Below are 144,179 nucleotides of genomic sequence, written 5' to 3' on the forward strand. Positions count from 1 at the left end.
AGCAAGAAATTGTATTGAGAGGTGTTTCGGTATACTCAAGAAAAGATGAGGTATTTTGCGAGAAACATCCTTCTACTCGGTGAGAACCCAATGTCGCATTATTTCGGCATGCTGCCTATTACATAACTTTATTAGAAATGAACTGTCAACAAACCCAATCGAGAGTGAGGTCGGTGAAGTGTGCAATGTCGAGGACGAGGAGGAGGACATTGGTGAAGTTATAAGGCATGTGGAGATGAGTGCCACGTGGACTGCGTGGAGAGACAATTTAACTCAAGAAATGTTCAACAGTTGGATGTCTTCGCAAAATTCGTAGTGTCATGTTATTCGAGTCTGTTTGTTGAATGTGTATGTCTGTGTTGATATCTTCTATTGCAAACAATTTGATCGGTTTACTTTGTTTCTGTTGTGACTGTACTGTAAACACTTGTAGCACCTGGTTTTTCTCTTCTGTTATGTTTTTGCTGTTGATGCTTTGTTGCATGTTAAATTGGAGTTGTTTAGTTATTATCTTTCATTTTGTGGCGTGCATATATTTTGTCAGCGCAATAGCTTTTACAATTTCTCTATTATTTTGTTCTGTTTCTCGATTTAAAATTTAGGGCTACTTTGCTGTGTTTTTGTCTAATGTGCTGCTGAAGTTTCTTTACAGAATGACAACTCAGATCCAAAAAACGAAAGTGGCGAAAAGAGTTTGAGTTTGGACGTACCAAACACCAACAGAAAAGGAAAAGGTGAAGCCAACAATATCATGACCAAAAGACAGTGGATGAAGGATGAAGATGCTCAGCTAGTTGATTGTCTTGTAATACTGAAGCAAAGCAATCAGTGGGGTGCAGATAATAGGACATTTAAAGTTGGGTTTCTGTCCCAACTGGAAAAAATGCTGCAAGAGAGGCTTCCTGGACATGGCCTTAAGGCAATTCCGCACATTGATTCGAGGTATAAGTTACTGAAGCGCCAGTACCATGCATTCAATGAGATGATAAAAAATGGCAGTGGATTCAGATGGAATGATGCGGAGAAGTGCGTTACCGCAACCAAAGATGTATTTGATGAATGGGTTAAAGTAAGTGCTTATTATTGGTGAAATTGTTTACATGTTTAATTTTTAAAAAACTTTCATTTCTCTATCTTTTTATTTATTTATGTATTTTAATTTTTTGTGTAGAGTCATCCTACTACGAGGTAAGATGATTTTGGTTAGTTAATGTTTGTATTTATGTGTTCATTCCCATTGTATTATGGTTAGTTAATGTTTGCTGATTTTTATAAATGCAAGATAATTTTCAATTCTATTGATGGGGGTGCTAATATTGTGCATTTCTGCATATGCAGGGGTCACTGGAGTTTGCTGATCTTATGCAACTTTGGGGAAGGAGCGCGATCAGAACCCAACATAAGCTGCATGTTATTGTTGGACTCACTTCGGTCGGCTAACCTAAGGAGTTTTCAGCCTCTGATAAGAAAGTAAGGTCTTCAAACAATTTTCAAGATCCTACTCCACATTTTTCACTTGTGCTGGAGTCTGTGGCCAATAATGCGACTAATTTTATTTCCACAACTTGTTCCACAAGTTTGCCCTCGATATCACTGCTGCTAAAACAACGATAGAAAAGACTAACCAAGTGGCTGATTTACCTCTCATGGTGCCTGATGTGTGTGGGGTTACACCCATAGGGTCACATTTTGGATTTTTGTTGTCATTTGTGTGTATGCTCACTAAGTGACTGAATGTTATGTGTGTCTAGGTGCCCCAACAAAGGAACCCAACTGATTGCGGCTATTTTGTGCTTTATTATATATATAAGTTTCTCGAACGTGCACCAGCGAAATTTTCCCTAACCGAAAGGTACCCGTACTTTGTAAGTGTTTCCATTGTCAATCATAATTTTTTACATCATTTTCCATCAAGATACAACTGGTTATTTATTATGTCGTTGTGTAACTCGTGAACCACCACAAATGAAAGAGGATTGGTTTGGGGAGGATGATGTCAAATCTTTTCGTGAGAAACTGTTGTTGGACGTCGCATAAAGTGAGGCAGTGGTAAACTTTTGCTGTTGTAATTGCCGATTGAATATAATATGGACTATGTCACCATTGATCATGACCTACCATATCATGGTCATGAATTGTGTTTCCATCACTAACAAGTATGATTTTTTGACTTGTACAGGACTGTGAAAATAACACAAAAGGTTAAAGCTACGAGTAACGTGCATTCGGCTGAATTGTTTTATTGTAAATTATGTGTTTCCGTAACTGTTGTACAAAAAGCAATTCATGTGTTACAAAATATAGTTTGAAAACAATTCAACATTGTGATCAAGGCACAATTGAAAAATAAATGTTACAAAATTTCTATTGAAATATCTATTACATACGAATGTTTGTTTCAAACTGCTAAATTACAATAGTTTCATCAGATGTATGGATGGTGGGATGTGTTTCGATATGGGCTGAAGGGGGTGTGGATTATGGATTTTGCTTCTGTGTTTGGAGAATTTTGGTGGGACTGAGTGCATTTCAATGTCTGGTATGTTGTTGTGAGAGGAATGGGTTTTCTGTTGTTTCTGGGTTGTTGTTTTGTGTTCTCTTTGGTTGTAGTTTTTAGTTGTGCAACAGGTTTTTTACTGCAGGATATGGTTTGCATGTTTGATGCATTGGGTGACGGTGTTATGGAGGAATGAGACATGATCGTATGGCGACTGGGCAGGGGTCTTTAGAGCCTACACTACATGTTTGAGCTGTAAGTTGTGTATGTTGGTTTAGCAGTTGGTGGGTCTTGCTATTGGGCTTGAGGTGGATGTCTGTTTCGGTTTGTAATGGTGTGTTTAGGGTGACAAATGCCAGTATTGCAGTGTACATTGTTGCTGCTGTGTTTGTTATGTGTATGTTTCAAATTTCTTTGTGCGGCTTAGGAAAAAAGGGTCATTGGTCATTTCCCACAAGACGATATTACTTTGTAAAAGAAGTAGTTAACCAAAATAAAAAATGAAAATTGTTTGCAATGGTTATATTTTGTTACATAATTTAGGCAAAAACTTAGAAAAGATTCGCCCAACTCTTAAACTTTGAAGGGACAAGTATAGAAACTAATTGCAAATGGGCAAAATTATACCTCTTCAACCAAACAAAGCTATAATTGATTCCGTTACATCAGAACTAGTAAGGGTATTTTTGTAAAATAATCTTACGTAATATTAAATTACTGTCAACCAAACACTATTATCAATTATAAATCCCCTACAAACCGAACACAAAAATATTTTATACCTCGTAATCTTCGAGGTAATCTACCTTTCCATTAATATAATATTCTAGAGTAATATAATATTCCTTGAACCAAACGCTATCTCAAGGTAATCTAACTTTCCAGTAATCTAATATTTTCAATAATCCAACATTCCCTAAACCATATGCACCCTAGAGTAAACGACTTTTCCCCACCCAAATAATATCTTCATAACACTTTATCACCCATAGACTTTTAAAATATCATTTTACTATCGAAATTTATATTCCGTTTCTAATTCTGGCATTGTTGCGATCCCACACTACCACCATTTTCTTCCTCGATCATTACTCACTAAAACCCCTCAAACCCTTCTCTTGCCAATCTTGCCAATCGTCAGTAATCGAGCGATTAGGGTTTGTGTAGCCGCCCCTCTCAAATCAAATTTCGATCAATCCCAACCATTAAATCCCAACCTTCCACTATCAAAAGACTAATCGGTCTTCCCTCTTCAAAAGCCTCAGCTTGGACTGAATTTACTCTTTGTTCGCAGTCAGAATATAAATTTAAGGGGGCGTTTGGTTGGGGGTTATGTGAGATTACTGGGATTAAATCATCTTATATTACTTGATTACCATATTTGGTTGTCAAGTAATATAAGATACCGGTAATCTTCAAATACCAATAGTTGTTACTATTGGTAATATTTTCTTATGTATTCTAAGATTACTAATGTTATCTTTTTTTTTATTACAATTCTATCCCTTATTAATAAAATTTTAGGACAATAATACCCTTACTTTTAAATTTATTTACATAAATATGGTTTTTACTATTCCATCTCAATTAATTAACTTTTGGATAAAATTACCCTTGAATTCAAAATAAATTGCAGCCCATCCAAGCCACCATCCCCACTCACTTGCCGCCGCCTGTCGTTGGTAACCACCGCCGCTGGAATGGCACACGGAAGGCTGAAAATGGCCACCGTGCGTCGATATGGCCATTTTTGGCCAGATATCTAGCCGTTAAAGGCCAAATCCATCGATCTGGCTGTCAATGGTCATCGATCTGGTCGTTGACGGCCAAATCTGTCATGTCTGGCCAGATCTTTGGTCAGAAATGGACATACAACGCAGGGAGGCCATTTCCTGCGTTCCATGAGCCGTTAGGTTGCCATCGGTCTACAGTGGTTGCCGGCGACCGGCAATGACTGGGTTGGTGGGGGTGCTTTGTTGATTTTCCAAGTTTTTATTATAGGGTTGTTTTTGCTAAGTTTTTAAATGCAGGGGGTTATAATAATCAATATTAAAAAATAATTTAATAATGATATTTAATTAGAGGACAATTCAATAATTTAAATAACATATCCACCAATTTATTCCTTCAACCAAACATATTAATATAAAATACTCACCAATTGACCAAATACATTTTCTTAAAGATTCCCAGTTATTTTTAAGGTAATCTAACTTTCCAGTAATCCAATATTCCTTAAACCAAACGCCCCTTAAGTAGTAGAGTAGTATTTTAAAATTTTATAGATATAAAAGTACGTTAAACCATTATTTGGGTTGGAAAAAAGTAGTTAACTATAAAAAATGTTTATTTTATTTTATTTTTTTCACAAACTACCGGTAAATATTTTCTAGACCCCTAAAATAGAAAGATTTATCACAAATATAGATTTGTCCTTTTTACATCTAGAGATTATCATTTGTTGAGGCCCTATGATTAAATAATTCTTTGGAAAAAGAGTTGTCAATTCATTATAACAAACTATAGGGGTGTTTAAATAATTTTAAAAAAGAGGGGTAAATAAAATTACGATAACACTTCTCGAAGGAAGGGGGAAATTGATAGTTTTGCAAAAGTCCCTCGAAAAGGCTCGTTTAGAAAGTAGAACCGGACCATTTTTATCTCCTCTACTTGCACATCTAAGGCAAAAACCTTCTCTATGTAGGTGAGCAACCAATTGGTGTCAACGACGACAACGTTTTTCGTGTCGGATCTCCGACCAGGTAACCATTTCAATACTCTAATTTGAGTTCCAGGGTTTGCCTTTTCTTTTCTTAACCCTTGTTCCCTAGAGAAAGGTTTTCCTGGAAAAATCAGTGTTCCGGAAGATCATCTACATGTTAAGACAAATTCGCGTCGTGATTTTGTGTTTTGTTTGTGGAAAACACAGTTTCAAAGCTCAATGTGGTTATTTCGGACTTTAATGGTCTAGTTGTTGGAACCCTAACCTGTACGCATGTATGCAGAGGCGTGTATTACAGTGGTGGTTTTGTATGAGATATGTGGCAAATTTAGCTATTTATACTGTTTTTAGGGCTTGTAGGTTAAATTAAGAAATGAATTATAAATGTTATTTAAGTTTGTGGTGAAGTAGATATTGACAAATTCGTTGATTTCCTGATCACTTCAATTGATGATTTTCTATTTTCAACTTTTAATAAATGCGTTAGAATCTTCTTGTGAGAAGTTGAATAATGGTAATTTAGATTGGAAAATCATATTCCTGGCGCCTTATAAGAAGTTTTGGATATGTACATAGAGTGATTCTGGAGAATTATCATAATTATATTTTTTGCTGTTGAATGCTTATTCTGTCCTGCAGCATCTGTTAGGTATGTATGGTGATGATTAGATATATCAGATAGTCGTGATGGGTGTGCATTTACAATACTAAGTTATAATTAATTCAGGTGGATTGAATTCTAATGCACAATGGATTAATTTTTTTGTTTTCTTTTGCTCTGCTGAACTGTAGTTGAAATGAGATGGCGTCTTCACACAATGTCGAGTTGGAAGCAGCAAAGTTTTTGCACAAGCTCATTCAAGATTCTAAAGATGAGCCTGCAAAATTGGCTACAAAACTTTACGTGGTTAGTTTTTTTTTTTTTTTTTTTAGTTTATGTTTTATCTCATTAGATATTCTTGATTGTGCTAGTCGCTTATAATTTGTACGTCACCATGTATTTATAATAAAATTTGATTGCTTCAGATATTGCAACATATGAAATCAAGTGGGAAGGAGCATTCAATGCCATATCAAGTTATATCAAGGTGCGACATTTCAATATAACTGTTAGTCTATCTATTTTAATTTGTTTTCTTGTTTTATGTTCAAAATGCCTTTTTAGGTTGATTAGGAAATTTGTTAATTGACCAATAAATTATAGACAGAGTGGAAAATTTGGAGATGCTGTTGTTCTTGCATTTTAACTGCTTTTGGATTTAATAAGTCCTGCAGATATTCAATTTAAGTAGATAAATTTGGTTGAGTACATTTGGTTGAGTACATTGGGAGACTAGAGGGTTGCATTCTGTTTTCCTTTGAAATTAAAGTATGAGACTTTATTGGCCAGATTTAGGTGGTGATGCCTTAGTTTGAGGCATTTCGACAAGCTCTTGTTGTATTATGGAAAATAAAATATTATTTGGGATCAAATATGGCTTGAGTGAATTAGGGGGTCCATGAACATGAATGATGATGATATTCTCTTTTAAAGGTTGGAAATCTTTTTTTTTTTCCTTCCCCCAGTGGACTAGAACTTGGTTTCCGTATTACCTATGCAAACATATTTTTCAGATGAATAATGAAACTTCCAGACATATGCTTGGAGGTTTGAGACTGTTCTATGTATCAATGGATTTTTCTTCTTTAATAGTTCGGTAGTTTAGCTCAAAATTGGAAGGATTGCATAGCAGCTGTGTGTCTGCAGATTTAATTTATATGATTTGCACACCACTTGCCTTGCAGTCTTGTTTAACTTCTTGTTTGTCTTCATGCACACTTTTATCAGCGTCTTGTCCCCCATTCTTTCACTTCTTTTAGTGTTGGCTTATTCATGCTTGAAGAGATCGCAACTTTTTAGCCAAAGAACCTATTGTCTATTTTTGGCAAATTATTAACATGGATCATCCTTGCTGGTTCTTCCTCTGATGCTATTTCCTTTTCTAGGGCGATGGAGACAGTTATCAATCAGAATGGTCTTGATATTGAAGCTTTGAAGTCATCACGTCTTCCTTTGACCAGTGGGACTCAAATGGGGGATTCTTCAACAGCTCAATGTGCAGGTAAAAGCTTTTAGTTAGATTGCTGTTAGATGACTAGCAGTTCAATTTTTAGAATCTCTCCTGGAAGTTTCTTGTAATATTGGATCATTGAAATGGGAAAACTATTTTTCAGGATCTTCTTCACAGGTGGTTGGAGTTGCGAAAGATCCCAAAATGGGCTTGACTGAAAATGAAATGTCTAAAATTGACCCATTTACTTCTAGTAGGCCGCCTGTGGGCCCTAATACTGCAGGACACGATTATTATCAAGCATCTGGAACTCATAGAAGTAGTCAGTCTTTTGATCACGAAAGTCCATCTAGTTTGGACACTAGGTCTGCCAACTCACAATCACAAGAAAGGCAAAAAGATGGTAAAAAGGCTGCAACTAAGAGGAAGAGGGGTGATTCATCAATTCCAGTGGAATCACAAAATGAGAACCCCCAGCAACATGATTCCCGGAACCCTGTGGTTAATGCAAGGAGGGGCAAGATGAATAAGGTTGAATCACCTGGGGGTTTTTCAGTTAAAGGTGGTGAGCTTTCTAACTTTAACATGATTCCAAGTGGTGGTCAAATGGAACATTTTTCATCTTTGTCTGGCAACATGAGTTCAGTACTTAGAGTCAAACAAGAGGGTCAAAATGTTACTGAAAAGCCAATGGATTCAGCTAACATTAGTAATTCACTTTCGAGGGCTTCGGCTTCAAAATTCCCTGAAGAGGTGGAAGTTTCCTCTTCTCATAACACTTCAGGACAGCAGCAAGGGAGTTCCCTTCCTTCTACAAATGACATTCTTGCTTCTAGGGGTGTATGGAATAGAGCAGGATTTCCGTTTGAAAGATCTCATGTTCCCAAGTTTTCTTCAAATGTTGTTCCCAGTAACATGATGTCAGAATCTGCAATGCAACATCCAACAGTATCATCTCTTGGAGGAAGTAAGGATTTGACAAATATTGTAAAATTAGAGTATTGGATTTTCTTTGTTTTTCACTCTTAATTTTTTTCTTTTTCTTTGATTCTTTTTTTTTTCTTTTTTTTTTTTTAAAAAAGACTATGGTATTTAGTTTGTTGGTATTGGCTGAAAACTGTGCAGTTTTTTTTACTTTTTTATTTCAACTAGGGGTTGAGTCTTTACTGAAAAGATTAGGCACCGTGCATGTTTAAGATTCTTTTCCTGATGTATTTTTTATATTTATTTTTGATTTTGTCTTTGATGATTATTTTCTTTCCAATTTAGAAGCTGTTATGATTGAGGTTTGAACATCTGAATATCTCCTTGGCTGTGAATAATAATCTTCTACATGGTGTTGCTGAAAATTCAGGTGCTTTTGGCAAGGTTCATGGAGGGTTACCTGTTGGTCCAAGTTCATTCCCAGCAGGAGAATTGGGCTCCTCAATGCTTAACCCAGCAGAAGCCCAATTGTCTAATAATCAAGGGGATGAAACATCTATGGCGCATCCTAGTGGAAAGGTTATGGAGCATGATGGAAGTCCAAATACATTAACAGATTCAAATAGGGTTGTTCAGGTATTTGCTTTTACCTTTATATGATTAGTCTGATTTAGGTGGGTTTTTTTATTTATTTTTTAATTTTTAATTTTTTATCTGAAAACTGAATAGAACTTAATTGGTTTAAAATTTGATATATAATCCGAATGTATGTTTGTTCTTTTATTTTTTATGGTGTGATTAAAAGTATAAGTTGTTTGTTTTTGCAAACAAAAAGATCTAAACATTTTGACATTTGGACATATATGCCCATTTGATATTGAATAATTATTATTTAAATAAATTTATTTAATATTATTTAAATAGTGTCTTAAGTTTTTAAACTTAAAATCAAAGATAAATATCTAGTTGAATTAAAATGCTTGATCAAAAAGTTAATCTGATAAAAAATGCGGAGACTTGAAAGTAAAAAAATATTGACATATTAAAAGAAAGTGTTAAAAAGGTTTATTTAAATGGGCATATGTGTAATTATTGATATTAAATGAGGATAATATTGTCAAAACTATTAAAGTAAACTATTAAGAAATTTAAGTGAAAATTCAAAAATTTGAGTGAAAAGTCAAAACTTTGAGTTTTTCAACTGACATAATTTTAGCTAAAAAGTCATGATTAAATTGAAAAACAAACACCTTAATAATTTCAATTAGTAAAGTCATATATAAGTTAGAAAAACAAGCAGCCGCTTATTGTGTGGTTTTTTTCAGCACCAGTGGGATCCATGAAATGGGAGGTTTCTTAATGTTGTTGTCTTTAACTTTTGCATGATAAGAGATTCTTCTTTCTTCTGTTGCCAATTGTTTGTTTTTTTTAATTTTTTTTCTTTCTTGCTTCTTTATCCCCTCATTTTTCTTTCAACTTTCTTTAGGGAGCTCATAATTGTTTAGGGTTTGTTTGTTTAGTTATTTGGGGTAGTATTTGAAATATTATTGTTAGGTAGAGTTGGGTGGTTATACCGAGGTAGAATTTGAAAATTAAAAATAGTTGAATAATTTAGGATAGGGGTTTGAGAATTGGAAAACAAATATGCATTTTGATTCGGAATAGGAATATGATAGGGAACAAACGTGTTTGTTTAGTTATTTGGAGTAGTATTTTTGAATTATTATTGTTAGGTAGAGTTGGGTGGTTATTACGAGGTATGATTTGAAAATTAAAAATAGTTGAATAATTTAGGATAGGATTTTGAGAATAGGGAAACAAATATGCATTTTGATTTGGAATACGAATAGGATAGGGAAACAAACGCACCCTTAGTCATTGTGTATATATTTTCATTTGATTGCATGTGATGTTTAAATTGGTCAAACACGTATACAGTAAGACAACTAGAATAACTTATTCTGAAGGATATATGTGTTTGAAAGGGGTGTTTTTGTCTCCCTAAAACTGTATGTTTTAGATAAAACTTTGAAAGCTAGTTGCTAGGGGTCTAGTTGCATCCTTTTGTCCATAGGTATGGGGCGAAGTCGTGAAGGGTGTGTGGGAATTATTTTCAAAGTTAAGTAGGCTAGGAAATCCAGTTTTACAGCAGTTCACTGGAGAAATAGTGCTGGGTTTGTGGGTACGTACATTTTTTTTTATGGGAAAGTGGTGACTTGACTATTTATGAATTTGTAGCACTTCTTTTTTCACCTTTTATTTGTATGCAACCAAGGAATTAGGTGGCTGTTTGTCGCATTACATATTTACTTGCTGTCTTCCTGTATCTATTTTTTGGTGTATTTAGGAACCTAATTTTGATCGTCACTGTCTATTCTCCTGATTGAAATTTGGAGGTTATTGAGTTTAGCTATTTGTGATTAGAATAGATGAGATGACCTGGAATGTGGAACTCGCATTTATCCTCATCAAAGTTGTGCTTGTCAATAACTATGGTAATAGGGTGTCATTTTAGCTCCTTGGAAGTTACTTTAATGTTTTAGAGTTCTTTGTTGCATTCCTTTTGTTGTTGCAAGAGCAAAAAAGAACTAGAGTGGTGGATTCTTCCAAGAGCAACCATTTCTTGCTAGCTTAAATTTATCAAGTTTTGCATGCGACAATATTTGTAATTTGCTCCTTTAGAACTTCCATCTAAAATTTTTCATATCTGTCGCTATATATAATGCTTTCATTTCAACAGGTTGGCCGCCAAAATAGCATTTCAGGTACAACTATGCTTAGAACCACACCTTCTAGAGATACAGGTAAATCTTCTATTTCCCAGGCCCCTGCATTCTCTAACATACCTTTTAAGGAACAACAGCTGAAGCAACTCCGAGCCCAGTGCCTTGTCTTTTTAGCTTTCAGGTAGATGGCATTCCACTAGCATTTTCTTAGAGCTTTTAATAATGCGAATTATGCAGTCCAATGTTGTTCAAGTTGGTTTTAACAAGTTCTTATATGCAGAAATGGTTTGATGCCAAAGAAACTGCATCTTGAAATTGCACTTGGAAACGTCTTTCCAAAAGAAGGTAACTAATCTTGACGCACATACGAACTCAAATCTTAGTCTTCATTGATTTAATTGGTGAAAATCAGGTGGCAATGTAGATGTTTCACGCAAGGAGCTCATGGACCACCATGCAGCAAAACCACAATCGTTGAATGATCAAAGTAGCATTCCTGGAGTTGTGGCACCATTTGGAAGGCTTAGTAATGCCAGGGAAACTGATCGAATCCCTTCAGGTGCTTCATCTTCTGGAAGAATCCTGGAGGTTGACTCCTTGTCCAGGGAGGCTGAGAACTCAAAATTGATGGAGGACAAAAGTGGCTTACCTCCTGATCACTTTGTACTTGCTGAAGGGAAACAACTACTAGCTACAAGAAAAACAGAGGCTGAAATGCAGAATCAAGACAACCTGGAATCTCAGACATTTTTAGCAACTACATCACAGCAGCCTGAATATGTGAGTACAAGGGGCAGTTTAGCAATTAGTAACTCTGTGGATGACATGGAAAATGGCCATCTGTTGGTTGGTCGGGCTAACGTTGCCTCTTCTGTAATGGTAAATAAACAGATGAACTCTGAGATGAATAGCTGGACTGGTATTGGCAGTCAGAATGAGGTTTCAAGAAGACCCCTACCAGCCTCTGGTGTTCAGTATGAATTGGGGCCAGAAAGAAAAGACAATGCTCCTACTCAGTTTCAAAGTGTTGTTAACAGTGGTCTTTCAGGATATCAACACGCTGATGGTCACTTGTCTTCTTTGTCAATGAGGGAGCAGTGGAAACCAGTTTCAGGAACTAACAATGATCATCGTGCAATCATTTCAATGAAGGATGCTAGTTTGATGCCAAAACATGTGTCTCAGGGTGAGAACCATACCTTAAATCAAACTGTAATATATTAACAGCTTTTGTGATGCTCATGGTGCTTATCATAGTTGTTTGCAGATGATTCAAAGTTTTCAGATGGGAACAAAGCACTTCCAGTTGATAACTCATTTAGAAATGGCATTGCTTTCACGGCAGAGAATAGTGAGGAAGATAAGTCACTGCATTCTAATATGCCACCTGCTCCGAAGTATACCATGTCAGAGAAATGGATTATGGATATGCAGAGAAGGAAACTATTGGCTGAGCAAAGTTGGATAGTAAAGCAGCAAAAAACAAAGCAAAAAATTTCTGCTTGTTATGATAAGTTAAAGGTTTGTCAATATTTTAACTTTGTCCTTTCATCTTAGTTTTATCCTTGGTGGAATTAGGATCCTTATGTAATGGACTGCACCAGCCTCATGATTGATTTAATTGAGTTTTATTCCTTTGTTTTTCAAGAGTGGGATGTGGGACTAAAAGCTGCTGCTGTCTTATCTTAATTTTTTTTAGTTTTATCCTTTTTGTCATTAAGTAACCCTGTGTAATGAATTGCACCAGCCTTAAATTGATTTAATTGGGTTTAATTCCTTTGTTTTCTGAGAGAGGGATTTGGCTTAAAAATTGCTATGTTGGTGACAGATATTAGATTAAGGTTAATATCTAAAATATTTGATCATGGGACATAGAAATAAGAAGTTTTTAGAACTGTTTATATTGTCCAGTGTCCGTGAGAGCCAGAGAGGTTTTACATTTGTGATCCGAGGAAATGTCTCTGCAGATCTTGATATACAATGATATATGAGGTTGTACTGATCTTATTGTATGAGAAGCTCACTCAGCTAGGAAATCATCATAAGTCAGATGAAATTTCCCAATCCTTTATTTTTATAGTTTATGGGGGGAAAGATAGATTTTTTTTTTTTTAATTTTTAATTTTTAATTTTTTGTGTGTGTGTGTGTAGTTTTTGGTATGTTTTCTTAGGGGGAGGTTTATTTGCACTGGTGCATTTCTGATCTAATCTTTTATCTCTCTTTTTTACTTCCATTAATGCAATTTTCTTTAGTTTCGTATCAAGAATTGTGCATAAAAATATGTGCATATAATTGGAGCAATCAGCAGTTTTTTGTGGTTCTGTCCAATGGTTCATGTAGCTAAGATTATCTTTCTTTATTTTTTCCCTATGATTCATGTTGGAACTCACGCTTTCCTCAAACTTAGTGGTATTTCCAGTATTTAATGTTCCTCTTAGTGCCTTGCAAGATACAATGAAGAAGATGCAAAGTTGCTTTTGCAGAATGTTCCATTTTAATGCTTTTACCATGCAGGAAAACGTGAGCTCATCTGAAGATATATCTGCCAAAACCAAAAGTGTCATAGAACTGAAGAAGCTGCAATTGTTGGGACTTCAACGTCGTCTCAGGAGGTAATTGGTCATCCTCTTGTTGTTTTGCAGCAGATACTTTGATTACTTTTGTTAAGATATATTAGGAAAATAGAGATATATTAGATTGACTTTCATGGTCAAAACTGTGGTTAATTTGGTTTCTTTTCTCATTATGTGGTTGTTACTTCTTTGGTTTGACATTTTATTTGTTTCATTTCGACAGCGATTTTCTAAACGATTTTTTTAAACCAGTTTCAACTGACATGGATCGGTTGAAATCATATAAGAAGCATAGACATGGTAGAAGGATAAAACAGCTCGAAAAACATGAGCAGAAAATGAAGGAAGAGAGACAAAAGAGAATTCGTGAGAGGCAGAAGGAGTTCTTCAGTGAGATAGAAGTCCACAAGTATGTATTTTCATGTCTGCCTACGTACTATAACTTTTCTCTTTTACCTTCTGACTAATTTTTGTAGATATCTGCATTCATTTCTTTGGAAATGGTGTGCATTTTAACTTAAGTGTTTACTCTTTTTGATATTCTTGATGGTTTGAATTATAGGGAGAGGCTTGATGATGTATTTAAAATTAAGAGAGAACGCTGGAGGGGTCTTAATAAATATGTTAAGGAGTTCCATAAAAGAAAGGAACGTATTCATCGTGAGAAGATTGACAGAATCCAGCGTGAGAAGATTAATTTATTGAAGATAAATGATGTGGAGGGATATCTGCGAATGGTGCAGGCATGATTTTGCTTACTATATCTTACTGATTTAAGGATTGGATTCTACTTTTTGTCTCTTTTATATCATGTTTTTTAATTATAATGATTAGGATGCCAAATCCGATCGGGTAAAGCAACTTCTCAAAGAGACTGAGAAATATCTTCAAAAGCTTGGATCCAAGCTGCAAGAGGCTAAGACTGTGGCAAGTCGTTTCGAACATGATATGGATGAAACAAGAGCTCCAATAATTGAAAAGTATGAGCCAGCTGTGGAAAATGAAGATGAAAGTGACCAAGCAAAGGCAAGTTGATTTTATCTGCGGCTTTTTCTTGTTTATTTTGATTCCTTTTGTCATTTTGTTATCTTTTATTTGCTTGCAGCATTACTTGGAAAGCAATGAGAAGTACTATTTGATGGCCCATAGGTATGAACAGTTTTTTTCTTAATCTTATTACTGAAAATAATGTCAGAGGGACTTCTTACTTCCCAAACGGCTGTGATAGTGCTTTTAATGTTACTTACTTATATATATATATATATTCTTTGGTGTTCATTTGGTGCTGTGGCTGAAGTTAGCCTTCTTTTATATTTTTCCTTTCTGAAAATTTCTATTTTTACCTTTGGAGTTTAGATGTAGTCTTTCTAAAATTGAAGCTTAAAATGGTTTAGGGTCATTGGAGATTCTTTCTTGATTAATTCTAAGCTATATTCTCTGCAAAATATCTTATTGTCAACATTATTTTATGCAGTGTTAAGGAGAGTATTTCAGAGCAGCCAAATTGTCTTCACGGTGGAAAACTGAGGGAGTGAGTAGAATTTATGTTTCTTTAATTCTATATTGTTTTCTACTTATTTTTCTCCTCTTTTATACTTTTCTTTACCTTACACATATACACTCACACACTAAATGGGTGTTGTGCAATGGTGTACTTCATTCTCTTATTTGGTTCTGAAATTCTGTTATTTTGGCTTGTTATTGTTATATAATTTTCATGCTTGTGTTATTTGAACTTCAGGTACCAGATGAATGGACTAAGGTGGTTGGTATCACTTTACAACAATCATTTGAATGGAATCTTAGCTGATGAAATGGGCCTTGGAAAAACTGTCCAGGTATGTCGATTCTGAGTTTGTTATAATCTGATTCCATTTTAATTTATAATTTTTGTTGCGCTGCAACACCTTTTGGTATTTGTTATGTTAACAATCTAATTAGGTGTGCTTTTGTAGGTTATTGCTCTAATTTGTTACCTTATGGAAACCAAAAATGATAGAGGACCCTTTTTAGTGGTTGTACCATCGTCAGTTCTACCTGGGTGGGACTCAGAAATCAACTTTTGGGCTCCTGGAATACTTAAGATTGTATATTCTGGGCCTCCAGAGGAGAGGCGTAAATTATTCAAGTAAGATTATGAGCATAAGGCTGACAGCCTTTTCTTATATGTTTTGCTGTATGTGTAACATAAGCTGTTATCTTATATTCCAGGGAAAAAATTGTGCATCAGAAATTCAATGTGCTTCTGACAACGTATGAGTATCTGATGAACAAGCACGATAGACCAAAACTTAGCAAGATACATTGGCATTATATTATAATTGATGAAGGCCACCGTATAAAAAATGCATCTTGCAAGTTGAATGCGGACTTGAAGCACTATCACAGTTCTCACAGATTGTTGTTAACTGGAACACCACTACAGGTGCAGATTGTCTCTTATCATGCTCTTATCCTGTCTCTTTGCTCCACAATTTTAGTCCATTTGAAAGATGAAAAATTTTAAGTGAGCCTACATTTAGGCATCTTCATATTTTTGTTTTCATTTCTGTCCCTTGTTATTGAATGATCTTCATCTCTGAATTCAAATTGTATTAAGGGAAATGATAGGATAGTTAAGAGAGAATATAGGTATACATGGACTCTTGAACTAGAAAAAATCTTTGGAATGGCCAAAACAGGAAACCTGGATGATAATTGTGGAAAACAAGTGTCATTATAACATATGAGAATTTTTATCTGTTTGTTCATGGGGTTGGTCTGTTCTCTGCTCTCTAATTGTCTTGGTCTCTAGTTGTTGGTTTGATGCAATTTACTAATTTGTTTTTTCCTCTTTGTAGAATAATCTTGAAGAACTTTGGGCATTACTCAACTTTTTGTTGCCGAATATATTCAATTCATCAGAAGATTTTTCCCAATGGTTCAACAAACCATTTCAAAGTAATGGAGACAGTTCACCTGATGAAGTAAGCTCTCAGGCTTATTTAGTTTTTGTGATATTATGTTGTCATTTCTTTTCCCAAACTTGAGTTCCATAAATAACAAACTCTGTTGAATTATTGTGGCTGTTTGTGACTAGGCTTTGTTATCTGAGGAGGAGAATCTGTTAATCATAAACCGTTTGCACCAAGTTCTACGACCCTTTGTACTTCGGAGGCTGAAACACAAGGTCCTTACATGATATTATCTCATCAATTTTGGTTATGTTTTGGTGTTAAAGGTTATCTTGTTTGATAAGATTTTGACCGTTTGGTGGGTTGTGGGGCTGCGGCAGTGCTTTCTGTGGCCTTATATTTTGCCACTTACCCTCCGTTTTCTTACCCAAATAGGGATAAAGATTTATAACTATTTTGTCTGGCCACTTAAGTCTATTCTGCCTGCACAGCAGATGCAGCCATAACAAATTTGGATTATGCATTTGGTTTGTGCCATATTACACTGAGGGTATTTGATGTAAAGTTTTGTTTGCTTATGGTTTAGTGAATATTTTGCAGAGATGAACTCTTTCATCTCACTGTTCTGTCAAAAATCGATTCTTTTTAATCAAAGTTCTTATATATTAATGTTCTTGCGTTCTCAAATTCTTCTTGGTAGGTTGAAAATGAACTGCCTGAAAAGATTGAGAGACTTATAAGATGTGAGGCTTCCGCCTATCAGAAGCTGTTAATGAAGAGAGTTGAAGAAAATCTTGGTTCAATTGGAAATTCAAAGGTTCCTTTTAATACGTATTATGCTCAATTCAAGTTCTTGTTTCTTATTTCTTGTTAAGGACATCCCAAATGATCATTTATGTCAGATAATAACTACTATCTGCTCTAACTTATATGACAAACTTCTTTATTTAAAGGACATACAAAGATATTTTGTATCAGATAATTATTGTTATTTGCTTTAACCTAAAATGACAATTTTCCTTCAGGCTCGGTCGGTTCATAACTCTGTTATGGAGCTTCGAAATATATGCAATCATCCGTATCTCAGCCAGCTTCATGCAGAGGAGGCATGCTCTTTTCATAATTATTGAAACTTCGTTTGTTACTTGGAAAACTTTGGAATGATAGCGAAACAAATTTTTTTTCCAACATTTTTTCATTCCTTGTTTTTCGTTGTTTAAGACCCCAACCAAGGGTGAGACTATATTTTTCCATCTATATTGTTTGCGCTGCCTTCTTCTAATGCAAACCAATATCTAATCACCTTTTGTAGGTTGACAATTTAATACCTAAGCATTATCTGCGACCAATTATTCGACTTTGTGGGAAGCTTGAGATGCTAGATAGATTACTCCCAAAACTGAAAGCAACTGATCATCGGGTATGCTGATTAATTTATACAATTTTTGTTCATATTGAGATACAATTTCTGCAAGCAGTTGATATTCAATTTATTCTAGTTATGCTTGAAGGAGTTATTCATTAATTTCTGACATTTTGCAGTGATTATTGGAAGTTAGTACTAGATGAAGAATCATTCATGATTAGGCTTTTTGCCCTTGCTTGTTGGCATTTATAATTATGCTATTTCAAAAGATTTAGTTGTGATCATCTTTTTGGGGTGCTTAATTTTATTAGTGATGGCTTTTTTTTTTTTTTTTAATGGTTGTATCGCTTGTCATTATTGCTGTAGATCAGGTACTTCAAACATGCAATACTCTGAACTATGAACTTTGTTTTGTACTGTTAGATTTCTGTAGACCAGTTGAAATGACTGTGCATTTACAGAAGTAGTTTTTTCTTAATCTGCGCAATTTAGATCCTATATCATTTTACACCAGTGGTTCAGAGTGTTTAATTCATGGATTGAATTTTTTCAGGTTCTTTTCTTTTCCACCATGACTAGGCTGCTTGATGTCATGGAGGAGTATCTCACCTTTAAACGATACCCATACCTTAGGTTGGATGGGCATACATCTGGGGGTGACCGAGGTGCCCTCATTGACAAATTCAACCAACAAGATTCACCCTATTTTATATTTCTTCTCAGGTAATTCTTTATTCAATATACAAATGTTATTCTACCTATATTTTGCTATTTCTTTACCTATGGAGGTAGCAGGCAGGGAGGGTGGCGGGAGAATAAGTCATTAGGGCAGTGGAGATGAAGGATGGGTGGAGATTTAGTGACTCGAGACATTTTTTTGTTAAAAACTGATGAAGTTGCAAACAGTAGACTGAGGTGTTTCCTTGAGGGATTTTCTGTCCAGGATTCACCATTTCTTTCTCCTCATTTTATAATGGGAAGGTAGTGCAATTGTGAATGTGGACATTGGAGAGGGGAGGAATGAAGTAGTGCTGCAATCTCCATTTGGCACATATTAGAGTGTGTGGTAGACACACACGCTGGCATAAGTCCTGTTTCACTGTTGTTAAGGGATACTATGTGAATTCTGGTTATATCATTATCTGGGTGCTATACATTCTAGCCTGTAACATCAGACTATTGATCGTCAGTGTTATTTCACTTGTACATAATTCTGCTGTTGGTGTTAGTACTAATAAGAAGTAAGAACGACACTTGTATTTGCAGTGCATGTGTTAGTATGTTTATGTCTGCACCCTTTTGTTAAATTAGATTGTATGTTTTTGATATATTGTGTATGGTCTTAGCATTCGTGCTGGTGGTGTTGGAGTTAATCTTCAAGCTGCTGATACTGTGATCATATTCGACACCGACTGGAATCCACAGGTGATATAAGGATTAATGTTTTTTTATTTCTGTCTGTTCAGTGACAATTCTAGAGCTAATTTAGTTCACTATTGTTATGTCGTAAGGTTGATCTGCAAGCACAGGCAAGGGCTCATAGAATTGGCCAGAAGAGGGAAGTGCTTGTTCTTAGATTTGAAACAGTGAGTACTGTCATGGTGGTTTCCTTTTGAAAAAGTTTATTAGCTTTTAAAGAAGAGACAAAATTACATCATTTTTGTTAAGAACTTGTGTTTTTCTGCAATAGTTTGAGTTCTGCACTTTCTGCTGCGAGTTGGATTCTAGGCCCATGAAAATTATAGACTATTATTAGAATGTCTTTCCTTTCCCCACCATTTTAGCCGAATGGCTGCTGAGGATTAAAGTGATGATGCTCTGGGCAAATGTCCTAGTGGCAGTTTGTATTGACACTATTTAGACCTGTAGACCGCAGTGCATGGATTAAAGCAACCCTTTTGCCTTTTTTTAATAGAAGCAGACCATGTCCAGAAAGAAGCTAAACCATGCAGAGGGGTAGTACAGATATACAAAACTAAACCCTGACAACTATCTGTGTATTGTATACCAAAACAGCCTGTACCTGGGCCTGCATAATCCTGAGAAACTGAAGCTCAAAGAGATGCAACCAGAAGAATTCTATCCCAAAGTCTTCAGACTTGTTCTACTATTTGTTCTTCAAACAACTGTATTCCTCTACCCCCTCCTCCTTCTTTTAAAAGCAAAGATATTTCTCCATGACTAGAGATCCTCATGATTTTGTGACAGCCCACAAAATAGATGCTACTTAGTAGTTGAGGAATAAGCGGTCTTCTATCTTTTCACTCTTCCCACGCATAAATCTCCAAGATGGGGAAAACATATGCTTGGGTGTTCCTTTGAACATTATCGGTCATATTTTTCAGTGCCCAAGCAAAAAATTGAACTTTAGAGGGAACTTAAGCTTTCCTTATCATCCCCTATGGCTGGAACTTGTGATTCTCTGAATCCAATTTTCACATATAGAATTTGCAAGAATTGAACTGACGCCTCAAGCGTCCAGCTCCTCCTATCTTCCTTTGACTCATTATAATTCAACTGTGACACAGTCTACAATCTAATGAGAAGCAAGTTAGATCTCTGGGTCTACAAGTTTGTTTAGGGTGTGAGATATTGTTCTTGAATCTTTCTTAGATGAGTTATCTCAGACTACTTTTCTTGTAATAAGGTTCAAACTGTTGAGGAACAAGTTAGAGCTTCAGCTGAGCACAAACTGGGAGTTGCTAATCAGAGTATTACAGCTGGTTTCTTTGATAATAATACAAGGTGAATCAAATTGATTTAGCTAAACTTTTCTACATGAATGTAGAAGTGTCTTTCAATACATTTCTGATTAATGTTCTGAAGAAAGTTTTTTGATTTTGTGCCAGTGCTGAAGATCGTAGGGAATACTTGGAGTCTTTGCTGCGGGAGAGTAAGAAAGAGGAAGCTGCACCTGTATTAGATGATGATGCTTTAAATGATGTCTTAGCCCGCAGGTAAATCTTATTTGATGTTTGTTACTAATAAGTTCACTGCATATAATAAGCTGTGACTTGTCAGCATTGGGAGACTGGTTCTCAGGAACTTTTGTTCTGGTTTTAGTTTAATTCAATGTAATGATAAAATTGTTCAGTAGGTGTGGCCTGAAATTCTGCAACAATGAATGAAGCTTTCTGAATGTGTTTTTTAACCTATTTAGAATACTGTTATTACCATTCTGCGTTCTGTGAGGCCATCTTGAAGACAAGTGCCTAGCCAACATGTAGTGGCTTATTTATTCCTCTCCTAAATATATGTGACACATTTTCTGCATTGAGAATTTCTTCCTTGGAAGGCCCTCTTTTGATGTATTTGAATTTTAATGGAGACCCGTAATACCTTTTGCCAGTATAATGTCATGGGCCTTCACTGATTTTACCTCAATGTAATAAGAAAAGTCGAAGTTTATTTTTGTTTTGCTAGTATTGATTTGTTTTCCTTGTGGTACTTATTCTTCAAGTTCAATTATTCTGATTCTCTTATGTTGGCAGTGAATCTGAGATTGATGTATTTGAATCAGTTGACAAACAAAGGCGAGAAGAAGAGATGGTATGTAAGATTAGTTTTTGTATCCAGGATATTCTGGTTTTGGGCTGCATCAAGTGCTTATATCATGTGTGCTTACTGTTTCTCTGATGAAATGCCTTGCTAAAACTTTTAAAATCTGCAGGCAATGTGGAAAAATTTGGTTGGCGGACACGGGATGGATGGTTCTGAGCCTTTACCTCCCTTGCCTTCTCGCCTTGTTACTGATGACGATTTGCAAGTATTCTATAAAGCAATGAAGATATTTGATGTACCAAAGACTGTGGTAACACCTCAAGTTGGTGTAAAGCGGAAGAATGAGTATCTTGGGGCCCTTGATACTAAACAATATGGAAGAGGCAAGAGAGCAAGAGAGGTTTGTCGATAAAATCTGATTTTCCTATTGTAAACATGTCACTGCATTTTGCCGCTTTGCCTTTTTCTTTTTTCTTTTTAAATATTATATTTCAGCAATGTAGGAGCCTATATAGCTTAGTTCAGGTTCTTTTTTCTTTTTTCTTTATATCTTTTTACTTTGTTAGGTGAGGTCGTATGAAGAGCAATGGACAGAAGAGGAATTTGAAAAGTTGTGTCAAGCTGACTCTCCTGAATCCCCTAAGTTGAAGGAGGGAGGAACAGAAAAGAACTTGCCAACAGTCACCAGCAGCTCTACAGTATCTCTTGATATCACAGAACCTCCTGCTGTACTCACTCCACCCCCTTCACCTCCTGCACCCCTTCCACCACCTCCACCTCCTCCACCACCCTCTGTGGATCCTCCACAGTTACAGCAAAACAAAGAGGTAACACCACCATCTAAGCGGGGTCGTGGAAGGCCAAGAAGGGCAGATAAATCTCCAATTGCAATGGTTATCCCAGCATCTTCTGGAACTGGAAAAGTGGAGACAGGGTTACAGAGAGATACAGTGACCAGCCATTCAGCAACCTTGGATCCTGGTTCATTGCCTGGATCTATTGTTGTCAGTGGATCTTCGCAACATGTTGGTGCAGGGATTGCTCTCAGCTCTCAGGCAACCTCCGAGTTCCATCCTGCTACTCCTGGCTCACAATCTGCACCTGGATGCCCTTCCATACCTGTACAATCAAGGGGACGAGGCCGGAAGATTCAGAGTGGTGAACAAGCAACCCGGCGTAGGGGAAAGAAACATGGTTCAGTGTTACCTGCTGTTCAAGATGGTTTATCAAGTACTGGTCCTGATCCAAAAATAAATGAGCAATCCCAGAGTAAATCTGCGAATCCTGCTGGGAGCCAGCCTATTGCCATAGTTGCAACTGGTTCTAGCATTCCTGTGGCTCCTGTTCCTGCTTCTTTACCTAGTTCTACTGTTAAAGATCTTAGTGGAACTAGTGATCCTTCTGTTGTAGGGGATGCTTTGAATTCTGTACCAGTCACTCATGTAACATCTGTTCCTACTGCACCTCAACCCTCCCTCCCCTGTCCTCCAGCACCCATGCAAAATAAAGGGCAGAGCAGGAAGACTCAAAGCGGAGTGGTGACCCCCCGGCGTAGAGGAAAGAGACAGGCGGTGATATCGCCTCCTGTTCCTGCTGGTCTGGATACGAAATCAGATCTTCAATCAGAGGATAACCGTGGGGATCTGTCAGGAAGTAAAGCTGTTTCAATGAGAAGTAAACAAGATATCGTGTCTCAGGAATTGTCAAATGCAATTCAGAAGCAACCATGTGGTGTTGGTGAACCTGCTGATACTTCTGGTCAGGAAAAAAAATCTATTGAGCAATCAGATAATGCTGTCCAGCACCCACATCCAACAAGCTCATTGGCATTGCATGATACCAGTGGCAGATCTTCTGGTAAGAACTTCCCTCTTTTAATATTGATGAAATTGATGCACTTGTGAAAGTGAATGTTTGTGGTATTGCCTTCTGAAATTGATTTGAATGTCACTTTTACAGCTCCTGCTTCTGTACAAGTTCCAAGTGCTGCTTTATCTGATGTTGCTTCAGGGTCAAGGGAGGATTTATCTGAAAATGGCTCTTCAAAAGGTGGGGCTGTTCCAACTACAGCTGTATCAAGTAAAACTGTTGTTGAGGTGATCAAGAACCAAAATTCCAAGGACAAAGCTTGTACCGATATATCAAATCTGAAGACTGCATCTCAAGCTGCTGACTCTGTAGCTGACTCTTTTCCTGGTTCTACTGCTGTAGAAGACATCAATGAAATGATGCAGCCAGTTGCTGGAGCAACTGCTCCTGGGTCTCTGTCAATTTCTACTGACCCTTCCGTTGCTGCAGCTTATCAATCTACCCCTTCTCAGGCTCCAGAATCTGTTCCAGTGAAAAGGCAAGGTCGTAAAACTCCTAGCAGAGGAGAAGCACCTAGGCGAAGGGGAAAGAGACAGGCTTTGGGATTATCTGCAACTCCTGATGGGTCTGTTGGCCTAGATCCAAAATTAAATCAGCAATCACATAGCAAACCCAGGGATATGATAGGAAGCAAAACCATTGCCCCAAGAAATAAACAAGAGATTGATGCTAAGGAATTGACTGAGGTTATCCAGACACCTGTATGCGAAGTCCCATCTCCTGGTGGTTTAGCTGGTCAGGATCCAAAACGAAAAGAAACATGTACAAACCCAGTTCTTGGACGAATTCAGACTGCTGATGTAACTGATGTTGCTCGTGTCATGAAGGAGATTTTCTCTGAAACTTGCTCAGCAAAAGCTAAAGCTGGTGAATGTTCCGGGATTGAAGCTAGGGATAATACTACGCCTGTATCCAGTAACATCCTTCCCGAGGTGGCCCAAAACCAAAGTTCAAAGGATAAAGCATGTCCAGAGATGCCAACTTTGGAAACAGTCCCTCCAGGTTTGGACATTCCCATCAATAAGAATAAAGAGCAGCCTGGAATAGAAAGTGATGCAACTTTTAAAGGTGACACTGAGATTTTCTCTGAAACTTTCTCATCAGGTTGTCCAAAACCACGGTTCAGAGGATAAAACATGTCCAGAGATGCCAACTTTGGAAACAGCACGCCCAGGTTTTGACTCTGCCATCAACCACATGAGGACCAATTTGAAACTGGAAATGACGCAAAGTAAACATGATAGGAGATTACATCCGAAACATGCTATGTAAGGCTGGTGTACCTTTTGAGAGTGAAGGTAATGCTGATCATACTATGGCTGTTATCAGTGAACCTGTTCAAAAGGTGCCCCAAAATCAAGTTCAGATGTAAAGCTGCCCCCATGTCGCAACTTGGAACTGACCCTCCTGGTTCTGACGTTCTGATCAACAAGCATAAGGAGTTGGAACTGAAAGTGACCAAAAGTTACAGGTGACAAGGAGATTTTCTCTGAAACTTGCTCATCAAAAGCCAAAGCTGGTGATTCCTCTGGGAGTGAAGGTATGAATGCTCCTATTAAATAATTTTTATTTATGCATGCAATAAGTTGCTTTTTTATATATGTGTTGTCTATGAGATCATGTCTTATTAAGATGTAACAATTTGATCATGATTTTGATTATGCAGTTAACCATATTGTGAAAATACTTTTTACTTTGTTAGGTGAGGTCGTATGAAGAGCAATGGACAGAAGAGGAATTTGAAAAGTTGTGTCAAGCTGACTCTCCTGAATCCCCTAAGGTGAAGGAGGGAGGAACAGAAAAGAACTTGCCAACAGTCACCAGCAGCTCTACAGTATCTCTTGATATCACAGAACCTCCTGCTGTACTCACTCCACCCCCTTCACCCCCTGCACCCCTTCCACCACCTCCACCTCCTCCACCACCCTCTGTGGATCCTCCACAGTTACAGCAAAACAAAGAGGTAACACCACCATCTAAGCGGGGTCGTGGAAGGCCAAGAAGGGCAGATAAATCTCCAATTGCAATGGTTATCCCAGCATCTTCTGGAACTGGAAAAGTGGAGACAGGGTTACAGAGAGATACAGTGACCAGCCATTCAGCAACCTTGGATCCTGGTTCATTGCCTGGATCTATTGTTGTCAGTGGATCTTCGCAGCATGTTGGTGTAGGGATTGCCCTCAGCTCTCAGGCAACCTCCGAGTTCCATCCTGCTACTCCTGGCTCACAATCTGCACCTGGATGCCCTTCCATACCTGTACAATCAAGGGGACGAGGCCGGAAGATTCAGAGTGGTGAACAAGCAACCCGGCGTAGGGGAAAGAAACATGGTTCAGTGTTACCTGCTGCTCAAGATGGTTTATCAAGTACTGGTCCTGATCCAAAAATAAATGAGCAATCCCAGAGTAAATCTGCAAATCCTGCTGGGAGCCAGCCTATTGCCATAGTTGCAACTGGTTCTAGCATTCCTGTGGCTCCTGTTCCTGCTTCTTTACCTAGTTCTACTGTTAAAGATCTTAGTGGAACTAGTGATCCTTCTGTTGTAGGGGATGCTTTGAATTCTGTACCAGTCACTCATGTAACATCTGTTCCTACTGCACCTCAACCCTCCCTCCCCTGTCCTCCAGCACCCATGCAAACTAAAGGGCAGAGCAGGAAGACTCAAAGCGGAGTGGTGACCCCCCGGCGTAGAGGAAAGAGACAGGCGGTGATATCGCCTCCTGTTCCTGCTGGTCTGGATACGAAATCAGATCTTCAATCAGAAGATAACCCTGGGGATCTGTCAGGAAGTAAAGCTGTTTCAATGAGAAGTAAACAAGATATCGTGTCTCAGGAATTGTCAAATGCAATTCAGAAGCAACCATGTGGTGTTGGTGAACCTGCTGATACTTCTGGTCAGGAAAAAAAATCTATTGAGCAATCAGATAATGCTGTCCAGCACCCACATCCAACAAGCTCATTGGCATTGCATGATACCAGTGGCAGATCTTCTGGTAAGAACTTCCCTCTTTTAATATTGATGAAATTGATGCACTTGTGAAACTGAATGTTTGTGGTATTGCCTTCTGAAATTGATTTGAATGTCACTTTTACAGTTCCTGCTTCTGTACAAGTTCCAAGTGCTGCTTTATCTGATGTTGCTTCAGGGTCAAGGGAGGATTTATCTGAAAATGGCTCTTCAAAGGGTGGGGCTGTTCCAACTACAGCTGTATCAAGTAAAACTGTTGTTGAGGTGATCAAGAACCAAAATTCCGAGGACAAAGCTTGTACCGATATATCAAATCTAAAGACTGCATCTCAAGCTGCTGACTCTGTAGCTGACTCTTTTCCTGGTTCTACTGCTGTAGAAGACATCAATGAAATGATGCAGCCAGTTGCTGGAGCAACTGCTCCTGGGTCTCTGTCAATTTCTACTGACCCTTCCGTTGCTGCAGCTTATCAATCTACCCCTTCTCAGGCTCCAGAATCTGTTCCAGTGAAAAGGCAAGGTCGTAAAACTCCTAGCAGAGGAGAAGCACCTAGGCGAAGGGGAAAGAGACAGGCTTTGGGATTATCTGCAACTCCTGATGGGTCTGTTGGCCTAGATCCAAAATTAAATCAGCAATCACATAGCAAACCCAGGGATATGATAGGAAGCAAAACCATTGCCCCAAGAAATAACCAAGAGATTGATGCTAAGGAATTGACTGAGGTTATCCAGACACCTGTATGCGAAGTCCCATCTCTTGGTGGTTTAGCTGGTCAGGATCCAAAACGAAAAGAAACATGTACAAACCCAGTTCTTGGACGAATTCAGACTGCTGATGTAACTGATGTTGCTCGTGTCATGAAGGAGATTTTCTCTGAAACTTGCTCAGCAAAAGCTAAAGCTGGTGAATGTTCAGGGATTGAAGCTAGGGATAATACTACGCCTGTATCCAGTAACACCCTTCCCGAGGTGGCCCAAAACCAAAGTCCAAAGGATAAAGTATGTCCAGAGATGCCAACTTTGGAAACAGTCCCTCCAGGTTTGGACATTCCCATCAATAAGAATAAAGAGCAGCCTGGAATAGAAAGTGATGCAACTTTTAAAGGTGACACTGAGATTTTCTCTGAAACTTTCTCATCCAAAGATAAATCTGATGACCCTTCTGGGAGTGAAGATAAAAATGCTTCTATCATAGCTGTATCCAGTAACAATGTTGCAGAGGTTGTCCAAAACCACGGTTCAGAGGATAAAACATGTCCAGAGATGCCAACTTTGGAAACAGCACGGCCAGGTTTTGACTCTGCCATCAACACACATGAGGACCAATTTGAAACTGGAAATGACGCAAAAAGTAAACATGATAAGGAGATTACATCCGAAACATGCTCATGTAAAGCTGGTGTACCTTTTGAGAGTGAAGGTAATGATGATCCTACTATGGCTGTATCCAGTGAACCTGTTCAAAAGGTGCCCCAAAATCAAAGTTCAGATGATAAAGCCTGCCCACATGTGCCAACTTTGGAAACTGACCCTCCTGGTTCTGACGTTCTAATCAACAAGCATAAGGAGTCTGGAACTGAAAGTGACCCAAAAGTTACAGGTGACAAGGAGATTTTCTCTGAAACTTGCTCATCAAAAGCCAAAGCTGGTGATTCCTCTGGGAGTGAAGGTATGAATGCTCCTATTAAATAATTTTTATCTTATGCATGCAATAAGTTGCTTTTTTATATATGTGTTGTCTATGAGATCATGTCTTATTAAGAGGTAACAATTTGATCATGACTTTTGATTATGCAGTTAACCATATTGTGAAAATACAAAGTTCAGATGATAAAGCCTGTCCTGAAATGCCAACTTTGGAAACTGTCCCTCCTGGTTTTGACATTCTAATCAACAAGCATAAGGAGTCTAGGACTGAAAGTTATGCAAAAGTTACGGGTGACAAGGAGATTTCCTCTGAAACTTGCTCATCAAAAGCTAAAGCTGGTTACTTTTCTGGGAGTTACAGTATGAATGCTCCTAATATAGCTGTATCCACTAGCACCATCATGGAGGTGGTCCAAAACCAGAGTTCAGAAGATAAAACTTGTCCAGAGATGCCGATGTTGGGAACAGTCTCTCCTGATTCTGACATCACAATTAATGAGCATAAAGAACAATCTGGGACTGAAAGTGATGCAATTATTAGAGGCAACAATGAGATTGTCTCGGAGACCTGCTCATCAAAAGCTACAGTTGGAGATTCTCCTGGTAGTGAAGGTATGGGTGCTCATGGTATAGCTGTATCCGGAAATACTGTTTCAGAGGTGGTCCAAGACCAAAGATCAGAGGATAGAACCGGTCCAGAGATTCCAACTCTGGAAACAGCCCCTCCAGATTCTGATATTCCAATCAACAAGCATGAAGAACAGCCTGGGACCAAAAGTGATGTAGAAATTAAAGGTGACAATTCTCTGTTCTCTTGTGAGCCTCAGGTCTTACAAACTGAAGCTTCCAAACCTGAAAGTAAGACTGATGATGGTTCTGCTGAGAACTTGGGTGATTTAAGAGAACCAAGACAGCTTCCTGATGAGAAATCAATAGTGGAAAGTACCTCAGAGATCAGTGGTACAGTTCAGCTCAATGCTATGCAAAAGAAAGATGTTCTTGCTCAGGAATTACTTGCACCTGACAGTGATCGTGCAGGTTCTAATATAGGGTTATCCAACAGTCAGGTTCCCAGCGTGGTGCCGCTTTCTGACGCGACTGAGAAGGATTTTGGGGACACAACAATGACTTCATCAAATGATTCTCCCAAATCATCTTCTGTTGGTGTTAGCCATGCTGACTGTCATACAATTTCCATGAATGATGATGATACTGTTGATCATGACAGAACAAGCACCCTTGTTTCCACTGCAGCAGAGCCTCCTAGCTTAATTAGGCCTTCCTCAAATGTCTCTCAAGAAACTTCTCTTCTTGCTGTCAGCAGCATTGAGGCTTCCTCAATTCTGACATGTGATCAAATGGATGTTTCTAAGGATAGTGAGGTAATGCCAGAGAACTTATCTGAGGACTTAGGTCCACCCTCATCCGCAGTAGCATTTGAGGAAGATAAGGTTGAGGGCTGCCCAGAGAAAGATTCTGTTTGCAACTTAGTGGAACTAGATAATTCAAAGGGGTCTGAAGCAGTTAATCAAAAGGATGTTTCTCAGAGTGGTGAGGCTGTGGCAGAGAGCTTATCTGAGGATTTGGGTCTGCCATCACCCAGTGAGATTGAGGAAGAGAAGATTAATGATTCAACTCAGAAGGATATAGATAGCAGCTTAGTCGTGGTACTAGATGATTTAAAAGGGTCTGTAGGTGAAGCAGATGACCAAATTAATGTTTCTCAGGGTGACAGGGGTTCGGGTCTGCTTTCATCCTTGGTGATTGAGGAAGTAAAGATAGATGGTTCCTCTGAGATGAATATAGTTGGCAACTTAGTGTCAGCAGAGGATTCAAAAGCTTCTGCAGGTGAAGCAGCTGAACAAATTGATGTTTCTCAGGGTGGTGATGTCATGCCAGAGATCTTATCAAATGACTTAGATCTGCCTTCATCCTCCATGGTGATTGAGGAGGAAATAATTGAGGGATCCTCTGAAAAAGATCCAGTTACCAGCATAGTGTCAGTGGAGGATTCAAAAGGTTCTTTAGGTGAAGGAGGTGAAAAAATTGACGTTTCTCAGAGTGGTGACATCATGCCAGAGAACTTATCAAAGGACTTAGATCTGCCTGCATCCTCCATGGTGATTGAGGAAGAAAAAATTGAGGGATCCTCTGAAAAAGATCCAGTTAGCAGCTTAGTGTCAGTGGAGGATTCAAAAGGTTCCATAGGTGAAGCAGGTAATCAAATGAATGTTTCTTCGGGTGCTGGGGTTGTGCAGGAGAACTTATCTGAGAATTCTGGTCTGCCTCTATCCTCCATGGTGATTGAGGAAGAAAAGATAGATGGTTCCTCTGAGAAGGATAGAGTTAGCGACTTAGTGCCAGCAGAGCATTCAAAAGCTTCTGTAGGTGAAGCAGGTGAACAAATTGTTGTTTCTCAGGGTGTTGATGTCATGCCAGAGAATTTATCGAAGGACTTAGATCTGCCTTCAGCCTCCATGGTGATTGAGGAAGAAAAAATTGAGGGATCCTCTGAAAAAGATCCAGTTAGCAGCTTAGTGTCACTGGAGGATTCAAAAGCTTCTGTAGGTGAAGCAGGTGAACAAGTTGATGTTTCTCAGGGTGGTGATGTCATGCCACAGAATTTATCAAAGGACTTGGATCTGCCTTCATCCTCCATGGTGATAGAGGATGAAAAAATTGAGGGATCCTCTGAAAAAGATCCAGTTAGCAGCTTAGTGTCAGCGGAGGATTCAAAAGGTTTTGTAGGTGAAGCAGGTGATCAAATGAATGTTTCTTCGGATGCTGGGGTTGTGCAAGAGACCTTATCTGAGGATTCGTGTCTGCCTTCATCCGTCTTGGTGGCTGAGGAAGAAAAGATAGATGGTTCCTCTGAGAAGGATATAGTTAGCAACTTAGTGTCAGCGGAGGATTCAAAAGCTTCTGTAGGTGAAGCAGGTGAAAAAATTGATGTTTCTCAGGGTGGTGATGTCATGCCAGAGAACTTATCAAACGACTTAGATCTGCCTTCATCCTCTATGGTAATTGAGGAGGAAAAAATTGAGGGATCCTCTGAAAAAGATCCAGTTAGCAGCTTAGTGTCAGTGGAGGATTCAAAAGCTTCAGTAGATGAACCAGGTGAGCAAGTTGATGTTTCTCAGGGTGGTGACGTCATGCCAGAGAACTTATCAAAGGACTTAGATCTCCCTTCATCCTCCATGGTAATTGTGGAGGAAAAAATTGAGGGATCCTCTGAAAAAGATCCAGTTAGCGGCTTAGTGTCAGTGGAGGATTCAAAGGCTTCTGTAGGTGAAGCCGGTGAACAGATTGATGTTTCTCAGGGTTGTGATGTTATGCCAGAGAACTTATCAAAGGACTTAGATTTGCCTTCATCTTTCATGGTGATTGAGGAAGAAAAAATTGAGGGATCCTCTGAAAAAGATCGAGTCAGCAGCTTAGTGTCAGTGGAGGATTCAAAAGTTTCTGTAGGTGAAGCAGGTGAACAGATTGATGTTTCTGAGGGTGGTGACATCATGCCAGAGGGCTTATCAAAGGACTTAGATCTGCCTTCATCCTCCATGGTGATTGAGGAAGAAAAAATTGAGGGATCCTCTGAAAAAGATCCAGTTAGCAGCTTAGTGTTGGTGGAGGATTCAAAAGGTTCTGTAGGTGAAGCAGGTAATCAAATGAATGTTTCTTTGGATGCTGCGGTTGTGCAAGAGAACTTATCTGAGGATCCGGGTCGGCCTTTATCCTCGATGGTTGAGGTAGAAAAGATAGATGATTCCTCTGAGAAGGATATAGTTTTAGTGTCACTGGAGGATCCAAAAGGGTCTGTAGCTGAAGCAGGGAATCAGATAGATGTTGCTTCGGGTGCTGGGGTTGAGCAAGAACCTGTTTCAGAAGACTTGGGTCTGCCCGCACCTTCCATGGCAGTGGAGCTGGTCAAGCAAGAACCTGTTTCAGGAGACTCGGGTTTGCCCACGTTTTCCATGGCAGTGGAGCAAGAAAAGACTGAGGTTTTGTCTGAGAAGGATCCAAATGGCAGCTCAGCCTCACAGGAGTTATAGATGGTGGAAGAAGAGACTAAAAACCAACCTGAAATGGACCCAGTTAGCAGTTCAGTAGCACCTGAGGAATCAAGAGGTTCTGAAGCTGAGTAAATGTACCAAGTTAGGGTTATTGTATAGTTTTGTTTGAATTTCTTCCCATATGTAACTTATTTTAAAAGGGCTGACTTGATGCATTCAGATAACTAATTACACTATTGGTACTGTAAATAATTCCAATTTTATCAAGATGCAGCACCATTAATGTAATATATTAATTTGTGTAGTTAGTTTGTTTTTTTTAATCTCAAGATACACGTTGAACTTTCACCAAAGAAGAAAAAAAATGGCAACAAATATTGACTTGTTAAGCAAGCTGGAAGGGTGTAGGAACTTGTTTTTATTCATACAATCTCAGGTTCTTTTACTGTGGTGAAATGTGAATATCGTTTTCTGAAAGGTAATCTTTTTTTGGAATGAATGAAGCTCGATGTTTTAGAGGAACAGAAGGATTTAGATTTAAGTTTTAATCCGCCAAAGAGTATTAGATGTTGGAAGGATGGTTTTCTGATTGCTTTGATTTCTATTTAACATGGGAACATAATTTATTGACAAATATTCGGGTGCGTTTGTTTTGTTATTTTAGATAGGATTTTAGAAATAATATTGGGTAGTTAAATAGGGTGAGTATTACAAGGTAAAAATTAAAATTTAACAAAAAAAATCCCATAGGTTTGTTAATTTAACTAAACACCTCAATATATAAAAATTTAGTAAAATGACAAAAATACCCCCACCCACCCACAGTGCCAGATTCCAGTCACCACCGTCGAAATCTGGGCAGAAAATAGCATTACGATGCAAATCGGTAGGATCTGGCTGGTCGTGCGTCGATATGGCCTTTTCCGGTCATATCCACCTTGAATCTGGCTGGAAAATGTCAGATCTACGGCCAGATGTAGTCGTCGACGACCGAAAAAGATCAGATTAGGCTGTCAACAATGACCACAGATATGACCGTCGTTGTCGGTCAATGATGGCCATTTCTTTGGCCGTTAGCAATCTGGCCTTTTTCGGCGAATTTTCGACTAATTCTGGTTGTTTCTATACTGTTGTGACAGATTTCGACAATCTCTGATAGTGGTTGCTAGAATCTGGCAACTATGAGTGGGTGGGGATGTTTTTATTAATTTTAAAATTTTTTTTTTAAGAGTATTTAATTAAATTAATAAACTTAAAGAGTCTAAAAGTAATTAAAAAAATAGAATAATATTTCTCAAATAATTAAACGAACATGTATTTTGAAAATAGAATTGGGAATAATAAAACAACCGCACCCTTGTTTTTCACATGGTTATACATTCCCTAGTTGTTAATGTATACTTGAAACAAACAGGGAATCGGAGTTCCAATTCTCTTGCCAATCAATTTTTATTTCGTTCTCCTCAAACCCAAAATTTGTTTAATTGTTCTGTCTTGGAATCATAAATGGATTCAGATAAAGATATCAAGAAATGTGATTAGGTTATTAGAGCATCTAATGGTAATCTTTATTTTGAAGAATATATTTCATATAAGTAAAGAGTATTTTCGTTAATTTTTAAATATAAAAAACATAATTTTTATTCAAATTCAATAAAATCTTTAAATTTAATGAAGATATTCTTTATTTTTAAGAAAGAAACTTAATGGGAGAGAGAATTAATAAATAAAATGTATAGAAACTTGTAGTTTATTAATTAAAATTAGGATATAGAGTAAAATTTGACTCTCTAAGAGCATCTCTAACGGTGTTCTTTATTTTGAAGAACATGTTTTATATAAATAAAGAGCATTTTTGTTAATTTTTAAATATAAATAAAGTAATTTTTATTCAAATATAATATGCTCTTTAAATTTAAGAAAGAAACTTAACGAAAGAAAGAATTAATAAATAAAATACATAGAAACTTGTAGTTTATTAATTAAAATTAAGATATGAGTAAAATTTAACTCTTTAAATATAGAGAATCAAACTCACTGATTTATATTTTAGAAATAAAAAATCTATTAAGCTCTTATTATTATAAATATACTTTGTATAATAAAGAGGTTGACCGATATAAAGAGTTCTTGAATTACTTTTATTTAATGAATATTAAATTGGTTTGGGATTTGATTTGATCCAACACTGACCCAACCCAACGATATAATAACAAGACGGGGAGTGTTTGATGAGTTGTGGGGATAGATGATGTGGGAGTTTATGAGGTAATAATTGAAGCTCCGGCTTTGGACTGTTTAAGATTGCGACAACTCACCCCTTCCCACTCAACCTTAACCATATTTATTGATAAAATACAACTTAGAATCCATTTCAGTTCACCCACCAACCCACCATTGGACTTCCATTGACCAATACCAACTCCCTCCTCTTCTTCATCACGTTCACCACACCTACTTATTCTTCTTCTCCATTGTCAATCAAACCCATTCAAACCCTGCATGGAGACTACTACCAGTGCGTTGGTGAGTCAATTACTACTGCTGCGCTTTCTTTCTTGACTTTTACAATTCTAATGCTAATATATTACATATTACTTACTTGATTGCTAATTCATAACTAGTAATCCTTCTTCCTATATTATTTTTTGCTCTTTATTGGTTGCCAAAGGTATTGTCAATTCTGTAAAGCTGCTTCTTTTTGTGTTTTTTCTTTTTTCTTTTTTTTTTTTTTAAAGCTGATTCTTCGTTTTTATCTTTTGCTTTGTTGATTAAGATAAAAGGGGAAGGTAAGCCCATTTATTTGCATGAGATTTTCTGTCTGTGGTTTAGGAGTTACTAACCAAATAAGTACTAACTTTAATTTCCTAATATGGGATTTTTGGCGATTAGGAGATTTTTCAATTTTATATTCTGTTTAATGATGAAGCCGTTTATCGGTGTGATTTGTTTCTTTAATTTTTTTGTAAAGCTTGCTTCTGGCTCACAAATGGCAAGTGGAGAAATGAGAAAAAATCCAACCCTAATTTGTGTTCCAATTATGAGCGATTCGGTAGAGGAGATCTTGGTTGATACAGGTAAGGCAAAGGCTAGTGGTGCTGACCTTGTGGAAATCAGATTGGATTGTTTGAAGAATTTCAGCCCTCATGAGGATCTCAAAACCATAATCAGAGATTGTCCTTTGCCCACTTTGTTCACCTACAGGTTTGTGACTCTGATTTTTCACACTTATTCAATTGATTTTACTTTATTGATATGGAGATGATCAAGAGCTCTGAATCCCAGTTTTAATTTTGTAATTTCTAGTATAGAGTACTTTTTTACTTAATTATGATCTTAAAACTTAAAGAACTTGGAATGATTTAATGATTGTCTGCTTCTCTTTAGTTTTGATTCTTTCGTATACCTGAATATCCTCTGTTTGTGATTGTTCTAACTTTTCATAATCATGCTGCGAGTATATTCCAGTAAAACTGTGAACATTAAAGATTTAGGTTTTGATGTTTTCTCTCTTCTAAGATTGGGATTTTCAAGTTTGATTTGATTCCAACAAAACTTTTGTTTGCTCTTTCTGCACCATTTTTAAAGAGATTGTGTTTTCAAATAACTTTTAAGATTTTTCAAGCTTGGACCCTCTCTGATTTTTTGTGCTGTTCTATATAGACCAAAATGGGAAGGTGGTCAATATGATGGTGACGAAAAAGAGCGATTGGATGTGTTACAATTAGCCATGGAGTTGGGAGCTGATTACATTGATATTGAGCTTCAGGTTGCTTCTGTTAATATGTTAACTTGAAAAAGTTTATTTTTGTCACGTTCTTGTTCAGAAAAAAAGGCTGTAATATTATCCTGATTGGAATATGTCATGGTATTTGCATATAAAAGGTTTGTGTGCAAGTAGCATTTAATATGGTTCATCATTTGAATTGTTCACATAAATTGATCTGCAAAATTCTTACCTTGCGCTGGCAGTTGCTTGTCAGCTTCATAACAATACTTGAGCTGCACTATCATTTTATATATATCCCCTATCATTTGTCTGTGAAGGTTGCTCGGGAGTTCAACAATTCTATATCTGGGAAGAAGCCTGAAAAGTGCAGAGTCATTGTTTCTTCTCATAACTATCAGTATACTCCATCTACTGAAGATCTTGGTAATCTCGTGGCAACGATACAAGCAACTGGAGCTGATATTGTGAAAATTGCTACCACTGCTTTGGACATAACTGATGTGGCTCGCATTTTCCAGATAACTGTGCATTCTCAAGTAAGCCACGTAAGTGGTGCTGATTATTAGTGAAATTTAAGCTTTTTCTATAATCTCTTTCTGGTTGAGTTTAAATCTAAATCACTATTTTGCTGCTACAACTGTATGATGCTAACAAGAGGATTTCAATCTAAATGGATGACACATGGATAGATATAAGATGTGTTTACATATAGATGTTGCTATTAGATGGTATATTGACCTACTGTAAAGAACAACGGCTATTTTCCTTTTATTTCTTGTGGCTGATATAAATAATAGCAGCAATTTAACTAATCGATGCTGATTATATGAGGTTTTATCGTAGATATTTATTCCTAGTAATTGAAGCTTTGGTGTAAGAAGTGATCCTCAGTAATTAGTTGCTCAGATGAAAGGTCCTTGCGAAAATGATTTTTTCATCTTGTAAGGTGTAAGAAATGCTTTATTTTGAAGTGTTGGTTTTTTAGAGTTGACATTGTTTAACTTACTAAAAACATGGAACATATAAACATCTGCTGTGGAGTTATACAATAAACATCTCTTATGGAGATGCTGTACAACTCTGGCCAAAATTATTCACAATAGTGATAGCAGAAGGTGTCTCATTGATCATCTGTCTTTTGTCAAGCTTTAAAGGATTTGTTGGCATGAATCTTTGTTATTTTTCTTTAAATTCTATTACTATGTAATATTCATTATTGGTTGAAACTACTGGCTGTTTTACTTTATCATTTTACGATTTTAAGATGTTTTATATAATCAGATTGTTTTTTATTTCTTCCTTCCTGGATTTTCAGGTTCCGGTTATTGGACTTGTTATGGGTGAAAGAGGTTTGATTTCACGGATTCTTTGTGCAAAATTTGGTGGTTATCTTACTTTTGGTACCCTTGAGTCTGGAATTGTTTCAGCTCCTGGTCAACCAACAATCAGAGATCTTTTGGATCTGTACAATTTTAGACAGTTAGGACCTGATACAAAAGTATTTGGGATTATTGGGAAGCCTGTTGGCCACAGCAAATCACCTATTTTGTATAATGAAGCATTCAAGTCTGTTGGTTTCAATGGGATTTATGTTCATTTGTTGGTGGATGATGTTGCAAAATTTTTCCAGACTTACTCATCCAGTGACTTTGCTGGATTCAGGTTAGTTTCTTATATAGCATTACTGTAAAGAAAGCATAGCATTTTTTATACTTGAAAGTATAATGCGTTAGTGCTGTGGTTTTATGATTGCCATCTTTCCTTGAGTTTAGCTAAGGTTTTCATCCCGTGAGTGATTAGCAAAGTTACTTATTGTGTCTTGTTATGTGGTGTAAATTATTGTTATATTTTATGTCAATTGTTACGTATTTATATTTCAAACTTACAATTTAAACCAAAACCCTCTCAACCATTGTTTGAGAAGAATTTATTCAGGAGACTTCTTATTTACTTACAAGAGATCTTACATGGCTAAGCTAGCTGGTATCCGCAAGTTTTATGTATTATATGTGTTGGCAGAATTCTTTTGTAGTTTAGATCTCACTATGTAACAGATTTGAAAATGAGATAATGTACCTTCATTACTGATGCAGTTGTACAATTCCTCACAAGGAGGCTGCAGTAAAGATCTGTGATGAAGTTGATCCAGTTGCAAAGGTAACTAAGATCTATTCATGTTTTAATGATGGCTGACAATATAATCATTATGAATGTGGTTGGTATACCTTTAATACTGTGTCTTTTCTTTTTGTCACACCCATGCATGATGGTTTTTCTTTTTCTTTTTAACATGATCAAATCTCAGTCAATAGGAGCTATTAATTGTATTGTAAGAAGGAGTGACGGAAAGTTATTTGGTTGCAATACGGACTACGTTGGTGCTATATCGGCAATCGAGGATGGACTAAGAGGTCTCTGTTGTGCTCCATTAAAAAACTAATTATTTTTGCCCATGATATTTTTTTTTTTTAAAGCTGTTGAGAACCCTGTTATTTTCTTTCACAGGTAAAGATAATGGTAGTGGCATAGTCGGTTCACCTTTAGCAGGTAAGTTATTTGTGGTCATTGGTGCTGGTGGTGCTGGCAAGGCACTTGCTTATGGTGCAAAAGAAAAGGGAGCAAGGGTTGCGATTGCCAATCGCACATTTGGTAAAATTTTAGCTTTGGTTTGCTTCGCGCTATTTTTTATACACTTTGCTTTATCATGAACATTTGGATTCCTCATTTAACACATCTGGACTGTTTTCTGGTGCAAGCATATCATATTCATCTATGCTCATGAGCATTACTTGTAATGGCTGATGACTCTGGTTATTAAAACAAGCAATTCTTTGTACTATAATATAAATAATATAAAGATGGCATTTTTTTCCTTCTTTGTAAAAAGGTCAAAGTTTTTTAATGGGAATCTAGTGGAAGGAATGTTTGCTATTTTATAAAAGACATTTTTATCAAGTAGAAGGAAGATATCTTCCTTTTTTTTTTATAATTTGTTTAATAGATATGGCTCTATGTTTCTTATCAAAAAAATAAAAGCACCTCTTCCTATTTTTCATTTGAGGTGATAGACTTCAGAAGTTTTCTTTGAGATTCATGAATTAAAGATGTCTGCAATCTTTACATCATATGCTGTTCATTTGTGTTTTATATTATTTTTTTTTCATGGTCATATTATGCACTTTAAAAATAGGGTTAAATACACTTACTTGGAAGTGTGAAACTTCATTAATGCCCTTCAAACAGGGGGAAAAAATTGAATTTGTAAGACAGCTGTTGTTTCACATCTTTAATTATTGAATTTACAAAAATAAGGGATGCTTGATGATATTATAAAACCTTAGGGGAGGTCAGTTATTTTACCCTGAAACATATGCTAGATTTAGTGCATGAACATTGACATATCCTTCTCTGTCCTGCTGCTTGACATAGAACATTAGTAACGCAGCATTACCCTCTATCTTCTTTTTTCTTTTCCCTTTCATTATTAATGTTGAGGTTGGCTAGGATTTCTAGTTATTTGATATGATTTATTTCCTTCATATGTTTTTGCTAGAACGAGCCAAAGAACTTGCCGACATTGTTGGAGCAGATGCTTTGTCTCTTGCTGATCTGAATAACTTCCATCCGGAGGATGGCATGATTCTCGCAAACACAACTTCTATTGGGATGCAACCAAAAGTAGATGAAACACCTGTTTCTAAGGTTTGCCTTCTCTCATGTTTTTTAACTATGATGCACTCTTTTCTGAAAGAAGTTTTGAAGCTGATGTTGTCATTTATCCGTACAATCAATAGCCATTGAAATATTTGGGATATTTTTAGACCAAGCATATTGTTAATAAAAAATTGTCCCTTGTACTTCTTACCTTTGGAATTCCATTATAATGGGATAAATAGCCCAACTATCCAGTGAAATGTTAAAGTCATTTTTTTTTCCTTCCAACTAAAAAGTAGAAAGATTGCGAATTGGTGACTACAATAGAGAAAATTGAAAAAGAAACATGGTGATCAAGATCCAACAAAAACCAAAGACAAGAAGCAAGGGAATGTATATTGGAGGAATCCTAGGGATGGAAAGAGGTTTAAAAGTGAATTGGGATGTTCAGGAGAAGCACTAGGTTTAAAAATAATGAGAAAAAGGGCTTTGAACCTTTGCAAATGAAAGGCTAAAAGGGCAATTATTTCTGTTTAAGAATGAATTAAACTTACATATGAAGGCATCATAATTAAGTGACATTCTTCTTTGGTAGGATGTTTTGAAATATTACTCGCTCGTTTTCGATGCTGTTTATACCCCCAAAGTAACCAGACTCTTGAGAGAAGCCGAAGAATCTGGAGCCACTACCGTTTCTGGGTTGGAGATGTTCATCGGACAAGCATACGAACAATATGAGAGGTTCACTGGATTGCCTGGTATGATAAATGCATCTAGCTTAAATAAATACAGCATGCTTTTCTGATGTGGTCTCTTCTTTAAAAGGTTTTATTAGCTTATATATTTATTGTGTTATCTATGTTCTCTGCTTGCAGCACCCAAGGAACTATTCCGGAAAATTATGGCAAAGTACTAATAAGGTATTTTTGGCCAATCCATTGCATGTTGCAGATTTGGATTTCCTTGTAATTCAACTCAAGGCATTTCTGTGCTTTTGGGATTTTCCTTCTAGGTTATTGTTAGCATATTTTTTCATATGTAAGAACAATTTGTAATTTCCTTGATTTATATCACTAAACGAATATTCGGGATATTTAAAACTTTCTTAGTGCTTTTCGATAATTTCGATAAGTATTGGTGACAATAACATTCTGCATGGTGTTGTAGCCAAAGGCACCTGTGATTCTCTTGGTGGATGGAATAATGGCGATTTGTGTTTATGTTTCTGTTGAGTAGTTGTACTCTTATTTTCATTTTTATAATAAATTTTGTTGTATTATTGATTTTTCGGATCATTTCTAGTGTAACTGCTATAAATAGGAAAATATTTCTACACAAGTTAGACTTTAAATTCAGTGGAAAATCTCCTCTTTTCTCTTCTCCCTCTTAAGTTTAGGTGGGAGCTCAAAGCTAAGAATTCATATTTGAAAATTGTTATAGCCATTCTAAAATTCTGAAGGAGCAAAGTTTATGACATCATACCGTTGAGCCAATTCTCTTAAACAAATTACATCAGGAAGTGTTCAGATAGCATATCATTAGAGCTTTGATTTTGTTTGTTTCTCATACTTCTGAAGGCATCTTTGGTGACTTGAAAACCTATAGATAGTGCAAATAGCAGCACAGAAACAGCTTTATCCAATTTAGGACGGAGGCAAACAACATCAATTAGTTCCAAGTAAATAATTTTTTCACCAATCCCCAAACCTAGAGCTTCAATGACTTGATATGCACTCAAATTTGTGTCGTACTACGTCAAAAATCGTTTCTCTTGCCAAACTTGGTCGCATTTCATGTGCGCGCAAAGTGTTCGATAATATGCCGGACAGAGACGTTGTCTCCTGGAATGCAATGTTGTCAAGCTATACTCAGATGGGTCTTTACCCAGAAGCGCTTTCTCTTTTCCAGCACATGAGAGTCTCCAATACGAATCCTGACCAATTCTCGTTCACTGCGACTTTAAATGCTTGTGCAGGCATAAATGACGTTCAAAATGGAGCAAAATTGCATGCTTTAATCCTTGTTCTCGGGTACCAATCTTCGTTGCCAGTTAACAATTCGCTTATTGACATGTATGGTAAGTGTTTAGAGCCTTCTAGTGCAAGTAAAGTGTTCAAGGAAATGAATGAAACGAATGAAGTTACGTGGTGTTCTCTGTTATATGCATATACAAATACTGGTCAGTTCAATATGGCAAATGAAGTTTTTCGTGTGATGCCAAATAGGGTGACAATTGCATGGAATATAATGATTGCGGGGCATGCTAAACATGGGGAAATTGAAGTATGTTTGAGTTTATTTAAAGAAATGCGAGAGAATATGAGTTTGCCCGATCAGTGGACTTTGAGTGCTCTCATGAGTGCTTGTGCTGAATCATCAGAATTGATATATGGATGCATGATGCATGCCTTTGTAATCAAAATTGGTTGGAGATCCGCTGTGGAGGCAAAGAATTCGATCCTCAGCTTTTATGCAAAAGTAGGCTGCCAGAGTCATGCTATCAAGGAGTTTGAATCCACTGGAATGTTGAGTCAAGTTTCTTGGAATGCCATCATAGATGCTTACATGAAATCAGGGGACACAGAGGAAGCGTTTAATGTATTTCAGCGGGCACCTGAGAAAAATGTTGTTTCGTGGACGTCTATGATTACAGGGTATGCAAGAAATTCAAAAGGAGAACAAGCTCTTAGCTTCTTTGTTGAAATGAAAAAGAATTGTTTATGTCCAGATGATTTCACATTTGGAGCTGTCCTTCATGCATGTTCAAGTTTGGCGGTAGTAGGGCTTGGTAGCATGGTTCATGGTTGTGTGATTCACTATGGTTTCCATGCTTATGTTTATGTTTGCAATGGCTTGGTTAACATGTATGCTAAGTGTGGGGATATTGAAGGGTCAATCCGTGCATTCAGTGAAATCCTGTATAAGGATTTGGTTTCCTGGAACGCGTTGTTATTTGGATTCGGGATGCATGGATTGGCTAGTGAAGCTTTACAGCTCTATGATCATATGATAGCATCTGGGACAAAACCAGACAAAGTTACTTTCATCGGACTGTTGATAACTTGTAGCCACGCGGGGCTTATAGAGAAAGGTAGTATGTTTTTTGAATCAATGGAGTCAGTTTATGGTCTTTCCTATGAAATGGATCATGTGGCATGCATGGTGGATATGCTCGGCCGAGGTGGATACTTGAAGGAAGCAGAAGAATTGGCAAAAAAGCTTTCGAATGCAGTTCGTAGTAAGACCAGTTCTAGTGAGGCTATGCTTGGAGCCTGTTATGTGCATGGGGATGTTGAACTTGGAACATATCTGGGAGAGGATTTGAAGACTTCAGAGCCTAAGAAGGAGACGAGCTTTGTTTTGCTGTCAAATTTGTATTGTGCAAGTGGTAAGTGGAAGGAAGCAGAGATGGTAAGGAAGGCTATGATGGATCAAGGGGTAAAGAAATTGCCTGGTTGTAGTTGGATTAGAGTGAAAAATGAAGTGGCGGCCTTTGTAGCTGGGAATAATTCTCATCCATCCATGGGAAAGATAAGTGAAATATTACACTACCTTGAATTTGAAATGAGAAATCCATGCTTTAATAGTTTTAAGAATTAAAAGAAATCAAATATTTTTACTGTCACAATGTCTTCATAGGAAACCATTTACAGGTTAGATTTGAAATCTTTGCTTGCTTAATACCAGTATGCCCAAATAACTTTATTTATCGCAGGTTTCTGGGGTTCACATTTCATTTCTGACCAAAAGGGCTCCCAGAGCCAAACAAACCTTACTAATGCAACAGCAGTAAATTGCTGACTGTCAAAGTAAGAAATTGACTTCAAAGAAGGCAAGCAGAGATAAGGAAAATGATGTTCTTCCCAACACATTTCCTTGAACCTCAAGCAAAAATGATATAATTAGGCTGAAGATTTGCATGGTAAATATTAATTATAGTTTCTATCTTAAATGTTATTACCATATATTGCTGAAAATGAGACATTTTCTATCATTAGTGTTCTGAAATGTGAGCTTCTTTTTGACAAAACAAAATTATAGAATATTGCACCCAGTTTTCTCCTTGATTTTTCCCGGGAGGGCCAAAACACCAAAGTGATAAAGATGATGGAAACCTCAAGGGGTTGGCCTAGCGATAAAAGAGGTTTGCTCATTTCTTTGAGTTCCTAAGTTTAAATCTTAGAGCCATCTACCACAATAACATTGTGACTTATCTGATCCTTTGAGATTGTAAAATGTTCAATGGACACCAAAAATTAGTTGAGGTGAACGCAAGCTAGTCTAGATACCCCGATTACCAAAAAAATAAAGATGCTGGTCCAAATCAAGCTTGCTTTGCATAATTTGATTTTCACTGTTGGGAAATCTTCTTGAATGCCGGAACAAGAATGGGATTTTATAGAAACTTAAACCATCTTTTTGATGAAGGCAAACACAGTATGATGTTGTCACTTCAGTTGTGCGTCTATTACCCTACAACATTGCATTGCATGCCAGCGCATGGTAGCCGCAAAGTTGAAATTTTGGCATAGCTTTAAAAGGATGACCTTGAAATAATTGATATCAGTAGCACCCTGCCCCAATCTATTCACTGACACTACCAAACAGAGGCAATCCATGCTGAAGATTGTTATGAGTGTCAATGTTTGCACTCCCCCAATAAGAAAAAATGTTGCCCTAAATGACAGCAAACTTTTTTGATTAGCAATGGAAAACAACAACTTATATTAGGTCATCTCCAACCCATGTTATTTTGGTGTAAAAAACACCAAAATAGCGTGAAAGAAGTGCTCCAATGTAGCGTCATGTCAAATTTGATGTAGCACTATTTATCCACACCAAATTGACATGGCACTGTTTATACAGTGAAATTTTTTTTTTGTTCCTTGTATTTAAATTAATTTGATTATTATTTATAATAATCAATTCATAATAATAATATAATTTAAAAAATGATGAAAAATTAAAAACAAAACTTTATTCAATGCAAATATTAAACTATAATAACTTAAAATAAAAATTAACACTAATTTAAAAACATTAAAATTAAAAGAAAATACAACATAAACTAAAATAACAATTTAGTATTCTTGTAGATTAGTTCCGGATATTCTAAGATCATCAAAATATTGGAAAGAATTAGAGTTATTTTGAGATCTTTGACCTTGTTATTGACATAAACTAAAATAATATTTTTAAATATTAAATGTAATGTTTATTTGATTAAATAAATGCTTAATTTTATTAAATTAGTATAATTTTCAAAGTAATTATTATTTAATAAAAATATCATTCCCAATTTTTAATTAATATATACAAAAATAATGAGTTAAATAGATATAATTTGTTGGTTATTACAATAAAAGAAAAGGAAAGAGAATATTATAAAAAATATTATTTTGGTGTAATATTTGGTGCAATGGGTTAGAGATGCAATAGTATTTCACACAAAAAATCACACCAATTTGGTGTGAAACTTGCACCAATTTGGTGCAATGGGTTGGAGATGGTCTTACTATCGAGAGAGTTAGTTTAAGCACTATTTTAAAACCCGAACCGGACCGGCTGGTCGGATTGGGACCCGTTAGCTTCTTCGGTCTGATTCAGGTTTTACCGTTTTAGGGGGTTTTTTTATAATATTTCAAATTTTATAGGGACTACTTTGTGATTTTTTAGGGGTGTTTTGGAGCTATGTCAAAAGTTTAGGGTTAATTGATAATTTTTTAGGGGTATTTTTGAAATAAATAAAAATTTTAAGGACTACTTTGAAAATTTTAGGGGAATTTTTGTTATATACTAAAATTTAAGAGATTAATAATAATTTAAAAAAAATAAAATTACTACTGATGTCACCAGTCCAACCGATTGAACTGGTCGATCCGTGATCCGATCACCTTACCGGATCTTACAACGGGTTGGGTTTTAAAATAATGACTTTGAGTGGAAAACAACTACCCAGAGGGCTGTTATGATTTTAGGTTTCATATATAATAATTACACTACAATGGGCAAATCAACTGAACTTTAGTTGTTTGTTTATTAATTATAAAACACTTTTGTTTGAGAGGTAAACGAAACAAGTGAATCCTAACAACCACTGAGTGACTTGATGATAAAAGAGTAGAAAGAGGTTTAATAAAACTCTTGAGTTCAAGTTCCCATAAACACTAATAAGAGTGGTCACTAAGACTCTTATCTGGTCACTAGTTTCAGAACCCCGATGGATTAATTGAGATGTACAAAAGCCGGACCGGTCCTGACACTCTCGATGATATAAAGAAAAAAAAAACATCAACAACAAAGGAATCCTCCCAAATTTTATTTCCATTCATATCAAATAATAAAGGAGATGGGGCCATAATAAAAATAAATAAATTAAAAAAAATCAGATGGTGATGGATTTTACAGCTTTTGAGATGTATTGATATAAATAATTTGTTCCTACTGTATACNTGATTAAATAAATGCTTAATTTTATTAAATTAGTATAATTTTCAAAGTAATTATTATTTAATAAAAATATCATTCCCAATCTTTAATTAATATATACAAAAACAATGAGTGAAATAAATTAATCGTTGGTTATTACAATAAAAGAAAAAGAAAGAGAATATTCTAAAGAATATTCTTTTTGGTGTAATATTTGGTGCAATAGGTTGGAGATGCAATAGTATTTCATACAAAAAATCACACCAATTTGGTGCAATGGGTTAGAGATGGTCTTACTATCGAGAGAGTTAGTTTGAGCACTATTTTAAAACTCGGACTGGACCGACCGGTTGGATCAGGACCCGTCAGCTTCTTCAGTCCGGTTCAGGTTCTAGGGGGTTTTTTATAATATTTCAAATTTTATAGGGACTACTTGGTAATTTTCTAGGGGTGTTTTGGAGCTATGTCAAAAGTTTAGGGTTAACTGGTAATTTTTTGGGGGTATTTTTGAAATAAATAAAAATTTTAAGGACTAATGAAATTTTAGGGGTGCTTTGTTATATACTAAAATTTCAGGGATTAATTTATAATTTTTTAAAAATAAAATTACTGCTGATGTCACCGGTCCAACCGATTGAACTGGTCAACCCTTGACCGATACCCGGAGGCCTGTTATGATTTTAGGTTTCATATATAATAATTTCACTACAATGGGTAAATCTAATGACCCACAATTTGACAATAGCAAATCAACTGAATTTTAGTTGTTTGTTTATTAATTATAAAACACTTTTGTTTGAGAGGTAAATGAAACAAAGGAATCCTAACAACCACTGAGTGATATGATGGTAAAATAGTAGAAAGAGGTTTAATAAAACTGCTCAGTTTAAGTCCTCACAGACACTAATAAGAGTGATCACTAGGACTCTTATCCGACCGTTAGTTTTAGAGCTCCAAGGGATTAATTGAGATGCACATAAATTGGAAAGGTCCGAACTGAACGAAATAGAGGCAACAACAGGAACAAAATATAACAGTAAAACAAATCAAACAGTAAATAAATAAAATAACACGCGCAATTTAGCCTGATTCACCTAATGTGGACTACGTCCAGTTGAGTTAATATTATTACAATATGCCTCACCTCTCTCGTTTACAATGAATGAATTGCCCTATGATTTGCTATCACCACCATAACAAAAGAAAAATATGTTTATATACTAGGTTTAAGAGACTAAACCTAGTTTTACAACGATTCATATTCCTAAGCCCAACCCAATAAGGAATTAGTAACTTAAAAGAAATCTTACAGCGGTTATACATAGAAAAGCCTAAAACCGCTTACGGGCTCGGGAGCGCTACCCTCGCAACCCCCGTCCACTCACCAGGCAACGACACCCCCGAATGCATCTACGTTATCCATTAATGCTGAAATAGACAACAACTCCAACGAGAACACTCCTTCGGTGATATAAAGATAAAAAAAAAACATCAACAACAAAGGAATCCTTCCAAATTTTATTTCCATTCATATCAAATAATAAAGGAGATGGGGCCATAATTTGAAAAAAAAAAAATCAGATGGTGATGGATTTTTACAGCTTTTGAGATGTATTGATATAAATAATTTGTTCCTACTGTACACCATCAGACTTTCAGTACCAAATTAATTACGACACAGTTTGTGCATCAACTGGTATGGGGCATAGCGACTGCTTTGACCTCTCTTTAACTTTTGTGTCCTTCTTCTCCCTTTTCAGTTTCTTTGTGATTCTCCTTCTTCTTCTCTTTCTCCTCACTCTCTTTAGGGATTGTTATTCGCCATAGTGCAAGAATAAAGCTGGAGTTTGACGTTGAAAAGCTGAAATAATCGAGTGAGTTGCCGTGGAAAGCTCATGAACTGACCCAAAATCAGTTCCAGTCACTCCAAGTTCTTTCTTTATCACGATGTGGTGAGTATTTTCAGCTACTCAGAAGAAATTCTTGGTGGGATTGTTCAAAGAAAAAGTTTTCATTTTCTAATGCAACAACTTGTGATTTTTATGGATTTTTTTCTTCTTCTCTCGTTTTCTTGTTTCAACTCCATTTGTTTTTGAGTTTTAAGTTAAAAGGTTATGCTTTACAGCTTATTTAGTTTTGGTAAATGTTTAAATTTAGTTAGAATTATATAATAAGAAATTTAAATTATAATTTTATATATCTAAGATATATGGATATATATTGTTTTAATACTATTAATCTCGTATGAGAGTCTTTTGTTAATAGGATAATATTGGAACTTTTTTCCATTCACAATTTTAAGAACTTGGAGATTTGTTAAAATACCCGTAAATTAATCCGATATTTCCGGAAAAAAAAAAGAAAAACCTCTACTGTTTCCCTATTTAAAATTCTTAAATTTTATTTTATAATTTTTTATTCCATATTAGTATGCATGAGTTTAGTTTATATAATGATATTTTTGTGCTAAAGTTGAAACCCTACTATTATTTTTTGAACCCACTAATTCCTAGTATTTATACAAGACCCTTACGTCTGAAATATTTAGAAGTACAGGGCTTAATAGAAATGTACATATAATTTTATTTCTGTAGCCCTTTCAATTTTAGATTAATAGTCAAAACTCGGATACCTCCTCTTCCCCAATTTAAACTCCAAAACCTCACCGTTTTCTCCACTTTCTCATTCCCTCCCTCAATTTTGGCTTATTGATTCTTCTGTTCATTACAAAACAAGTAAGTGCTTTTTTTCCCCTCGGTGCTTCATTTATCTTCCTTTCTATGTTTTAATTTCTTAATTACGATTTTAATTGTTATTTTCATTTTCGGGCTGAAACCATTAAGCGTTAGTTTTTATATTTTTGTTGGTTTTCACTTGTTGCATTGTTGTTTCATGGAAAATAAGAAGCTTGTTTCGTTTTGTGTTAAAATTTAAAATTTTATTCTTTTTTTTAAGTTTGGAAGTGAATATCGTTGTGGGTTTGTTATATATGTCAATATGTATATACTTAATGGGTGCTTGAACTTAGGTTGTCTTTGAGGCTTAGAAGTGCATTTTTGAAGTGGGTTTTGCTTTATATGGAGTATAGTAAGGTTTTTGCTTTCATTTTTGTTTCTGATTCTAGGGTTTGCATATGTTCTTTTACTGTGTTATTTCGTGTTTCAGAACAAGCTGCTTTGGTGAATTTAATGTAGAAATGTTGTTGCTGTTTTTTTTTTTTTTTTTTTTTTTTTTTTGTTTTTTTTTTTTGGTTGCTGTATCTATCTCCTTTAGTGCTTAAGCGTTTGTATGTTGAGTTGGTCATGTCGTTTAGTTTGAATGTTGATAAATGCAAATTGATGCACAATCTGCAGGTTCCTACTGACGTGATTGTTCAATGCCTTGAGTGATGGGTGGTGATCTCCAGCTTGTACATTTATTGAAACAATTTGAGTTGGATTTTGGACTTTGCTCTGGTCATGAGTGCAATAAGAAAAGGCTGTCAGGGCCAAGGACATTGCAGAGAACAAGATGAAGAATATGATTTTGTAGGGGCTCGTAATTTGCACTCAGGCCCACAACTTTATGGTGACTTGGAGAATATTTCTCAGATGATAATGGTTTGTGATGTACATTGTTCTGCTGAGAAAAACTGTTTGGGAATGAGATGGACTGGTATGGTATCCTTCATTGAGCAGACCGTTGATGAAGCAACAATCAAGAAGCAGTACAGGAAGTTTGCTCTCCAACTTCATCCTGATAAAATAAGTTCCCTGTGCAGAAACTGCCTTTAAAATGATTGGAGAAGCACAAAGATTGCTTTTGGATCCAGGTAAACGGTCAATGCATGACATGAGACGCAGACCGACCATCAGTAGACGGCACCACCACCACAACCATATCAGCCCCCGCGGAAGCCAGCTTGGTACCCGACTGTAGGGGGGTCACAGCAACATATAGTAACTTACCCAACACCAGAAACCACAACAACCAGTTCAACCAGCAATTACAGTGGCACCCAGACATTCTGGACTATGTGTCCATTTTTGTACAGTTCGGTACCAGTATTATAGAAGTGTTATCAATAGATCCATCTTTGTCAAACTTGCACTAACCTTTTGTGTCATATGAAAGTGGTGAACAGGTGTGCCCATGACAACTAACTTGCATCAGCCAGCATTCCGACCACAGAAAGAGGTCCCAAGTCAGGGTGCTTTTAAGGTAGAACAAGTATTTAAGGGGAATTTTACTGCTATAGTTCTAAAACAGCATTTTCTCAGAAACTGCTGCCCTTCTGGAAGGTTGGCAAGGAAAAGGTGAATGGTAAGAGAAGGAAGCAGGTATGGAATCCAGTTCAAGTTGTGACTCTGAAAGCAGCAGTGACTCTGAAGTAGATATGACTATGGATGGCAATGGTGATTTCCAGGTGGAAAGAATCTTGGGAGTTATAGAGATCGTACTCCCAGCGTCTAGTCGATAAGCAGCAGGTTTCTTTAATGAGAATTTGAGTGATGATGATAACTTTGTGATCCATCCAAAAGGGCTAAGGGGTGGATCATCCTATGGTACAGAAGAGGGAGTGGAGATGGATTGAAAGAGGCACCTAAAATGAATAAGCCATCTGTTTCAGCTTCTGCTGTGAAAGAGACAGAGAGGCAGAAAATAAGTGCATGTTTTGACCAGAGCTTACCGAATGGAACAAGGAAACTGGGAAGGTGAGTGTAAAAGAAAGGTGGTAGATGTGGCTGTCAAAAACTTCTGGAGCTCATGCTGATGGCTTTAAGAAAGTGTTGAAAGTATTGATGACTCTACATCAAATTCCAGCTCTGATAGTGTACTAGACCAGAACTTTATGTTTATCCGATCCAGATTTCCATGACTTTGATACGGACAGGAAAGAAGAGCATTTCAAGGTAGACCAGATATGGCGTTTTATACACTCTTGATGCCATGCCTAGATTCTATGCTCGGATCAGAAAAGTTTTTCCTTCTGGGTTCAAGTTGCGAATACCTGGCTAGAACCAGATCCAATGATAAAATGAAATCGAATGGGTCAATAATGGCTTGCCATTTTGTTGTGGTAAATATAAGCTTGGGTCTTCTAAAATACTGAAGATCGTCTTATGTTCTCTCATCTTGTGTCCTGGGAAAAAGAAGACAGAGAATACTTACAAGGTATTTCCTAAAAAGGGAGAACTTGGCCCTGTTCAGGGACTGGGATTTTAACTGGAAATCGGAACCAGATACTAAGAAGCAGTTTGAATTTGAATTTGTTGAAATCCTGTCAGACTATGTTGAGGTGTGGGTGTTTGTGTTGCAAACTTGGCTAAGGTGAAAGGCTTTCATCTGTGTTTGTAGAGGATAAGGAAGGATCAGGCTTATTTCAGATTCAACCAGGTGAACTTTTTAGGTTCTCCACAAGGTGCCATCCTTTACACTGTCTGGGTGAGGAAAGAAAGGTGTGCTGAAGGGTCATTTGAACTTGATCCAGCTTCTTTGCCTCTTAACCTTGAGATGTGCTCTTCCTGAATTTTGAAAGCAGATGCTGGTGTTACTTTTTCCAATTGTTCATTGGGATCTTCAAATGAAGAAAAACTTGTGATGGGGCTTAAAGAACAGACATCTTCGCACCAGGCTGAAGTGAAGGAAACCCATGTGAGCCTGAGAATGATAATTTGCTGATGATATTGAAGATTGTAGTGCGGCTGAAGTGAAGGAACCCATGTAAAACCTGAGAATGATAATTTGGCTGGTGGTATTGAAGATTGCAATGTGGCTGAAGTGAAGGAGACCCATGTAGAACCTGAGAATGAGAATTTGGCTGTGGTATTGAAGATTGTAATGTGGCTGAAGTGAAGGAGACCCATGTAGAACCTGAGAATGATATTGAAATCTTGTATTGCTCGTCCAGCTTCAATCCCTGAGGAAATTGAAATTCCAGAACCGGAATTCTACAATTTTGATGCTGAGAAATCCGAAGATAAGTTGCAGGTTGGTCAGATCTGGTCATTGTACAGTGATGAGGATGGCTTGCCAAAGTACTATGGTGAAATTGTAAAAATTGAGTCTGATCCAGTTCTTAAATTGCATGTGAGGTGGCTTGTTTCCAGCTCACTGCCAAGCAACTGTATTCGGTGGCTTGATGAAGACATGCCCATTTGTTGTGGAAGATTCAAGATTAAAAAGGGTGAAATCCAAAAGTACAATACCACCTGTTCTTTGTCACATCAAGTAAAAGCAGAACGTGCTGGTAAGAAGAATGAATACACCATTTCCCCTAGAAAAGGTGAGGTATGGGCCCTGTATAAGGATTGGAATGCCAAAATTAAATGCTCTGACTTGGAGAATTGTGAATATGATATCGTTGAAATCCAAAAGGCAAATGACTTGCGGATAGAAGTCTTATTCTTAGAGCGTGTAGATGGTTTCAAATCAGTTTTTCGGCCTCAAGTAGTAGGAGCATCAGCCATGACTATGGATATACCCATGATTGAACTGCTTAGGTTCTCCCATCAAATTCCTGTTTTCCAGCTGACTGAAGAAAGAGATGGCAGCCTGAGAGGCTTCTGGGAACTTGATCCTGCTGCGTTGCCGGTGCATTACTTTTTGTCTTAAATATTGTAGTGGCAACTTATGACAACGCTTAAGTTCATCTACAGTGGTGCTTGAGATTACATTAATTCCCAGAATGATATTTTATTTTGGGTGAAATTGCTCAACTGTGGTATACTTGGATGGTAGCTCTTAAAGGTGCATGAAATGGCTGGACTAGATGGAAGTTTCCTGCTTTTGTGGTTTTCTTTGGCTCCATTGAAGTGCTTCTGGGAGAAAATGTTGTGCTGCAAATCACTGACAGGCTGCTTTCTCTGTTAACCATGAAAAAGTGAATCTCTTAACTTCTGGAAGTTATTTTTATTTGGATTTTTAAAGGCAGACTTTTTGAATTTGTAGATCCTTTAAGTAGCCTTTTTCTTTTGGTTGTAGAAATCTCATATTAGAAGCATATATCCACATGCTTCATTTTGTAGTTGTTAACTTAAGAGCATTAATTGTCAGTTTCAGGATGTTTAAGTTACCATCACATGTGACTTGCAAATGCATTGAAAATTCTCTCTTCTCTGAAAGTTTGGCTTGCTTTGCTCACACCTTAATCTTCTAACTATTTGGTTTTCAGCTTTTGTGTGTACTCAGATATTGAAATATGCTCATTTCATATTACACTAACAGAGATTTTGTGGTTGAGTAAAAGCTAAACTGTCTCGGATGAGATTGAAGAATAAAGAACCTCAAAAAAACAGAGAGTGAGAAACTTTTGAGGATTTGAAAATGGCCTAAACTTGGGCATGCACATTTTGGGCTCAGGAAGGTGATGTTAATTTAATTTTATCTAACAGATGTGCAAAGCGCAATTGTTTTACTTACCCAAAAAAAAAAAATATATAATTGTTTTTATGTACATATTTTCTCTTGCCCTTTGCTAATAACGCTTGACATTATTAGAAATGCCCAGAAATATCATATTTGTAAAGACCAACGCTCATATGAATGTGAAAAAGATACTAAATTCGGCCATTCAAATTCAAATTTTAAAATAAAATTGTGAGCTTTATCAACAGAGGGCATTTGGTCTAGTGGTATGATTCTCGCTTTGGGTGCGAGAGGTCCCGAGTTCGATTCTCGGAATGCCCCTTTTGTTATCTCTCCTTCATTTTTATTTTTAATTTTCAAGGGAATCGATTCATTATCCCCATCCCGTGAATAATGCAAATGAAAATTTGTTAATTACGAAAATGACATTTTTAACCTTTAATCCAAATTTAATAAATTGCCCTAAACTAATTAAAATTTAAAACTACAAATATGAAATAAAATTTATAAATTTTCTTTTTCACCCTCACGCACTTTTCTACGTAAATTTAATTAATTTCTTTTCCATCCAAACAAACTTCATCACCAACATCCTCAACAATACATCTCTATTTCTTTCCAAAACCCAATTTTATATCATAATTTTTCTCTCCACAGATCTATCAACTTTCAGACTCTACAAAGTATTAACCCAAACTCTGAACTAGTCAAATTTATTTAATTCAAAACTGCCTAGCCAAGCGGCGGCCAAATCGATGCCACTATCTGGTTGACCACACCTTAGTTGGATCGAGTCGCCAAACGGCGAATGGGGAGGGTGAAATAGAAAGAGAAGAAAGGAAGAAAGGAGGAAGAAGAAGGAGAAAAAAGAGAAGCAAAAGGAAGAAAGAAAAAATATATTTGGGTTTTATGAAAAGTAAAAAATATCCTTTATATGTTTATTAAACGTCAAAAATACCTTAAGGGGGCGTTTGGTTCAATGAATGTTGGATTACTAGAATCTTATATTACCTTGAAGATTATTGGGAATCTTTAGAAAAATATGTTTGGTTAGTTGGTGGAAATGTTATATTAATATGTTTGGTTAAGGAGAATAAATTGATGGGTATGTTATTTAAATTACTAAATTGCCCTCTTTTTAAATATTAATATAATATTATTTTTAAATAATTTCTTCTAACCCCCAATATTTCAGATTTAGCTAAAACACTCCCGCTTATATAAAACTTTAATTTATGACAAAATCACCCTCACCCTCTGCCGCCACCGTTGGAAGTCTCCAAAAGTCTTCGTGACCACGAGGCTCCGATATGGCCGTTTCTGGCCATATTAGCTAGAATAGATTTGGTCGTTAATGGCCAGGTCCATGGTCGTTAACGACTAGATCTTGCCCATATCTGGTAGATAAAGGCCAAGGGTCTGGCCGTCATCAATCTGGCTTGATATGTTTTTGGCCATCAATATGGCCAGAAATGGCCATATCGGGGCCTCCCGGTCATGGTGGGCTGCTCACGATGACTCCAGGTGACTTCCGACGACTTCCTGTGGCGGCCGACGATGGTTTGGCTGGCGGCAGGTGATAGCAGGTGGGTGGGGGTGGTGGGTTGGGTAAGCTGAAATTTGTTTTAATTTCAAGGGTAATTTTGTCAAAAAAATTAATTAAATTGGGTGAAATGGTAAAAGGAAGATTCATGTAAATAAATTTAAAAATAAGGGCATTATTGTATTAAAATTTTATTAATAAGGGATAGAATTGTAAAAAAAAAAAAGATTACCCAAGTAATCTTACAATATTTAAGAAAATGGAGGTAATCAGATTACCTCCAATATTACCAACAATAGTCACTATTGGTATTTGAAGGTTATCGGAATCTTATATTACTTAATTACCATATTACTTGATAAACCAAACATGGTAATCAAGTAATATAAGATGACTTAACCCCAATAATCTCATATAACCCCCAACCAAACGCTCCTATAATAGTTAAAGACGGTTAAAAAATTAATGAAGCAGGTGTTATGTGCGAAATTTCCAGTAATTATAGAAGTGTTATCAATAGATCCATCGTTGTCAAACTTGCACTAAGCCTTTTTTGCATATGAAAGGGTGAACAAGGTGTGCCCATGACAACTAACTTGCATCCCAGCATTCCGACCACAGAAAGAGGTCCCAAGTCAGGGTGCTTTTAAGGTAGAACAAGTTTAAGGGGAATTTTACTGCTAATAGTTCTAAAACAGCATTTCTCAGAAGACTGGCTGCCCTTCTGGAGAGTTGGCAAGGAAAAGGTGAATGGTAGAGAGGAAGGAAGCAGGTAGTGGAATCCAGTTCAAGTTGTGACTCTGAAAGCCAGTGACTCTGAAGTAGATATGACTATGGATGGCAATGGTGATTTCCAGGGTGGAAAGATTCTGGGAGTTATAGAGATCGGTATCCACGCAGATCTAGTCGGAGTAAGCAGCAGGTTTCTTATATGAGAATTTGAGTGATGATGATAACTTTGTGATCCATCCAAAAAGGGCTAAGGGGAGTGGATCATCCTATGGTACAGAAGAGGGGAGTGGAGATGGATTGAAAGAGGCACCTAAAATGAATAAGCCATCTGTTTCAGCTTCTGCTGTGAAAGAAGAACAGAGAGCGCAGAAAATAAGTGCATGTTTTGACCAGAGCTTACCGAATGGAACAAGGAAAACTGGGAAGGTGAGTGTAAAGAAAAGGTGGTAGAGGATGGCTGTCAAAAACTTCTGGAGCTCATGCTGATGGCTTTAAGAAAAGTGTTGAAAGTATTGATGACTCTACATCAAATTCCAGCTCTGATAGTGTACTAGATCCAGAACTTTATGTTTATCCTGATCCAGATTTCCATGACTTTGATACGGACAGGAAAGAAGAGCATTTCAAGGTAGACCAGATATGGGCAGTTTTAGACACTCTTGATGCCATGCCTAGATTCTATGCTCGGATCAGAAAGTTTTTCCTTCTGGGTTCAAGTTGCGAATAACCTGGCTAGAACCAGATCCAGATGATAAGAATGAAATCGAATGGGTCAATAATGGCTTGCCAGTTTGTTGTGGTAAATATAAGCTTGGGTTCTCTGAAAATACTGAAGATCGTCTTATGTTCTCTCATCTTGTGTCCTGGGAAAAAGGAAGACAGAGAGATACTACAAGGTATTTCCTAAAAAGAGAAACTTGGGCCCTGTTCAGGGACTGGGATTTTAACTGGAAATCGGAACCAGATACTAAGAAGCAGTTTGAATTTGAATTTGTTGAAATCCTGTCAGACTATGTTGAGGGTGTGGGTGTTTGTGTTGCAAACTTGGCTAAGGTGAAAGGCTTTCATCTGTGTTTTGTAGAAGGAGTAAGGAAGGATCAGGCTTATTTCAGATCAACCAGGTGAACTTTTTAGGTTCTCCCACAAGGTGCCATCCTTTACACTGTCTGGTGAGGAAAGAGAAGGTGTGCTGAAAGGGTCATTTGAACTTATCCAGCTTCTTTGCCTCTTAACCTTGAAGAGATTGCTCTTCCTAAATTTTAAAGCAATCTGGTGTTATTTTTCCAATTGTTCATTGGATCTTCAATGAGAAAAACTGTGATGGGGCTTAAAGAACAGACTCTTCGCACCGGCTGAAGTGAAGAAACCATGTAGAGCCTGAGAATGATATTGGCTGATGATATGAAGATTGAGTGCGGCTGAAGTGAAGGAGACCCATGTAAACCTGAGAATGATAATTTGGCTGGTGGTATTGAAGATTGCAATGTGGCTGAAGTGAAGGAGACCCTGTAGAACCTGAGAATGATAATTGGCTGGTGGTATTGAAGATTGTAATGTGGCTGAAGTGAAGGAGACCCATGTAGAACCTGAGAATGATATTGAAGATGTAGTGCTCGCCAGCTTCAATCCCTGAGGAAATTGAAATTCCAGAACCGGAATTCTACAATTTTGATGCTGAGAAATCCGAAGATAAGTTGCAGGTTGGTCAGATCTGGTCATTGTACAGTGATGAGGATGGCTTGCCAAAGTACTATGGTGAAATTGTAAAAATTGTTCTGATCCAGTTCTTAATTGCATGTGAGGTGGCTTGTTTCCAGCTCACTGCCAAGCAACTGTATTCGGTGGCTTGATGAAGACATGCCCATTTGTTGTGGAAGATTCAAGATTAAAAAGGGTGAAATCCAAAAGTACAATACCACCTGTTCTTGTCACATCAAGTAAAAGCAGAACGTGCTGGTAAGAAAGATAATACACCATTTCCCCTAGAAAAGGTGAGGTATGGGCCCTGTATAAGGATTGGAATGCCAAAATTAAATGCTCTGACTTGGAGAATTGTGAATATGATATCGTTGAAATCCAAAAGGCAAATGACTTGCGGATAGAAGTTCTTTCTTAGAGCGTGTAGATGGTTTCAATCAGTTTTTCGGCCTCAAGTAGTAGGAGCATCAGCCATGACTATGGATATACCCATGATTGAACTGCTTAGGTTCTCCCATCAAATTCCTGTTTTCCAGCTGACTGAAGAAGAGATGGCAGCCTGAGAGGCTTCTGGAACTGATCCTGCTGCGTTGCCGGTGCATTACTTTTGTCTTAAATATGTAGTGGCAACTTATGACAACGCTTAAGTTCATCTACAGTGGTGCTTGAGATTACATTAATTCCCAGAATGATATTTTATTTTGGGTGAAATTGCTCAACTGTGGTATACTTGGATGGTAGCTCTTAAAGGTGCATGAAATGGCTGGACTAGATGGAGTTTCCTGCTTTTGTGGTTTTCTTGGCTCCATGAAGTGCTTCTGGGAGAAAATGTTGTGCTGCAAATCACTGACAGGCTGCTTTCTCTGTTAACCATGAAAAGTGAATCTCTTAACTTCTGGAAGTTATTTTTGTTCCTACTGTATACCATCAGAGTTTCAGTACCAAATTACACAGTTTGTGCATCAACTGGTATGGGGGCATAGCGAGCTGCTTTGACCTCTCTATTAACTTTTGGTGTCCTTCTTCTCCCTTTTCAGTTTCTTTGTGATTCTCCTTCTTCTTCTCTTTCTCCTCACTCTCTTTAGGGATTTGGTATTCGCCATAAGTGCAAGAATAAAGCTTGGAGTTTGACGTTGAAAAGCTGAAATAATAGAGTGAGTTGCCGTGGAGAAGCTCATGAACTGACCCAGAATCAGTTCCAGTCACTCCAAGTTCTTTCTTTATTACGATGTGGTGAGTAATTTCAGCTACTCAGAAGAAATTCTTGGTGGGGATTTGTTCAAAGAAAAAGTTTTCATTTTCTAATGCAACAACTTGTGATTTTTATGGATTTTTTTTTCTTCTCGTTTTCTTGTTTCAACTCCATTTGTTTTTTGAGTTTTAAGTTAAAAGGTTATGGCTTTACAGCTTATTTAGTTTTGGTAAATGTTTAAATTTAGTTAGAAATTATGTCAGAATAAGAAGATTAAAATTAAAATTTTATATATTCTAAGATATAAATGGATATATATTTTTTTAAATGTCTATAAAAGTGTGTTTGTTAATAGGAGTAATTATTGAAATTTTTTTTTTGACTAACAATTTTAAGATCTTGGAGATTTGTTATGATACACGTAAATTAATCCGATATTTCCGGTAAAAAAAAAAAGAAAAAACCTCTACTGTTTCCCTATTTAAAATTCTTAAATATTTATTTTATAATTTTTTATTCCATATTAGTATGCATGAGTTTAGTTTATATAATGATATTTTTGTGCTAAAGTTGAAACCCTACTATTATTTTTTGAACCCACTAATTCCTAGTATTTATACAAGACCCTTACTTCTGAAATATTTTAGAAGTACAGGGGCTTAATAGAAATATACATAATAATCTTATTTCTGTAGCCCTTTCAATTTTAGATTAATAGTCAAAACTCGGATGCCTTCTCTTCCCCAATTTATAAACTCCAAAACCTCACCGTTTTCTCCACTTTCTCATTCCCTCCCTCAATTTTGGGCTTATTGATTCTTCTGTTCATTACAAAACAAGTAAGTGCTTTTTTTCCCCTCGGGCTTTTACATTTATCTTTCCTTTCTATTGTTTTAATTTCTTAATTACGATTTTAATTGGTTATTTTCATTTTCGGGGTCTGAAACCAATTAAGCGTTAGTTTTTTTATTTTGTTGGATTTTCACTTGTTGCATTGTTGTTTCATGGAAAATAAGAAGCTTGTGTCGTTTTGTTGTTAAAATTTAAAATTTTATTCTTTTTTTAAGTTTGGAAGTGAATATCTGTGGTGGGTTTTGTTATATATGTCAATATGTATATACTTGAATGGGTGCTTGAACTTAGGTTGTTTTTGAGGCTTAGAAGTGCATTTTTGAAGTGGGTTTTGCTTTATATGGGAGTATAGTAGGGTTTTTTTTTCAATTTTTGTTTCTGATTCTAGGGTTTACATATGTTCTTTCACTGTGTTAATTTCGTGTTTCAGAACAAGCTGCTTTGGTGAATTTAATGTAGAAATGTTGTTACTTGTTTTTTTTTTTGGTTGCTGTATCTATCTCCTTTAGTGCTTAAGCGTTTGTATGTTGAGTTGGTCATGTCGTTTAGTTTGAATGTTGATAAATGCAAATTGATGCACAATCTGCAGGTTCCATACTGACGTGATTGTTCAATGCCTTGAGTGATGGGTGGTGATCTCCAGCTTGTACATTTAATTGAAACAATTTGAGTTGGATTTTGGATTTTGGACTTTGGACTTTGCTCTGGTCATGGAGTGCAATAAAGAAGAGGCTGTCAGGGCCAAGGACATTGCAGAGAACAAGATGAAGAATAACGATTTTGTAGGGGCTCGTAAATTTGCACTCAAGGCCCAGCAACTTTATGGTGATTTGGAGAATATTTCTCAGATGATAATGGTTTGTGATGTACATTGTTCTGCTGAGAAGAAACTGTTTGGGAATGAGATGGACTGGTATGGTATCCTTCAGATTGAGCAGACCGTCGATGAAGCAACAATCAAGAAGCAGTACAGGAAGTTTGCTCTCCAACTTCATCCTGATAAAAATAAGTTCCCTGGTGCAGAAACTGCCTTTAAAATGATTGGAGAAGCACAAAGAGTGCTTTTGGATCCAGGTAAACGGTCAATGCATGACATGAGACGCAGACCGACCATCAGTAGACCGGCACCACCACCACAACCATATCAGCCCCCGCGGAAGCCAGCTTGGTACCCGACTGTAGGGGGTCACAACAACATTAGAAGTAACTTTACCCAACACCAGAAACCACAACAACCAGTTCAACCAGGCAATTACAGTGGCACCCAAACATTCTGGACTATGTGTCCATTTTGTACAGTTCGGTACCAGTATTATAGAAGTGTTATCAATAGATCCATCGTTTGTCAAACTTGCACTAAGCCTTTTGTTGCATATGAAAGGGGTGAACAAGGTGTGCCCATGACAACTAACTTGCATCAGCCAGCATTCCGACCACAGAAAGAGGTCCCAAGTCAGGGTGCTTTTAAGGTAGAACAAGTATTTAAGGGGAATTTTACTGCTAATAGTTCTAAAACAGCATTTTCTCAGAAGACTGGCTGCCCTCCTGGAGAGGTTGGCAAGGAAAAGGTGAATGGTAAGAGAGGAAGGAAGCAGGTAGTGGAATCCAGTTCAAGTTGTGACTCTGAAAGCAGCAGTGACTCTGAAGTAGATATGACTATGGATGGCAATGGTGATTTCCAGGGTGGAAAGAATTCTGGGAGTTATAGAGATCGGTATCCACGCAGATCTAGTCGGAGTAAGCAGCAGGTTTCTTATAATGAGAATTTGAGTGATGATGATAACTTTGTGATGCATCCAAAAAGGGCTAAGGGGAGTGGATCATCCTGTGGTACAGAAGAGGGGAGTGGAGATGGATTGAAAGAGGCACCTAAAATGAATAAGCCATCTGTTTCAGCTTCTGCTGTGAAAGAAGAACAGAGAGCACAGAAAATAAGTGCATGTTTTGACCAGAGCTTACCGAATGGAAACAAGGAAACTGGGAAGGTGAGTGTAAAAGAAAAGGTGGTAGATGATGGCTGTCAGAAAACTTCTGGAGCTCATGCTGATGGCATTAAGAAAAGTGTTGAAACTATTGATGACTCTACGTCAAATTCCAGCTCTGATAGTGTACTAGATCCAGAACTTTATGTTTATCCTGATCCAGATTTCCATGACTTTGATACAGACAGGAAAGAAGAGCATTTCAAGGTAGACCAGATATGGGCAGTTTATGACACTCTTGATGCCATGCCTAGATTCTATGCTCGGATCAGAAAAGTTTTTCCTTCTGGGTTCAAGTTGCGAATAACCTGGCTAGAACCAGATCCAGATGATAAGAATGAAATCGAATGGGTCAATAATGGCTTGCCAGTTTGTTGTGGTAAATATAAGCTTGGGTCTTCTGAAAATACTGAAGATCGTCTTATGTTCTCTCATCTTGTGTCCTGGGAAAAAGGAAGACAGAGAGATACTTACAAGGTATTTCCTAAAAAGGGAGAAACTTGGGCCCTGTTCAGGGACTGGGATTTTAACTGGAAATCGGAACCAGATACTAAGAAGCAGTTTGAATTTGAATTTGTTGAAATCCTGTCAGACTATGTTGAGGGTGTGGGTGTTTGTGTTGCAAACTTGGCTAAGGTGAAAGGCTTTTCATCTGTGTTTTGTAGAAGGAGTAAGGAAGAATCAGGCTCATTTCAGATTCAACCAGGTGAACTTTTTAGGTTCTCCCACAAGGTGCCATCCTTTACACTGTCTGGTGAGGAAAGAGAAGGTGTGCTGAAAGGGTCATTTGAACTTGATCCAGCTTCTTTGCCTCTTAACCTTGAAGAGATTGCTCTTCCTGAAATTTTGAAAGCAGATGCTGGTGTTACTTTTTCCAATTGTTCATTGGGATCTTCAAATGAAGAAAAACTTGTGATGGGGCTTAAAGAACAGACATCTTCGCACCAGGCTGAAGTGAAGGAAACCCATGTAGAGCCTGAGAATGATAATTTGGCTGATGATATTGAAGATTGTAGTGCGGCTGAAGTGAAGGAGACCCATGTAAAACCTGAGAATGATAATTTGGCTGGTGGTATTGAAGATTGCAATGTGGCTGAAGTGAAGGAGACCCATGTAGAACCTGAGAATGATAATTTGGCTGGTGGTATTGAAGATTGTAATGTGGCTGAAGTGAAGGAGACCCATGTAGAACCTGAGAATGATATTGAAGATTGTAGTGCTCGTCCAGCTTCAATCCCTGAGGAAATTGAAATTCCAGAACCGGAATTCTACAATTTTGATGCTGAGAAATCCGAAGATAAGTTGCAGGTTGGTCAGATCTGGTCATTGTACAGTGATGAGGATGGCTTGCCAAAGTACTATGGTGAAATTGTAAAAATTGAGTCTGATCCAGTTCTTAAATTGCATTTGAGGTGGCTTGTTTCCTGCTCACTGCCAAGCAACTGTATTCGGTGGCTTGATGAAGACATGCCCATTTGTTGTGGAAGATTCAAGATTAAAAAGGGTGAAATCCAAAAGTACAATACCACCTGTTCTTTGTCGCATCAAGTAAAAGCAGAACGTACTGGTAAGAAGAATGAATACACCATTTCCCCTAGAAAAGGTGAGGTATGGGCCCTGTATAAGGATTGGAATGCCAAAATTAAATGCTCTGACTTGGAGAATTGTGAATATGATATCGTTGAAATCCAAAAGGCAAATGACTTGCGGATAGAAGTCTTATTCTTAGAGCGTGTAGATGGTTTCAAATCAGTTTTTCGGCCTCAAGTAATAGGAGCATCAGCCATGACTATGGATATACCCATGATTGAACTGCTTAGGTTCTCCCATCAAATTCCTGTTTTCCAGCTGACTGACGAAAGAGATGGCAGCCTGAGAGGCTTCTGGGAACTTGATCCTGCTGCTTTGCCGGTGCATTACTTTTTGTCTTAAATAATGTAGTGGCAACTTATGACAACGCTTAAGTTCATCTACAGTGGTGCTTGAGATTACATTAACTCCCAGAATGATATTTTATTTTGGGTGAAATTGCTCAACTGTGGTATACTTGGATGGTAGCTCTTAAAGGTGCATGAAATGGCTGGACTAGATGGAAGTTTCCTGCTTTTGTGGTTTTCTTTGGCTCCACTGAAGTGCTTCTGGGAGAAAATGTTGTGCTGCAAATCACTGACAGGCTGCTTTCTATGTTAACCATGAAAAAGTGAATCTCTTAACTTCTGGAAGTTATTTTTATTTGGATTTTTAAGTGCAGACTTTTTGAATTTGTAGATCCTTTAAGTAGCCTTTTTCTTTTGGTTGTAGAAATCTCATATTAGAAGCATATATCCACATGCTTCATTTTGTAGTTGTTAACTTAAGAGCATTAATTGTCAGTTTCAGGATGTTTAAGTTACCATCATATGTGACTTGCAAATGCATTGAAAATTCTGTCTCCTCTGAAAGTCTGGCTTAATTTGCTCACACTTTAATCTTCTGACTATTTGGTTTTCAGCTTTTGTGAATGGTGTACTCGGATATTGAAATATGCTCATTTCATATTACACTAACAGAGATTTTGTGGTTGAGGAAAAACTAAACTGTCTCAGATGAAATTGAAGAATAAAGAACTCAAAAAAACACACAGTGAGAAACTTTTGAGGATTTGAAAATGGCCTAAACTTGGGCATGCAAATTTTGGGCTCAGGAAGGTGATGTTAATTTAATTTTATCTAACAGATGTGCAAAGCGCAATTGAAGTATAATTGTTTTAATGTACATATTTTCTCTTGCCCTTTGCTAATAACGCTTGATATTATTAGAAATGTCCACAAAATATCATATTTGTAAAGATCAACGCTCATATGAAAGTGAAGAAGGAATTCGGCCATTTGAATTGAAATTTTCAAATAAAATTGTCACCTTTATCAACAGAGGGCATTTGGTCTAGTGGTATGATTCTCGCTTTGGGTGCGAGAGGTCCCGAGTTCGATTCTCGGAATGCCCCTTTTGTTATCTCTCCTTTATTTTTATTTTTAATTTTCAAGGGAATCGATTCATTATCCCCATCCCGTGAATAATGCAAATGAAAATTTGTTAATTACAAAAATGACATTTTTAACCTTTAATCCAAATTTAATAAATTGCCCTAAACTAATTAAAATTTAAAACTACAAATATGAAATAAAATTTATAAATTTTCTTTTTCACCCTCACGCACTTTTCTACGTAAATTTAATTAATTTCTTTTCCATCCAAACAAACTTCATCACCAACATCCTCAACAGTACATCTCTATTTCTTTCCAAAACCCAATTTTACATCACAATTTTTCTCTCCACTGATCTATCAACTTTCAAACTCTACAAAGTATTAACCCAAACTCTGAACTAATCAAATTTATTTAATTCAAAACTGCCTAGCCAAGCGGCGGCCAAATCGATGCCACTATCTATTTGACCACACCTTAGTTGGATCGAGCCGCCAAACGGCGAATGGGGAGGGTGGAAGAGAGAGAAGAAAGGAAGAAAGGAGGAAGAAGAAGGAGAAAAAAGAGAAGCAAAAGGAAGAAAGAAAAAATATATTTGGGTTTTATGAAAAGTCAAAAATATCTTTTATATGTTTATTAGACGGCCAGATCTCGACCAGATCTGGTAGATAAAGGCTTAACGGCCAAACCCATCAATCTAGCCGAAAATTGCCAGAATAAATATGGCAATTTTCGGCTAGATCTGGCCTGATATGGCCGTTTTCGGCCATCAATATGGCCAGAAACGGCCATATTGGGGTCTCCCGGTCACGGTGGGCTGCTTACAGCGACTCCAGGTGACTTTCCATGACGGTTGGCGGTGGTTTGGCTGGCGGCAGGCGGCAGTAGGTGGGTGGGGGTGGTGGGTTGGGTAAGCTGAAATTTGTTTTAATTTGAGGGGTAATTTTGTCAAAAAATTAATTAAATGGGTTGAAAAGGTAAAAGGAAGATTCATGTAAATAAATTTAAAAATAAAGGCATTATTGTCCTAAAATTTTATTAATAAGGGATAGAATTGTAAAAAAGAAAAGACTACCCAAGTAATCTTACAATACCTAAGAAAATGGAAGTAATCAGATTACTTCCAATATTACTAACAATAGCCACTATTGGTATTTGAAGATTATTGAAATTTTATATTACTTGACAAACCAAACATGATAATCAAGTAATATAATACCTCAATAATTTCATATAACCTTTAACCAAACGCCCCCTATAATAGTTAAAGACGGTTAAAAAATTAATGAAGCGGGTGTTATGTGCGAAATTTTTTTTTTGGTCTTTGTGCCATCCGTTGAGGGGACAAACGTTGGGGATTTTCAAACATATCCCAATTTTTAGATTGTTTTATTTAATTTTTAAGATTTTTTTTTAATTTTTAATAAAAATATTTTTATAATTTAATAAATATCTATGGGTATTGTTGCCTTCTTACATAAGCATAGTTAAATTTAGGGATATTAATAAATTGATCCAAACTTGGGGGTTTTAATTAATGACCAACTTTCCAAACCTTATTCCTTACATCCAAATATGTCATCTAAATACCAAAATGCCCTTGCCTCTAACCTTCTAAAACGCACAAAAAATTTTGTTTTGAGCATATGTTAATAAACACCCTCACCTATATTAATATTTTACTACCTTCTTAGGTTTTAGAAAGAATTAATGATTTTTTCCCACTCGAAAAATGGTATAATGACATTTTCCCACTCACAGACTTTTAAAATACAATTTTAATATCCAAAGCAAAAATCCGTTAGTAATTTAAGTTGTGAGGAAGGGCAAGAAGGAGAAAAGGCAGTTATAAGTGAGTATTGTCATTAAACATTTTCCATCAAATTTAAAAAATAAAGCCATTATATCACTTGTTTTAAAAAAAGGAAAAATCAAATTTTAAAAAAGGCCGTTAGTTATAAGTGACACGTGGCCTAGGAAGTTGACTCTAGTAAGGAAAACAAAAGGGCAAAATCATATCACTTGTTGCGTGTTCTGGAAGAGGCGAGGTTTGTGTTTTCTGCTACCAAACTTCCACGGGTTTTGGTGATTTTGGCGATGTTTGAGTGTTAACAACGACTTGCATTGAAGGGTTAGACTGGTGATTGGAGAGTTTGGAGTTTTGGCTCGGTTAAAGGTGTTGTTGACAAGGTTTTGGGTTGTGGAGGCGGAGTTTCCTTGGCGAACAACGAGGGTTTGAAGCGAGTTTGAGTCACGGTTGGACGACTGAGTGTGAGTTTTGGCTTGCTTCTAGATTGCTAAAGAAAGGCTTAATGTTAGCGGCCATTTAGACTTCTGGAGGTAGTCTTCTTTTAGTTTTTTGTGGTTTATGTTTACGTACAACATGCAAAATAAAGCCATGAGCCATCTGCTATTGTGTCTATGATACGCTTTTAATGGATTTGTAATATACTATTTTAATTTTTTGCTTCTGTCGATTAAAAAAAGCCATGATAATATGGTTTTCATTCTTTACCCATGGCTTTACACAACTTTTTAAATTCTTAATGCCTATGACTATGTGCAAACCTTTGCTGATGTATGAAGGCTNGTAATATACTATTTTAATTTTTTGCTTCTGTCGATTAAAAAAAGCCATGATAATATGGTTTTCATTCTTTACCCATGGCTTTACACAACTTTTTAGATTCTTAATGCCTATGACTATGTGCAAACCTTTGCTGATGTATGAAGGCTATAAATTTCCTTGGTTCAAATTATTTATATACGTTTATAAATTGCTTGTCTAATATAAATCAAGATACAGTTGGGTTTATAAAATTAGTTTCAAATCAGAGTCATGTCTGGATTTTATTTGAATTTGAATGATAGATGCAAGGTTTGTTTTGTTTTTTTAATGTATATATATATATATGAGTTAGTGTATTGAGTGTTGCATTTTGTTTGAGATTATACATATTTAAAATAAAGAATTGCAATTTATGTTCCTTTCCATGTGGTTAATTGAAATTGCCATTTGTTGTACTAGTAAAACAATTGAGCTTGATGATTTTACTTTCCATTAATGTTGAACTTGACGAGGTTTCATTTGGAGAAAACTGTGAGTTTTGTGCCACCTGATGGTGAATTTGAATTGATGAAGTAAGTTGAGAAATTGTCTGAACTTATGTTGTGTTGGAAGACTTAAATCTTATAATTGTAGTCATAGGCCATGTGATGATATTATATTTTACTAAGGCATGCAAATTGTGTTTTATATTTAAGTGAAATTAGCTTCCAGATACAAATTCCTCTATTTAATTTATCTGCCTTTTATAGAAATATTAGTCAATTAGGCATAAATTACAGGTAAAAGAATTTTTGAGGTTGATCAAAAAATTTTGTTTGATAAAATTAGCAATCGGGCATTAACAGTTGACAATTTTTTTCACATCATTGTATCAGTGTAGTTGTTATTTTCCCCATGTATTTTGCATTATATATCCTTTTATAGTATTTCTTTATGTGATGACATCATTGTCATTTAATACATGGAAGTTCTTGGTGGTTGTGTAAGTTTTAATTTTCTTGTGTCTGATTCTTTGTCTAAATGAATTCAGTGATGTAATCTATTATTTTGAGAAACATTTAAAAATATAAGGTTTTGTTTACTTGCACCAACAGCCACGGAAAAATAAGGTTTAATATGTAAGGTTTTGTATGCTTTTGCTTTAATATTTAATAAAATGTTAGAATATGGGATAGCTTGGCATCATTTCTTTTTTATATTAACTTCTTTTTTATACTTACTTCTTATGCATGATATGTTTGTCTATTCATATGATATAAACACCTTATGGAATGGTTAAATTTTACCAACACTCTATTAATGTTTTTTTTCCTATGGTTTTTGCTGGAAAAAAAAAAAAAAAAAAAAGAATTGTTGATTGAATTCCAAATAACATGGGATAACAAGGAATAACATGAAGTCCAAATAAGAGTCATTGAAAGGAATGAATTCTTTAAAACTTTCTTCTACCTGATATGTCATGAATGACATGCATTGTGCAAATTTGAACTTAATGTATAACTTGGCATAATGATTATGTATTTGTGTTTTGCAGGATGAAGCCACAAAAGTTCAATTTCAAATTCAATTTGTTCAGAGTTGATAGTGAGATTGGGAATGTGGACCCTAATGAATTCAGTTACATTGTGTTGATTAAGGACATGAAGAAATGCGTGGCCAAGGAGAATGAGGAAGTAAACCTTTTCCTTGATGAGAAGTTTAGGGTAGAAGCTATGTTACCTATGTCTATGGAAAGATACTTATTAAACAGTGATGACGACGTAATGTTTATTTTTTAGGAGTATAGATTGAAAGGGGTAGTTGACATTAAGTTGTTTGTCAAAGCTTTGCATGTACAAATAATAGAACCCTTACTAGCTTTGCTAGAAGCTAACACAGACCCGAAAACTACTGATGCGCAGCCACAAATTCCCGATCAAAATTCTTTCGAGGATGAGTTCCATTAGAGTGATGTGTTTGATGAAGATGATGGTGATGGTGGGGAGAATGTACATGGTTATGTAGGTGGTGTTGGCAATGTAAGTGGTGATGTAGATGCTAGGGAGAATGTAGAAGGTGAGGTAGATAGTGATAATGGGAATGAGGATAAGGCTGATAATGGGGGTCTTTTGTCTAATTATGAGCATAACAATAAGAAGGGGATGAAATTGGGGAGGATGATAATGTAAGTAGGATGAGTAGGTGTATGAAGCAATATGAGTTTAAGAATGAGGTTGATGAGAAGATTTACTTTAAGGTTGGGCAGATGTTTATGAGTGTCGACCATTTTAGAAAAGGTTTTTAAGGATTACATAATTCCAAGAAGCTTTGCCATGAAGAAAGTGTATAATGAGAAGAGGAGGATTAAAGCCGTTTGCAAAAAGAGGGGTGTCCATTCCACATTTATGCCACATTAATGGTGGATAAGAGATTGTATCAAATTAGAATATATGAACACACCCACATGTGCCTTAGAGTCTACAACAATCTTGATGCCACTGGCCCATGGATTGCTGAAAAAATGGGGGACTTTATTAGGTCACATAAGGGGGGTTTTGTGAAGCCATTACATGATGCACTAGGAAGGGCACATTTTTTGGAGGCCTCTAATCATAAGCTGTATAGGGCTAGGAAAATTGCAACTGGAATGACTGTGAAAGAACATGCTAAGTCATTCATGTGGCTGTTCAAGTATTGCCACATTATTGGGGTCACCAATCCTAGGTCAATGTTAGAGCTAAAGGTGATTAGAGAGAATGTTCCAGAGAGTCCAAGGTTCAAAATTCTTTTTCTAAGTTTCGCGACTCAGAGGAGAGGATTTTTGAAAGGATGTCGACATTTCATTGGGATTGATGGGTGCCATCTGAAGGGTCACTTTGATGGGGTTCTTCTATCTGCAGTGTCAATGGATGCCATATGCATTTGTGAGGTAGAGAACAATGAGTCTTGGGGTTTTTTTTCTGAGCTTACTCCGTGATTTTCTCATAAATGTTGATCTCATCACATTCATGAGTGACAAGCGGAAAGGTATTTTAAATGCATTAGAGAAGCATTGGCCAAATGCAAGGATGAGGTACTGTGCTAGGCATGTGTATGTCAATTTCAAACAAAAATTTCTGGGTATCCACTAAGAAAATTGTTTTGGGCAGTGAGTAAAGCTTCAAAGAGGGCTGATTTTGTTGCAACCATGGGTAAGGTGAAGAAAGTTGATGAAGATGCATACAAGTGGATATTAGAGAATGAACCTGACAAATGGTCCATGCATGCCTTTGACCCAATAGCAAAGTCAAACCATGTTACTAACAATATGAGTGAGGTTTTCAATGCATGGTTAGGTGACAATAGAGAGCTTTCGATTTTGAGCTTATTGGAGCTGTACAAAATGAGGGTAATGAAAAGGATGCAATGTAGGTTCCAAGTTGGTAGTGATTGGGCAACTCCTCTTCCACTTGTAGTACATAAAAAAATAAACAAGTTGATTGAGTCAGCAAGGTGTGTTTAGGTTGTTTACTTTGGATCTAATGAGTTTGAGGTAATTGACAAAAATGTGAAACCAGGTAGAAAACATACACTAGTTTTGTGGAACCAAGTGTGTGATTGTGGCGTATGGCAGATCTTTGGTGTTCCATGTGTGTATGTTGTTAGTTGTCTGTTACACATGAATGTGAAAAACTTTGAAGAGCACATGGATGAGAAGCTATGAATTTTGATGTACATGCAAACATATGCAGATATGATCCATCTTGTTCCAGACAAGTGCTCTTGGCCAGATGTTAGTGATGAAAAATTATGGCCTCCGTACAAGCATGCCAAGTCGGGTAGACCAACAAAACTAAGAAAGAGAGATCCAACTAAGGAACCCAAGAATAAATGGGTTTCTACACATAGATGTAGTTTTTGCAATGCCTTGGGACATAACAAAAGATCTTGTAAGGATAATCCAACTATAGTAAATAAAAAGAGAAACTAGAGGGTATTATTAATTTTTTTTCATTTTATCTGTTTTTATGTTGATGATTTGTTAACTAATATTGTTCCCCCTTTTTTTTGTCCTAGAGAACATTTGTAGCAACAATGACCACATCATCCTCAAGAGCTAGGTTTGTAGCTTCGACAACAAATGCATCTTCTTCAAGTCAACACAATGCTCCACAATCTCATAACACATGCAACAATATTTACACATTCTATTTTGGATTAATTCATTTCTAGATAGTCATGACTCCATAACATCTAACCTTCATGTTATAATTTAATATGTAGGGTCACATCGTCTTTAAAACCATGGAACTCTGAACTTACAATGGCAACGTTTGAGAAGGTATATATAGGCGTGTGTTGCTCATTAAGAAAATGGAATGTTGGTTTAATTTGAAGATGCCTTTGATAGTTGAGGAGTGAATGGAAAATGAACCAAAAACTTTTGGTTTAATTGGAATTCTAGCTTTGTTTTTAAGAAATGTGATTACATGCTGCATGTTATATATATGTATATGGTTTTCATGTGGATTCAATTGATGGTTAAAATGCTTATTTTTAGTTGAAATTGGTTCCATAGGATGAAGTTAAGTTCTGCTTGAACTGGGAGAAAATTTTGCTAATTAAAAAGGTTTGCTGAAATTCATTGTATTCCTGTAATTGGTTGGACACTACAAACATGCTTGAATTGCATTTTTTTTATTACAATGTTGTGTTGGATACTAGAGTTGCTTGCAGTCGGATTGCAATACCTTTGGGAAATTGGTTGATTTGAATTTTCTTTTAAAAAAAATGTTTGAAATTAAGGGTGTTCCTTAAATTGTTTTTTCTTCTTCTTTGTCATTGTCCCAAGTGGTCTGTGGAAATTTTAGAAATTTTACTCTGTTTGTGTATTGATTAGCTCTCATGGTGGCTCAACCCTGCACTGTTTTATTTCTTCATCATTTTCATTGTCCCAAGTTGTTTGTGGACTAATCTGTTTCGGTCTGACATTGATTAGTTTTTAATTTGGCTGAATGTTATTGTAAAAATCTGTTTCAGGTCATAGCAATTCTAGAGATGAGGGTTCAACATCTTGAAGATCTTCAACTTTTTTGCATTACAGGAAGCAGCAGTATTACCATCTTGGTCACCAAGGACAACTCCTATATTGATCAAATTTTGCTCTATGTATATTTAATCAAAATTATGACAATGACAACGATGTTTTTCCCCCAACTTTTTGTTATACCCCTTTTTAAAATTGTTTGTTTTAATTGTGTATTATTGAAGAAATTTGTATTGAATTCCCAAATTTCATTTGCATTCTATTGTGTACAATACATTGTGATTTTGCAATCTAGATTATTATTGGATTTAAATTGATAGAACTAATGTAATGTAATATAAATGTTAGCTTAGTTTGCAACACTTGGAGGGACAAAATGGTAATTTCATGTGTCAAAATTTCAAATTCTCAACGGTTATTCATTACAAACATTAGGGGTAAATTTGCCATTTAATTTTTACACATTGTTGGGGATATGACAGTAATTTCATAATTTAAAAGGAGGGTATATAGGTAATTGACTTTATTGATTTGACATATAACAATAAAAATACTTTAAAATCAAACAATCAAGGGTATTTTTATTTTTACAGTGAATATAACCTTTTTTTAACAGAATCTATTAATGGAAGATGCTGTTTGAGTACTAAAATGGTAATTTAAAAGTCGGAATATGTTGTTTGAGTATTAAAATGATATTTTAAAAATCTGAAGGTAGACAGTGCGATTACACCATTTTTCGGGTAGGAAAAAGTCATTAACTCTTTTAGAAATTGCCCTCCACCCTTTTGTATTAGTCAAAGTTTGTTAATCTGTCATGTGACACTCTAAAATCAATTAATCTCCTTATTTACCCATGTTTCACTAAAAATAAAAAAAAATATATGCAATCTATTTTAATTTGTACAAATCGACAAAACTAAAAACTTTAAAAGAAAAAAAAAAAAAAAAAAAGAGGATGAGACATGGGATAACAAGGAATAACATGAAGTCCAAATAAGAGTCATTGAATGGAATGAATTCCTTAAAGCTTTCTTCTACCTGATATGTCATGAATGGCTGCATTATGCAGCTTTGAACTTAATGTATAACTTGGCATAATGATTATGTATTTGTGTTTTGCAAGATGAAGCCACAAAAGTTCAATTTCAAATTCAATTTGTTCGGAATTGACAGTGAGATTGGGAATGTGGACCCTAATGAATTCAGTTACATTGTGTTGATTAAGGACATGAAGAAATGCGTGGCCGAGGAGAATGAGGAAGTAAACCTTTTCCCTGATGAGAAGTTTAGGGTAGAAGCTATGTTACCTATGTCTATGGAAAGATACTTATTAAACAGTGATGACGATGTAATGTTTATTTTTCAGGAGTATAGGTTGAAAGGGTAGTTGATATTAAGTTGTTTGTCGAAGCTTTGCCTGTACAAATAATAGAACCCTTACTAGCTTTACTAGAAGCTAACACAAACCCGAAAACTACTGATGTGCAACCACAAATTCCTGAAAAAAATTCTTTCAAGGATGAGTTCCATTAAAGTGATGTGTCTGACGAAGATGATGGTGATGGTGGGGAGAATGTATATGGTTATGTAGGTGGTGTTGGCAATGTAAGTGGTGATGTAGATGTTAGGGAGAATGTACAAGGTGAGGTAGATGGTGATAATGGGAATGAGGATGGGGCTGATAGTGGGGGTCTTTTGTCTAATTATGAGCATAACAGTGTGGAAGGGGATGAAATTGGGGAGGATGATAATGTAAGTAGGATGAGTAGGCGTATGAAACAATATGAGTTTAAGAATGGGGTTGATGAGAAGATTCACTTTAAGAGTGGGCATATGTTTATGAGTGTCGGCCATTTTAGAAAGGTTTTTAAGGATTACATAATTCAAAGAAGCTTTGCCATGAAGAAAGTGTATAATGAGAAGAGGAATATTAAAGCCGTTTGCAAAAAAAAAGGGTGTCCATTCCACATTTATGCCACATTAATGGTGGATAAGAGATTGTATCAAATTAGAATATATGAACACACTCACACATGCCTCAGAGTCTACAACAATCTTGATGCCACTGCCCCATGGCTTGCCAAAAAATTGGGGGACTTTATTAGGTCACATAAGGGGGGTTCTATGAAGCCATTACATGATGCACTAGGAATGGCACATTTTCTGGAGGCCTCTAATCGTAAGCTGTATAGGGCTAGGAAAATTGCAATTGGTATGACTGTGAAAGAACATGCTGAGTCATTTATGTGGCTGTTCAAGTATTGCCACATTATTAGGGTCACCAATCCTAGGTCAATGTCAGAGCTAAGGGTGATTAGAGAGAATGTTCCAGAGAGTCCAAGGTTCAAAATTATTTTTCTAAGTTTCGCGACTCAGAGGATAGGATTTTTGAAGGGATGTTAACATTTTATTGGGATTGATGGGTGCCATCTGAAGGGTCACTTTGATGGGGTTCTTCTATTTGCAGTGTCAATGGATGCCAATAGCGGGATTTGCCATTTGGCCATATGCATTTGTGAGGTAGAGAACAGTGAGTCATGGGGTTTTTTTTTCTGAGCTTACTCTGTGATTTTCTCATAGATGTTGATCCTATCACATTCATGAGTGACAAGCAGAAAGGTATTTTAAATGCATTAGAGAAGTATTGACCAAACGCAAGGACGAGGTACTATGCTAGGCATGTGTATGTCAATTTCAAACAAATATTTCTGGGTATCCACTTAAGAAATTTGTTTTGGACAGTGAGTAAAGCTTCAAATAAGGCTGATTTTGTTGCAACCATGGGTAAGGTGAAGGAAGTTGATGAAGATGCATACAAGTGGATATTAGAGAATGAACCTGACAAATGGTCCATGCATGCCTTTGACCCAATAGCAAAGTCAGACCATGTTACCAACAATATGAGTGAGGTTTTCAATGCATGGTTAGGTGACAATAGAGAGCTTCCGATTTTGAGTTTATTGGAGCTGTACAAGATGAGGGTAATGAAAATGATGCAATGTAAGGTCCAAGTTGGTAGTGATTGGGTAACTCCTCTTCCACTTGTAGTGCATAAAAAAATAAACAAGTTGATTGAGTCAGCAAGGTGTATTTTTATTCCTCTCAATTGATTGGATGGTGTATTTAAGCTGTTTTTTGTGATATATTTTACGGATAGGAAGTGTATTCATTGTTGTGTTTTTGGTTTTTGGTGAGTTCAGAATCGTGGTTGTGTTTTTGCTTTCCACATGTTTTGGTGTGAAGACGTCCTGGAATCAGAATCATTGTTGTCGTCTTTGCGTTTTTGGTGAGCGATGGTGAGACTTTGTTATAGAGGAGTAATGCTACAGCAACCTTCTCATCGAATCTGTACACCGAATGACGTAACAAAATCCTGACCGTTGATTCATTATCAGTTAATATTAATAAACGGTCAGGATTTTGTCACATCATTCGATGCACAGATTCGATGTGCAACCTTCGGTGGCTCTATCATTTTCAATTATAGAGTGCGTGATGGATGATGTGGGCGCTGTAGCAAGGGTGTTTTGTAAAGAAGAAGCTTATACTTCGATTTAGGTCTTAAAAGAAATATGCTTTAGGTTTTTATTTGATAAAATAAAATAAAAATATTTTTCAAAAATATTTTTCAAAAATATTTTTCAAAAATAAATATGATGAAAAGTACCATTCACCCTTGTTAGTTTCAGTTAACGCCTGTCAAGTTGAAGGACGAATTTGAAAGTAATAAATAAACGTGTCTTTGATTTATATTCCTGCGTGTATATCCTACTCCACTTTGGAACAACGTGCCCTTCAAATACTGTACTTGCTTAGGTTTGTGTTAGTGTTTCGGTTTTCAGTTTCAGATCTTAGACTCAACAAGACTTTCTCATATCTTAGTCGCCACGATGGGTGATTGGTCGGAACTACCTCCTGAAGTTTTGGTGAGCATTATTAGACGACTAACGATGTATGATGATTTGGTTTCTATTGGTTTGGTTTGGTTTGGTTTGCAGTTCATTGGCAATCGGTTGCGCTCTTAGAGAAGTCCGAGTTTATATCCTGTCTCACTCCCTGGCTGATGATGCTACCACCTGAAAAGCTCATTGATGTACGCCGTTTTTTCAGTTTCTCAGAGGACCTGACTCCCTGTCTTGTCTAACCAGAAGCTATATATAAATAAGGATAAAAGACCTAAAAGGGATTTGTTTATGGCTCTTTTGCATCCCTTTTTTAAGAATTCAATTTCAACTGCCTCAAATGATGCAGTGCGTATTACTTTTATCTCAAAATATGTCTTATCTGCTAACCCTGTGCATACATCAGATTACATAGTAATGGTTCTTCATGGACCAAAAGCTAAGGTGGCATATTGCAAATCAGGTGATAAATCCTGGACCACCATTGAGACACCATCTTGATGTTACTTATTACAGAGGGCAATTTTATGTTATCAATCGTATACTTCAATATTAGCTTTTGATATTGGAAGTAACGTGGCGGAAATGCCGTTGATCTTCGTATTAAGTTCAGTATTGGGTTTCGAAAGAATTTGTACATTGTGGAATCAGCCGGGGTATTGTTTGTAGTTTCACGGGAGGGAGCAGTTTCGCGGCTTTTAGAAGGAAGCAAAAGGAAGTCAACTTATGGACTTCTTGGGTTTCAAGTTTTCGAAGTAGATTTAAGAAATAACAGATGGACAAAGATCAAGAATTTGGGGAATAGAGCACTGTTTTTGGGTTATAATTCTTCCGTTCTATTGAAGCAAGGCACTGCAAATCTAATTGCATATACTGATGATTCGTTGACGCTTATTTTAAAAAGCGACATGGAGTTAAAGTTATGGGAATTTATAACATGGTAGACGGAAGCATTGAGTGGATTTTCTGAGGACATCTCATTCAGTCATGTCAATCGACCTTTGTGGGTTCAACAAAGTTTTCCCATATAGCAATACCAAATACGACGAGTAGTGGGTCCTGAACTAAGCCTTTGTTAAACCAAATCTTAATGCCATAATGTCTTTCAAATCCTCTAGTCATCCTACTGCCATAATTCTTAAGGCTCTAGGCTGAGTAGTAGGAGCGACCTTTTAGTTATCAACAATGCTACAGACATCGGGGTTTTTACACCGAAATTTTGTACTGGCCTACGTGTCTCTGACTAAGACCATTCAACACATTTGACGTTATTAATTTTTTTTTAAAATATAAAAATTTAAAAAAAAATCTGGAATGGACGCCCGTCCCTACTCTAATTAAAAAGCTTCAAGTTGACTCAACAGCGGCATTTTTTTCTTCAAGCTGATATTTAGCCTCTGAGAGTTTCATTTGAGCTCTCTTCACGCAATACATCACCTAATTGCATCGTCCATTATCTGCTTCTTGAGTTCAGGTTCAAGTGCTAAGGTTTGCGTAGCAGCTCTGGCAAAAACACCAAAGGAACGAGCTTTCATGAAAAACCCAGGAAAAGTTACGGATTGCAAAGAGAACCCATGCTGCAAAAAGGTTGATTTAGATGACCCAAGTGAAGATTTGATGGAGGGAGTCAATGAAGAAGCCATGGAAGGCCATGAACAAGAAGAAGTGGGGTGCGTTTTGGTGCAATTTTTGGCTTCCATTATCTGCTTCTTGAGTTCAGGTTCAAGTGCTAAGGTTTGCGTAGCAGCTCTGGCAAAAACACCAAAGGAACGAGCTTTCATGAAAAACCCGGGAAAAAGTTACGGATTACAAAGAGAACCCATGTTGCAAAAGGCTGATTAGATGACCTAAGTGAAGATTTGATGGAGGGAGTCAATGAAGAAGCCATGGAAGGCCATGAACAAGAAGAAGTGGGGTGCGTTTCGGTGCAATTTTGGCTTCCTGGCAGAGAAAGAAGTTACACGTGTTTCGGTGCAATTTTTGGTGGATATAGTATTTTTGTTTAGTTATTATGAGTCCAAACGATGGATTCAATAGTTCTTGCCAATAACCCCGCTGAATAAAAAAATTAAACTAAAAGCCTATCAAAATGAGCAAAGGCATATGCAGATAATGAAAAACCATAAGAAATTATCTCAAAGGGTTGGTCTGGTAGTTAAGGATGTTTGCTCCATTTTTGGATTTCTGGGTCAAACTTGAGGCCATCTACTACAATAACATTATGATTACTTGGTTCTTTGAGCTTGTAAAATGTTTAATTGACCATAGATTAATTGAAGTATGCACAAGTTTGGCTTCATTGTTTATGGTTACTCAGACATGTTTTTCGGAATTCTCTGATTTTGAGAATATCTAGTTTTTATTTAATATTATTAGATATTGAGGTCTGATCACAATGGACCTTAAAAGAGTTCTTCATTCTCATATTCATCAAAGAATAAGTACCGATAGGGGCTTCAATCCAATAGCTACAATATTTTTGTCTAAGGAATTGGTTCTCTTTCGAGGTGATCTTTGCTTGGTAACAGCATATGCATTTACTTGTCCTTTCTTCTCCTCAACAGTCTAATCTTCAGAGGCTAAATTGGCGTAGCATTCATGCTTTCCCAAAACCAAAATGCATCTCAGCAATGGTTAAGCAATTTTCACCTTTTCTTGATATACAAATCAAGGTACTGCCACCAACTCAATAACCAGTTCAACTTGTTGCCCAAAATATAATATAGATAAAAACATAAGAAACACGTGAATGCAATATACAACATGGACATATTTCTGAATACGGTTCATTTTATCGTCACTAGACAGTATAAATGAACCTTGAGCCACGATTTCAATTTGATAAGCCATGGCCATGAGCAACCTTCTCAAACTTATACAAAAAGCTTTATTTATGTCGGTCCCATACAGTTGCAAGTTTGCCTCCTAAACTACTACTGTATGTGTTGAAATAGGGTGCTCTACGCAAGTTAGCTCTTTGCAGAACTCAGAACTCGTCCGTGCAATTCAGAGCAAAATGTAAAGGCTTCAAATACTCAGATGGATGGCAGTTTCCAATGTCAGTTCTTCTTAGAGACTTTCTACCATCTTCAGCCTCAATTCGGATATTTATCCACGTTCGAGATCTTGCCAAATCCTTTTCAACAAGATGATCCAATGCTGGAGAAGACTGATACGCAGGGAGGTTCTAGTCAACACGTTTCATCACCTCATTAACCATAATTTTTGCTGCTTGAACTGTTTGGCAAATGATAGCCATGGGAGCAACGGAATTAACTCTGGCATAACTCTCCAAAAGACCTCATTGATATAGTCTAGAGAAGCATATGATCACCACAGGATTGGTTAAGCAATACCTCCACTTCGTCGAAACAAGGACGGTTCAAGAAGTTGGTTGGCACTTTATTGAAAGTATATCACAATTTATACCGGAACCTTCCAACACTGCCCTCATATACTTGCACATGAGATCTTGCTCATTCGTCATATATAGAGTAGGCGGTCGGCCCAGGGCACGACACGAGAAAAAGTAAGGCACGACATGGCACGAAAATATGTAGGCCGCACCGTGGGCCTTAAAAAAGATATATAGACCGGCATGGCATGGCATTAAAAAAAAAAAAAAAATGTGTTGCTGAAAATATATTTGAAGATTTTAAGAATTTAAAAATTAATAAAAATAAAGATGTATAATAATTTTTAATTCTGATTTTTAAGTTTGTATTTGTTATTTATAATTATAACTTATAAGTAATAAAAAGTTTTGAAATTCAATTAATATTTTAATGTCTTATTATTTTATTAAATTTTATAATGATTAAATTTTTTTAATTAATATAAATACAAAATGTTATTAAATATAAAATATTTTTATAATAATTATTAATAATAAATCAAAATTATCATAATTTATAAATATTAAAATTAAATATTTTTACAAAGCACGTGACTGGCCCAAGGCACGGCACGATATATAGCGGGCCGTGCCTTGGACCTTCAAATTTAGTGGGTCGGCACGACACAACAAGGCACAAATTTTTGCGAGCTTTGGCATGGCAAGACTTAGGACTAGACTTGGAAAAGTGGTACCCGGACCCACGGGTTCACGGGTACCCGATCCAACCAGACGGGTACGGGTAATAGTATAAATTACCCGTATGAAGTTTACCCGTACCCAGTCAGCCCATAAAAGAAGTGGGTGGGCCGGGTAATGCCCGCGGGTACCTATATTTTAATAAAAAAAAAAAAATGTAAATTAAAAAAATTGCAAAAACAAAACCCTAAGCCTGAAGTGAATAGTATTGTTAAAAAAAATTCGACTAAAACTCTCTCTCTCATGCCGATGACGACTGAAACTCTCTCACTCTCAGGCTGAATCTCACAAATCACAATCTCTCAAACTGAAACTCTCTCACTTTCAGGCTGAATCTCACAATCTCTGAAACTGAAACTCTTTCACTCTCACGCCGACGATGCAAAGCAGCTCTGAATCTCACAATCTCTCTCACGCCGTCGCCGCCTCAAGGTTTCTTATACTTTCTCAAGTTTCCATCTTTTTTATGGCTGAAGAGAGATGGAGACAAGTAATGGCGAGAAGAGACCCACAATTCATCACCTCAGTGCCTCCATAGATGATCTCGACTTTGAAAGTGAAATCAGCAACTCGGAATATTCTACTTACCAAGTTCACATATCGCCAACGCTAGATAACCAGCTCTATCCTTGGAGTTATCGTCACAAAAATTCAATACTAATTTAGAAAGAAGAGAAGACCAATATATATCTAGTTATTTGTTTGCTGGTGGTCATAATCTACAAGTAAATTATTATATATTTTAGTGGGTCCTTTGTTTAATTAATACAATATACATTTTATGTTTGAAAAAGGAATAACAAAAATTAGAAAAAAAAAAATTCATTTTTTTGTGGGTGACCCGCACTCATACGGGTGGGTACGGGGTCATACATATTTTTACCCGTTCCAAAATTTTACCTATATACCTGTACCCGTTACCCGCACCTACCCAACCAGTATCCGCTCAGCCTGCCCATTTGCTAGGTCTACTCATGATACAATGGGCCTTGAATTTTTAGGCACGGCATAGCCTACCGCCACCTCTAGTCATATACTTCCCACTTTCTATAGAAATTTAATTAATTTCTTTAAATTTTCTTTTAATCAAAGCAAACTTCATCACCAAGACACCAACCATCCCAACAATATATCTACGTTTCTTTCCAAAACCCAAGTCATCATAGGGTGCGTTTGGTTCATTATTTTGGATAAGATTTTGAGAGTAATATTGGGTAGTTGAATAGGGGAGTATTAGTCTACGGCCAAATGTGGTAATCGACGGCCAAAGATATGGTCGTCGTTGACCATCAACGACGACCATTTCTAGTGACGGCTAGATCTGGCATTTTCCGGCCATATCCATTGTGGATTTGGTCGGAAAAGGCTAGATCGGTGAATAACCGGCCAATTTCGATCGTAGTGTAAGCGTTGTAACAGATTCCGGCTACCACCGACGGTGGTTGCCAGAATCTGGCAAGTATGGGTGGGTGGGGGTGTTTTTGCTAATTTTTAAACTTTTTTCTGCGGGTATTTGTGAAATTAATAAACTTAAGGGGTCTAAAAGTAATTAAAGAATACACTAATATTTTTGGAATAATATGTCAAACAATATTTGGGGAATAAGATTGGGAATATGGGTGAAAATAATGAACCAAACGCACCCACAGTTTGTCTTTCTAGAGATTTATCTAATTTCAAACTCTACAAAGTATTAACACCAACTCATCACTAATCAAATTTATTTATGGGTTAATAACAAAAATCTCCTTTAAGTATAATGTGGTTAGAGAAATAACAAAAATCCCCCTATCATTAATTTTTTTTTTGGTGTTAAAATAAACGACATAGGGGTAATTAAGTATTTATTCATGTATCATGTTATAAATTCTGACGATTAAAAAAATTTTGTTATTTCTGAAATCTTAGAAGGACTTTGTTATTTAAGTAAACCTCGGGGGGGTCGAGAAAAAGCCCCTTTACTTAATTCAGAACTAGAAAAAAAATGGTGGAAAAAAATAAAACTTGTGGGGTATCACATAGAAACGTAAACCTCAAGGGAGGTGAGCGATAATAACGCTAAAATGAGAGATTCAACAAGACATAAAAAACTCGGGGCATTCCGAGAATTGAACTCGGGACCTCTCGCACCCTAAGCGAGAATCATACCACTAGACCAAATGCCCACTTTAGTAAACTCTCTGAACTAATATTTTAATAGTATAATCTTCCAAGGTTGGATATAAAACAACCCCAGGGCTAGGTACAACACAGTGACACGCCACAATACCACATCCACATGCATACTGTAAAGAAAGCAATTTCTTGTTATTATTTTATTAAATTGAAAAGCTTAAGTAGACATCACATCACTTTCCGAATTTCTCAATTTTCCCTCCAAAAACCACCGCCAATTTCACTCAATCTTGTCAACCCTAGCCCTAACCCAAACACTGCTTCCTTCTTATGTCTTAATCAGGATTTGAACTAGATTTGTTTTCGTATGAATTCAGAATGGGCTCTCTCGGCGACGATGATGCTAAAAATCAACCAATCAAAACGAACCCTAATGTCGATTTTCCCCACACTCAAATGCAGGCCTTTGATTCCCAGTTTACACCTCCTCCATCGCCTGGTAATGGTTCTAAATCTTAGATTTTCTGTCATTTTTTGCAAAAAGTTTTGTACTTTTTAATTTTTAAATTAATAGGGTTAATTTTACATTTTCGTATAGTATAACTGTACATTTTCACGGTGTGTGTCCCAGTAGTTTTTATTTAAATTAATTTGTAGGTTTTTTAAGAAGTTTTCAACATATTAGCTTGTCAGGGCAGTGGTGGATGATTGTTATCAGGTTAACCTGTATTTTTTTTAAGAGTTTTTGATTACTTAGCAATGCAAAATGCAAATTTGAAATGATTTTTTTTGTTTTGTTGAATTCTTCTGTTCTGGGTGATAAAATAGTTCAATTGTTCTTTCTTAAATTAGGTGTCAGAGTTGAAGAATATGATGATAATAAGTTGCAGTTTGATGATACTGTTCCAGTTGAAGATGCTTGTCAAACTCAAGCACTGAATTTTGCTGGTGAAACTCAAGCACTGAATTTTGATGATGAACCCCTAACATTTAACTTTGGTGATGAAGCTCAAGGATTTAATTTTGGTGATGAAACTCGAGCTTTGAATTTTGATGATGAACACCAAGCATTGAATTTTGGCGATGAAACTCAAGTATTGGATATTGGTGGCGAAACACAAGTACTGGATTATTTAGATGGTGTTGAAAATTTAGGAACACAATTGTTGGATGTGTTTGATAACAAAGTTGCTGATGATAGCGACATTGAAGGATCTAATAGAACTGAAGTTTTGGGTTTTGGTGATGATATCTCTGATGATGATTCAGCTAGAAGATGGAGTGATCAGTGGCTAGAGAAAGAGAAGGTGTGTACCTCTTCTGCTTCAGAAGAAGGTGAGAAAGTTTCAAGAGAAGGACCCGATTCTTTGAATGGAGAACCCTGTAATTCAGGTGATTTTTTTCTAGATTTCTTTGCATTAATGGGATTTTGGGTATTTATCTTTAAGAATATCTCCATGCCTGAGGTGAACCTTGATTAGTAATCTTTATTTTTCTGGTTCATTTTCTGTTGTGAGAAAAAGGGAGTGAATGAATTTTATATCATATGTAATCAATTTGATAGTCAATTTTTCTTTTTCTGTTCTTATTTTCTTCTTAGCATTGGATGTCAATTCTTTTTTTGTCACTGTGTGGTTTTTTCTTGTATTGGTTCATCTGTAAAAGCTCGGGAATTAAACTAATATTTTACTTGTCACTTGGGGGTTTTACATGAAATAAAATTATTATTAGCCTCTAACCAAAGTTGGGATTTCTATTCATGTCATTCAGGGCCCCAAGTTTCTACAACTCCAGTGACTCCAGTGACTCAAGGCACTCTACCAGGAACTGGTATGTGCCCTGAAATGTGCTTTACTTTAATTTATAGTTTTGTTGGAATTCCTTGTCAAAACTAGGTCTAATAGAATTTGGCTAAATTAATTGTTCATTATGTCTATAGTCACTGGTCAATTTTATAAAAGTATTGTGTTTCTGATGTGTTGAAACTTTTTGTGTGTTTTTGCTTGTATATGTGGTTGCTAATCACATGTATTCTTTTCAGATTTTGCATTGTTTAAGTATTACAGATATATTAAATTTACAGGTCAATATAGACTGACTTCCTGAATTTATTATTTGTTGGCAATGAAATTTTTTGTCAAGACTATATTAGGAATATTAAGTAGGGTATATTCTGCAGTAACAGCTACACTTTTCTTGAGTTTTGTCAATCTAAATTAATTATATGCTAAAAGAAACAACTGATGTTCCTCAATTGGCTTTTGCTTTTAAGTTTTAAATTCAGTTTCATATTGTTATGCTTTCCTTTGGTTTTCAAATATTGCTTTGTGTCATGCTTTTTATGTTTATTTTCATTTGTTTATCTTTCTTTTTAACCTTTTTCTTAGTTCTTAATAAGAATCTATTTTATGTTGTATGAAACTTTTGCTAGCCATGTGCAGTCTGCTTTGAATGCTATATTGATCTTAAGTTTCCAGTGATTAATCTTTTGTTTGCTCAGGATCTGTGCCAAGGTTTACTTCAATTCGTGTGGCATCTTTGCGTGCTTCTGGTCTAGCAGCCCGGAGTTTGTATTTGAAGGAAGCCAACTGCAATTCTTGTTCTGCCCAGACTAATGGTGTGTTTTCAGATCAAGATGACACTAGAAATACTTGGGCAGATCCAAAAGTCATCGATAAAATTGATCAGGTACATGATTCTGAGAAAGACAATGAGAAAGGGAAGGGATTAAGGAACGGAAACAAGTGCAGACTTGGTTCTTTAACTGCGAGAAAACTCTTTACTGAGGATTCACTTTCTGAAAATGAAGGACTTCCTTGCAACAGTGAGAACACTGATGGAGGAGAAAACCAATTGCAGTTGCCTGTTTGTGATGTAGGGTTGGCTGGGTTAAGCTATATTGACTCTCAAGAACCTGGAGAATTGTCACAAACCAATGCCCTCAAATTTGTGGAAATGTATATTGAGAAGAGTAATTTTGTTAAGTCTGATCATGAAATGGACGGTGGAAAGAGTACCAGTGGGAAATCAAAACCTCTTCCAATTGCAAAAGGGCCACAAAGTTTGGCCAAGAAAGTCAATAATAGAATCACAGTTGGAGAAAAAGGGATTTTTGACTGGGATGATAACCAAGAGGATGAAGGAGGGGGAGATATTTTCTGCAGAAGGAAGGAAGAATTCTTTGGTAGTGGAAACCATGTGCTCAGATCTTTAACTGAACCCCAGAAACCCCAAAATATGCAATTGGATGTGTGCAGAGAGAAGGAAAAACAGCTAGATGTGCATGATAAAATCACAGTACGCTCTGATTCAAGATTAATTTTGCACAATATGAAAGAGAATAAAAAGAAGGCACAAGAAGGTGAAATTAAATTTAAGAAGAATCTTGCTTTTGAGTTTGATGAACAGTTTGATACAGATTCCTCAAGAGGACAAATGGAAGACATTGTTAGTAAGACAGATGGGCCAGAGATGTTAAATGTTGGTCCTGACACTCAAATGGCTGCTGAAGCCATGGAAGCCTTATTCTTTGGGGAGGTAAGTGCTAACCATGATGCTACGGATCTACAAAGCAATTCTAATGGCCCTACTGAGGGTTCTTTGGAAGGAAAATCTACAAATAAGGTCCGCTCATCCAGAAAAAATGTACGTGTTCAAGATGTTGGAGTAGCTACAAGACTATCCAAGAAAATAAAGAGAAATGGCAAAAGATTAAGTGAAGACTCTCCAGTTCCTTCAGCGAAACCTTCTGAGAATATAAGAAAGAAATCTGCCTTGCCAGTTATAACAAATAAACGGAAGAGCGCCAAGTCAACCACTGAAGGTCACGTCAGTATCAGTGGAACCAAAAACATGGTCATGATGCCTTCTAAGATTATTGGGCAAAGAAAGTTGGAGGTGGGTTCCAAAAGCAGCCATTGCAAGGAGTTCAATAGATCACTTGAGAAAACTGTAATAAGAAGTGGTCGCTCAATCAATCAACTGAATTTACCCAAGGAAGTTAGTACTTATGCGCCCATTGCTTATCGAACCAGGCATTCCAAGTCAGTAAATAAATCAAAAACGCCTGAGCATGTCCCTGGTGATTGTAGAGAAGACATTAACCATCTGGAAGTTGGTGCTGTTGAAGGGAACGGAGTTGATAGTGCAGATGTTGAAGCTTCTGAAGTGTTGCATGCCAAAAGAAAATCTTCTAAATTGGGTATCAATCAATCTGGAGATCTTAAAAGGGCCAAACCGAGTCAACCTGATCAATTGTATTCAGAGTTAACAGCTATGAATAATGGAATTGATACATCGACTCATCCTAAAGGAAGAAGATCGCAACGAAGCTCTTCAGGACAGGTTAATGGATTTAATAAGTTAGATGATCAATTCAAGCAATCTATTCTGCCAGAAGGCATCAAACAGTTTATCTCTGTGCGTAAAAGATCACGAAGCAATGCTGGAAACAATAGCATTAGTTTAACCACAGAGAGGAAAACAAGATCATCTGTACGTGCTTTTGCCTGTAATTCTACAGACATGAAAGGGAAGATATCTACAGATTTAATGGCTGTGAAAGAACTGCAGCACCCTGACAGAAAGAGTGTTGCATATTCCTTGACAGTCGCTGAAAATGCAGAAGTGAATGACAAGATATATAGATCTCCGGGAGAGAAAAGTGAAGCATCTGATGCAGCATGTCCTTCTCCAGCTAACTGTATGACACCTGTGAATGCTGCATCTCCTGTTTGTATGGGTAATGAATATCTTAAGCAATCATGTAAGAAAAACCTGTCAAAGTCATGCCTTATGAGGGAAATCAGTAGCTTAAGTCCCACAGAACCAGAACCTATTTCTCCATTGAAAGATTTGAGGAAGAGGAGAGATATGAGTAGCATTCGAGTCTTGTTCAGCCATCACTTGGACGAGGATATTATTAAGCGGCAGAAAAAGGTATTTACTAGTGATTTCATCAGATCCTTGTTTAGCATAGACAAACTGTTTTAGTTAATATCTTGACTTCACAGATTTTGGCTCGCTTAGGAGCTTCTGAAGCAATTTCAATTACGGATGCAACACACTTCATAACAGATCAATTTGTGCGCACAAGAAATATGTTAGAAGCAATTGCTTCTGGCAAACCAGTGGTGACACATTTATGGCTTAAGAGCATTGGACAAGTTAAGGTCCACGTTGATGAAGAAGCCTACCTGCTTCGGGACACCAAAAAAGAAAAGGAGTTTGGCTTTAGCATGCCAGTTACTTTGGCACGTGCACACAAGCTTCCACTCTTACAAGTAAAGTCTTAAATTAATGTTGGTTGTCTTGTTGTAACGGTTATAATTCCCTTTCTTCTCCCTCATTCATTATAATGATATTTATGCAGGGTCGAAGAGTTTTTATTACCCCACATATAAAACCTAGTAAAGAAACAATTTCTGGTTTGGTTAAGGCAGTCCATGGTCAGGTATGTTGTTGTCCAGACTATTTTTTTCTAATATGTTCAACTATCAGCAAGTTTGTTTCGTTCTCTTTTTTTGAAGTTATTTCTCAAGGTATTCCTCACTTCCCCCCGTCTTTGATGCTTATATTCAGCTGAAACTGTTTTTCAGGTAGTGGAGAGAATAGGAAGATCTGCTGATGGTGTGTTGATTTTATCCTGTGAAGAAGATTACAGAATCTGTGAGCCTTTCCTTGAAAAAGGTTAGGAATATATACTTAAATGTCACTATCAATCAACATAATTTGGGTTTCTTTAGGAGTTTTTCACCATCTCTTCTTGCTTGCAGGGGCAGCTGTTTACAGTTCAGAGCTTCTACTGAATGGCATTGTTATTCAGAAGCTGGAGTATGAAAGGTATTCTGATTTTATTATTCATATGTCAAGTAAGCATATTCATGATAAAAATGATTTCCATTAATGGTAGGAGGATTTTATCGTAAGCTTGTCCATGTATCTCAAGCGCTGAACAAATAAGAATAGCAATGAAATAATAACACCCTTCATGCCGTTGGGAGTTCTTCATAGTTCCCTAATTACATTGATTTTTGACTGTTCTCACAAGTGTTTCCTTGTCAGGTTTTAAAAATGGCTGTTAACCATTAAAACATACACCCATGTCAAATATGTTTTAGCTCGTTTCTTTCCTAACATTTATTTTGAATAATTTGTAATGACAGGCATCGTCTGTTTACGGATCATGTTAAGAGAACACGGTCAACAATGTGGCTGAAATAAGATGCCTTAAGTTTCATCCTGTGACAAAGCTTAAATAGGAGGGACATATTTCTTAACCCTTCATCCAATTTTCATCCTCTTTCGCTTCTTCTATGAATGAGATAGGCCTGTAGGTATCTGTACATATTCTGTACCTCCAACGAATTTTGTGCTGTTAGGTTTGTAGGGATCTGTACATATCATGGCTTTCTGAAGGTCAGTTCCTTGTTCAAAAATGCTTAGGTTGTATATCACGCTTTCTTTCTTCTTTGTTTATATATATTTTTTGTTTTTCCGAAGTATAACCAGATACTTTGTTAGGTTCTTTTTCTTGGTTTAGTGAAAACAGTTTTCTGTTGGGGGCTTACCACAGTTTTCAGGATTCAAAAAGCATTGCGTCAAAGGTAGTTGGTCATGCCTTTTAACATTCACAGAAAACGAATCAATTTTTTTTGCATTCAAGAATAGAAACAGAAACAAGACTGATTTTCTGTGTGGCCACTCGTTATGAAAAAGAAAACGAACCACAGCTGCAGTGAAACAGCTGAAAAATTGGTATGAACTCATATAGATGCTCAGAATTTGAGTGACTGCCCCATATTTACCCCCTAACCATTCTCTTCGTTGCCATGAAGTTATTTGAAGTAGAAATACTTAACAATGTTACTAAATATTTTTCACGGCTTGGGTTGATTTTCCTCGTGCTAACAAATTTGCAAATGCCAACCTCATCAGTAAATAAACAGCCCAAAATTGCATGACACTGTTTCCCTCTGGTATTTAGTCATGCTGGGCTAGAATTCTCGGAAACTCGAACACGCCAAGCAAAATATTGGATATATAATGAGTTGAGGCTCATAGCTGTGCCGAAACCGAAAACTGATGAAAGCAGTATCGAGTAAATGGCCTTGAGATGAAGCTGCGAAGAACATTCAAAGAAGCTATTGTTATTATCAAACTGATAAAAAGCAGTGTCGCGGAGGTAGCATAGCATTACTTACAATAGAATAGAAGAAGTGGACAAGTATGGCCACTAGAGCAAACTCAAGAGCCGCATAAGTCCATATATACTCCCTGATTGCTGCAAGTCAAGAAAACCAATATTAAAAACACAATAACTTGTAAAGAAACTTGTAAAATTTGAGACTCGGCTGTACCTAAAATGACTGCACAGATTGATGATAAAAGGCCCAAGGTAAGTGCAAATGGTGCTGAAAGTACAATTGCTTGAGTCTTCAAGTCATGTATCTACAAAATTATAAAGCAAATAGGAGTTAAAATTGCCACACCAATGTTAGACACACTCAAATGAATATTATGCATCCCTGATGAATTTATGACAAAATACAACCAATTTTAAGCACGAAGTGAACCTAATAATGAGAAAGCACAAAGAATCTTCGAAAATGGCATACCAGCAGCTGCTCAAGGAAGAAGAAATAACAGATTGTGCTAATTAAGACAAGCACCACAAAGTCTTGCCAGGCACTGCGTAAGTAGATTATTAATCAAAATTAGCAAGATAAAAATGGGTCAGCTCCAAATCAACTTTATGTTTATTAAAGAAAAACCGAAACAAACATATATTTGTCATACTTGATAGAAAAGCAAATCTGCAATACTATGAGTAACCCATTAGCTGAAACAAAGATTGCTCAAATTAATGTTGACAAGAATGCCTGATTAACTGAGGAACTTGGTCTCAAGTCAATCCTTCAAGTGTTTCAGTTTATCATTGGACCATGCTTAAAGGTACGAAAATTATATATAAAACTGCATTGCCCATAGTATACTACCTTACTGATTGTGAATGTAAAGCCTGTTGATTACGGTCCTGCCTATTGTCCCTTTGAGCAGAGCTTGACACCCGAAGCAACGTTACAGGTAAGTTTTGCACCACTTGCCCACAGACATCACAGTTTTTGTTTCCTTTTGTGGTAAACCATTTAATTGCACATTCTTCATGGACAAGTCTAAGGGCACCTTTGCAACTGCATTCCATTTTGAGAGTATTTCCTTCCTCACATACATCAAGACAGATGCGGCACACAGCTTCCTCTTCAGCAATCTCCTCATCACTGTCTTCTGTGGGAGCAGGAATTATTTGATCTGCTTCACCGAGAAGCAAAATTACAAGAAGAAACATAGAATTAAAGTGCAAGAAGAAAGGATGATTAAGGACATGCAGTTCTTTCACTCTGCTGATTGGAACTTAGACATACAATTCCAGCATAGGTTGATCAAATCAGAACAAGAGTGGACGAAGTCTCAATCATTTTGAGTACACAGAAAAGCTTGGCTAGAGAGCTTAAATACGAATTATCTACTCCAAGTGTACAACCAAATCTTATATCTGACATCTTGCATGCTCTCATACATATAGGTTTTATTACAGGCATAGAACCATTTGACTGAATTCAACCACACAAATTGAGACAAGATATAATCTAAAGCATAAGGAACTTCAAGAACCAAGGTAAAATCAACTTCTGACTCCCTTTGTTGAAAGATGGCACAGGTCAGACAACTTATTGGCCGAATGAATACAAGGAACTACATTAACTAGAATAAAAGGAGTGTGAGAGCCACTACATACCATCTTTAGTATCTGTCATGTCATGCTCTTTAGGGGTTGGAAAAGATACGGATCTCACAATAATGACATTTCTTCCAGGTACAGACAGGGACCTTGAAACTACGGCAGGTGCTGCCCCTTTCTGCACAAAATTGACACTAACCATCTTAAAAATAATCTTCATCATTAAGTTCTCCACATACTGACTATGAATACAAATATTAAAAAATAATAATAAATAAAGAAAAAAAAAGCCCATAAAAAAGGCACTGAAAGGTTAAAATCACCATCCTAGCCCACATTATTCAATAAACTCATCTTAATAGCTGTAGAAGAAACAAAAAAAGAGGTTCCACCCCATGATTTTTATTTTTTATTTTTTTTATTTATTTTTTTTTCTAATTTCCCAAAAGTTGATACAGGAATATATGACCTTGTTTTGCTGAACCATCAAATGAATAATGTGTAAACACACATCCTGTTTTCTTGAGAAAGCTTTTTAAAAGAAAAATATAACATTTATATTCAAAGAATCAATTATCCTGGACCAAATAATTAGTGAAATCTCATAAGACCTTGCATGGATTAACTTTTCTATAGCCCCAAAGAAAACAAGATTTTAATTTGGGAGTTCATAAAGCAAATAACTTACATTTGATTTCTGCTGTTCACGAGATGTTCTTGCTGAAGCAGGCAAAGAAACCGAGGGGGACAAGTTTGATGCAGGTGTAACAGGAAGAGATGTACATCTTTCCCCAGAAAATGCAGATGAAATATTGGCTACAATAGGACTTTCCAAGGCTGTCTGAGAGTCAGTACCGAGGAGGGAGCTTCTTTCGCCTTCAGGTACAAGACCTTTCTTCTTAAAGCTTAAACCCCGCAAGAAACCTCCAGGTGATAAACTACCTTTAATTGAACCTTGAGACTGGAGTGGTAACTTTCCACTTCTGCTACTACCAAAACCTATTGGCCTAGGGGGTATTTGAAGTGAAAGATCGGAGCGCTTTGCACTTGGTGCTGTATTTGAAAATTTATCATTTGAGGGGGCCTCGATTTGGATATCAACCTGCATGTAACAAACATTACAATACAATCTCAAGTCATTTAGGATATAAATTCCCATAGTATGTTATGCCAGAACAAATTCTATTACAGTATGCTGGTTGCAAATCAGGCAAAACATGATCCATGAGATGCAAACTATTATTTCATAATCCAGCTTAGGATGTAAGAATGATTCACTACTCAGTCATCTGCAAGCTCCTTCTAAACAACTTACACAGTTTCCCTTTCCTTCATCTTGTTCTTCTCAAGATTCTAGTTGAAGCTAATGTTTCAATAATTGTTAAACAGAACAGCACTAGAGAAAAATAAAGCCACGGGAACGCTAATTACACTGTAAATAAGTGTATTGCTCGTTATTTTCTTCGCCTTCTTATAGTGCTTAAGTCATAACAAAATCCCATGGTCTAAATACGGTAGTTAGAACAACCAACAAGCCAAAAGCAGATCTTTGAGCATACAATTTATTATTCTGTTGAAAACACATGTTGGAATTGATCATGTCAGACAAAAGTTGACCACAGTTGACTTGGAAAGGTGGACTAACCAAACCCATCACAGAACTTGAAGAACCAAACCTATACCCATTAATTGACAAAAAAAAATTATAAGCAAAATTTTCAAACCAGATCGGTGTATTAACCTATGTCGAAACATGATCATTTCTTACTAATTTTAATCCAACAGAACCTAAATTTAAGGTGATAACGGTTCGATTGTGCCAAACACTGAAATCCCCACTCAGAATTCCCAGAATTTGCCTAGCCAAGCACTTGTAAAATACTTAAAAATATGATTCCCTCCTCACACAGAGAGAGAAACTAATACATATATTTCACTGAACTTGTAAAATACTTACACATAAACCAAAAAAAAAAAAAGGATTCCTGGCGATATCGCCAACAAACCTATCAAAACTAAAGATCAAAAACATCATAGACTGAATAGCATTCAGATACACTTATCTACAAAAGAAAACAAATAATTTACCGTAATAAGCATGAATCAATTCCAACCCAGTATTACTGACACCATCTATTAACATAAAAGCACAAAACTAGAAACTAATAAACCATCTTTCAGCTGTAAATGCAAAGAAAAATCCGATCTTTGGAAGATAAAACAATTAAAAAACACATGCATACACATGGGTAAATCTAACAGTAAAAACACACAAATGCAGGTAGTTAAAAAAATAAAAAAGACCAACCTGGGCAGAAACCTCATTATTTTCATGAGTGACTGGAGGTTGAGTTGAGTGCATTTTATCGTGTACAATTAGTCTCCCAAGAAGAATAAACAGTTTAGAATAATAAAGTGGAGAAAGAAAGAAAGAAGATGAAGAAGAAGAAAGCCCGACAAAGATACAACAAACAAATAAATATATATAGAAACACCGTACTGTAGTTCTTGTGTTGTGTTACGGTAATAAAATAATAGAAATTGATTTATTTTTACAGGGAGCTTGAGTAATAGGATAAAAATAAAAGAAAACAGGAGAGTGTGGAAAGGACAAGGCGGCTTGGTTGTGGTGGAGAAGTCATGTTGATTTTGAAAAAGAATATGGGAATGGGAATTTCGTCTTCTTGCCGCAATCAAACAGTTTTGTAAAAGCTTTCCTACTTTCCCAACCTTTTCGTACCTCTTACTCGCCTCTGCTTTCTTCCCAAACTCCCAACTTTCTGTTTCTCATTTTCATCCATTTGTTGCTTTCCATTATTCCCGTATAAATATACCTCTCCCTCTCCCATTTTCGACTAAAAATCATTCAATTGTCGAACTGACAGTATAAAAAATCATCTTTTTTAATATGTAAGATAGTTCTTCTAAATTACTTGGTAGGTAATTTCTAAAAACTAGTCATACCAATCAAGAACAAAACTTTTCATATGTTTTAATTTTAAATACATTAAAAAAATATATTGCTTTGACAATTAGAGTACTTAAGTACACCTATAAAGTGCTTCTGATTTCTAACAAACATTTAATATTGTCTTAAGGTGGGGAGGAAAAAAAAAAAAATGAAAGCTTAAGTAAAAGCATTTTCAAGTGCAAAATTTGTATATTATCGTCCACAAAGAGTGGTGGCAATTTTATGAAGTTATAAAGAAAGTAGAAAGTGGGTCAATCTTAGTTCATGTGTAGGTCCACGTCCATTACTCAAAACCAAGAAGATTTCTTAGTTGGAGATGAACCAACCAGGCAATCAAACCTCAACTTCACACGCCAAGATTTGAACCTTCCACCTCTTTCACATTCTTAGGATGCTTTTCTCACGCATATATAAATTCTAACACCATATCATTACTTGAAGCTTTTTTTTTTTTTTTTTTTTTATCATAATTTATTTACATTATATGTTTAGTATATGAATGATGAGATTATTGATTCAGATTTTCATATTTGAATTTAATATTGGTTGGAATATCAAATTCAAATATAAATTTCATGAATAATCTATATCCGTCTTAAGTGACATGGGATAGTTATTGTAAACCCCTAGGTTTGGACAAATCTTTAAACCCCTGTGATATTCTTATCAACTCCGAACACGTTACCGTCAGTCACTTTTCATTAGTTTTAAAAGATGCAAGGGCAATAGAGTAAATGCCCAAAATTTTCATGATTATAAATGATTACAAATAAAAGAAAGAATTAGAAACACTAAACCTAATCTCACCCTTTCCGTTCGGGGTCGGCAGGTCCGGGTACCTGCCAAAATCCCAAGATCTAGGCCAAGACCCAAAATACTTGGAATCGGAACTTGAAAAACAAGTTTCGGCTCTGGTTCCCAAGTGACAAAATCACAATACACCCCTATTAGTTATAAAAACAACAAACAAACCCTTTAAAAATTACCAGACACCCCATTTATTTATAGAAATTACAAATGCACCCTACATTCTGTCTACAAAAATTACAAATGTCATTGTCGTCTTAGGCCAAATCGGCTTGCTTCCGGTGTCGTCGACCACCCTCGACACCACTATCATACTCTTCTTAGTCCCGAGACCAAAACCCTTTTCACCCTTACCCGTTTGCCCCGCCATTCATAGGCCACCGCCCACTGTTTGGCCCATGCAATTCAAGCCTTTTCTGGTCAATTCTATCACTAAAAATCACCTTCGTCACCACCAATCGATTCACCGGCATCACCTCTCCTAAACCCCCAACAGCCTCGACCTTGGTAGCCTGCCGGTCGCCACCCGACGCCCTCCTCCTAGGTTTTGCTTGAATGATATATTGGTTTTGGTTTGATTGAAGGTTGTTTGTTGGAATTGGCTGTAGATTTGGGTTTTGGAGTGTTTGTGTGATTTGTGTGTTTGATTTTTTCGATCGTTGGCGCTCTCTAGCTTCCTCGCCTTCTTCCTCTTCCAACCTGCTCACCACCTGCTCGACAAAAGGCTGTAACCACTTGTTGCCCATCAATCCAAATTTTTAGTCGCAATTTCAGTTCTAGTTCTTGAAGTGGTGGAACCAGAATTAGAGTCGAAAATTCAGGTTCCACCAAATTTGGAACCAAAATCGACCGTGGGAGGATTGGTTCTAAGGAGGAACCGGAACCAACACCTCGGGTACTTGTTGGTTCCGGTTCTACCCTAAAATCTTGCTTACCTTTACTTTCCCCTACCCCATCCACCATCGACGAACCCCCTCTCACCCACCAACATCGAATCCGTACCAAAGTGCACAAACAACTTATTGACACCCCTCTGCAAACTCGTGTGTCAATCCTCTACAACTTGCAAGTCCCACTTGTATATCGTATTTGGCCGAAGAAGCATTGGCCAGGTAAGAGTTCTTATCTTCTTGGGACTCCATGGACCAAAATTTTCTTTCATTATATGGGCAATACCTATCTACTTCAGTAGATCATATGAGTGTAGAAAAAACCCCGGATTTGTTTATGAACTGGCATCTCTTTTCCATTTCTTTTTAATTAATTCATATCATTGTTTCATATGCGGTAATTTCCTATAATTATTAGATAATTTATCGGATTTTCAATGATTTTTTTTATTTTTATTTGTGTAGTTATGGTGGCCGTGAATTGGATTTTTTTGGTTGTTGTTGTGGCTTGTTTAATTGGGGATTTCCCTCTTGAAATTTAGAGACTATTGTGGAAGAAGGGTGGGGTGCTAGGTAGACTTGGCAAAACGGGCGAGTGGGTTAGGTATGGTCTGGGTCTAAAACGGGTCCAAATTATTGGACCCGTGCCCTACTATCCGTACTGTTCATAGAAGTTTTCAATTTTGATAGTTACACCCCCAAAATTCTTACAATTTTCATTTTTTACAATTACACCCCCATGATCAACTACTCCAAATTCAATTCAATTCACCACAATCAACTACTCTAAATTTAATTCAAATCACCACAATCAACTACTCCAAATTCAATTCAATTCACCACAATCAACTACTCTAAATTCAACTCAATTCACCACAATCAACTACTCCAAATTCAATTCAATAAACACAAATACATGGCTACTAACCTAAATGAACAAACAAAACAAAACATTTAATATAATAAAGTTACTCATTAGAAAAATGAAAATCACATTGTGGACAAAACTTATCATCAGAATCATAACCAAATTCATTAAATTTAAACCCATCATCAAAAGAATCAAACTTAAACCCACTCTTTAAGATTTAAACAGAATAACAGAGATACAAATCTCAAATTTTGACTAAAATGGAGAAATCTAATTCAGTTGACACGACTTTTCTTCCTAGCAGTTTGAGAAGTATTTCACTTATTCTGAAATTCGTTTCATTCCTTCTCAGTTCTTCCCCATCATGTCCATTAATAATCCTCGAAGATCCAAACTGCATCCCTTCTAACAAAACAAAATTCTAAAATGTCATATTCCAAATATCTGCAGCAAAGACCATGTCACATATTGTACAAAATAAGTGGCAACATGATTAGCAATATCCTTATTGTTTGCTTATGTTAATTAAATATATACTTGTGCGTTCACACTTTCTACCATCAAAGCCATTTCTTGTATGAAATCACAAAATCCCTATTCCACAGCATCCCATAACCATCACAATAACAATAAAAGATTAAGTTAATTAATTGAAAAATGAATTATGTCATAAATGAAACTCCCTTCATCCTTATCATCAGCGAGGAGACTCATTATCATCTTTTCTTTCCTTTATCTGATAAAGCTAAATGATACACAACACACTTAACCGTCATCTACAATCTCTCAAACTCAGATCTAAACAAATTTCATCTTCGATCAAATAAAAAAACCTGGATTTCATATTGTTGAGGATGTGTTGCGTAGAAGGAGATTTGGGATTGAGAATGGGGACTTAGGTTTTATTGAAATGGGTGTAAACCATTATGGCCGAATCACATCAATGATTGTTGAAGTGGTGGAACCAGAATTGGAGTCGAAAACTTAGGTTCCACCAAATTTGGAACCATAATCGACCTTGTGAAGACTGGTTCTAGGTAGGAACTAGAACCAACACCCAGGGCACTTGTTGGTTCCGATTCTACTCTAAAATCTTGCTTACCCTTACTTTCCCCTACCCTATCCATCGTCGACGAACCCCTTTTCACCCATTGACATCGAATCCGTACCGAAGCACACAAACAACCGATTAACACCCCTTTGCAAACCCGTGTGTCAATCCTCCACAACTTACAAGTCCCACTTGTATATCGTATTTGGCCGAAGAAGCATTGCCCAGGTAAAAGTTCTTATCTTCTTGGGACTCCATAGACCAAAATTTTCTTTCATTATATGGGCAATACCTATCTGCTTTAGTAGATCATATGAGCGTAGAAAAAGCCTTGGATTAGTTTATGAACTGGCATCTCTTTTTAATTAATTCATATCATTGTTTCATGTGCAGTACTTTCCTATAATTATTAGATAATTTATCGGATTTTCGATTTTTTTATTTTTATTTTTATTTGTGTAGTTATGGTGGCAGTGAATTGGAATTTTTTGGTTGTTGTTGTGGTTTGTTTAATTGGGGATTTCCCTCTTGAAATTTAGAGATTGTTGTGGAAGAAGGGTGGGGTGCTAGGCATGGAGGATGAGGGTAATAAGGTCATTCAATTTTTCACTGTGAAAACTATCGAAAAGTAACTGACTGCAGGGGGTCGCTAGGGTGTGCATGGGTAACGGGTAGAACCGGAACTGGAACCGGAACCTACCTAGAACCTGCACTGTGCGGGTAGGTTCCGGTTCCAATTTTTTGGAACCGGAACCGTAACCTGTAAAATGGTACCCTGTTTGGAACCTGTTTTGGAACCTGTTTGGAACCTGTTTTGGAACTTATTTGGAACCTATTTGGAACCTGCTTTGGAACTTGCTTTGGAACATGTTTTGGAACCCGTTTGGAACCTGTTTAGTAAACTATTTGGAACCTGAACTATAATGAAATATTTGTGAAATGTAAATAATGGGGGAGTTTCTATTTTACATATGAAAAAATTTAAAATAGAAAAAGTTAAATTTTAGAATAACCTAATTAAATAAATATACGATACAATTATACTTATTACATATAAATACACCATATTAAAAGCTTTAATATATTATATACATTAATATTAAAGTTTTGATCAATTAAGTGAAAATTGGAATTATGATCCAATTAAAAGTGTTTTACATTTTTAATGTTATTAGAAGAATTATTTTTGAATAAAATAGTATATTTGATTGAGAATAATATATTTAGTTATTTACTTCAATTATCAAGTTCTAATATATCTATAATAAATTAGTAATTAATTAATTATATATGATAAATTGATAAACATTAATAAATTTAATTACTAGTTAAATATCATACTTAATCAATTAAACTTATATTATAATTAAATGATTACTTAATTAATTATATTTTATAACATTATAATTGTTTATGTATAATTAATTATAGCATTACATTAATTGATTACTACTTAATTAATTGACTTATAAGTATACACTAATTAAATAGTTAATTAATTGACTATAATTAGAAATTTAATTAATATAGCATTACGTTATAGATTTATAGTATATACTTAATCAATTATAACATTTATTATAAAAATAGTACAAACTTAATTAATGATTAAAAATTTAATTAATTATAATATTACATTAAAAATTTATAGTAGATTACTTAATAGTTAATTTACTAAACATTATATATAGATGATTATATAATTAATTAAACAGTTATAATTAAATAATTACTTAATTGATTATGTCATTATTATAAATATTAGTAATTACTAATTTACTACATAAACATTAGTATAATACTTAATTAAATGATAGAAATTAATTAATTATAACATTACCTTATAACATTTCATTTAAACATTAATAAGCATTACTTATAGTTAAATAATTATCAATTAAATTAATTATTATTACATTATATATTATGATCACTTACTTAATTATAGCATTATATAGTTAAATGATTACATAATTACAAATTAGTTAGAATTTAACTTATATTATAAATATTAGTAATTTACTAATTTACTATATTATTCATACTTAATTAAACGATTAAAATTTAATTAATTATGATATTATCTTATATATTATAATATGATTACTTAATCAATATAACATTCCATTATAAACATTAGAATATTAATCAAATGATTTGAAATTTAATTAATTATAATATTAAATTATAGATTTATAGTATGATTACTTAATTCATTATAACATTACATTATACTATTATAGTATGATCATATAATTAATAAACATTATATAATTAAATGATACTTAATTGATTATGAGTTGTGATATTATGTTTTAAACATTAATAATTACTAATTTACTACATAAACATTAGCACAATACTTAATTAAATGATAAGAAATTTAATTAATTATATATTACCTTATAAACATTTCATTATAAACATTAATTAAACATTACATTAAGTTAAATAATTACTCAATTAAATTATAATATTATTATATCATTATATATTTGATCACTTACTTAATTATAGCTACATAGTTAAATGATTACATAATTACTAATTAGTTATGAATTTATAACATACATTATAAACATTAGTAATTTACTATATTATTACACTGCTTAATTAAACGATTAAAAATTTAATTAATTATAACATATATATTATATTTTATATATATAATTACTTAATTAATCAATTATAACATTCCATTATAAAATTAGTATATTAATCAAATGATTTGAAATTTAATTAATTATAATATAAATTATAGATTTATAGTATGATTACTTAATTTATTATGACATTACATTATACTATTATAGTATGATCATATAATTAATATACATTACATAATTAAATGATTACTTAATTGATTATGAGTTATGATATTATGTTTTAAACATTAGTAATTACTAATTTACTACATAAACATAGCACAATATTAATTAAATGATAAAAAATTTAATTAATTAGTAATTTACTAATTTACTATATTATTACATTACTTAATTAAACAATTAAAAATTAATAATATACATTACCTATTATTATAATATGATTACTTAATCAATTATAACATTCCATTATAAGCATTAGTATATAATCAAATGATTTGAATAATTAATTATAATATTAAATTATAGATTTATAATGATAATTAATTCATTATAAAATTACATTATACTATTATAGTATGATCATATAATTAATATAACATTACATAATTAAATGATTACTTAATTGATTATGAGTTACGATATTATGTTTTAAACATTAGTAATTACTAATTTACTATATAAACATTAACACAATATTTAATTAAATGATAGAAATTTAATTAATTATAACATTACCTTATAAACATTTCATTATAAACATTAATTAAACATTATATTATAATAAATAATTACTTAATTAAATTATAATATTATATATACATTATATATGATCACTTACTTAATTATAACATTATATAGTTAAATGATTACATAATTACTTAATTAGTTATGAATTATAACATTACATTATAAACATTAGTAATTTACTATACTATTACGTTACTTAATTAAACGATTAAAAATTTAATTAATTATAACATACTTATATATTTGTAATATGATACTTAATCAATTATAACATTCCATTATAAACATTAGTATATTAATTAAATGATTTGAAATTTAATTAATTATAATATTAAATTATAGATTTATAGTATGATACTTAATTCATTATAACATTACATATACTATTATAGTATGATCATATATTATATAACATTATATAATTAAATAATTACTTAATTGATTATGACATTATATTATAAACATTAGTATTTACTAATTTAACAATACTTAATCAAATTATTTAATTTTATTAATTTAATATTATATTATAAATTTATGGTATGATTATTTAATTAATTATAACATTCTATTATAAAAATATTACAATACTTAATTAAATGATTAACAATTTAATTAATTATAATATTACATTATAATAAATAGTATATTACTTAATTATTATAACATACAATTTACATTATAGTTGATACTTAATTAATTATAACATTACATTTACATTGTAGTATGATAACTTATTTAATTATAACATTACTATTTCTATTATAAATTTACTAAATATATTTGTATATTATAAATACCCAATGACCAATTATAACATTAAATTAATAAATTTAACCCTAAATGATTTTGTGTGAGTTATTTTGTTGAATTGTGATGAATAAGTTTTGTGTTTTGGTTTTGATTGACGAATTTTATGTGAATTATGATGAATTGATTGAATTCGTGTTGCTTAGAGATTACAGGTTATGAGTTACATGGACACAAATGATGAATAATGAAAATTTGTTAGGGGTGTATTTATAGACTTATAAGGTATTTTGTTATTTAAACAATAGGGGGGTAATTGATTTTTACAGGGTACCCTGGAAAGGAACCGGAACCTGCATTTTAGTTCCAGTTCCTTGAATTGAAAAACTTGCACTGTGCGGTCTGGTTCCCATTCCTTTTTTGGGAACCTGTACTGTGCGGTTCCGATTCCGATTCCGGTTCCGATTCCTCCGAAAAATACAGGGTACCTGAACCGTTTACCCCTAAGAGTCGCTATTAAAGTTAACACTGACACCATAGGGGTTTAACTAGATTACGGAAAACCTCGGGGGTTGAAATTGTTTCGATAATTATATCAATTTTTTAATGTATTTTTCAATGTACCGATTAATGGGATAATGAGATACTTTATTTGATATGAAAAATATGAAATATTACCTACGAAAAATAACATTGATTCAATTTTATAGGTCGAAACTAGTCCACATAATCTGAACCGTACAACTCGGATAGAAGGGAGATAAACGGCTGAAATGGCGCTAACAGTTCCATTACTTTAATGCCTCGCACGACATCGTTTAGTATCTTCGAAAATACACAATCATCGTTCGTCGCCATCGAAGTCTTGAATTCAGATGAAGTAAACCATTTTTGTTGTCCCCGACTCTGTCTCTGTAAGTCTATCTAACTCAATCAAAGTTGTGTATTGTCCTAACATTCTATAGAATGAAGATTTTATAAACTTGATGTAGAATGAGAATGAAATTTCTAGATTGGTACTTGAAGATTGCGGTTGGAGCTGCTTTGATTGGAGGTTCCATGGAGCTGTTCATGATCAAAACCGGCTTCTGTGTGAGAGCCATCCTTTCTTCTCTTCTTTTTAATTGTTTCCAGCTTACCCTTTTCTTTATAGAAATTGGTTGCTTGGTTTCAGCTAAAAAGTTTAAACTTGCAATAGTTTTTGAGTGTTTTATAGAAAATTTGTATATTGGCATTGCTTTATCAGTGTTTTTTTTTTCCCGGCAAAAAAAATAAAATAGCAATCAAGTAATTTAAGAGTGTTAAACAAAGCCAAAGCTAGTTGATTTTTTATTATTATTATTATTAATTTTTTTTTATCTACAATTTTATAACTTAAGAGATTAATGAATGAGGACATTGCAATTACGCTCTCTTTGGTTATTTTTTAGAAAGCAATGGATTTGTAACATTACTGGCTATATATGTCTTGCCTCCACCAAAGTTGTGAGGGTAATTTCCATGACCTTTTAGCACCATCCCTTTGGCTGCCAATAAATTGAAAGAGAAGTAAATCGAGTGAAGTTTGAAACTTTACGTTTGTTTACCATGACATTTAATTTCTTAATATATTTTATCACATTTGTTTGGCGTGCATGAGTTACGTAGGGAATCGCCTGTCTTTCAAAATTGAAGATATTTCTAGTCAGGAAATATATTGATTCCTTCCTATCCATGGCATGGCGTAGTTTTCAAGCCTTTAAGAGGTTTTTGACTCGTTTTAGTGTAGTTTCATCTTTATTGATGGATTTCTCCAACATTGTATTTTAATGTATTTTTACGCAGATTCTTGTGCATCCTTTTGCTGAACAGTGTTTTAATATGCAAATGCATATTGTATTTCTCTTCTTTTTCCCTTCCAGTTGTTATGTTACTTTGTATCATTCTGTTTCCAGAAGAAGTGATGAGAGTATTACTTATTACTTTCAACCTTCAGAAGAGGATGGTACATCAAATGAGGAAAATGCTTTTTTTTTGGCTCTTTAATTTGATTGTTTCGATTCTTAATGCACTGAATTAATGAGAGCTTAGGTTGGTTGCTGATGGTACAAAGATTATAAGACATTAGCCCACTGATGGTGCATGATTAGAAGAAATTAAGTGTAATGGATGGCAGCATAGAATTTTGTTAGTGCTAAACCTTTATTTCATCAGTTGAGGTCTTTAGATATTAATCATCAAATTTAAACTTGCTTATGTTTAGATTGGAGTAAAGAAATATTAAAGGTGGTCACTCTACTATTATGGTTTGTAAAGTAATGATTTCTTAACCATTTTGAAATCTTTAAGATGGATCAAGAGGGATTAGGTCTGGAACTACTACTACTTTTTTATTAGGTCTGGAACTACTACTACTTTTTTATTAGGTCTGGAACTATTATTTCTCATAATCTAGATCATCTTTGTTATTGTAACATGGATGTTGGATGAGGTATATAGAGGGGGATATTTTGATCATGACCTATGCATTACCATCATGGTCATGGTTATCATATCAAATGCTAGTGGACACTGTGTGCCGCATCCTATCTAAAGATTTGTCCCATTTTTTGGATGAACTCTTGATTGAACATTTAACTCAACTGCTGTTTTTATACCCGCAGATGACAAAGTAACTGTTTTGGAGTCAGAGAAGCGGGCTTGGGAAGCTTCACCAGAAGCTCAGGCAGTCAGATATGCACTCAATCCCTGGAGAAAACATGAAGCTGAAAGAAAAAGTTCATAATATTGACTGAGACTGCTTTTTATGAGGTTTGTTTTCTGAATAAATCACATGTTGGAATTCCTAATTTGCTATACTCAATATTTGAATTAAACTGACAGCATTAAGAATTGGTGATTCTAATTCTTGCAAACTCTCAAAATTGTTTGTTTATCCAATTGCCTGTCTTTCTGGTCTGTAAGTTGGAGAGTAAAATTCTTGGATGGGGGCTATAACATATATTTGACTGGTGTTTCATTTGCCTCTGTTTTTGCTTGTGATATAGTATATCTTAGACTTGGCAATTAAAGATAGTTCCACCTTCAAGTGTGTCCTTAGGGAATATGATAACAAACGTAAAATGTGAAGTTGATGTTTAGTACTTTTCATCAAAGGTAATAATTTTTGTTAATAATTTCATTTGACTTTTTTCAATGGTAACCAATCAATGCCAATTTGCCATTTTAAGTTTCTTTACATTTGTATCTTGACACATGTTAACACTTAAAGATATGATTATTGTTGTTGTATGGATCTTCTTTTTTCGCTTTGTCATCTGATTCAATAGGACAATTCTAGGTGTAGGTGACGGACAATAACCGGTTGGAAGATTTTGCTTGGAAATTTGTAGTATGCCTAAGTTTCTTATTTTGACCCCTTGATACAACTGTGAATGATTAAATGCACTCTCTGTGGATTCATAAGAGCAAGAATTTGCAATTTCTAGCTGAAACTGTGAAACTTATTCTACCTCTATACTGCCAGTCTCTAAGCGTAGGCCATTTGCTGAATTGACGGTATCAATAGGCAATAATGATGCATACTCAGTAGTATTTTTTTTTTTTTTTTTTTTGGGGGTGAGATGAATCATAATAAGTAATCCTAAAATGCTAAGGAGCTTCTTTCATTCTTTCTGCAGGGAGAAAATCTGTTCGTACAAAGGATCATCTTCGTAGACAGTGTTTCGTATCAATCTTCTGAAGCTGCTAAAGTAATTATGAGTCCAGAAAAATGGACATTCTTTGGTGAACGAGTGAGATTTCACCTTAAACATTTTAAAATATTGCAATATGTTGTATTTTTTCATCATTCTTGGGGACATGATGAGCCCTTGCTTATGTAGAATATATCCATGGGGCCTTTATTATTGGCTACTTTAGTGTAGCTCTAGGACATGTTCTCATTTGAAGACATTTTGGAGAAGTTTTTTATAATAAATATTTAAAATTGTTGTTACTAATATTCCTCAACACCATGTCCACGAAACTTGACATATGGACATAGTTGACATGAGCACGACTATCTGCAAATATCATTTGGTTATGTGTGAGTTAACACTTACATAAATGGTCTCATGTGAATATTTGAGCAAGCAGTATGCCATTGAAGCAGGCAAGTGTATTCTTTTTCTGTGATTCTTGAATTATTTATATCCAGCCTTCCAGGCCGTGATACTTTATTGGCCAATAATTTTATCAGGTAAGTTTTAATGTGCGATTTGCAAGATTTACTAAATATGTTTTACTGTTATTATTGCGATTTGTTACTATATATATCTTTATCAATTTGATGTTGAATGTTCTTAGTATGATATTGTCAAATCTTATTATTTCCTTTAAAATTATTAGGAGTATGTTTTTAGTATCAATACATTTCGTTTGATTCAATGATCAACATATGGTTTGGTTCGTATTATGATAGGACCTTTTATAGGTGAAGACTGAATTTCTTCACTGGTTTCCTTAGTTTCTGATTTGTGTTAGGCTGATATGAACATATAGACTTGTTAGGATTCACACTAAACATTTAAATACATTATTGTTAATTTGTATTGCATAATCTCCCTAGACATTGTCATTTAATGGAATTTCTTATTTTTGGAGCTGACCAGACAAAGTCAGTGGGTCCAATATTTGATAGAAAATTAAGTGTTAATCATGATACTAACGACCATAATTTAGATGCTTTGAATGCTATGAGTCGGCAGGACCCATACTTTTGGCCAATAATTATTGCCTTGCACTAAAAGGTAAGTAGTTCAAGTACTTAATTACCAAGATCAAAACATTAATTCTAGTTTCAGTTTTGCCCTTAAACCAAAGTAATTAAGGATCCCTTGAGTAGGCTTTAGTGGTTGTTTTAAACTTTAAAGTAAGTCTAGTTCTTTCAATTCTAATATCTATATATTGAAAAAAATCTTCCCTGGATGTCAGTACAACCATCCAATTATGGAGTGCCATGTCAGCGTGTGTGAGATACACTTGCCCCATGACTGGTCTATATATTAGTTTTGAAGCTTGGTGAGTCTGAAAACATTTGGAACTTGATGGAAGCTTGGAAGTTAAAGGTTAGTGGTTCCTAGAAGTGGGGTTACAATCACCATGTTGTTTTCATTTCACATTCTATTCTTTTCTTTTTGACTAAGCATATAAAATATCTTTTAATGACACATACAACACATTGATATGGTAATCTTTACATAAACCCAGGCTAAAAAACTTGACTCAAAATCTTCAAACCCTGTGATATGGAGTCATCCTGGTGTCATTTTAGATGTGGCTCTATCCTCCAAGCTCAGGCAGGCTTATGATTAATACAAAGAATGGACATAGTCATCCAGTATTGTTAACTTTAATTATTGCATCTAATCAGATCAAACCCATCTTAATTAAGTCTCTAAGACGGATGTAAATTATTGTAATGCCTTGCGTGTAAGTTGTTCTATGGATAGATGACATGAAACCCACCAATAGAATGGAGTTTCAACTTTCAAGCAAGATGAACGTCCTACCACACTATTTTACTAGAAACTTACATGCATTATTGCCTTTAGTCATCATCACATTAATTAACTTTCACCAAGTTTGCAAACTATATATTAATTACCACCAAATTCAGAGATGAGAACTCATCACCTACAACAATTAATTCTAATCGAACAGTCACCACTATATTTCTTTGTTTCTCTGTTTGAGTTAGCAGAATAAATTCAATGGACATCGAGAATGTAGTTGATGTTTCTTCTTTCCTTCTGGTAGAGGAAACTGCAGATAATTTTCTAAACTGTCAAATGTTTCACAGCATGGTCATAACTGTCGATGAAGATGACGCTGAGTCTTGTAGCTGTGACACAAGTGAAATGCAAGCTAGTGTTCATGAAGTTTTTGATTATGATATTGATGAACCTGACTGTGAGTTTGGTGAAGTTGATGAGAGTGAGCGAAGTTGCAGTAGCTGCAAAATGTGGTTGTCCGCCGACGGCTTGGGATATTTGTCGAAGGAGCAAGAAGAAGAAGAATCAATTTGGGTTGATATCAATTTAAGTAGACAGGTGAAGGATGAGATGGAGGATAGACTTTTCTGGGAAACATGCATGGCCGTAGGATATCCATAAACTTTTTCTTGTTTTTTTGTATATACATCAACCAGATCATTCTATGATATTGATATATTATCTTGCTGGAGAAATAATACCATGAGAAAGTGATTTTACAAGTAATTGCACCTCCTCAGCCAATGATTTCAAATATAGGAAATTACCTTTATCATACCCAAAGTTTACTGGTAAAATTTTCATTTTGTTTGATTTTAATTTTAAGATCAAAGTTCATCAATTGAATGCTAAAAATACGAGTATTCGTTGTAGTTTTAAGAGAATGTTTCTTTATGATTAAAGATTAATACGATAATGTAAAGATTTCGTTTCTTGTTTGTAACAAATGTGTGTATGACTAATTATGGAGAAGCCATTTTAAAATTTTTTCTATTGACTTGGGGAGTGATCGTCTTCCATTTGAACTCAATACTTGTCATCTACATGTCTTCTTGCTATGAATTAATTTTTCATTTATGGGGTTTTCTTTAATTAGTTTACATTATCATTTTGTATCTTTGACTTCACACACACACACACACACACACACACACACACACATATATATATATATAATGCCAATAACTACTCAAATCTTAATTATCTTCTTCCACAAGTTATGGTTTTCTATCAGTGGAGACGATAATTTCAATCTATATAGACATTCAAAGAGTACAGTTAAGGATCAAATTAAAGTAACTAAAGCATTGACTTTGACAATCGTGTTTCTATGTATATAATCTAATTTAATTATTATTTTATGGTATCCCTAAATTTTCCATTGATGAGTAATGCTATATTTACACCACCCATTACACCATTTTCATTACACCATGATGTGACATATGTCACATCCACACAAATTTTTAATTATTTTAAATTTTTAATATTATAATAAAATAATTATTAGTAAAATGATGATGGTGTAATGATAATGATGTATTTGGTGGTGTAAATGTGGCATTACTTTTCCATTGATATGGGTGATATATATGTCAAACAGGGACGGATCTAAAAATTTCTATTCGGGTGGGCCAAAATAAAAACTAATTGTCCATAACATACATATTCTGCTTTTCTAGTCAAAATTGTAACAAAAAGAAAAAAAAAAAACTTACATTTACTATTGTCCTTGGTGGGGCTTCATATTGAGGAATCGTTGCATGACCATCTCCTTATCAACACTATCAAATATATCGTTCTCAACATATGGAATTAGGCTATCATTCAAGAATTGATTTTCCATCCGATTGCGTAAATGAGTCTTCATAATTTTCATAGTAGAAAATGCCCTTTCTACATTTGCAGTTGCAACTGGTAAGGTTAACGCCAATGTGATGAGCAAATATACCAATAAGTAAATAAGATGCTTCTTCTTTCAACCATTTTCTGAGCAAGATTGGTAATATCGTTTAGTTTTGAAAAATCACTATCCGAGCACATATCATCAATGTAATTATCAAGTTGAAGTTCAACTGCCATAAGATTAGTAAAAGAAAATTCAAGTGGATAAAATTGAGCAAAATGAACTAATTTTCCCTTATCAAATGCTTGAAAGCAATCACTTGGATTTAGGGAGGCCATGCAAATAAGCAATTTTGTATTACCTTTATTAAAATGACTGTTAAGTTCTGATTGTTGCAAACCTATTATGGCATAGAACAACTCGACATGATAATGAAATAAATTTGTCATCTCTTGAACATTACGTTGCGATCTCCCTTGTGCAACAAATTTCTCTTCCATATTTGGCACATTTATATTATGAGCAATGCAAAAATGAGAAACTTCATCAAGTAGATTATCCCATCCATTATTTCTTATCAACAATAATCTTGTTTTCAACATGTGAACCAAAGACATAGCATTTACAATATCTTGATCCTTCCTTTGCAATGCTTGTAAAAGTTCAAATGTGATTCCCAAAATGTTTTTGTTAAAAGCAAAATCAAAAGAAGTCATATAATCGACCAAATCAATTACTTCAAATCTATTATCAGAATTTTCAGTAAGATCCTTGAGCACTTCAATAACAGATGAAAACAAATTAATCAAGCTCAATAAAGTCCCATAATGTGAACCCTGTCGTGTTTCCCTTGGCCACTTAAGACTAGTATCTTGATTAAGGCCTTGCCCTATTGAAAGCTCATCACTTTCAATAGTTTTTTTCACCTTCAAAGCTTGTTTCTCATTAAGAAGATCCCGACATCTAGGTGACCATCCAACAATATTTATCACACAAGAAACTTTCAAAAAAAGTCTCTCAATATTTGTATCCTTTTTTGCCACAGCTACAAGTGCTAGTTGAAGTTGGTGAGCAAAACAATGAACATAAAAGCCATATTCATTATCTTTCAATATATGTGCTTTTAACCCATTAAATTGACCTCGCATATTACTCACACCATCATAACCTTGTCCACATAATCTTGATATGCTCAAACTGTATTTAAAGAACAATGTTTCGATTCCTATCTTTAGTGACAAAGCAATCTATAAAAGTGTGAAGCTAAAAACATTAAGTCTGACGCTTTCATTTTGGTCCAAGCTTCATGCAATCTTGATGGTTGATTTAAGGCTCATCTAACGGCTGACATTTCCCTAAAAAGTTAAAGGTATAAAAGAGGGCTGCTTTTCAATTAAAGCTACAATGAACAAATCAGCTTTTTCTCTACTTTTTTGACTCTGTAAAATTCTGCTTTGCTTGGTTTTTTAGTTTACTTTAATTCTTGTAATCTTTGTGCAATTAATTGGGTTGTTGAGTGAAGGTGGTGTTTCCTTCATGGGTAGAGAAGCTTAGGGAGTATTTCTCTTGGGTTTAAAGGTTACAGTAAAAGGGTTGAGTGATAGATTAGCAAAGTAAGTTGCGTAGTGTTTGAGAATATGAAATTGTACTCTATAAACGATATTGATCTTCTTAGTGCAGCGAACCTCGGTTTTTTAGAGCTCAATGTGGACGTAGCTTGCTCAAATCTTGAGCAAGTGAACCACGGTAAACTTTTGTGTGTGTTTACTTGTTGTTGATCTCTTTTGTGATTAATTGGTTGATTAGTGTTTAAGATTAGTCCCAAATTACAACAGTGGTGTCAGCCAAGTTCTACAGTTTGTCGATTTCGTTCAGTTCTTGATTTGGGAAATTCTTGAATATAGGTTTGTTAAATTAAGGGTTTCTTGATTTAATTGTTCTTGAGGAGTCAAGGGGTCTAGAAATCATCAATTAGGTTCTTGATTTGGGAAATTTTTTGATTCTAGGGTTTGCTAAATTGGGGGTTTCTTGATTTAGTAGTTCTTAGGTAATCTTGGTCTTCAATTAGTCTGTCAATTCATGGGAATCAGAAAGCAATCCCAAGTTCCAGTGTTCAACCGAAAAAACCACAAAATGTCTACCACCATTCGCATGGAAATCACCCAATACGATGGGAAAATTGATTTCAATAGCTAGAAAAAGAAGATGAAGGCTCTCTTGTCTCACAACAAGGTGGGAATTGCACTGGAGAAAGACTCTACCAAATGGCCGGAGCAGAAGCTGAAAAAGAAGGTTCAGATTCATGACGAGGCTTATAACCTCATCATCTTGAACCTGTTGGACGATGTCCTAAGAAAGGTAGATGGCCTGGAGAATCCGATCATGTTGTGGGGTAAACTCAAAATTTTATTTCCATTACAATCTGCCCTTAACATAACATTTTTAAAGGGTTCTTTGTTTGCTTATAAAATGGATGTGTCTAAGTCTTTAGATGATAATTTAGATGAGTTCCTGAAAATGACACTAATTCTTAAAGGCACTGACCAAGAATTAGGAGACTAGCTTGGCTATGATTTTGTTAAACTCGTTGCCTGAAGATTATTGAGTGGTTAAAATTTAAAAATGCTTTACAGTATAGTGGGACTATCCCTAGTGTTGACTTGATTGTGGCTGGACTAAAATTTAGGGAGTTAGAGTTAAAGACTCAGAAAAGAAATGGCAATAACCTGTTTGTAAAAGGTAGGGCAGAAACTGGTCATATAGGAAAAGAGCTAGGAGAGGTCCACAGAGTAATTTAGGCTTTGAGAATAAGAAAAAGGTTAAAGGTAATAATAGGCCTAAAGGGGAGACTAGGAAATGCTTCTACTGTAATAAAATTGGTCATCTTAAAAAAAATTTGCTATAAGTGGATTAAGAAATAGAAACAATCCAACACAGAAAACAACCTAGTATGTACTAGTAACAACATTGAAATCTCTGAAGCTATCACAATGTCTAATTTTGCTAGTGTTAAAGAGTGGGTATTAGACTCTGGATGTTCCTTTCATATGAGTCCTAACCGAGACTGGTTCCAAAACCTTAAAACTGATGAGAGTGAAATCGTGTTCATGGGTGACAATCACTCCTGTAGGGTTCAAGGCATTGGTAGCATAACTCTTAAGCTGAATAATGACAAGTTAATAAGGCTAACTAGAGTAAGATTTATACTTGAACTCAAAAGGAATTTGATCTCGTCAAGAACCCTTGATGAGGCTAGGTTCTGTTATAAGGCACAAAATGGGTGTATAATTGTGTACAAAGATAATGAAGTATTGCTAAAAGGAACTAAAACCAATGGCTTGTACATTCTATGTGGTCAGTACTATCATGATTCTTTTAATACTGCTTTTTGGACTACTAACTTGTCTATAGCTGAGAAATGACATCTGAGGATGGGCCATATAGGCTAAAAAAGTATGAGCATTCTCAAACAGTAGGACTGTTTTGGGAATGACAAAGTCTTTTATCTAGATTTTTGTGAAGTAGGTGTATTAGGTAAACAACATAGGATGAGTTTCCCAAACGGAACTCATCAGGCCTTTAGATGTTTAAAGTACCTACATGCAAATCTGTGGGGTCTTGAGAGTGTTAAATCACATGGTAGGAACTCATACTTCCTGTCCATTGTGGATGACTTCAGTAGGAAGGTGTGGGTGTACCTCCTAAGGTCTAAGGATGAAGCCTTAACCAAGTTTACAGGCTGAAAAAATCTAGTGGAAAATGAAAGTAATAAAAGAGTCAAGGCACTTAGGACATATAATAGTTTAGAGTTATGTAACTCTGAATTTGATACTTATTGTTTTGACCAAGGGATCCTAAGGCATAGGACATTAAGAAGAACCCCTCAACAAAACGGGGTTGTTGAGAGAATGAATAGAACTTTGTTAGAGAAAGTTAGATGCCTACTTTTCACCTCAGGGCTGCCTAAAACTTTTTGGAAATAAGCCTTAACCACTGCTGCCTACCTTATCAATAGGCCCTTCCTCTAGTGCTATAGAGTTCAAGTGTCCTGAAGAGAAATAGACTGGTAAAAAGCTTAGCCTAAATCACTTAAGGGTTTTTGGGTGTGTTGCCTATGCACACACAAATGATGGGAAGTTAGAGCCAAGGTCCCTTAGGTGTATATGATACCAAGATGAGATAAAGGGGTACAAACTTAGGGAAAAAGAGGCACAGGGGGTTAGGGTTATAATTAGCAGGGATGTGGTCTTTAATGAATCAATTTTTCCTTGTAAATCTACTAACCCTATTATAGGTACCTCGAATATTGAGACAACAAATTTGAACCAAACTATTATCACCCAAATTGAGGTGGAGCTAGCAATTCATCACATGAATCTGCCTATTTCTGATGAAGATATTGCACCTGTAGAAATGCAGCAAGATGTTGATACTGTGTAAGATCATGAAGAGGCAACATAAGAGATTGATGAAGGGTCTCAACAAGAGGATCTTGCACATTATCAGCTTGGTAAAGATAGAATCAGGAGAGATATAAGGCCTCCTCCAAGATATAGTTATGTAGACCTAATATATATGATTTGATTGCTTGTGGTGAAATTCAAAGGGCTAAACTTGTCACTTATAAAGAAGCTGTAAGTTCTAAGGACAAAAAGCAGTGGCTGGCTGCTATGAGTGAAGAAATGCACTCCTTAAAGGTGAACAAAACCTGGTCACTAGTTCAGAAGCTTAAGGATCAGAAGTGTGTAGAGTGCAGATGGCTGTTCAAGATAAAGAAGACATAAACCCTTCAGACCCTCCAAGATACAATGCCAGGTTAATTGCAAAGGGCTACACACAGAGAGAAGGTATTGATTTTAATGAAATTTTTTCTCCAATAGTTAAATTTAAAACAATTAGATTGATGTTGTCTATTGTTACTCACTATGACCTAGAATTAGAGCAATTAGATGTTAAAACTGCAATCTTACATGGTGAACTGGAAAAAACTATTTTTATGAATCAGCCTATTGGTTTCATTGATAAAAAATTGCCTAAGCATGTGTGTTTACTGCATAAATCACTTTATGGACTTAAACAGTCCCCTAGGCAATGGTATAAAAGATTTGACTCTTTTATTGTTGGGATTGGCTTTAATAGGAGCAAATATGACAATTTCTTTTACTTTGCACTTACAAATGACATGCCTATATGTTTGCTTTTGTATGTGGATGACATGTTGTTGATTAGTGAATCTAAGTCCAAAATAAATGACTTAAAGGCACAATTGAGTGTTGAATTTGATATGAAGAATGTAGGGTATGCAAAAAGAATCCTAGGAATGGTGATAGAGAGAAATGGGAAGGCTAATAGATTAAAACTTCACCAAATGTCATATTTGCAGAAACTCACATCCAAGTTTGGAATGTCTAAGTCTAAGGTAGTCTCTATAGCATTAGCTAGTCATTTGTACTTAGAAAACTATAGTGCCCTAAAACCGAGAGTTAACTAATCAAAATGGAAAACATAACTTACTCTAGTGCAATAGGCTCCATAATGTATGCTATGATCAGTATCAGACCTAATTTGTCTTTTGCAATCTCTTTACTTAGTAGATACATGTCAAATCCTGGTATTGAACATTGGGTGGCATTAAAATGGTTGCTAACGTACATAAATAGCACTGTGCATGTTGGTTTAGATTATTGTAAAAGATATGATACACTTGATCTTGTAGGGTTTGTGAATTCTAATTTTGTAGGTGATAGAGATAGTAGAAAGTCCATTACTGCTTATTGTTTTATGCTTGGAGGAAATTGTGTGAGCTGGAAATCCCAATTGCAACCTTTGGTTGCACTGTTCACGACTGAATCTGAATATGTGGTAGTCATGGATGCTTTCAAGGAGGCCTTTCTTGCTGGATGGACTTGTGACTATCTATTTGGACAGTCAACGTGCCATCCACTTTAGCAAAAACCCTGTGTATCATGAGAGAACCAAGCACATAGATGTGAGGTTTCATTTTATGAGGGATCTCATTTCAAGAGGACAACTACGCTTGGAGAAGATACAAATTGAGGAAAATCCAGCAGATATAGGAACCAAGGTTGTGACTGCATCAAAGTTCAAGCATTGCTTGGACTTATTACATATAAGGTAACACATCAAAATTGAGAAGGAACATTGAGATGCTTGCTGCACTAATGGAGGGACAACTTGGAGGAGTTTGTTAGCTTTAAGGTGGAGAATGTAAAAGTGTGAAGCTAAAAACATTAAGTCTGATGCTACCGTTTTGGTCCAAGCTTCATGCAATCCTGATGATTGATTCAAGGCTCATCTAACGGCTGACATTTCCTTGAAAAGTCAAAGGTATAAAAGAGGGTTGCTCTTCAATTAAAGCTACAGTGAACAAATCAGTTTTTTCTCTTCTTCTTTGACTTTGTAAAATTCTACTTTGTTGGATTCTTTAGTTTACTTTAATTCTTGTAATCTTTATGCAATCAATTAGGTTGTTGAGTGAATGTGGTGTTTCCTTCACGGGTAGAGAAGCTTAGGGAGTATTTCTCTTAGGTTTAAAGGTTATAGTAAAAGGGTTGAGTGATAGATTAGCAAAGTGAGTTGGGTAGTGTTTGAGAATCTGAAATTGTACTCTGTAAACGTTATTGATCTTTTTAGTGCAGTGAGCCTCGGTGTTCTGGAGCTCAACGTGTACTTAGCTTGCTCAAATCTTGAGCAAGTGAACGATGGTAAACTCTTGTGTGTGTTTACTTGTTCTTGATTTCTTTTGTGATTAATTGGTTGATTAAAGTTTAAGATTAGTTCCAAATCGTAGCACAGTCATATCCGTGACATGCATAATGCTCAATAGATACTCAACAACACATCCTCTTTTATTTACATAACGTAAGATAATTGCCATCCGCTCTTTGTTGGATCCATCATGAGTTTCATCAACTAATATAGAAAAAAAAAAAAAAAAGCATCTCCAAGATCACTAATTAGTTTGTTGATGGTTTCAACTGCAAATACATTGATTGTGTCTTTTTGGATACTAGGAGCAGTCAATTTATCATTTCCAGGAGCATTCTCCAATGCTACTAATCTATATTCTTCATTTTGCTCAATTGTATAGTGTAAAAGTTCAAGAAAGTTCCTGATTCATTGAGTTATCAGACTCATCATGCCCATGAAAAGGCAATCCATGCCGAAGAAGAAGCCGACTAGCAGAAATTGATCATTTCATCCGAATACGATAATCTTCTCGCTGTTGGTCAAATTTCTTATTAATAATTGTTCTCATATGCTGCTTTTGGTTCATCAAAGCTTGACAATTTTTCAAAGCTTGGTTATGATAGCTGTTAGGACCTTTAATATGATATTTAAAATTTTCAAGTCTCTTCCAATTGCGAAACCCATAAAAAACAAAAGAATCACCGCCACTATGCTCACCTTTATCTGGTTTGAAAAGAAAACAACATAAACAATATGCAGTATCATTCTCAACACTATATTCCAACCAGTAAAGATATTTGTCAAACCAAGAACATTGGAAACTCTATTCATGATCACCATATTTTGATTTGAGAAACTTATGGTTGCGAGGTTGACAAGGACCCTTTTGTAGATAACGCATTCTGACTTGGTCTCAAACATTAGAATGATAAAACGTAATTCTTGGTTGAAATTCAGGATCAAAAGGAAGATTTTCCAAGTCAACTTCAAATCAAATTTTCTTTGAAGAAGGTTGGTTTTCGTTATCCTTGACACCAGAACAAAGTTAAGATGTCTTAGCAATTGACTTTCTTTTAAAATATTTTTCCATATCTAAATACAAAGAAATAAAATTATATAAATAGAAAGAAATAAATTAACTCACAAATTGAATTCTATAATAACTATGGAAATTCTAAATTTTCCAACTATTCTTTATCTTTTTCATAGTATTCATCTAAATAATTATTGGTCTTAAATAATCAATCACAATTATGTCACTTCTTAATGATTTTTCAGCATGGAAAAATGAAATTGAGTAGGATTTATATATATAAAAGTTAATGGAGCAATTAAGAAAGAAGTATTATAATCTCTCTCTCTCTCTCTCTCTCTCTCTCTTCTATACATATATATATATATATATATATTATATATATTATAATTATATTATATATATATATATATATATATATTATATAATATATATATATATATATATATTAAGACATAGGCTATATTATGACCATTTTGAAGATGTAGAATTCCTTCATTTTGCCATGTAGGAAGATTTTCCTACAAATGGCTGCATTTGATCAGTGCTGAATTTGATTCTTAACATTTGGCCGGATGTTATTGATCATGATGTAGAATAGATTGATGAGTTGGATTTGATAGTATATGTGGCACAATGTAATTGGTGTTTGATATTGTTTGTTATTAATGACAAATATTAATAAGATTATTGATTGTTGTTTGTTTCACATTGACAAAAAATATTGTCATTTACATACAAATAAATTTAAGTGAATATAAGGGATCTTCCACGTTGTATGTCATTTACATACAGATAAATTTAAGTGAATATAAGGGATCTTCCACGTTGTATGTCATTTACAATAAATATTTTCATTTACCTAGAGATAAAATGGTGGTCCCTTCACATTCACATCAAACCAAACACTTTGCATCCACAATTTCACATTAAATGTCTATCAACTACTCTCTCTTTGGCTTCTCCAAGATTCCTGTTCCCACTACCTCTGCTCCTTCCCTTCACATCCAGATCAACCCAAATGCTTCACATTCACATTATTAAATATCTACATGTTGCCTACCAAGCCATTGGAGTGGTGGGAAGGAGGAGAGATTCTAGGAGGGAAAGATGAGATGGTTGGTAGGACATGGTTGGCTTTTTCTAAACATGGTAAATTTGCTTTTCTTACTAATTTTAGGGAGATTCCATCAATCCCTCAAGCTAAGAGTAGAGGAGACTTTCCTATTCGTTTTTTGTAGGTACTTAAGCCATGTGTATAACAATGTTTATATGGTAAGCTCACCCACTTTACCCTTTTCTTTTACTACTCAACAGAGACGAGTATCACAACTGGTAATTACTCATTTGAGAATCTGATATGATTTTTGGGTTGATTTTGTTGTTTGATTTGTGGGAGTGATGGTTATGTTACAGGAGCAGTTGTTTGCAAGTCATGCCGTTGCTGGGGTCGGTTTAGTGGCCTTAGGCACTGCCGTGTCTTACCCCTTTGACACTATCAAATTACTTATCCAAGTAAGTTTGTTTGTTATTTCTATGAGTCAAAATCTATAAGTTAGTTATTATTATTTTGTTTTTGTTGTGGAAAGCAGGTTGTTTCAAGCTCCGATAAGCAATTAACGGCAACTTAGGCTTTGCATAGACTGCAAATTGAACTAAAGAATATAGTCAAATGCCGAACCAAATGGTTTGGCAGAATATTTTATTAATTTACTGTTTTCTTAGGGAAGGAAAGATGAAAAGAGGCATAAACAAAATAAAAGAAGGGAAAAGTTAAACAGAGTAAGCAACATGTTTGTGTTTGTCATGAGTTGGTCTTCCTGGCGTTTAAACCGTTGGATCTAACTCTTGTGGCAATCGAGGAGAATCGAATGGTGATTAATTGAAGTAGACTTAAGGATTAAAAAGCACAAATCAAAAGTCATAGAAAATGACAAAGATAGGTAAGAGTTAGAGTAGTGTAGGGCTGTAAACGAGCCGAGCCGGCTCGGCTCCTCAGCTCAACTCGACTCGACTCGACTCGGTAAAAGCTCGTTTAGAGCTCGGCTCAACTCAACTCGACTCGAACTCGGTTCGTTAACCAAGACGAGTTCGAATACAGTGAAGCTCAGCTTGTGGGCGCGCGAGCCTGGTCTGGCTCGAGTAAGCATTGTACACTTATACAGGGTGCTTTGGTGATTTTTTAAACGATTAGGTATTAAATTGATATTTTCCAGTAAAAAAAAAGTTTTAAAAAATGACAGTCCCCCCCCCCCCCAAAAAAAAAAGTGCGAATTCTTAAACATGATACATCAAAATCCCAAATCAATTTCATCCCAATCCCACTTGCCTTAAATCCCAAATCGCAAACAAAGCAACCAAGCAAACAAAGCAATCCTAAATCCCACTGACGGCGACAGATTTGCGATGCAAATCCGATGAAGAAGACGTGTTTCACGGCGAAGAGTTGATGGCGATAGCTTTGCGACGCAAATCCGACGAAGAAGACGTGGTTCACAATGAAGAGATGACGGCGACTGGGAGGTGTGTTGGTGCTGCCGACAAACCATGGTGGAGATCGATAAAATTTTGGGGATTACGGTGACTGGGAGGTGTGGTTTACTGGTTTTAGGGATTAAAAAATCTGGGGGGTGTTTTGTCATTTTTTAAAATTTAAAAAATCAGGGGAGTGTTTTGTCATTTTTTTTAAATTTAGGGATCAGGCTAGCAAGCCGGCTCGAGCTCGACTCAAACTCGACCGAGCTCGAGCTCGATACTATTGTAAACAAGCCAAGCTCGATAAGTCAAAATCTCGGGTCGGTTCGGCTCGTTTACAGCCCTAGAGTAGTGTAATAAAAGCTAAAGGGGATGGCCATTGGCCGAGGCAAGCAGCTGAAGATCAAAAGTAGCAAAATCTCTTTAAAAGTGTTAAATATTTTATTGAAGTTGTAGTGATTAAATGTACTAATTTTTTTTTGAAGAAGGCTTGGGCGTTGGGCCTATCAGATAATCATAATTAAAAAGAATAATGATTTTGTCAGCTTTCCAGACTAAATTGGATGGCTGAGATGGCGTTTTACAATGTAAAATCTCGAAAAATGAGCTAGAAGTTTGTTGATGCTTGATCTTGGGCACCAACTGACCGATACGTGTGCAACGTTGATTGATCAAAAAGCACACGTGAAAATGAATATAAAAAGCGAAATAAATGCTATGAGAGTTTTTAAAGTGGTTCGGATGCTCAGGTAGCAAGTCCTACGTCCACTGATTTGTATTGATATTGATAGTGTGGGTCAGGTCGCGACAGCGGACTGATTTACAAAAGGTTGGGAAATAGATACAAAAGAGAGAGAGAGAGAGAGAGAGAGAGAGAGAGAGAGAGAGAGTTTGTATAAAATTGTCGAATCCCCTTAATGAAGGGGTCTTCCTCTTCTTATACCCAGTTGTATGTCCGTAATCATCACTAAATCCTTGGGTTGGTGTGATTGTTAGGACCTAACCTGATTTTACGTCCCATTATCCATTTTCCAAGCCGATTTCACGCGATTTGGAGCAGGCTAGCGGACACGTGGGAGGACCAGGGCGTTTGGCAGACCTGACGTGTGCTTACCGTTCTAACGGGAGTAGGCCACGTTTCGTCACGCAACTCCACGTCAGCCTTTGATTTCTTAGTCATAACAGAAGTCCCCTAGTTTTTAAGGTTTGAGGATCGAACCTTGGAAACTAACTCGTGTTGTGATAGGTTTTGGTCGTTTCGCCCTGAATGGAAGAAGCTCGGTGCAGAATCCTTTGCGAGCACGACCTCGAGCCACCCTTGTCCAAACGACCTGATGACCATCAGTCTAGCGACCTGGATTCGTCGGACGTTCCTTTCTGTGTTGGAGAGATTCAATGAATTTGCATCCGCGCTGTCGGGCACTCTGCTCGCGCTGTAATGTGTCAGGTGCATTAAATGCATGGTGTGCTGACTCGATGTCGTATTGACAGCTTTTGACTGCACAGCGCATTTGAAACGTCAGCCCTTATCATGGCATTTAATGCTACGTGGGGCGCATTAAATACGGGGAGGAGAGAGAAGGCTGTCGCTTCGGTTCCGAGGGGTTGCAACCGTCGGTTCGTTGCCCATATAAGAACTCGCATTTTTCAGATGAGGTCACGAAAATCTCTTTTGCTTCGAGTGACAAGCCTTTGCAAACCGAAAACCATTCTTTTCCGATCGGCGCTTCTCAGGCAACTGAAACGAGTTTCGGCCTCGGTTACTCATCCCAGAAGGTAAGATTCTCTTCTTCCTCTTTTTTTTTGCATTTGTTTGGTTGGTGGGCAACGACATTGAGTCTCTCGGTGTTCCACCAGAGACGCGCCACTGTTACCGGACTCGAGCCGTGGGTGGCGGCTCAAGTTACTATTAGGGTTTTGGGAATTTGTCCCCTGCCGTTGCACGGGACAAAACACGAAGGCCTAAATGACCGTGTCTATCAATGTTGCAGACTCGAATGGATCCGTCAACGTCCAGACCCGAGGAAGGAACCAGCTCGTCCACGCGGGAAGTTCCCGCGGACGCGTCCCTTGAAGTCTTCTCGGTTCTCACCCGAGAAGAATTTGATAGGATTAAAAGACAGTATAACGTCCGAGCAGAGGTGTTCGTCGACCACACCAGGTCGTCGCGACATCCTGCTGACGGTCTTGCTGCGATCTCCAAAGAGATCTTCAAGGGTGGAGGGATGATTCCCTTCCATCCTTTCATCAGGTCGGTCCTGGATCACTTCGAGATCGCACCGATGCAGCTCACATCGAACACGTATGTCATCGTCGTCGCGATGTACATTGCGTGCTGTGAGGGCGGCTTGGGCGAGCCAACGGCGGTGGAGCTCGGCGCCGCCTATTATCTCAAAAAGAGTAGGGACAAGGATTCGTATTACTTGTCCCAGCGACCTACCATTGCCGAGGGGATACATAGCTATCCCAGCAATGCGGGAGCCTACGAGACCAAATTCTTCTTTTTCTGCTATGACGGCTACTGCCACTTTCAGACGCCAAGTAGGTTCTTCTTCGTTAGGTATATTATCTGTTCGCATGCTTTTTGATAATGACCTGTTTTTTCTTTTGTAGTCAATAGAACGACCAGCCAAGACTTGCTTGACTACCCGGACAGACTTGTATCTTTTGGAGTGCTGCCCGAGGAGAGCCGAGACGCGAGGAAGCTAGTGACTACCGCGAACCTGCGGAAGTATGGTTTTATCAATAGCAACGCGTCTTTAGAACCCCTTGAAGAAGGTAAGCTACATTAGTTTTCTTTCTGGTCGCCGAATAGTTTTGTTTACTAATGCACTTTCCTGCAGAAGTTATGCCTCCGAAGGAGTCCGAGCAGTCTCGCCGAGCACCGTTCGTCTTCCCTCGATTGAGGAGTGAGAGGGCAACCGAAGCTGCTCGTCCCATCCAGGCACAACCGGCGCGAACTGCCGCTCCCTCACAGCCCCAACCCATGCAAAGAACGACCAGGGCGGAGTAGGTCGCTCAGGCACCACCGACTCGCCCAAAGCGGAAGGCTCCGGCTCAAAAGTCGAAGAAGAGGAAACAGGTCCAGGTCGAGGTCGACGAGTCTGAGACCGAATTCGAGGAGGAACCCTTGAGGTCGTGACAGGACTCAAGGAGGTCGGGCAAGGAGCCCGTGGGAGAGGCGATCGCAAAGGACGCACCAGTGCTCGACTCACTGGGGAGCCTGCCCGAGTATCTGCAACCGATAGTCTATTCTCTGCTCGAGTGTGGACTATCAAAATCGTATGATGAGTTCGCTGACATGGGCGACGACCTGATGACCACGTCGTTCCAGCATCTAAGCAAGGTAAGCGAGCTGCATCTAAGCAGGGTAAACGAGCTGCTCTTAAAACTTCTTGGTTCATTTCTAATCACTTTCTTGCTCGTAGGCTTTGCTTGCGATGAGGATGTCTATGGAAAAGACCCGGCTGAGGGTCGCGAAGGAGTCCAACGAGCAAGAGGAGATCGCGCAACTTAAGAAAAGCCTGGAGTCCGCCAATGCTGAAAGAACAGAGGCATTCGATGCGGCGAACAGGTACCTGGTCCAAAAGGATGCCGCTTTGCGAATTGTAGACTTCCAGAAGGCAAAGCTCGAGCGACGTGTGGAGGAAGTGAAGGAGCTTCAAAGGACAACTGCCAGGCTCTCCAAGGAGGTCGGGGAGAAGGACCAAGAGATCCAGACGACCTCCATATGGGCTTAGAAGGCTGAACAGGAAAGGGAGGCCTCCGAACAGGAGAAGCGAGCTCTTGAGGCCGAACTCTAGGAGAGTCGAGAAAAGGTCGCCTCACTGACTGAGGAAATGCAGATTCAGTCAGAGGAGACGGAGGAAAAGGCAGCCGACTGGGCGATCGGGGCTATTTACACGCTGCGATCAAAGAACCCGAATCTCGACGTGTCTGTCCTCCCACCGGGTTGGCAAGAGACTTTACGGCTCTTGGCAGAGGAAGATGACGAAGCAGCAGCAGCAGCCGCCAGGGGGCTCGACCAGGCAGAGGGTTCGGGTGCTGCTTCGAAGGATCCCCCCGACCAGCCGTAGTGTAACGAGCTTTGGCTCCATTGAAAGTGGGTCTAATTTTTACTTGTACATCGATGAAAATACATTTTGTTCTTAATTACAACTCGCTTTTTCATACATGCGTGCTTGTTCGCAATTTTAGTTCAATTACATTGGCAATGTTATTCATGAATTACAAGCGAATAGGATAAACTTGAACCATTAAGCGAACAAGGTAATACTTTACAATTACAGAACAAAATCGAACTAACCTAGCAAGGATTGAGTTCGGGATTCCTGATAGTATGGTCGAAGTTGCTCGGCATTCCAAGCTCGGGGTACCTTGGAACCATTCAGCCTTTTGAGGTGGTAAGTCCCCGGTCTGATCACCTTATCGACCCGATATGGACCTTCCCAGTTAGGTCCTAATACCCCTGCACTTGGTTCCCTAGTTCCGAGGAGAACTTCCTTCAATACAAGGTCACCGACCTGGAAGTCTCTTCGCTTGACCTTTGAATCAAAAAACCTCTTTGCTCGCTGCTGGTAGGCTGCTATCCTTAGCGAAGCCTTGCTGCGATGTTCTTCAACGAGGTCCAAACTTGCCCTCATAAGTGCTTCGTTTTCAACCTCATCGTACAAGTCACTCCGAAGAGAACCAGTTCCAACCTCAACAGGAATCATAGCTTCGCAGCCATATGCTAGCGAAAAAGGGGTCTCTGAGGTGGAAGTTCTTGGAGTTGTCCTGTACGCCCATAAGACTTCGGGGAGGTCGTCAGCCCAATTCCCCTTGGCTGCCCCAAGTTTTGCCTTTAGAGTGTGCTTGATGGTCTTGTTGACTGCTTCAACTTGGCCATTTGCTTGCGGTCTGGCGACTGAGGCGAATTTTTTATGGATGCCCAGCTCGTCGCAGAACTGTTTGAACTCCTCGTTGTCAAACTGCTTTCCATTGTCTGAGATGAGGGTGTGGGGAATTCCGTAGCAGCACACTATGTTCTTGAAAACGAAGTCTTTAAGCTTTCTGGTCGTGATCGCGGCTAGAGGTTTGGCTTCCACCCATTTTGTGAAATAATCGACCGCGACCACGGCATACTTGACGCCTCCCTTTCCAACTGGTATGGGACCGATAAGGTCGATCCCCCACATGGAAAATGGCCAGGGGCTAGACATTGTTGTCAGCTCGTGCGAGGGGGCTCGCGGAATGTTCGCGAACAGCTAGCACTTGTCGCATTTCTTGACAAAGTTGTGCGCGTCTTCTTGAACCCGGGGCCAGTAATATCCCTGACGAACAACCTTGTTCGCAAGAGATCGAGCAGCCGTGTGGTTATCGCAGATCCCTTCATGGATTTCCCTCATGATGTAGTCTGCTTCTTCACTGGTTACACATCAGAGGAGAGGGGCACTGAATCCTCTCCTGTACAGTTGGTCCCCGATTAGTGCGAAACGAGCAGATCTTACTCGCAGGACCCTTGCCTCGACCTTGTCGCTTGGCAAGGTCCCATCCTTGAGGTACTGGATAATGGGAGTCATCCAGGAATTCGGTTGAACCACATTTACGGCCTGTTCGGTCGAGCTGATAGTGGGAGCACCGACGAAACGAACAGGAATGTTGTCTGGAGCCTCTGAATCCAATGAGGAGGCTATCTTTGCCAAGGCGTCCGTTATAGAATTGCTCTCTCTGGGGATCTGAGCAATTTCAAAGTGCTTAAACGACCCCAGCGCGGTCTTAGCCTCTTTCAGGTAGCGGACCATGTTCTTTTCCTTAACTTGGTATTTCCCTAGGATTTGATTGACGACCAGCATAGGGTCGCTATAAATGTTGATCGTGGTTGCACCCATTTCTTTGGCAAGTCGCAACCCGGCGAGCAGGGCTTCGTACTCGGCCTCATTGTTGGTTGCTTTAAACCCGAACCAGAGAATACCATGAATTCGGGCCCCCTCGGGGCTCACAAGGAGAAGACTCGCACCGGCTCTTTTCCTGTTTGATGACCTGTCGACGTAGAGGTTCCAAGTCGACAGGTTCTGAATACTTTCTTGCACGGCTTTGCTAGGCTGCTGTTCGCTTGGGAGATAGGAAAATTCCGAGATGAAGTCAGCAACAGCCTGCCCTTTAACGGTCGACCTGGGCTTGTACTTTAGGTCAAACTGGCTCAATTCCATGGCCCATTTGAGCAGTTTACCCGAGGCTTCTGGTTTCTGAAGGACCTGCCTGAGGGGGTAATTTGTCATCATCACATTGATAGTATGGGCATGGAAGTAAGGTCGCAGCTTTCTGGATGCGACCATCAGAGCAAAAGCTAGTCGCTCCATTTTCGGATACCGCATCTCAGCATCCGATAGACGCTTACTTGCATAATATACTGGCCACTGAGCCTTTTCCTCTTCCCGTATTAAAGCTGCACTGACCGCAAACTGGGAGACGGACAGGTAGATGAGCAGGATTTCTTGTGGAAGAGGCTTAGAGAGGAGAGGTGGCTTCCCAAGGTGTTCTTTTATACTCTGGAATGCCTGCTCACATTCGGGAGTCCATTCGAATTTCTTATTGGCCTTCAGAACATTGAAGAATGGTAAACAGCGGTCTATTAGCCTTGATATGAAGCGACTAAGTGCCGCTACCCGCTCGTTCAGACTCATGACCTGCTTTTTGCTGGTCGGGCTCTCCATATCGAGTAGAGCTTGAATCTTCTCGGGGTTCATTTCTATGCCCCGCTGATTGACCATATATCCCAGGAACTTTCCTGATGATACCCCGAATGAACATTTGAGAGGGTTCAGCTTCATTCTGTAGAGTCGGAGTATGTCAAACATTTCTGCGAGATGCGCAATATGTTTTGAGGCGACCTGAGATTTGACCAGCATGTCGTCCACATAGACCTCCATTGTCTTCCTGATCTGGTTAGAGAACATTCGATTGACCAACCTCTGATAGGTCGCACCCGCATTCTTGAGGCCGAAGGGCGTAACTTTGTAACAGTATAGCCCCTGGTCTGTAATGAAGGTCGTATGCTCCTCATCTGGTCTATACATCGGGATTTGATTGTATCCCGAGTACGTATCCATGAAGCTTAACAGCTCGTGCCCCGAGGTGGCATCAATGAGCTGGTCGATTCTCGGCAAAGGGAAGCTGTCTTTCGGGCAAGCTTTGTTGAGGTCGTTGAAGTCTACGCAGGTCCGCCACTTGCCATTCGGCTTCTTTACCAGGACCGGGTTGACAACCCAGGTTGGGTAGAGAGCCTCACGAATGGATCCGTTTCGGAGAAGGCTTTCCACTTCTGATTTTAGTGCGGCGTACCGCTTTGGATCCATCGTCCTTCTTTTTGGCGAACTGGCTTGGCTTCATTGCTGACATTCAATCAATGGCAAATAATGTCCGGGCTGATCCCGACCATATCTGCGTGCGACTAGGCAAACACGTCAATGTTCTCCTTTAAGAAGCTTACTAGCTCGGAAGCGAGCTGTGGGTTGAGACAGCTTCCAATCCTTAACACTCGGCTCGGCTCTTTCGAATCGATCGAAACCTCAGACAGATCCTCAACCGGGCTGCTGGGGTGGATTTCTTGGATTCGCGGATCTATGTTATCCTCCGCTGGACCAGGCTGTGGCTCGATCAGGCTGATTGCCATAGCCTGGCGGGGCACACATCGCGAAATGCCCTTATCTGCCATCTGTACCGCTTTTACATAGCATTCGCGAGATGCGCTTTGCGATCCGCTTACTTCTCCGATCCCCGTTAGAGTGGGAACTTCATCTTGAGGTGATAAATGGAAGTGACTGCCCTGAAGGTTCTCAGCAGAGGTCGCCCCAAGATTCCATTAAAGGCCGACGGGCAGTCCACGACCAAAAATTCAGTAACCCTAGTCACCTTGTCATAGTCGCCGAGCATGACGGTAGCTAGATCGTCCCCTTGGGGATCAGGTGATCCCCTGTAAAACCGTACAGAGGCATCGAGGCCGGCTTCAGGTCGGCCTCGACCAGGTTCATTCTATCGAAAGCGGACTTGAACAGGATGTTCACAGCGCTTCCGTTGTCTACAAGCATTCTGCAGACATTATGACACCCTATCAGGGGCGTGATCACCAGAGCATCCTCATGAGGATGGTGCAAGCGAGCTGCCTCCTTCTCGCAGAAGGTGATTGGTTCCTCCTTTCTGGCTTTTTGAGGTCACTGCGAAGTGTTCATTACCCTGATCGGGTCGTGATGCGCTTCACGAGCATACATTTCCTGCGCTCCTCGCGTGTTTCCAGCGAGGTGCGAACCTCTGAAAATTATGTTCACATTGCTATACCCGCTGCGATCACGACGCTTTTTCTTTTGCTCCCCTTGGTTTTCTTTTGGGGAGTCATCAATATACTCCTTGAAGTGCCCCTTCTTGATGAGCTCTTCGATAGCCTGCTTTAGAGCTCGGCATTTATCAGTGTGATGCCCGTTATCCCGATGGTAACGACAGTATTTTTTGCTGTTTCTGGCCGCAGCAGGAGTTTTCATTGGTTCGGGCTCACCGAGCAAGCTGGCCTCCTCAGATTCGTCGAGGATTGCAGATATGGACACGTTCAGCGGAGTGTATTGAGTCCTGTCGCGGTCGCGACGAGGAACAGGAGCATAGGATTTTTTCTGCTCGTAGTGGGGTTTCTTCCCTTTTCACTGATCGTCAATGTCTCCTTTGTGATCAGCTCTCCTATTATCTCCCCAACCAGACATACTGCTGGAAGTGCCGTGATCGCGACAGCGGAGTGCCGCCAATGAATTCTCTATTCGGAGATACTTTTCTGTCAGGTTGTAGAATCTGGTGAGGGAAATATCGTCCTCAGCCTGCAGTTCTTTCCATAGGTTGGTTTACGGGCGAACTCCAGCTATTATAAGTGTTCGGATGGACTCTTCTGGAGCGTGGGCCACCTTGTTGAGTTCCTTGTGGAATCGATCAATGTAAGATTGCAGGGATTCGTCTCTTTCTTGCCTTATGTTGCTGAGGTAGCTCAAAGGCATCGAAAACTTCCGATTAGCTTGGAAATGCCGCAGGAACATCGTGCTCATCTGAGGCCACAAGCTGATCGATCCCGCCGGGAGCGACCTTAACCACCGCTTGGCGTGAGAAGTCAGCGTCACAGCCAAACAACGGCATTTTGCAAGGTCCGAAACCTGGTGGAGCTCCATCAGGTTGTTGAACTCATATAAGTGATCCTGAGGATCATAGTTCCCATCAAACGGCCGCATATCTGGCATTCTGAACCCTGGTGGAAGTGGAGCAGCTAGCACTTCGGGAGAAAAAGGGGATGCAGAGGCGACCTGTGCCTGTTCGTTTTGCTGCTCCCTCAACCTGTCCAGAGCTCGCTGTAGCTCCTCAATTTGTGGTAACGGAGCAAATTGGGGATTGCTTTCACCCATGCGAGTCCGGCCTTCTCGATTGCGGTTCAGGAAGGTCCGGAGGTCGGATTCCTCCTCTCCTCGGCCGGCATTTCCGGCCGCACTCGACACACGCTGACTAGAGGCGTGTGAAGGCGGTGGATTGTGTGGGGTATTTTCACGACCCTCGCGGTGGTACGAACCGCCCTGCGAGGTGTGGGGGCCACCCGCATGATAACGATCGGGGTCTTCTGCTGGCGGTGATAAGAATCATCGCGCCCAACATTTTCGCTTGGGTTTGCCTGCGACGTGGCATGGGGCATCTCGGGATTCACTCTTTCGCCGAGTCTCAGCTTTGCCGATACCCTGCTCGGGGCACCTTTTGTGTTCGTTGGTCCTTGGGAGCCCGTAGGCTTACTTTTTGCCACTTGCTTACCCTTGCGCTTACGCGCTGCAGTGCTCGCGGTACGGGCTATTGCCCTTTGCCGTGCTTTCGCACGACCTGCAGGTGTCTTTGGCGGTTGCACCGCCCTAGCTGTGGTAGATGACATGCCTCGGTCCAAACGGTCCAACCTTTGGTTGACCGTCTGGAGAGTATTGTCGAACCTGTCCAGGTAGTTTCTGATGGCAGGGTCAAGTTGTGGAGTTGCCGGGACATCCCCCGCAGCATTTTGTGGAACTGGAACTTCTTCAGTACACTGATTAGCTTGCTCTGGCTCAGATTGGCGGGCCATTTGCTGTTGTAGGACCAGTAGGTCAAAGATTCTCCTGATGAAGGGTAGACGCTAAATCAGCCCTCCTTCTAGCGCCAAACTGTTGATGCTTGATCTTGGGCACCAACTGACCGATCAAAAAGCACACGTGAAAATGAATATAAAAAGCGAAATAAATGCTATGAGAGTTTTTAAAGTGGTTCGGATGCTCAGGTAGCAAGTCCTACGTCCACTGATTTGTATTGATATTGATAGTGTGGGTCAGGTCGCGACAGCGGACTGATTACAAAAGGTTGGGAAATAGATACAAAAGAGAGAGAGAGGAGGAGAGAGAGAGAGAGAGGAGAGAGAGAGAGTTTGTATAAAATTGTCGAATCCCCTTAATGAAGGGGTCTTCTCTTCTTATACCCAGTTGTATGTCCGTAATCATCACTAAATCCTTGGGTTGGTGTGATGTCAGGACCTAACCTGATTTTACGTCCATTATCCATTTCCAAGCCGATTTCACGCGATTTGGAGCAGGGTAGCGGACACGTGGGAGCACCAGGGCGTTTGGCAGACCTGACGTGTGCTTACCGTTCTGACGGGAGCAGGCCACGTTTCGTCACGCAACTCCACGTAGCCTTTGATTTCTTAGTCATACAAAGTTTATGGCAGTTAAAGGGTCTACCGACTTTACTTATTAAACATATGTTTTGTTTCTTTAGATGAATGTTGAATCATTCACTTAATTTAGATTCTATGGCTTTTGAGATTAAGTTTTTTTATTTTCTTTGTTGTGGAAGCAGGTTGGTTCAAGCTTCGGTAAACAATTAACAACAACTCAAGCTTTGCATAGACTGCAAACTAACCTAAGAAGTAATAGATGCGAACTAAATGGTTCAGCATCAACTATGTTCTACATGAATGCGAACCATCATCTTAATTTAGAGTCTAGGGCTTTTTAGAATTAAAATAGAAGAAGATGACCGTGGGGAGTTCATGATTGTTGAACGCGAACTCTAAAGTGGGATACAGAAGAATAGGAGATATAGAGCCTTCCACTGAGATTGGTAACTCTCGGTAAGTTTGTTTGTTATTTCTATGAAATCAAAATCTGTACTTCTTCTGTTGTGGAAGCAAGTTGGTTCAAGCTTTGGATAGACTGCAAATTAAATCAAGAAGATAGTCAGATATCGAACAAAATGGTTGGCAGAATTTTTATGAATTTATTGGTCTCTTAGGAGGAAAGTAGAAAAGGATGCCGAACCAAATGGTTTGGTAGAATATTCTATTAATTTATGTTCTTAGGGAGGAAAAGCTGAAAAGGATGCCGACAACTCAGGCTTTTCATAGCTGCAAATTGAACTAAAGAAGATAGTTAGATGCATCAAGCACTGGATACTAGATATGTGTTATGGTTTGTTGTGGAAGAGTTGACCGACTCCGAGAAGTTTCACCGAGTTGCTCAATCCATGAGAGAGGGAGCAGTTGGAGTTCTTACAAGGTCTCAGAAGATATTAGAAAGAAGTGCAGTGTGGTCAATAAAATATATATACTACTCCATTGATGTACCATGAGTTTAGTGTATGTGGTTGAAGAGATCATATTTTGAATAATCTTTACTGAAGGATGGTTTAAGTGGTAATGATAATAGAAAGAATTTGTGATCAGTCACGATATAATGCTCTATTTAATTTCAGGTTCGTTAATTTATGATGAACAAATGATATATCGTTTGACTAACATAAAATTAACGATATATCATTAATTTTTGATACTAACACAAAGTAAGTTTGTTGTGATTTTTGTTATCCTGAAGCATGGCCTATTTGATTATGTTTTCTTAATTGTTAAAAAGACTAAGGTTCAACAAAGGATAACATTGCTAAAATATAGGGAAATGAAGGTGTTTTAGGTATGGTTCGACAACCTATTATATGATACTTGATAATGAACCACTACATCAAATTGTGATTTGGGAACTATTCAATAATTTGGCTAATGAGCTTAAAACGCACCAATATGGATTATACACATCATTATGGTTCGGCAACAACATTCATAATATGTCAAACAATTGCAAAAATTTCTGTTTGGCATCACCCAACAAATCATGCAATAAAATTTATGATCGGGGCCTTCTTATGAACCACATGCATCAAAATTTTAAAGACCACTTATGGTTCGTCAACACAATTATCAAATAAATATTTGAAGATGTGTTTAAATAATTAGTTAACTTTTTTGGCATATTAACCCAATTTCAAGCAAAAACGGTCGGATCGTTGGTTCAGCATTAAAACTTTGTCAAGGAACACCAGTTCAAATAATATTAATTATACAATTTACTATTACTTATTTAGATTAAATAGATATACATTGACATGTAATATTTATATCAAATTGTTATTCTTAATTTCTTTATTATTTATTACTTTAATTATTAATGACAAAATTAAATTCTATTACAAATATTTTCTAATTTATACTTTTATTTGTGTAATTTTTAATTATGTCAGTATATTCTATAATTTATAATTAACATATAAGAGTTCAGTAGATCATTTCTGACCTATATAATGCATGTATTTCTATACTAGATTTCACAATTGAATATTCAATTATTCAAACAAACATGGTGTCAAAGCCACTCCATAAGCAACCCGCGCAACGCGCGAACCTTTCACCTAGTCTGAAATATAATATAGAGTATTAGACTATTAGTGTTGTTACCAATCTTTATCTGCCATTTCAGCAAATAAAAAAATTCATGGTCAACCAAATAAACCTGCACATTGTTATTATCTCTGTTTGGTTTCAATCATCAACTAAAGTCTTAAACAATATATAAAAAAAAGCCTCTTGAACTATCTATATTTCTATTTCTATTATCTATATATTATTTTTCTTCCAAATCTTGGGACTACAAAACAATCATTTACCTATCACCAATATTGAAATCTAAAACTTTTCATTTTTTTTAATGTTTTCTCAATAAAAATTCAATACTGATACACCCAAATAAAAGAAAAGCATTATACAAAAAAAGAAAAAAATATTAACCAGAGAGAAATAGCTAATAGAATTTTATTGAAGTTTGAACCCTAAGGGTCTGCTTGGGAGTTTTTTTTCACGGTTTTGGGGGGTTTTTAATTAGACTGGTTTTGAGGTGTTTAAAAACCCCCAAAACCAGTGTAGTGTATTTTTGAGGGGTTTATAAAACACCCAAATGGGGTGTTTGGCTGGTTTAAAACTTTTATCCCCAAAAAACCCTTTCCACTCTCTTTACAAATCTGTCGCTGCTGTAGATTCTCTCTAGACACAAATCTCTCAAATTGTCATTGCGTTCACTTCTCTCTAGCACACATTCTCTTGCCTCTCCTCACTTTCAGCAAGGAAGATAGGCTTTCTCTTTTCATTTTTTATACACGGCAAAAGGGTAGAAAAGCAAAAAGGATCCAAAGAGAGATATATGTTAACTACTGCACAAAAGAATGAATTTATAATTCTTTCGAAAATTATATCATAGCTAAATATATTACTATGGCTCACATGTTTTACTTTTGATGTAGGAATTGATTAATTATAAAGTTAATAAAAGCTGTTGTGTGAAAATTGAATTAAGCAAATGTTTTAAAGTTGAGGCCAAAAATGTAGGCATTATTTGTATTTATCAAAGTTAATTAAGCAAAAGAGAGTGTTTTAACTTTATGGATATATATGTAAATTTATCATTTTAAAAAACTGTCAGAACCGCTGGAAAATAAACTCCCAAGCACAGGTTGGGTGTTTTAAAAACCACTACTAATTAAAAACCCCTCAAAACCGCTACGGTGGTTTACCCTCAAAACCGCTACGATGGTTTACTCTCATAACCGCTACCCTGAAACTCCCAAGCAGACCCTAAAGGATTAGGGAGAGCAGCAAAGGAACTGAGGAAGACATGAGGGACTGAGGGTTTGCAATTGCGGAGGAAGGTTTTGCAAGTTTTTTAAAAAAATTAAAGGTGAGCCAAGATTTTTTAGGATTAAAGTTGAGAGTGGGCAAAAGTCAAACCAAATCTATGTGAGAATAACATATTAATATTTTTTTTTAAAAGTTGAGCGTGACCCACCCTTAACATACTTTGGATTTGCCGCCGCTGGGCTGAATGACTTATACATACCCAAGGTTTGGAAAAATCACGATTGGTTCCCAAAAAGTTTCAAAACGACAAACATATACTTTTCATTAGTGAAAAGACTAGAATGCCGTTTGAGAAATATTAGTCTATTTTTAATTATTTTTAGACCCCTTAAATTTATTAATTCTATCAAATACCCCCCAAAAAAGTTTAAAAATTAACAAAACACTCTCACCCACCCATACTTGCCAAATTCCGGCGGCCACCACCGGTGGTAATCGGAATCTGTCACAACGGTCTACGTCACCACCGTAAATGGCTGGTAATTCACAGATGTGACATTTTCCAGTCAGATAGGCCAGATCTGGCCAGAAAATGATGGCCAAAGAAATGGCCGTCTTTGATAGTCAACGACGGCCATTTCTTTGGCCGTCAGTTTCCGGCCAGATCTGGCATTTTCACGTCAGATCTGGCGTTTTTCGGCCAAATCAATGGTGGATTTGGCCGAAAAAGGCAAGATCTGTGAATTACCAGCCATTTACGGTGGTGGCGTAGACCGTTGTGATAAATTTCGGCTACCACCGGTGGTGGCCGCCGGAATCTGCCAAGTATGGGTGGGTGAGGGTGTTTTTGTTAATTTTTAAACTTTATTTTTGGAGGTATTTGATGGAATTAATAAACTTAAGGGGTCTAAAAGTAATTAAAAAATAGACTAATATTTCTCAAAGGGCATTCTAGTCTTTTCACTAACGGAAGGTACCTATTTGTCGTTTTGAAACCTTTTGGGTACCAATCGTTATTTCGTCAAACCTTGGGTAGGTGTAAGTCGTTTCCCCGCCGCCCCTGATGTCAAGTGATGTGGAAGTACCACGTCAATAGATAGCATATGCAGCATCTTATCATGCATCGTACATTGACAAAAACTCGAATGGATAAAGGTTTTTTTTTTTTTTTTTTAATGATAGGGTTATTCGGGTTAACTTACGAATATTTCAATTAATTTTTTGAGACTATCTGTTAGATAAGAACTCTCATAGTTATCCTTATTAGTAATTGAAGAGATACTCGAATTTAAGATATATTGAATAATACATCTAAAAACCTCTATCGAACCATAATTAATAAAGGTATAAATGCTTTTATATTAATTTTCTCATTTATAAAATGTGTTAATGAATTGATAGTTACGAATCAATTTTCCAGAAATAATTTTCAAAAACTTGGTCATCGATCGAGTAATGGATGAAGTAACACGGTACCTTGCATGTGGGACCGATATACCTAATTTCATAATATAATTGGTTTATAATTAATTAGAGAATAAATGGGGTTTGTCCAACAACTTTGTGCTTGATTTCATCAAAATCACTACTAGATTTTTTCCAATTAGAAAGGCAAAGCCTTATGCATGTCAATTTACTCCAAGAAAATATTTAATTATAAGCTTCGACTGAGTTGTCTTTAGTTATTATCTTTTATTAAACTTAATTAGACAGATATTAATTCATGGTTGGATTTATGTACGTTACACATGTATATTTTTAACTAATGATGTTGATATTGAAGGTTCGTAATAGTAATTAAATTAATTAGCTCTGTAAAATGTTATATTCAATGAATAAAAAATGTCGGTATCCAATAATTGACCCGTAGGCTGCTTAATTTAATAACAGTTGTTTGTTGCATACTCTCAAACTACACTTGTTTAAGCTAAGTTACGAATGTGCCAATCCACAATCACACGATCCGCTGTACACAAAAACTCCAAGTTAAATTGATTGTCAGTAGGAGAAATTCCATAATTAACAACATATTTAAAAAATTCCAGTATTTGAAATTTCCAGACTCCAGTTCCAGCACTTCCGAAGACAAAAATAATTAAGGGTGACGGTAGAGCAACGGGCAGATGTAAGGCTTTGGTGGGTAATAGGGTGTTTTCATAAATTGTACATCAAGGGATAGATTCCATATTAGAGGGGGCATTTAACAGTTTATTAACCTAAAGGGATCAAAAGCACATTTTTTCAGCACATTTTTTCAGTGTCTGTCAATTTATGAAGCTCGAGGGATACAAAATATTGTTTATGAATGAGGGGTGTATCGAATGTATAAACCCCAAGGGGTAGAAATAATATCTTACGGATGAGTGGGTTCATCTATTAGTATCTAAACTTGAAGGAACCACAATTAAGAGGTAATGGGGTGTATTTGTGAATTTTTAAATCTCAAGGGGTTGCATGTATTGACCAACGAGCGGTGTATTTGATAATATGTAAACCTGTAGGGGTGCAGTGTAATTTTAGGTCGAGAGGATGTATCTGCTAATTTGTAAACCTCAAGGAACTAAATTGATATTTCATAACCAAGAGGGTCTATGCTTAATTTATTAACATCAAGGGATTGGAATGATATTTATCAGGTGAGAAGGTCTATCTGTTAAGTTCTAAACATGAAGAAATCAAAACAATATTTACCATAAAGATGGTTCATCTATTAATTTGTAAACCTCAAGGGACCAAAAAATATTTTAGGGTTGAGGGGAATATAGGTAATTTATAAACATCAAGAGGTTGCTAATTATTTGCCAAGCAAGAGGGCTTATCTGTTAAGTTCTAAACATGAAGGGATCGGAACAATAGTTACCATAAAGATGGTTCATCTGTTAATTTGTAAACTTTAAGGGATTAGAAAAGATTTTAGGGCCGAGGGGAATTTAGCTAATTTATAAACATCAAGGGGCTTCTAAATCCTTGCCAGATGAGAGGGTGTATTTGTTAATTTGTAAACCTGAAGGGATTGAAAAGTGTCTTAGGGCCGAGAGGATCTGTATGTTGACAAACATCAAGGGGTTGGAATGATATTTTTTAGGTGACTTGGTCTATCTGTTAATTTATAAACCTCTTGGGTCGTAATGATACTTTCTGGATTGAGGGTATGTCCATTAATTTATTACCCTCAGGTGTTGAAATTTTACTGATGAGGGTGCGGAGGTGGTGACTGGAAAAAGGAACGCCGAGGCAGTGGTGTTGAGGCGATGTAGAAGAGGCTGTAACTAATTACAGTTCGGGTAAAACTCTTGGTACACTTAGGATAATAATTTTTAATATATTTGTCACATGTTAATATATGATTTGTTTAGCCAATGGTAGTATAGATTTTTAAAATATGAAAATTACCAAAGCTGAAATTTGGTAATTATGAATTGCAATCATTCGAACAAATGAAAATGCGCAGGATATATACAATCCAAAGGATACTTCTTTATTGTTCGATACATCCTAATCTTTTCGATGGGGGAAGTTCCATAAGAAAGCTGAGTCTAACCGCTTTGATTTCAAAAAATCTGATTACCCCACCTTACTAACATAAACGCCAAGCTGTTGAAACATGAAAAACTAAGCTCATGATTTCGCCCAGATATCCGAATTCTTTCCCTTATTGGCTACAATAGAAAATACCTTCAAGATTTTGCTTTATTAATTAGTTTTCATAATTGATGACTCTTTCTAACTGCATAGTGTATAGAATAATACTATATATATAATATTTCTCATATAATATGATATAATAAAAAATAATTAGATAAAAGTTTATTTTTAATTTAAAATTAACCAATCATCTTTTATTACATCATATTATATAAAAAATATTGTATAAAAATATTATAGTATGTGAACGCATACTCCCTTATGTTTGTAATTTTTTTAGTACCAGGATTGCAATGAAATTGACGGCGAAATGCGTAATGTAATCTGTATGCACATTACTCGAGACAGAATGACAGAGGAGTCATCTGCAGAGCTCCATTCTAGTGAAAAGTTGGAAAGTGTAAGAAACAGCCCAAGAACAAAAGCAGCAGTTGATTATTGCAAAGGTTGCCTGCTTCACCGTTCACATTTATAGAGAATCTCTGAAAAATAAAACCATCATTACAACTGTCTATACATTTCTTTGCAGTTTCAATAATTTTCGTATTAACGCGATGAGTAATCAAGTATGTAAGCAAGGAGCTTATTGATTATATCTGGTACTAGACTTGGCAAAACGGGTCTGTACCCGCAGGTCATCTCGTACTCGTCAAACAAATATAGGGTACGGGTCTACCCTTATAGATCTGTAAAAATTAGACCTAGATTTGGCCTTGTTTTTTTTTTGGCGGGTGGATCGGGTATACCAACGGGTACACCTATACTTGCATAGGGTAGGGTACGATCCAATTTTTAGAGTTTGTTTAGATCGATTCATTTTAAACCCGTATCAATTTGAACCTATACCCGTTGGACCTGGTCCATTCCCAACCCATCTGCCCGTTTTGTCAGGCCCATCTATACTAACTATTATCCTTGGAATTCCTCCAAATCCTAAAGAAACGGTCGCCATGTAGACTTGAACAGTAGAAAATGTGACAGTGAATAAATATAAAAAAATTGTTGTTACTAATATTCCTCGATACCATGTCCAGGAAACTTCCCATTTGAACTTAGTTGACAATTGACATGAGCCCGACTATTTGCAAATTTCATGGTGATGTGTGAGTTAACACTTACATAAATGGTCTTATGTAAATATTTGAGTAAAGCCAGTGTGCCATTGAAGCAAGCAAATGTATTTCTTGATTTTCTGATGTATCATTTAATTATATTCTAGCCTTCCAGGAATACTGTATAGGCCAAAGATCTTATCAGGTAAGTTTTAACGTGTAATTTGCAACTGCGATTTGTTACTATATATATCTGTATCAATTTGATGTTGAATGTTCTTAGTATGGTATTTGCTTGATACAAGTTTAATGTTTCTCATTATAAAATCATATTATTTCCTTGAAAATTATTAGGATTATTTTTAGTATCATTACATTTCATTAGATTCAATAATCTACCTATGGTTCATATTATGGTAGGAATAAAGCTGAAGAATGAGAAGTTCTTCACTAATTTCCTTAGTTTCTGATTTGTTTTAGAGATGTTTGGATGCAAAGAAAATGAGGAAAAATAAATATAATTCTAGTTAGAGATGTTTGGATGCAAAGAAAATGAGGAAAAATAAATATAATTCTAGAAACAAAGAGAGCTTAATGATAGGCTAATATGAACATATAGACTTGTTAGGATTCACACTAAACATTTAAATACATTCATAATTTGTGAATTTGTATTGCATAATCTCCCTGGACATTGTCATGTAATGGAATTTCTTGTTTCTGAAGCTGACCAGACAAAGTGAGTGGGTCCAATATATGATAGAAAATTAAGTGTTAATCATGATACTAACGACCATAATTAGATGCTTTGAATGCTATGGGTCGGAAGAACTCATAGTTTTTGGCCAATTAGTATTGCATTGCCTAAACAGGGAAGTAGTTCAAGTACTTACCAGGATCAAACCATTAATTGGTTTATATTGGTTTTGGTGAATCTGAAAACATTTGGAACTTGATGGAAGCTCGGAAAGTCAGGTTGGTGATTCTCGGAATGGGGTTATAATCAATATGTCGTTTTCAAATTCTCTGTTCTTTTCTTTTTCACTGGGAATATAAAATAAATATCATAATATAAACCCAGTCAAAAAGAAAAGAACAGAGAATTTGAATTAAAATCTTCAAACCACAGGACAAAATCTTCCCTACATAAGATGTTGATACATCTATCTAATCATAAAATGTTATGTTAGCGCGAGTGAATATTATACTTACCCTATAATTGAATGGTTGTAGTAGCATCTATTAGAGGGAAAAAGATTTCGTGGTATACTTAATCAACTTGTGTCGATATAAATATGGTTTCTATCCTCCAAGCTATGCAGACTTATGATTAGTACAAAATAATAGACATAGTCATCAAATATTGTTCGACTTTAATTATTGCTGTAACATTTACAACGTAAAAGTGAAAAAACCGATTTTGTATTAAATCAGTTTATTGTATTAATGGTTCACGTTTTGCTTTAGTTTCAAACGTTTCTTTTCAGTTTCTGTAACCATTATAACCGAAATTATGATAGTCATTAAATTTGACCATTAAAGCTTGATAGGAGCTTTGGCTATAAATTGAGATTTTGGTTCCTAGGCTCAATCACTCAACTCAAACAAACTACACCATCACATTGAGTGTTCTGAGAACTTAGAAGAGCCAAAACGCAAGAGAAAACAATGAGTGTGTGTTTGAGAGCATCAATGGCTAGAGTTAAGTTTCTTGTATTATCTTAGTTATTTTGATCCCTTTAGTTTGTTAGTTTGTCAATTCCGCATTTAGGATCAAAGATTATTCAACATTTGGTATCAGAGCTAATAATAACTTTGCCTTGATGTTTTTCAAAAATTGCTATAGCTCTCTATTCATGGCCATTTGAAAAACAATTTCTAAATCAAAGTTTGTTTTTTTAGTTGTTTTTAATGCAAATAAATGTTAGAAATCATTAGGAAATATTTCTATCATTTTTGAGCTTTGAAACAATGATTTTGGCGTTTAAGAGGAGGATTTCCAGCTAGATTTGGCTACTGGCTCCACGGGTATGAACCGGGTCTGTGCTATAAAGGAGGACTCCTCAAATCAAGCACAAGATCATGTCACTTGATTTCAGGAAGGAAATTTGCTTGTATCAGTTGTAAATATTTTGTAACAGTTTTGCATATCACAGCCATAAATCTTGTACCAGTCAGGGCTTATTTTTAGCATTCCTTCCTAGAATAGACTTTATACTCTTGTATATATTTCCATGTAAAAACTGTGTAATTGTGTGGTGAAAAATTCCAACGATAGCAATAAGAGTTTTTCAGTCTACTGCTTTTCAAACTTCATCATGGTATCAGTAGAGCCTTCCTCCACCGAGAACTCATCCCTACCACTGAAAACAACCATAACCCGATTTCTACTCCACCATCCCCAACAGAAATTCCTTGTTGTAACACCCCCCTCCAGCCGGGTACCCTCTAAGTATTCCATTAGGATGGAAAATTAGAGAATTCACGCCTTGAAGCTTGTGTAGTTTAAATCATAAATCCTGGTTACAAACATATACTATATGAAAATAAATAAATAAAAACTTCTCTTCTCATTTACATTACTTTCTTACTCAACCTATCAAGACATGACTATATATGGAAAATATGGTTTAAAGAAAATAACAACATCAATTGTTTAATAGCAGAAGTAAATATAAAATATCTCCCATCACTTATAAGCAAAACATATTTACTATTTCATAAAACTTAGATTATAAACATTAAACTATATACATTAAATTCAAAAGCAACATCCTTTATATAACATCATAAGTTTAGTTAGAACAAAAACATGCATGCCCCCAAGCCTCTTTGACTGCCGCTTGCCGTTACCGCTTTAACCATTACCTACAAAACATGGAAACTAGGGAAATGAGTGCTAATCACTCAGTAAGGGTATCGATCATTTAACTCTATGTAACATTCTTAAACTTAGGAAGCATCTTATTTACTTGTACATGAACCAAACAGTAATAACATAAAAGTAATATAACACAGCATATTCAATCCATATCATAATGCATAATATAATTCATGTAATGCTTTCCTTTAATGTTCATGAATAATGCACATCAATGTCATGCATGTATAAATACATTTTTTTCTTTGAAAACCTTTTTACTGTCTACCAATTGGACTAAGCTTAGGCATGGATTACGGAACCTTTGGCCAATGAGCTAACCTTAACTTATAACACAGTCCCCATGGTCATGCACGCTATGGACTATTCATTTCTTTTGGTCTAGACATGTGCATGAGTGAGCTCAGGTTCCCCATAACATGCCAACATCTTCCATAAAATTTACAAATCATTTTCCTTCACTAAAATGCACGTCTATGTACCTTGGAAGCATTTTGCTCAAACTTGGGATCAAGTCCCCCTTTTTTCATCATTCATATGCTTGACATGCTTCATTCTTAAAATAACATACACTTTCCATATATGAACATATCGTTTCATCATGACCATTTTGTGGATGCATAACAAATTCATAGAACATATCATACTTAGGCTTGTTTATACATACACAAGCTCATAATTAGGTAATACATAACATATTACACATAACCTCCATGGTCATTCATTATATCAACTATATATGCTCATACAATCATTAAATAATCATAAAGATCACTCATTCAAACATACTTCAAAACCATTTAAACATCATTTCCATACTTGGAATCAATCCTAGATTATTAGGCTAAAAATAAATTAAGACATTAGAAGCACTTTTGAGATAGTCATTCTGCACAGGTCAGATTCAAGAAGGCATAATTTGAGTTATACACATAAGATTGACATGATCTTGGTCTCATTTTAAAGCTTAGAGACAGGGCTACAACTTTTCTGTTTAGGTCTCAACCCAGTTCAATCGGTAAGATGCCCAAAAATCACTCAGAAGGTCACAGTTGTGACTGGGCAACCATGGTAACATGCCTATTTTAGGGCTTTTCCTTACCTATTTACCTCCACTTACTCCCTAACTTTCCTAACCATTCTCCCCTGTGAAAACATGTTAAATAATCAATAATAACCTCCCTTGTAATAAGTTAAAAAGTCATGTCACAACTACTTCCATTGATTGTCATCAAACTTCAATGTTTTTACAATTCACATATAAATCCATCAATTATAGCATCAAACCAAGCTGAATTGCTATTGTGTGACAAGAATTAAGGTTCCCTAATACTAAACCTAGAACCTAATTCTTATTTCCTATTAAAGGGAGGTTTCCCTTACCTTATGTCAAGAAACCACACTCCTTTGCAAATTTCCTCCTCCTTATCTCCAATTGACCCTTTTCCTAACATAAATTATAAGGAAACTTCAATAACTTGAAATACACAATATTTATATAAGATAAAGAGTTGAACTTTACCTCCTAATATCCTTATAAAGAACTATAAGACACTTGAGAATTGCAACTAAGAGATTGAAATTTTAATGGAGTAGTGAAGAAAATTATGGAAGATTGTAGAAAACTTGAAGAAGATAAAGAAGTGGTAGAAGACATTTGTTGGCCGACTCATACCACCTAATATCTTCATTTTTTTTTTTTTTTTTTTTTTTTTTTTTTTTTTACTTTTTTTTGCAAAAGAATTATTCATTTGACATTTGTCTTTTGCATTTAATGTCCTATAACATTATTTCCATTTTTGCCCTTAACAATTGTTTTTTAATTACTCCTTAATCCTCTTGTCAAGCCAACAAAATTTCATCATTCTTTTACCACTTTACCTTTAAGGCATGTGCATGGTAGTTAACTTAAAAGACTATTTTACCCTTGGATGTATTAGTGGGGTTTACATTATTGCTCTCAATATTTCTTCCCAGATAAATGAAAAACTCACACCCTTAGCCTTTCTCCAATGGCGTGCTCAGTTTGAAGCCCTTCTTATAGGGTACAACTTACTTGACTATGTCACTGGTGACAAAACCTACCCCAATGCCACCGATCCCTCCATTTCCACCCTTTGAAAAATCCACTGGATAAGACAAGTCAAACTCATCCTCAGCGCCATTTTAGCCTCAACAACCACCACCATCACACCATTCATCTCCATTGCCAAAACTTCCCAACAAGCTTGGCAAAAATTACATATCCTGTATGTGAGTAAATCTTGCACCCGTGCAATGCAATTGAAAGAGAAGCTTACTTTGATCAAGAAAGGAAATCAACCAATTCAAGATTACCTGCATATGGTCAAAGCTCTTGCTGATGAAATCTCCCTCATTGATCATCCTATCTCTGAGGATGATCTTACCTTCTACATACTCAATGGTATGGGAATCGACTTCCATGAAATCGTAGCTCCAATCCGTGCACGGGAACGTCCTCTTCAATTTGAGGAATTACATGACCTTCTTGTAGATCACGATGCTTATCTGCGACGTCTTGCAGCAACCTCCCAACAACTGGTTGCCTTAGCCAATTACTCCAATCGACGCAACGGCTCCTCCTCTGTAGGTAACAATTCTAAGGGTTATTAAAATTCTTCTGGGTCTAACTGAACCAATCCCTCTCCACAACAACATTCATCCTCAGCCCAGAATCACTCAAATGGTGGCCCACGTGATAATAAGAAGGATAAACCCATTGGACAACGCTGATACATACGTAAATGCCAAATATGTGATCAATTGGGCCATATTGCAAAATATTATTCCCGTGTGCAGTTCTCAAAAGCAACAACAAATTGTACCTCCACTTTACCAGTTGCAGACACAAAATGGCTCATTGACTCGGCGGTATCTCATAATATCATTGGTGATTTTGCTAATTTATTAGTTCACACAAAATATGATGGATGGCACCGACGAGGTTGTAATTGGTGATGGTTCAGGTTTGCGTGTTTCTCACATTGGTTCATTGGTTCTTCACTCACCTACACGCACCTTTCATTTAAATGATACTTTTTGTGTTCCTTATACACGCAAAAACCTCATTTCAATTCATCACTTTACTACCCAAAATCATGTTTTTGTTGAATTTCACCCTTCTTTTTTCCTTGTTAAGGATCAAACAACGGGGGCTGTTCTATTCAAAGGTGCATGTGAAAATGGTGTTTACACCCTATCAGAATCAATGGTAAAATCTCCTCCACAAATTGTTGCGAATGTGCATGAACAGACATCCATCGATGGTTGGCACAAACGGCTTGGACATCCTTCTAATAAAATTGTCCGTCATCTTGTCAACTCTTTTTCTCTTCCAAAAATAAATGAAAAAGTTTCTCAGCTTTATACCTCTTGTTTTATTAATAAAGCACACAAGCAACCATTTCGTCCCACCAGTCTTCAAAGTCATGCACCACTTGACTTAATCTATACTGATGTTTAGGGTCCCTCAAACTCGGTTGGCATTGACAGCTCATGCTATTATTTGATTTTTGTAGACCATTTCACAAAATACATTTGGTTATATCCTATGGAAACGAAATCTGGGGTTAGCACAATATTTCCTCAATTCAAACATCTCGTTGAAACCAGATTTCAAGCAAAAATCAAAAGTCTTTACTCGGATAATGGTGGTAAATTTATGGCTTTAAAAAAAATATTTTCTATTAATGGAATAAGCCACTATACCACCGCTCCCCATACACCACAACAAAATGGTGTTTTCGAGCGTAGACACTGTCATTTAGTTGAAACGGGCCTTACTCTATTACATGATGCTTCTTTGTCCTTAAAATACTGGCCCCATGCGTTCTCCACTGCTGCATATTTGATAAATAGATAACCAACTCCTCTCTTAAACAACAAGTCACGCTTTGAAGCCTTGTTTCAATAGCCACTGAATTACATGAAATTAAAGAAGTTTGGTTGTCTTTGTTTTCCACTCACTAGGCTATATAACTCCAACAAGCTTCAGTCCAAATCAATACCCTATCTGTTTGTGGGCTAGTCATCGG

At 36.5% G+C, this 144,179-nt stretch overlaps 8 protein-coding genes, 3 non-coding genes and 1 pseudogene across 14 annotated transcripts; 9 read left to right on the plus strand and 3 right to left on the minus strand.

Annotated features, from left to right (window-relative positions):
• Window positions 1–5,173: 5,173 nt before the first annotated feature.
• LOC116105544 (chromatin structure-remodeling complex protein SYD-like) lies at window positions 5,174–32,053 on the plus strand. The gene is made up of 38 exons (XM_031391947.1): window positions 5,174–5,259; window positions 6,012–6,126; window positions 6,246–6,307; window positions 7,206–7,321; window positions 7,434–8,237; window positions 8,625–8,830; window positions 10,935–11,101; window positions 11,201–11,265; window positions 11,333–12,106; window positions 12,188–12,441; window positions 13,436–13,533; window positions 13,718–13,903; window positions 14,057–14,237; window positions 14,329–14,520; window positions 14,600–14,643; window positions 14,969–15,025; window positions 15,236–15,332; window positions 15,450–15,622; window positions 15,706–15,919; window positions 16,335–16,460; window positions 16,574–16,663; window positions 17,089–17,205; window positions 17,414–17,494; window positions 17,701–17,808; window positions 18,308–18,477; window positions 19,101–19,179; window positions 19,266–19,340; window positions 20,402–20,499; window positions 20,604–20,711; window positions 21,246–21,303; window positions 21,425–21,655; window positions 21,822–23,112; window positions 23,215–24,228; window positions 24,454–24,578; window positions 24,827–26,117; window positions 26,220–27,761; window positions 27,890–28,922; window positions 28,959–32,053. Exons 2-38 carry the CDS (start codon window positions 6,022–6,024, stop codon window positions 31,786–31,788), a joined length of 14,262 nt encoding a protein of 4,753 aa, XP_031247807.1. The 5' UTR covers window positions 5,174–5,259; window positions 6,012–6,021; the 3' UTR covers window positions 31,789–32,053.
• Window positions 32,054–34,104: 2,051 nt separating this feature from the next.
• On the plus strand, window positions 34,105–40,359 carry LOC116105583 (bifunctional 3-dehydroquinate dehydratase/shikimate dehydrogenase, chloroplastic-like). Of its 3 annotated transcripts, none has more exons than XM_031391993.1 (11): window positions 34,105–34,275; window positions 34,721–34,953; window positions 35,413–35,518; window positions 35,797–36,024; window positions 36,795–37,141; window positions 37,573–37,636; window positions 37,785–37,890; window positions 37,985–38,128; window positions 39,033–39,181; window positions 39,729–39,891; window positions 40,009–40,359. In XM_031391993.1, exons 1-11 carry the CDS (start codon window positions 34,252–34,254, stop codon window positions 40,047–40,049), a joined length of 1,605 nt encoding a protein of 534 aa, XP_031247853.1. In that variant the 5' UTR covers window positions 34,105–34,251; the 3' UTR covers window positions 40,050–40,359. The 3 variants fall into 3 exon arrangements, with proteins under 3 accessions (XP_031247853.1, XP_031247854.1, XP_031247855.1); XM_031391994.1 differs by having other exon boundaries at window positions 35,797–36,015; XM_031391995.1 differs by lacking the exon at window positions 34,105–34,275 and adding an exon at window positions 34,344–34,420.
• A 209-nt stretch (window positions 40,360–40,568) lies between these two features.
• Window positions 40,569–42,749, plus strand: LOC116105484 (pentatricopeptide repeat-containing protein At2g36980, mitochondrial). Its single transcript, XM_031391899.1, has one exon. It carries the CDS (start codon window positions 40,862–40,864, stop codon window positions 42,731–42,733), a length of 1,872 nt encoding a protein of 623 aa, XP_031247759.1. The 5' UTR covers window positions 40,569–40,861; the 3' UTR covers window positions 42,734–42,749.
• A 491-nt stretch (window positions 42,750–43,240) lies between these two features.
• LOC116105545 lies at window positions 43,241–57,529 on the plus strand (annotated as a pseudogene).
• On the plus strand, window positions 53,159–53,230 carry TRNAP-UGG. The gene has a single exon. It is a non-coding gene; the product is annotated as a tRNA-Pro (tRNA).
• A 2,088-nt stretch (window positions 57,530–59,617) lies between the features above and the next one.
• Window positions 59,618–63,307, plus strand: LOC116105485. The gene has a single exon (XM_031391900.1). The coding sequence runs from the start codon at window positions 59,637–59,639 to the stop codon at window positions 62,838–62,840; it is 3,204 nt and encodes a 1,067-aa protein (XP_031247760.1). The 5' UTR covers window positions 59,618–59,636; the 3' UTR covers window positions 62,841–63,307.
• Window positions 63,308–63,819: 512 nt separating this feature from the next.
• Window positions 63,820–63,891, plus strand: TRNAP-UGG. Its single transcript has one exon. It is a non-coding gene; the product is annotated as a tRNA-Pro (tRNA).
• A 17,647-nt stretch (window positions 63,892–81,538) lies between these two features.
• On the minus strand, window positions 81,539–81,610 carry TRNAP-AGG. Its single transcript has one exon. It is a non-coding gene; the product is annotated as a tRNA-Pro (tRNA).
• A 328-nt stretch (window positions 81,611–81,938) lies between these two features.
• On the plus strand, window positions 81,939–87,979 carry LOC116105546. The gene is made up of 9 exons (XM_031391948.1): window positions 81,939–82,059; window positions 82,413–82,952; window positions 83,331–83,390; window positions 84,061–86,498; window positions 86,573–86,842; window positions 86,932–87,012; window positions 87,158–87,248; window positions 87,335–87,401; window positions 87,725–87,979. The coding sequence occupies exons 1-9, from the start codon at window positions 81,939–81,941 to the stop codon at window positions 87,780–87,782; spliced, it is 3,726 nt and encodes a 1,241-aa protein (XP_031247808.1). The 3' UTR covers window positions 87,783–87,979.
• Window positions 87,980–88,408: 429 nt separating this feature from the next.
• Window positions 88,409–91,408, minus strand: LOC116105565. Its single transcript, XM_031391966.1, has 7 exons — window positions 90,989–91,408; window positions 90,358–90,478; window positions 89,558–89,870; window positions 89,177–89,249; window positions 88,919–89,009; window positions 88,763–88,842; window positions 88,409–88,680 (listed from the first exon to the last, which is right to left on the minus strand). The coding sequence occupies exons 1-7, from the start codon at window positions 91,406–91,408 to the stop codon at window positions 88,546–88,548; spliced, it is 1,233 nt and encodes a 410-aa protein (XP_031247826.1). The 3' UTR covers window positions 88,409–88,545.
• A 10,422-nt stretch (window positions 91,409–101,830) lies between these two features.
• On the plus strand, window positions 101,831–104,987 carry LOC116105572. 2 transcript variants are annotated; one of them, XM_031391981.1, is made up of 4 exons: window positions 101,831–101,910; window positions 101,989–102,086; window positions 103,639–103,786; window positions 104,316–104,542. In XM_031391981.1, exons 2-3 carry the CDS (start codon window positions 101,990–101,992, stop codon window positions 103,758–103,760), a joined length of 219 nt encoding a protein of 72 aa, XP_031247841.1. In that variant the 5' UTR covers window positions 101,831–101,910; window position 101,989; the 3' UTR covers window positions 103,761–103,786; window positions 104,316–104,542. The 2 variants fall into 2 exon arrangements, with proteins under 2 accessions (XP_031247841.1, XP_031247840.1); XM_031391980.1 differs by lacking the exon at window positions 104,316–104,542 and adding an exon at window positions 104,656–104,987 and having other exon boundaries at window positions 101,840–101,910.
• Window positions 104,988–108,432: 3,445 nt separating this feature from the next.
• On the minus strand, window positions 108,433–109,503 carry LOC116105547. Its single transcript, XM_031391949.1, has 2 exons — window positions 108,717–109,503; window positions 108,433–108,584 (listed from the first exon to the last, which is right to left on the minus strand). The coding sequence occupies exons 1-2, from the start codon at window positions 109,501–109,503 to the stop codon at window positions 108,433–108,435; spliced, it is 939 nt and encodes a 312-aa protein (XP_031247809.1).
• Between the last annotated feature and the right edge of the window lie 34,676 nt (window positions 109,504–144,179).

Source organism: Pistacia vera, unplaced genomic scaffold (assembly GCF_008641045.1).
Source record: "Pistacia vera cultivar Batoury unplaced genomic scaffold, PisVer_v2 Contig50, whole genome shotgun sequence".
NCBI lineage: Eukaryota > Viridiplantae > Streptophyta > Magnoliopsida > Sapindales > Anacardiaceae > Pistacia > Pistacia vera.

Excerpts from the sequence above, each read along its gene's own strand:
- LOC116105484 (XM_031391899.1), top strand. The coding sequence starts at position 40,862 with ATGCACTCAAATTTGTGTCGTACTACGTCAAAAATCGTTTCTCTTGCC.
- LOC116105565 (XM_031391966.1), bottom strand. The coding sequence starts at position 91,408 with ATGCAGGTTGATATCCAAATCGAGGCCCCCTCAAATGATAAATTTTCA. Across the intron at positions 89,871-90,357 it reads CATGACAGATACTAAAGATG|ATCAAATAATTCCTGCTCCC; the intron begins GTATGTAGTGGC and ends TCGGTGAAGCAG. Across the intron at positions 88,843-88,918 it reads AATCTGTGCAGTCATTTTAG|CAATCAGGGAGTATATATGG; the intron begins GTACAGCCGAGT and ends CTTGACTTGCAG.
- LOC116105547 (XM_031391949.1), bottom strand. The coding sequence starts at position 109,503 with ATGCGAGGTCAATTTAATGGGTTAAAAGCACATATATTGAAAGATAAT. Across the intron at positions 108,585-108,716 it reads TAACAGTCATTTTAATAAAG|TTGAACTTCAACTTGATAAT; the intron begins GTAATACAAAAT and ends ATCTTATGGCAG.
- LOC116105572 (XM_031391981.1), top strand. The coding sequence starts at position 101,990 with ATGAGAATGAAATTTCTAGATTGGTACTTGAAGATTGCGGTTGGAGCT. Across the intron at positions 102,087-103,638 it reads CATGATCAAAACCGGCTTCT|ATGACAAAGTAACTGTTTTG; the intron begins GTGTGAGAGCCA and ends TTATACCCGCAG.
- LOC116105544 (XM_031391947.1), top strand. The coding sequence starts at position 6,022 with ATGGCGTCTTCACACAATGTCGAGTTGGAAGCAGCAAAGTTTTTGCAC. Across the intron at positions 21,304-21,424 it reads AAAGGCGAGAAGAAGAGATG|GCAATGTGGAAAAATTTGGT; the intron begins GTATGTAAGATT and ends TAAAATCTGCAG. Across the intron at positions 24,229-24,453 it reads CTCTGAAACTTTCTCATCAG|TGAACCTGTTCAAAAGGTGC; the intron begins GTTGTCCAAAAC and ends GGCTGTTATCAG.
- LOC116105583 (XM_031391993.1), top strand. The coding sequence starts at position 34,252 with ATGGAGACTACTACCAGTGCGTTG. Across the intron at positions 36,025-36,794 it reads TGCATTCTCAAGTAAGCCAC|GTTCCGGTTATTGGACTTGT; the intron begins GTAAGTGGTGCT and ends CTGGATTTTCAG. Across the intron at positions 38,129-39,032 it reads GATTGCCAATCGCACATTTG|AACGAGCCAAAGAACTTGCC; the intron begins GTAAAATTTTAG and ends TGTTTTTGCTAG.
- LOC116105485 (XM_031391900.1), top strand. The coding sequence starts at position 59,637 with ATGGAGTGCAATAAAGAAGAGGCTGTCAGGGCCAAGGACATTGCAGAG.
- LOC116105546 (XM_031391948.1), top strand. The coding sequence starts at position 81,939 with ATGGGCTCTCTCGGCGACGATGATGCTAAAAATCAACCAATCAAAACG. Across the intron at positions 82,060-82,412 it reads TACACCTCCTCCATCGCCTG|GTGTCAGAGTTGAAGAATAT; the intron begins GTAATGGTTCTA and ends TTCTTAAATTAG. Across the intron at positions 83,391-84,060 it reads AGGCACTCTACCAGGAACTG|GATCTGTGCCAAGGTTTACT; the intron begins GTATGTGCCCTG and ends TTGTTTGCTCAG.